The sequence below is a fragment of the Apodemus sylvaticus genome, chromosome 1, assembly GCF_947179515.1.
Source record: "Apodemus sylvaticus chromosome 1, mApoSyl1.1, whole genome shotgun sequence".
NCBI lineage: Eukaryota > Metazoa > Chordata > Mammalia > Rodentia > Muridae > Apodemus > Apodemus sylvaticus.
In genome coordinates, this window is record NC_067472.1 from 177,911,319 (window position 1) to 178,054,700 (window position 143,382).

The 143,382-nt window shown below is 46.4% G+C and overlaps 2 protein-coding genes across 5 annotated transcripts; both read left to right on the forward strand.

The window, feature by feature from the left end:
* Nucleotides 1-1,451: 1,451 nt before the first annotated feature.
* On the forward strand, nt 1,452-31,096 carry Znf507 (zinc finger protein 507). Of its 3 annotated transcripts, XM_052165356.1 has the most exons (8): nt 1,452-1,610; nt 2,912-3,002; nt 4,703-4,805; nt 8,722-10,817; nt 12,393-12,507; nt 16,262-16,376; nt 26,155-26,289; nt 26,400-31,096. In XM_052165356.1, the coding sequence occupies exons 4-8, from the start codon at nt 8,724-8,726 to the stop codon at nt 26,764-26,766; spliced, it is 2,826 nt and encodes a 941-aa protein (XP_052021316.1). In that variant the 5' UTR covers nt 1,452-1,610; nt 2,912-3,002; nt 4,703-4,805; nt 8,722-8,723; the 3' UTR covers nt 26,767-31,096. The 3 variants fall into 3 exon arrangements, with proteins under 3 accessions (XP_052021316.1, XP_052021309.1, XP_052021324.1); XM_052165349.1 differs by lacking the exon at nt 4,703-4,805; XM_052165364.1 differs by lacking the exon at nt 4,703-4,805 and having other exon boundaries at nt 8,722-10,283.
* An 18,583-nt stretch (nt 31,097-49,679) lies between these two features.
* Nucleotides 49,680-118,962, forward strand: Dpy19l3 (dpy-19 like C-mannosyltransferase 3). Of its 2 annotated transcripts, none has more exons than XM_052165377.1 (19): nt 49,680-49,929; nt 51,385-51,526; nt 53,955-54,088; nt 74,735-74,825; nt 77,238-77,359; nt 80,056-80,201; nt 82,603-82,726; nt 83,839-83,973; nt 88,519-88,650; nt 92,483-92,584; nt 94,733-94,806; nt 94,926-95,084; nt 98,161-98,283; nt 98,629-98,740; nt 99,410-99,466; nt 103,440-103,522; nt 111,448-111,580; nt 113,966-114,124; nt 115,728-118,962. In XM_052165377.1, the coding sequence occupies exons 2-19, from the start codon at nt 51,424-51,426 to the stop codon at nt 115,887-115,889; spliced, it is 2,151 nt and encodes a 716-aa protein (XP_052021337.1). In that variant the 5' UTR covers nt 49,680-49,929; nt 51,385-51,423; the 3' UTR covers nt 115,890-118,962. The 2 variants fall into 2 exon arrangements, with proteins under 2 accessions (XP_052021337.1, XP_052021346.1); XM_052165386.1 differs by lacking the exon at nt 49,680-49,929 and adding an exon at nt 50,036-50,082.
* The last annotated feature ends 24,420 nt before the right edge of the window (nt 118,963-143,382 follow it).

Sequence of the window (143,382 nt, forward strand, 5' to 3'; positions counted from 1 at the left end):
TTCCCCACCCTAGCCTGGATGCACGATTTGCCCGGCCCCATTCCTTGCAACCAGTGAACCCACCTGGGAGTGGCATCTAACAAACCTGGCGTTATTTACCTCTAGTCTGCTAATCTGGCCTATGTCTGCGTCACCAAGGGAGAGAAGAAGCCCAACAATGAGTTGAGTGGGTGTGAGCTACCTGTCGCATGTGCCAATACGTATTTTGCAGAATCCACTCTTAACCATTCAGCCATCTCTGTAACCCCCAGGTGGTAAATTTTTATCCAGAGATACAGCAAATAAAATGGCGGCTGTACCTAAACACTAGTACACACCATTATTCTTTTGTATGTATTTTGACGCCCTAAACTGCTTGAAATGGGTTCGAAATATATCAGGAAACACCGAAAAGGTATCTCACCTAACAAGGCCAGTCTGGTGCTATCACTAAAATCCTCAACTTCCTCCCTCTGGCCACGCCCACCCATTGAATCTAGATCCTCACACTTGGCTATGTCGTTCCTGCTAGCCCCTCACTGCCGGTTCATTCTTGGGTTGAAAGCTGGATTAGCACAGGACCCAACGGGGCTTTTTACAGCAGAGCAGATACTTCACGAAACAGATCCAAATGACAAACATGACGGCTCACTCGGAGTTGCTACGTCAAGCTCACCAAGTTAGACCTTACAACCCGCGAAAAACCTTCCAAGGACCTCAAGAAGCTTCAGCTGGTAAAAGAGCTTTCTTCCATCAAAGCTGCAACCTGAGCTCAACCCTTGGGACCTACCTGGAAGAAGAAGTGAAGCAACTCCAGAAGATTGTCCTCTGGCTTCTACACAGGCTGTGACACACTCAGGCTATGGCATACTCACACACGAATAAAGAAATGCAATTTCTTTTTTTTTTTTAATTTGAGACTTAAAAGAAAAAGAAAGAAAGTATTTTTGACCCAGAGCCAGCACTGCCTCTCATCAGACATATGGTTAGGACCTCTACATTTTACCACATACAATGCCTTAAAAAAATAATAGCTCCAATTCAAAGAGCCTAGTATGGTGGGGACACATCTACTCTCCCAAGCTACTCTGGAGAGCCAAGGCAGGAGGTTCACAACTTCAGGGTCAGCCTGGACTAACTACAACTACCTAAGGAATTAGAAGCCAGAATGAGCTGCTTCAGAAAATTTTAAAAAAGGAATCCAGCTAGATTCGCAAGCACAAGGATGAAAAGAACGATGGGGTAAATGTGGAGATGAAGAATGCCCCAGCAGGTGGAGGCCATAGTGGATATTAACTGAGCTGTAGACCTACACCAGCTCTAGCAGGACCTGTACGCCACAGCATCTGCCCAGAGCCATAAGGCCTTGTCTGCCAGAGGGCGTGGCCTGAGGTGGCTCCACCCCGTCACGGCCCCGCCCCCGCCGCGCGCCTCCAGGCTCACCTGACCGGCTCGCCGCTCACGTGATCCGTCTCGGCGCCGCCATCTTGGAGCCACGGCCGAGGAGGGGGCCAAAAAAGGGAAAGAGAGGGAAAAGAGTCGGGAGCGAGGTGGACGAGGGCGAGGGTACGGCGGGGTCCCTGCCGGCCAAAGGAGGCTCGCAGAAGCAGCAGCCCGCCGCCCGACCGCAGGTACCGGGTCCCGGGCCGCCCCTCCGCTTGAGCGCCGCCGGCCATGTGCGGCCTCGCCGGTGACGCCCGCTTCCTTCTCGCCGGTGACGCCCGCGGCACTGCCACGCACCCGAACTCCAGGGCCCTGTGTGTACTGTCGTCCCTCTGCCGGGCCTGTGGAGACCCCGGGCCCGCCGTGCCGCTGGGGGTGGGGGGCCCGCCGCTCCTCAGGCCCCGCTGAGGCGGCTTTGCCTTCTGGAGACGTGAAAGCGCTTAGGCCAGCCAGGATGGAGCTTAAGTTTCTTTAATCCCCTGTCCTTTAAGCACTGCGTGGTGTAGGAAATGCCAGCGCAAAAAGAAAAAATAGCAATCCTAGCCTCCCACACTTATACATCCTCTGGGATGACTGATCTTTCCGGAGATCGCTGGGACCTTTGGTGAAAGAAAGTGCCCACCTTTCCAGACCTGGGGCATCCCGATCGTTTGTTTGGAGTCCGAGGCCTGAGTGATTGATTAATTAGGTCCAGGCAGCCACCCCACCCAAGGTTGCCGACCGTGGACTGGAATTTGCTATCAGTCTGCATTTATCACCTTTTCAGTCTGTCTGAGTTTGTACTTTCTACTGTACTGGTCCGATTCCGTGTATGGATTGCTATATTGATTAAAAAGTGAAAGTTTGACCGTTCATTTCTTTACCATGCTAACTCGTTGTAAACCCGGAGAATGCCCTAGCGATGTACTAATTTTACTTAACTATAATTGCTAAGTTACTTTCTAAGGGAACCAAATAAGCCTACTTTACTACTTTAAAGCAAGAATAGGAAAACAGTAGCAAAAAAAAAAAAAAGAGGGCCAGGGCAGGAAACTGCTTGGGAGAATATATAGGTCAAGCCACGTCGCCACATCTATTCATGGTACTATTCTGCCCTCTGTGTTTGACTAATTTACATAATCACCCCTTAGGCTGTAATTTCGGTTAAAGTTAGAATAGCAGTATGTCATTTATTATTCCATATTGGTTAGAAAATTATGTCAGTAAAACCAGTGGTTAGCTGAGTGAATTACTTACAAGGAGGGAAAGGCATAAAATATACAATTGTTAGAAGTTTTCCAGACTGATTTGTTTTAGCTTCTGCAAAATCCTCTACTTGTTAAGTAAATTATGTAAATTCGCCTCACACAATTACATTGCATGAACAGCCTTCAGAAATTTCAACGTTAAGTATTGGAAGTTTCTTCACCACCAAAATAAGTTATTGTTGTGTTTCACCCACCGAGGAAGAGACATGTTTGATGATGTTTACTTTCCTTCTTGGCCACAGCTGGATTGTGAATATCGATCCAGGAGACTATCAATTTCAGAAATTGATTGGAAAGACACTGGCTCTGTCACTAACAACCATGTAACCTTGGGTAAGTCATTTAACACCTCACTGAGAGGCCTTATTTATAAACTGACGCCACTGTGACTGGACCCACAGAACTCTGAGCAAACGAAGCTCTTTGCTGCTGCCTGGCATATGGTCCTGTGACTCAACTGGGTTCACCTTGCAGAGGGAAAGGGAAATCGTATGGTAGCGAAAGCATGGCTTGAGTTCGTACGCCAAGCACTGCCTCACATTTGTGAGCCTGGAGGTGATACTTGACACTTTATGTCCAAAGAAGGGATTATAGGAATATTACAGGCGATGGATGCAGGCCCGATTTTGGGTTTGCAGCTCCAGGACAAGTCGTCTTCAGCGCTACACTTGGTATGAATGTTTCATAAATTACAACGAAACTGAACACTACTTGATGTTAGTTACAGCTGTGTTTTAATTGGAGCTGCCAAGTCAATATATTGTCTCAGGCTAGGTGCCAGGTAAGAAACTCTGTACTATGAAACCCATTTGCTTCTGTATTTATACTTTAGTTTTTCTCTTAGTCACTACTATTACATTGAGTTGAGAAGATTTTAACTAAATTATAACTGACCTTTGTGAGGTCTATAGTAAAAGTAGCTTTAGGTTACTTTTAATAGGCAGTTTGTAATTCCGTCTCTAAAAGTTTATCCAGCTTTACCCTCACATTGTACATCAGAAGATCTAAAACAAATCGTAACTTACCTAGATCATTCAGCTAAGGACACTTCAGAAGACAGAGGGACCCTACCTTCTTTTGGCTGAAACAGCTGTCTCAGATATATTAAATTTTTGAGATTCTATAAGAGTGTGAAATTTGTTGGCCATCACTTGTGTTGTTTTGGGTGTGGGGTTTTTGTTTATTTACTTAGTTGGGAAAAAAATGAAATCCATAGTCTGAAAGAGGATGTTCTTTATATGGTCTTGTTCTCTCTCTACAAATACCCAGAAAATTACAGCCTTTTCTTCAAGTCCACATGACTCATTTCGCTCAGTTCTCCATGTAACCACACTGCTATAACTATAAGGAACTAATTACATACACAAATATACCAAATAGCAAAATACAAGAAAATAAAGACAACTGAATTTGTTCACTTTTCTTGGGAAAGACATTAATTACAAGCTTTTTCCTTGAACTACTGTTGTCTGAGAGACTCAGTGGGAAAGACTGTAGAACATTGCTGGTTCAGGAGAGTAGCTAATTCACGAGTTCTGACTGGATCTTCTGATCTAGTGATTACAAAGAAGATATCTCCCACTTGACTAAAGTTTCTAGGCTTGTGTCCTGATGAACCTTCCAGTGCATTGGTTTTTATCTGTTACCACCTTAGGGAGTCTGCTTCTTCCTATTGTAAGATGTTCATGTTAGAGTAGGCTTTCTTATTTCTCAGCCTTTCTTGTCACTCTTAACCTTGCATTTACAGTAGGGAAGCAAATAGCTCTCAAATCAGAATAACTCAAGAAGGTTATATTTACAAAGATATTATTACCAGGGTATTGGCCTTCTATACTCAGGCCACGGAGTGATGGAGTTTAGTGGAAGAAGCAGCATCAGGAGAAGGGAAGTGCCAAAGCCAGAAATAGATTTGTAGAGAGCAGCCATCCAGGATGAACTGACCTGTTAAGCAACCAATCCAGGGTGTCCTAGAAGCGGGAACCAGGACATTGACTGTCCTGTTCTTTTTCATCTGTCTTCCTCTCCATTTGCAGTCCTGCCAGAGGACCAGGAAGCTGAGTCCCACAGAGGAGGCCACAAGGGGCCCAGAGAGCACAAATGGTGATGTCAGCCACGCCCCTAGATGCTGGGACTGAGGTGGAAATTTCGGGTTTCTTTAACAATTCTGTTATGTCAAGTGATATTTTTCTAGAAGTTGTTTTATGAGAGGGCATGTGATATTGAAAACAGACACTTGAGAGGGCTCATGATGTTTAGAAAGAATATAAACAGAACCCCACAAACACTGAGTTCTGCTCTTGCATTGCAATGCCATGGAGTACTTTGCTGGTGTTTACTGGCCTTCGCCGGTCTTCACTTTGTAGAGTAAAATACACCAAAGAACTTCTCATGCTATTCCGGCTGATTCTGGCCACTTCTGCTAACTGGTGCTTATTCAGCTGAGCCTTGCTGTTTCTGCTGGATTGTGCCACTGCTGCTGATTCATGTTTGGTGTTTGCTTTTTAACTGGACTGTTGGTATCGTAACAATGAAGATTGGAATCACCACAAGGAACTGCTTCTAAACAGGTCCACAATTCTCTTTTCCTATTAACCTTCTTTATCCCCTACCTCTGGTCAGTAGGTTTTGAAAAATCTAAGTCTACAGGGGCCAGTGGATATACTGCCTCTTCAAGAATACTTGTGTCTGCTATCTGCGTAGAGGAGCCTTCTCTCAGGACTTGGCCATATATACTTAGCCTTCATGTTACCACAGTGTTAGAAAGCCAACATTTAGCCTTCTCCAGCTTCTCCATGTGCTTATCTTTGTCCACCTGTGAGTAACTATGTCAGTGTAAAAGTGTCTGGCCTACCTACTTGCTTTGTGCCTCGCACATGGTGATGTCGAGGGTGAGTGAAGTTTGCTTGTTTGTTTGTTTTTATTATGAAAATCTTTAGGCATTTGTACAAGTAGAAGAGTATAATGACAGGTCATCGTGCTACCTTCATTGACAGAATTAGTCCTCCCCCTATCACCTTCTTCTGCAGTCCCACCCTACTTCTCTCCTCCCCTCGTCATTTCTTTGTGTTTACATCAGTCTCTTAAGTCCAAGAATGGTATTCAGACTATCACGATCTGTGGTGTGATCTGAGTCACTAGTACTGTATGCTGACTCTTTTTCATCTCTAGTTCAAATGAATTTTAGCTCACTTGACATATATAAAGTATATATAAATATCTACAATGTGTACACATAGGCTGCATGAATGTCATAAGGGAAAAAATGGAATTAAAGAGTTAGTTGGTTTTAGTGACCACCTCCCCTGTGTGCTTTACTATGGCTGTGTGTGACCTTTTATTTAACAGACTCCTTTTAATGAGTTCTTGCTTGCTTGTTGGTTTTGCCTGCAAGCCTAAACTAGTTTTTTCAGGTGTTTCTTGATGTGTTTTATGTTGTCATATCGGTTTGATAGCTGCCTTACTGTACTTATCCCCAAATGTATGCAGCCTCTAAAATGAGATACTTACATAAACGTTCTAGGGAAATTGGAGCATCTGCTGCAAGCTGCCATTAGCTCTTAATGCCTGAGCACACGCAGCTTCGAAAGTGAGTGTTCTTTTGTATTAGCCGTTTTCTTGAGCTAAGATGAACTCCTCCTCTTGACTTCACTTTCCTTTTAAGAGGCACACTGAACTATCCATGGGGAACAATTTGCACTGTTCTGTCTTCCTCCTATTGGATCATTAAGTAGAAGAGAAGAAGCAGGAGTCACCTTTGTAACACTAGGTGTGAAGTCTGTTGAACAAACATTAAATGTTCACCAAGTTATCAGTTACCCTGTGTGGCTTCCACCCACTGGAAGGGAGACCTTGTATTTACAGTAGTAGATTGTATCTGGCCAAGAAACTGACACTGTGTGTGAATTTTGTTACTATTATTATGTAACTAATATATTCTTAACAGTTGAACTGAATGACAACAAAAATCCTTCAGTTATGACCCCTCAGGGAAATCAGCAGTCTCATGAAGAGCCACAGCTCCCCTTGCCCAAAAACCATTGGGTTCTTGTTTTGTTTGAAGTGTGTCTGTGCATCTAGTTGCATGAGTCTTCTTTTCTGCTAAAGAGTCACTGTTTCTGCTAAAGGAGCTCACTAGCCAATCCCCAGGGTCCACCTGGCTCCCTAACTCGGTCCCCAGTGCTGGGATTACAGGGGTGTGCTACCATGCCTAGTGCAGTTTTTACATGAGTTCTAGAATCCAGACTTGGGCCCTCATACATGCAACAAGCACTTTACCCATGGAACCATCTCCCTAGCCCCTAAAACTGGAGTCTTAAGACAGTGAGATGTGTTGTAAGAAGCCACAAAAAGGTTTTTTTGGTTGTTGTTTTCCCCTGAAGAACCACATTGTCCTTTATCATTCGCTTTGGTAGCAACTCAAAGTTTGGTGTCTAAATCTAAAAAGACTTGTTCTTTCTGAAGGACAACAGAAAGACACAATGTTCTTAGAGAGATTCTTAGAGCCGGGGTGGCCATGTTATTGTGGTTCTGGAATATTCCATTTCATGGGGTGGTTGTTACAGGCTACCCCTGGGAGAAGAAAAAGCTGATGTTAGCTAAGAATAAAACACGTGCGTTTTATCTGACATGGACCTAGATAAAGACAACTCATGACAGAGAAAGTGGGACATAGGACAAAAAGGCAATAGCGTGGTCGAGACAGGAAGGGGCGAGCCTAGGTGCAGGTGAGGCGTTCATTCCCCAGGAGCCTGCCTGATGCCTGAGGTGTGCTGCAGGCTGGGAGCTAAAGCCACATGCAGGATTCAGTCATGTGGAGAGAAGAGTAAAGCCAGTTACTGGAGTTTAAGAATGATGCCTAGTTTTTGGTTTGTAGCTTGTGGTGCCGAAAATCTTGTTGGCATTTATTGAATGTTGTGAGTAAGGTTCCAGAATGTACCTAAAATGTGGAAAAACAAAACTTGTCGCTGGAAAAGAGCCTAAACTTAAAAATTCAGTCCAAGTCAACAAATCTCATTTTAAGTCAAAGGAAATGTCTGAAGAGAAAGGACTGCCAGGAAGTATAAAGGAGATTCAAAGGCCCACAGAGGGAGAGGATGTTGCTCTTAAACACTGTGTACCTTGCTGCATTATTATGTGTGCCTACAATAAACCCTTCCCGACCTCTGCCTGGCACTGAACCACAACCAGAATGACAGCATTTTCTTCTCTAACCCCATTCCCTGCCCAGGAGAGAAACGAGTATGGGAATGAGGAACATTTGACCACTGATGCGACCTCTAGAAAGCCACAGCATGGTTTGTGGTTTCTCTGGTGGACCATTAAACCAAAGGAAAGAAAGGAGGAAGTAGACCATTGCTCTTATTTAGTTTCATTTGCAAAGTACTTCCCAAAAATTCAGTATTCTTTATAGTAGGATGTGAATATATTTTCAGAATTTCAAAAATTTGAGCAGAGAAGTGTGATTTTTTGTTATCTACAGTTAAAATTTGGCATAAGAAATAGTCTATCCAGAGTTGTATGAAATCATGTTGGCTTCACAGACTGATGCTTTCCAGTAGCTTGAGGTGACTCCACAGGCCCCGAGGATGGCTGTTTCTTTAAACAAAGAATCATGTCTCTTTAGTTCTAGAATCTCAAGGGATTCTTTAAACAGAGATTCTAGAATCTCAAGGGTTTCTTTAAACAAAGATTCTAGAATCTCAAGGGTTTCTTTAAATAAAGAATCAGGTCTCTTTAGTTCTAGAATTGCAAGGGATTCAAGGGACTTTAGTTCTAAAATCTCAAGGAAATAGGGTGGGGATGCAGGATAAGGTGTTAAAGTCGTACCCAAAGAACAAGGTCTACTTCATCTGTCTCTAGGAGATTGCATTTCAAAATGGAATTCTGAGCTGTTTAAGTCTGTGTTGGGGACAGTTGGATGCATTGATAGGAACCTCCCAACTTAGAAGATATTTAAATATTTCAGTCAGACACCAGAGTTGACATTGGTTTTCTATATTACTTTCCTGTGTTTCTCCCATAACCCATGCTCTCGGCTGTGCATTGTCTCTAGATATGGAAGAAAGCAGCAGCATTGCCATGCTGGTGCAAGAGATTGGAGAACAGGAGGCTGTGTTAACTGCTGAAGGAGTCCTCAGCCCTTCCTTAGAAGCTGACCAGCAAAGAAAAGCTAAAATAGATCCATTGGTCCACGTCATCCAGAAGTTAAGCAAGATAGTGGGGCATGAAAAGCCACCAAAATGTCTTCTGATTGGGAAAAAGCGCCCACGTCCAAGTGAGACAGCAATCTCTCTTGAAAAGCTAGAGAACTGTGAGATTCCAGCTAAAGCCACTGAGTCCCCTGCTGCTGGGGTTAGGAAAGCCGAGATGTCACAGGCAAGTTCCACTCTTGCTTCAAATGATGGGAAGGCTATGTCCTACCAGTGTAGCCTCTGTAAGTTCCTGTCGCCATCCTTCTCTGTGCTGAAAGAACATGTCAAGCAGCACGGGCAGCAGCATGACGTGATGCTCATGTGCTCAGAGTGCCATGCCACCTCCAGGAGCCAGCAGGAGCTGGAAGCACACGTGGTGAGTGAGCACGAGGACAGTGCCCGTGGCCATGCCCGGGCCAGCCCCTCCAGTCAGGGAGCCACAGAAAGGAAGAGTGAGACCATGGTAGACATCCCAGTGAGCGTGGGCAGTCCAAAGACCCATGCTGTCCAGAGTGTAGCCGCAACAGAGACTGGGCGGAGGAAGTGGTACGCCTATGAACAGTATGGCATGTACCGGTGCTTATTCTGCAGCTACACCTGCGGCCAGCAGCGGATGTTAAAGACACATGCTTGGAAACATGCAGGGGAAGTTAACTGCTCCTACCCAATCTTTGAAAATGAAAATGAGCCCCTGGGCCTTCTGGCTTCTTCTGTGTCTGCTGCACCTGGTGGGGTTGATGCAGTTGTCATTGCTATTGGGGACAGCGAACTGAGCATCCACAATGGGCCGTCTGTACAAGTACAGATTTGCAGCTCTGAGCCACCGTCGTCATCTCCTTTAGAACAAAGCACAGAGGAGGGAGTACACCTAAGCCAGGCAGTTACCCTGGACTCTAACGAGGAAGAAATGCTGGAGGTGATGTCTGATTCCGAGGAGACTCTGTTTGCTGATAGCTTGCTCTCCTCAGCACAAAAAATCATTAGCAGTAGCCCAAACAAAAAAGGTCACGTGAATGTCATTGTGGAACGTTTGCCAAGTGCTGAAGAAACACTCCCGCCAAAACATTTCCTCATGAATGCTGAAATGGAAGAGGGGAAGAGCCTGGGGCCCCCCGAAGCCCAGACTGGGTGTGGAGGAGCAGGAAATATGTACCATGCTGATAAATGTACTGTTGATATAGGAGGGTTGCTCATCGGCTGGAGCAGTGCAGAGAAGAAAGACAGTGAGCTAAGTAAAGGCCTGGCTCCTGATGAGAATGCCCCACCAGGACGGAGAAGGACGAATTCCGAGTCTCTCAGGCTGCACTCCTTAGCTGCAGAAGCCCTTGTCACCATGCCAATAAGAGCTGCTGAACTAACAAGAGCCAGCCTTGGGCACTATGGGGACATAGACCTTTTAGATCCAGACACTGGACAAAGGCAGGTCAGTGGTCCATTGGCAACATACTCAAAAAAAATCATGTCTCCTCTTAAGAATTCTGCAGATGGAGTAACAAGTTTTAACCAAAGCAATTCCACTGTGGTAGCTCTCCCAGAGGGAAGGCAGGAATTGTCAGATGGGCAAGTTAAGACAGGCATCAGTATGTCCCTTCTTACCGTAATAGAAAAACTGAGAGAAAGGACAGACCAGAATGCATCAGATGATGACATTTTGAAAGAGTTGCAGGACAATGCCCAGTGTCAGCCCAACAGCGATGGGAGTTTGTTGGGGTCCAACGTGGTGGAGTACATCCCAGATGCCGAGCGGCCCTACAGATGCCGCCTGTGCAACTACTCGAGTGGCAACAGGGGCTACATCAAGCAGCACCTGCGTGTCCATCGGCAGAGGCAGCCTTACCAGTGTCCTATCTGTGAGCACATAGCTGAGAACAGCAAAGACTTGGAAAGCCACATGATCAACCACTGTAAAACCAGAATACACCAGTGTAAGCAGTGCAAAGAATCTTTCCATTACAAGGTGAGCGGCGGTCTCAAGGGTTGGCAGGGACTTTATAGCTATAGTCCAGCCACCCCATTTGTATATCAATGAAAATGAGTTCCAGAGGAGTTTGGTAATTGCCCAAAGATACCCCCAGCAAATTAACACTGAAGATAAGTTTGAAAGCTAAGTCTCCATGGTTGCTGTCCAGAACTTTCCCTTAGTCTCGTGCCCATGTCCTTTGTAGCCTCAGCCCCTGTTGCTTTCATGTTTTCATGTGTGTGTATGGTAGACACTGGTTTTCACTTATAAAGGATTGTAGAGTAGACTGACAGGCACACGTTTGACGTAAAAGGCTAACTATGCATCAGCACACAAAAAGTATTTCCTGCTGTCGTAACAGCTCTACACAACAGCAAAAAGTGATTTGTGTCATTGCAGAGGGGAAGCGGGCTGTGAGACCTAGGAGGCAGCACAGCAGAAATGGCACCATATTTGCTGTTGCTGGACAGTTTGAGGGACTTTGCTAGGGATCAGCCCCAAGACCTCACACCGGCTAGGCAGGCGCTTGCCTCGAAATGCATTCCCAGCCCTTGGTGTTGTGTGAGTCTTGCTGAATGTCGCAGGCAGAGCTTGAATTTGCAATCTTGCAGGCTTCCTCCTGTGTGCTGAGATTATAGGGCTAAGCCCCACACATAGCCATTGAATGGACTTCTGTGAACATTCAAGGCAGATGTTTATCTTAAGTATTGAGCCAGCAGCCAGCATAAAATGGCTTTTATTCTCTGTAAAGGGTACCTGTAGTCAATCCTAGGTCATCATTGACTTAGATCTCCCTCAGGGTGCCAAGTATTGAAAATGAATCTTTACTGACCAACTGGGGCGTAGACTTGGTCTCACAGATTACCTACAGTTGGGGTCTAGATGGTAGTGTTTTTTAAAAGGAGCAAAAGTTTCTCTGTCCAAGGTTCATGGGCAATAGGATTACTCTCATTAAATTCCAAGTAACATATCCAGAGAGGTCCCAATAGCACGTTCCAGGAGTACCTAGAGTTGCATTTGCTGTCTCTGTCCTTCTGATTTGGGGTGGAAATAGTTCCCGTGACATGTCTAGCTGGTCTCAGATGCAGAAGTTAACAAGAACGCCTGTGTCTGCTGGATAAATTTTTGTCTGCAGGTATGTTGAGTAATCCCTAACTGTCTGCTCCTTCATCTCTGGCCTGCTTGCTGTGTGGGAAGTATGCCCATTCGGGCGTGTTTACCTCAGAAAACAAGCCTCTCTTCAGAGAACATGAAAGACTATGATGAGATACAATCGCCTAATGTCTTTCTCTAATTTTTACATATGCTGAATGATTTTTAGTAGATTTGACTTTAGAATATTAATTTTTTAAAAAGCAAGTAGTAAACTAGTACTAAATTATAAGATTTGTCTACAACTGGGTGAGTAGATGATGGTTTAAAAAAAAAATCACCCCGGAACCCAGTTGGTAATGGGTTCCAGGCCAAAGGTTCCAAAGGCAGTCCGCCCCCTCAGAGGCTCCTGGTAACCATGCAGGTAGATTTGCTGGGAGTTGTGGGTTAATTTTCTTGCTTTATTTTTATTTTTTTTAGAGCCAACTGAGGAATCATGAGAGAGAGCAGCACTGCCTGCCCAACACCTTGTCAGTAGTTTCGAATGAGCCAAGAATTTCCCGTGGTGCTGCTGATGGGAAGTGTGTTCAGGAAGGTATGTGTGCATTTTCATTAGCGTCTATGAACTGAACAGGATGGTGGCTTTCATTAGGACGTTTTTGTGAATGCATGTAATGTACTCTGATGGTGTTCACACACACACTGTCATCCTCACTTGTACCTTGTTAAATACAGGCTGCACTGACAAGCGTATGAGGTGAAAATGCCCTTCGCTGTCATGGAGCAGTGTGTATATCTCCCCTCTTCTATACTATGGGTGAGAATGAATCTTCCCTTTGTTCCTAAAGAAATTCCAAGAATCGACTAGAGTAAATTACACCTAGTTCTGGGTCTGAAGTAGTAAATTAGTAAGGACTTGGCTACAACTAGGCAAATAGATCTTATGGTTAAAATTTGCAGGGGGTTTGTATGAGCCAGGCCACAGCAGAGACCCTTGGAAAGTAATGGGAAGGCGGGAGCTAGCTCGCACAGAAGGCAAGCCTCCGCCTCCTCTCCAACCAAGTGACCTGCCTGCTGAGGCACCGCTTTTGCAGATGGCAACCCCCACCTCAAACTTTAACTGAGGCTTCCTGCTGTGATCTTACTCTTCTCCAAGTATGTCTTCCAGACTTCATCTGCATTATTTAAACACACACAGGAACCTTTTATGTACTAGTTAGGTACTAGTCGGCTGAGTATCTGGTAATAGGAATATTAGAATCAAAAGATTTAATTAGAGCTCCATGAAAAGGCGGGTGCCACATCCAGAGCATGAGGGATTGAGTGCAGTAAGCTGTGCTTCCTGGCTTGGCGTCACGGAAATCGATATGCTTTAAATGTCTCCAGTGTGGTACATAGTGTTTATGGGAAATAAAACATATTGGGGTGCCTTTCCTTTTTAGATTTCCTAAGAATTAAAGTTAGAAACAACTGCAGAGTAAAATGTTTTACCATAATGTCTCATTAAATTATACCCCAGAAAGCATAACTGATTCCAGAATGTTTCTGAAGGAACTGATTTTGACACCACTGTAGCACCAGAATCCCCTTGTCAAACAGATGCCATCCCGTAAAAGCATCCCGAACAAAAGGAGTTTACGACATGGCATCTGCTTGGGAGGTGGATGGCTGAGCAAAACAGTTTTGTTTCCTTTCTACAGAATAGCCCTAAATGCCTCTTTTTATTTTAATTCATTATGTTTCCATATCCCTTCTAAAGGAGACATTAAGCATTAGACATGATTGGCCCGTAAATCCTAATGAGGAAATAAAGTGTGTGCAACCCAGTAGCGCCACCTGCAGTTGGCTCCAGCAGCATGGAAAGCAAGGGCTTAAAAGTAATCAGTGTTTTTTAGCAGATTAGTGAAGACATCAACATGGACACTCCAGAGTCACAGTGTTTGCACCTTCCTCTGATCTGCAGGTTTTCTGTGTGACTTAGATGCTTGCTCCTGGGGTTAATGATGTATAGATTTAAATTGCATACTGTGATTATCTCATTCTTTGGTTTGGTTTAGGAGTTTTGTTTTTGTTTTGTTTTTTTGGTTTTTTGGGATTTTTTTTGCAGTGCTAGTGGTAGGTGCATGCTGAGCAAGCACTCTCCAACTGCGCGCTTCACCCTAGCCCTTACCATGATTTTAGTTTTAACACCATCCTAGCTGCGTTTGCTCTTCTGTCGTAGTACAGCAGGCCTAGTTGATCTCTTCCTGCATACTCACACCTGGATGGCTACTTTGATTAATTCCGTATGGTTGTGATTCATGTTTCATTAACAGTTCTCTTAACTATTCTGTAAGCTTATTAAACAGGAAGGGAAAGGCACGACGTTGCTGCATGCAGTCTTTGCTGTTGCTATAGCATGGACACTAGCATGCTTTCAGTACAGAAAACTGATGTAGCAGTACTGCAGCAATTCATCCAGGCTAAAGGCACGGCGCACCTATCCTGAGGAGGTTCTCTTGCCAGGTGCTGGGAGCACAGTGAGAGATATCACTGCTCTGTGGGATCAGAAGTGGGTTAGCGTATAACGTTGGCAGATGTCCTGGCGTGGCACTTCTGGACTTGCAGATAGTGTCTCTTTGTGAAGTTTAAGTTGTCCTTTCGTAGAGACCTGTCACTGTGCAGCCCTGGGTTTTGATGCCAGCACTGCAGACTGGCTAGTAGTGTGCAGAGAGAGCACAGGCTCATTCAGCCATGTGAGAAGGTCCTCTACTTGCCATTCTGAAGGAAAGGCAAGCGAGGCCTCAAGAGCTGACAGAGTTTGCTCATCTCACCCCAGTGCTCGAACAGAAATTAGGCCCCAGTGGTTGAACTTTAAATCCATTCTTGATTCTATTGGAAACATTTGCTTGAAGTAGCGCCGGCTCTCATTCTGTGCTATATTAGGCTTTTCCATCTGTCAGTTTTATTAGTTGTCATTGATCTGTAATATTTTTCACACACAAAAAAAATTATCCAATATTTCACACCACATTTTTTTTCAGTTTTTTTTTCAAAAACTATATTTGGAACAATGCCATTTATAATCAAGTCCAAGTTTTTAACCTACCAATTAAGAGCAGTGCTTAGATTGTAATTATGATTAGTGTATTACTGTTATAGATTTATACCAGGGAATTGGGACATTTTGTCCTGCATGGAGGTAGTTATTAACTAAAGAAAACTTCAATTTTAGAAAGCTTAAATTTAACTTAAGAATTTTCTTTGTTGAAATTGCACCATGGGCTTTCTTTTCTTCTGTGATGTTACTTAGATCCTGTGTGCACTCCTTCCCGCCCAGGCTTGCTTCGTGCCCAGAACACACAGCTCTTCCCACTGACTGCCGAGTCCTTGATCTTCTATGCTTACCTGCTGTCTGAAAGCAACCCAGGGATGCTCTGGGAACCAGTACACAAAGCACAGGCTGTCTTCCAGGAGCAGGGCTTATGCTGGAGCCCCAGGGCTTATGTCAACTGCACATTTGCAGAACGAGCTAGGAATAGGGCCTGTGTCACTAGACTCAGGCTGGCTGCACATGAGTCTCTGCAGTCTTTGCCCCTCCCCCTTCCAACCCATCAGCCCATTGTAACTATGCTGAATTGTAGAACTCTTCAGAATTAGTGATTTCTTTTCCTCCTTAGTTTAATTGATGGTAAAAACATCAGAGTTTTTATGTAGCTTGCTGTATATGACTCATGGCCACAGTTTACTTTTATTTTATGTAGATCACTGTTTTGCTCTATGAATGTGTGTGTACTACATGAGTGCAGTGCCCATAGATAAAGGCAAGAAAAAGACATGGATCCCTGGAACTCAGGTCATACGCAATTGAGAGCCACCAAGTAGGCACTTGGAACTAAACCTGGGTCCCCTGCAAAATTAGCCAGAGCTTTTGATTGACCCATCTCTCCAGCCTCTAGCCACACTTGATAATATTTTATTATTTAGCTTGTTGACAAATAAATGTTTCTTTAAGACACTGTGACCATTACTGATTAGAATAACACCTTTCAAGTTCACAGTGTAACTTGGTTAATTTGGCTAACTTAGGGGCTCGTTCATTCTACTGTAGAATGTGGAACATGGTTACACAGAACCAGCCCAACCTTAGCCCGTTTTTACAGGTCAGATGATGTGGTGTTTGGTTCATGCTTGCTGATGGTCTGAGTACAAGAAAGTCTAGGAAACTGCTTAAAATGTGTTAATTATACTGTGAGAGAGCCTTGATTAAAATCTTGGCACGTAGTATCATAATTACTTGTTCATGATGAGGTGTAAATACTCCCATGTAATTCTTCCCAAGTCATTCCTCTAAACCTCTTTCTTTGAAGGGAACAAGTCTTCAACCCAGAAACAGTATAGGTGTGACGTGTGTGATTACACAAGTACAACGTACGTTGGCGTCAGGAACCACAGACGAGTCCACAACTCAGACAAGCCATACAGGTGAGTGTGATTGACTCCAGCATTCTGATGTTTAGCTTGGAATATTTTATGATAAAGGAATGCTTTAGAGATAGGTTGAAATATATGGTTGAAGCACATGTTAAAAACTAAGAACTGGTCACATACTGGTTTCTTAAATCTCATTTAAGTTTGTGAAGAAACATTAAGCATGAGTCTCAGCTCAGCAGACATTTTGAGACACTGGGAATACTGGAAGATTATCTGTGTCCACCAGTTTTATGCTCTTGTTTCCCTTGAGTATAAATTATCATAGCAGTTTCTGGTGCTGCAGAGCTTGGCACTGTGATGTAAAGGTTGTATTCTGCACAGGCCAGCAAAGGCATGAAGGCCATATAAACACACCTATAAAAAGTTTGTTTTCTGTAGTGTGAACAGTATCATTTGATACAGTTCTGTCACAAAAGTAAATTCTATCTCATGTGTATTTAGGGGAAAAAGGTATATTCCTGCCAGACAGAATTAGCAGCTAAGCAGTGAGTACTGTTTAGTAATCTGTACCACCCAAGGATAAAACACTACTTACAATAACAGTGTGAGCATTCTCAGAGTTTGTCACCCATCATAAAGACATGCCAGGCCCTGTCCATAGGCAAGGGCAGGAGCCCTTAGCGGAACTGCTTCCCCCTGATTTAGCCACTTTAGGTGCGATGCACATGGGTCTGACAAGTTGATCCATCAGTCCAAATTGTGGTTTCAACTTTGTCTACTTGTGACCTCTGAGACATTTTACACAGCTCCAGGAATGTAGGCATATAAATAGGCATAAAATCAAACATTTACTGATAGTCACAAGAAAACTTACACTAAACATTATTTGGTATTTGTATATTTTACCATTTATTAAGGGCAGAAGCAATGCTAATGAGATATGTATACTTATTTACATTACATAAAGACTTATACCTTTGTTGAGCAATTGAAACTGAAGAATATAAATCATCTTCAGCATTTTTCAGAGCTGATCAATATTTTGATTCTATAATTCTCAAAGCTGTATTTACATGAATACCTAGTTCAAAATAGCACAAGTATGTTTGGGGCCATTTCAGGAACTTTGGGAAATTCTGTGTATATTCCCAAGCCAAAATTCATTGAAGATTTTTTTTTTCTTTATGTAACTCAAGTCAGTTTCTCAAGCAGCAATTTTTTTAAATTTATTTTATGTATATGAGTACGCTATCTTCAAACACACCAGAAGAGGGCATTAGATCCCATTACAGATGGTTGTGAGACACCATGTGGTTGCTGGGAGCTGAACTCAGGACCTCTGGAAGAGCAAGCAGTGCTCTTAATCACTGAGTCATCTCTCCAGCCCTCAAGCAGCAATTTTTAAAATCAAACCATGTAGTACAGCACACTCTAAAAATACAAGGATTTGATAATTATATGCTGGGGCTGGGTATGTAGCTCAGTGTGTTGTTGGCTTGCCTTGAAATGAAGTCCTATTGTCAGTCCTTGTTGTATAAACTGGGTGTGATGGCATAGACAGAGCGGTGGCACTTGAAAGTTAGAGGCTAGCAGGTCAGAAGTCAAGGTCAGTATGCCTGGCTCATGTGGGGTTTGAGGCCAGCATGGGCTACATGAAATTTTGTCTCAAAAAAAAGAAAATTAAGAATATTAATGGGCTGGAGAGATGGCATGATGGCTCACAACCATCTGTAATGAGATCTGATGCCCTCTTCTGATATGTCTGAAGACAGCTACAGTGTACTTAGATATAATAAGTAAATCTTTAACACACACAAAAAAAATAAAGTCTTTATTTTCTGTATTGAAACTGTGTATGTCTATAAGAACAGAAAGCTTTGCAGGTACAGAAGAAACCACTGCAATTTATAACATCATGTAGTCAGGTCTCAGCTGGCATGCATCAAGCAGCATTCCTTGGCACTTCCAGACCTCACCAGGGAGGGTGTGGACGCGTTGTGTTGTGTTGTGTTGTGTTGAGTATGAAGGCTGCTCTGAAGCCTGCTAGAAACAGCTCAGGTTCTTGGATGACTGTTTCATTGTTGTATGCTCAGAACTTCCCGCTGATGCCACGGTTGTTTACCTTGGTAATCCAGCCACATATGGGGTCGTGACCCAGCTGAGAGACTGAGATCAAAATGAAAACCTGACAGACTTGGTCTTGGACTGGGGAATTGGCTCTGCTCTTTCAGACGACCCAAGTTCAGTTCCCAGCATCCACATGATAATTTGGGGAGGGTTGGATTTGGTTTTTCTCGAGACAGGGTTTCTCTGTGTAGCCTTGGTTTTCCTGGAACTCACTCTGTAGACCAGGCTGGCCTCGAACTCAGAAATCTGCCTGCCTCTGCCTCCCAGAGTGCTGGGATTACAGGCGTGCGCCACCACCGCCCGGCTCACATGATAATTTTTAATGTGGGTCTAAAATGAAATGTGCTTGTATACTTGTGCTCTCTCTTTGTTTCTGTCTTGCAGGTGTGTGTGTGTGCACACGCGCTCTGGAAGACATTTGAATTTGACTTAGTATCTCTATTTTTAAGGTAGAGAAGCCTTTTTACCAGAACGTGATGGCCATTCATTACTGATCGTCTCAGTGCTGTGAGAACTGGTAGCTGGGATGAACATGTGGTCACACAGGGACATACCTAGGAGAGCATGGGAAAGGCAGGCTCTGGCTTTCCTGTCAGCAGAAAGCTCTGCCTTTAAGCCTCAGTGCCTTTATTCTTGAATAAATAGGCTCTACCAGATACACATGATTTGAGCAGGAAACATCTCTGGACCCAGAATTCATTATGTTCATTGAGAAACATACTGCAAGTGCTATGTGCCAGGTGCTTTACTACGTCCTTGGGTTATATTCCTAACCGAAAAGGCATCAACTTTACTATCATGGGGCTTATAGATACACTTAGAGTCTCAGACACAAGTTCTAGGTCCTGATCTGCAGGACTGGGCAAGATCTAAAACTCACTGAGTTGTCATAGCATGATAGAACAAGTAGAATATTCATATACTACCCATCTCAGCCAAACAGGAATACTCAAATACCAAACAACAGCACCCTCAGCTATGCGGATAAGGTGTATATGAAACATAGGTGGGATTTGCTTGGATTTAAGTCTCATTATATATACAGAGCACAGGTACCCCAAAACGCAGAGTCCAAGTCTCTTCTGCCTGACCCTGTAGAGGAGGCTTTCTCCTGAGTAGATTAGGCTCACAACTACAGCCATTGGCGTCTTCAGGATGCTGTGCTTGCTTAAAATAGAGATTTTAGAGGAGAGTCACAGCTATCCTAGTGTCGCCTTATGTCTCCTTAGTCTTGCTCTCTGGCCTTGCCACTGTCAGTTCTTTGTTTCAGTGTATGCCTTGTTCTGCCTCGTGGGTTTATGTACTCGAATACTCTGGTGGGGGCTAGAGAGATGGCTCAGTGGTTAGGAGCACTGACTGCTCTTCCAAAGGTCCCAAGTTCATATCCTAGCACCCACATGGTGGCTCACAACCATCCGTAAAGAGATCTGACACCCTCTTCTGGGGTGTCTGAAGACAGCTACTATGTATAATAAATAAATAAATCTTGAAAAGAAAAGAAAAGAGAAAGAGAGAGAGAAAGAAAGAAGAGAAAAGAAAACTCTGGCAGGACTTTGTCTCCATTGGTATAGTCTGCAGCTTGCTGGGCTGGGAAACACTTTTTTGGTGTCTGGTTTTAGTGAGGATCACTGTAGTCCTTTCTGACTTATTTCATAAGCAATCTAGTTCCCTTTATTGCAGTGTTTGGGCTTGTCCTCAGAATCCACATTGTACACACTGTGATTATCAGTTTATTTTCTCTTAAGAAAAGTATAATAAATCGTCATAGAGCAAGAGTTGCTTTTTGTCCTCTGGATGGTCTTTGTACAAATGCACAGGAGGCTCTTGATGTATTTGAGCAGTCTCTGGTGTAAAGGCTTTCCTGCAGTGGCAACGTATTTGCTTGCCTTTGGCCTTTCTTCTCTGATGTGGTTCCAGCCCGTCCTAGCCTGCCTGTGTGATCAGCACTTAGTCCGGGGCTTCAGTGTGAACCCTCCCACTTAACAGGGCTTAGGCTAAATTCTGAGTCCTGCCTAACATAGCAGGTGGTCAGTAAAGGCTGACAGTTCCTAATATGCCTTAGTTCTGCTCATATATACAATGACTCTGGCTTACTATGCAACTTTTATTGAAAATAAATGCATATCAGTATTACTATGCTTTTTTAAAGAACTGTTGAAATATATATGCTAATTTGTATACTGCCCTATCAAAAAAAGGATAGATTTTTCCCATAAACATTAGTTTGCTCATAGAAGGACCCTTACAAAATCTAAACACTAAGTTTGATTATTAGGTTCTATTCCTCCCTTCCTCCCTCTCTCCCTTCTCTTCCTCCTCCTCCTTCCTTCTTCCTCCTCCTCCTCCTCCTCCTCCTCCTTCTTCTTCTTCTTCTCTCTCTCTCTCTCTCTCTCTCTCTCTCTCTCTCTCTCTCTCTCTCTCATATGTATGTATGTTTTGTCTACATTTTATGTTCGGTGTCCATGGAGGCCAGAATAATGAGTCCAATCCCCTGGAGCTAAAATTACAAAGGTTTGAGCAACCACATGGGTGCTGAGAATTGAACTCAGGCCTGTGGAAGAACAGCCAGTGCTTTTTCCTGTGACCCATCTCTTTTGCTTATGTTTCTTCTCTGTCTCTCTCTCCTCCCTCACTCTTCTTTTCCCTCTACTTCTCTCCCTATCTCTCCTCTTCTCTCTTCCAAATGTCTTAAATCACCTTTTAAATTGAACGTCCTACATCCTAGAAATGATACAGATCCTAAGTTTACAGTTAATAAATAATCACAAATTTTTGTCCAGCTTTTGACAGCACACCCTTCCTGGTCTTCTGTCATCAAGTGCCCTCAGCTCTTTTTCACAAGCACCATCTTGACTGAAGAATCATAAATTAGTTTTGTGGGTTTCAGACTTAATAGAAATAGAACCATATGGTACATAGAATTTGTGTCTTTTACTCTTAACTCTGCGTGTGCTAATAAATTTTATTTCTATATTATAGTCTATTGTAAGACCATCATACATAGCTGCGGGTGTACTTCAGAGGTAGAGTGCTTGCTTGTGTGACTAAAACCCTGGGTTTGACCCATGGAGCTACGAAAAAACGATTATTTACTCATTCTGTTTGTGGTAGTTTATATATGCTTGGCCAGGGAGTGGCACTATTAGTAGGTGGAGCCTTGTTGGAGTAAATGTGGCCTTGTTGGAGAAGTGTCATGTTGGGCATGGGTGGGCTTTCAGATCCTCATCCTAGCTGCCTTCAGAACACAAGGTAGAACTGTCAGCTCCTCCAGCACCATGCCTGCCTAGATGCTGACATGCTTCCTGCTATGATGATAATGGACTGAACTTCAACCTGTAAGCCAGCCCCATCTAAATATTGTCTGTCATAAGAGTTGCCATGGGCACAGTGTCTCTTCACAGCAATGAAACCCTAAGATACTATTTTTGATAGACTTTGGATTGTTACCAGATTTCTTTCTTGTTATGAATAACTCCATCTTAAACAGACTTTAGAAGCTAACCAAAGGAGGGCCCAGGCCAGGGAAATACTTGTTTCAACCAGCACATGCCCTTGTGTGGGGTTATGGACCTGCATTAACTGCCTTACTAGTGATGAAATACTGATGAAGTACAGAGAGAATCTAAGCATCATCTGTCAATAAAAAGCCAATGGCCAATGACCTGAGGCAGGAAATAGGAGGTGGGACATTGGTAGGGAGAGAGCGTATTCTGGGAAATAGTAAGATATAAAAAGAGACTCGAGGAGCGCCGAGGGAGAAGAGATGGGAGATGAACTGAGGAGACTGCTGTAAACCAGCAGATGGAGGAGCTCCTAGAGACACTTGGGGATGCAAGAAGGAAGAAATGGGGTAAGACTGAAGGAAAGGCAACCAATCAAGTGGTAGACATAGAATAGGTTAAATGGTTAAATAAGTTAAGAGCCAGTCAGGGAATGAGCCAAAGCTTATAGCCTAGGCATTTAATAATAGTCTCATAGTCATTGCTTATGGGAACTAAGTCGTTGGGCGGGAAAATGGTTAATTTATTTTAACAATGAAGAGCCTGTAAAATAATTCTAATTTATTTTTTAGCTAAGACATGAGAAGCCCAAGGTATGTCTCTGAACTGGCTTTCTTTTGATGACAGCATTCTTCTTCATCAGGAAGAAATGGTGTTTTATGCAGCTATGGACAGGGTGTTATGATCAGCACAGAAAGTGGTTGGTTATGTCATTCCAGGGCTTTGAGCCAGCCAGGGCTTATTGACAAGTTAGCAGGACTGGCCAGCAGTTGACTATTAGAATGTTTGCTTGTTTTCTCATGACTCAGTGATGATTTTGACAGATGTGCCCAGTTGAAGTGCCCATGGCTCTGTCACCAGAAGCAGCGGCAGGCAGCTCCATTAAAGAAGCAGTGTAGACTGGTGATAGCTGAAGCCAGGGTGAATGTGCCCAGGCCAGTCTAGGTGCTTCCACCCATTCTCCCGGTGGATGTTGCCCTAGATGGAGGTAGGACAATGCTGCCCTCGTGGTGAGAGGATGTGGTCTATTAACGTTAGAAGTTCCTTCTCTGGAAACTTGATGGATTTTGATCGGATTGAAAGTGTCAGGTGCTTCACAGTCTGGCTTAGCAGAGAATGTGACCATGGAAAGTACGTGTTGGTGAAAAGAACAGTAAGACTAAGATGGCGAGCACAGACAGTTAGGGCATGGGTGGGAGGCTGCTGGGACAGTGATGGGATTCATTGCTTACTTTCCTAGTTGGCTGTGAGGAAGCAACTGGTAGACCCAACCTAGGGGAGAGGTCTGTCTGGCTCTCATTTGGGGTGATGGCATGGTAGAATCCATATGACGGGAGCTGCTTCTGACCAAGAAGGCAGGAACAGGAGTTGCCTTGCTAGTGCCTCAGTGGACCAGGAAGTGGAGTTTGCCAGAACTGGAGCCAGACTGGAACCAGACTGGAGAACCCCACCCCACAGCAGTACTGTCAGCAGGGGCAGCTCATACATCAAACATAGTGTAGGGAAAGCCTAATCGCCTGGGGTTGATCCCACATGGTGAAGGAGAGGACCAACTCCCACAAGCTATTCTTTATGCAGTGCTGTGATGACACGCACATCCCGCCTGCACATTCATATTCATTCTCTCTTTCCTCCTCTCCCCACCCATCATCTCTCCCTTGATAAATAAATGTAAAAATAAGCCATGGCAGTGATTTATCCTCAATTTTAAATTTATTATGAGTGTGAGTGTGTATGTATATGGGAACGTGTGTCAGAGTGCATTTTGTGAAGTTGACTTTCTCCTTCCAAATTTGCTGGTCCTGGGGGTTGAACACAGGTTGCCAGATTAGGAGAATATTTTATATATATCTATTGCTGTTGAATGGACTAGTGTTTCTCAAGGTCAGAGACCCTTGGCCTTATTCTTAGTCCTTAGGACATGTAATAGAAAAGTGCTGTCTTAGGTAAGCTGGGACCAGATAGGGTACGAGTTAATCCATACCTGTGCCGGTCTGGCCAGCCCTGTCTCATGGGTATAAGGGAGGGCTGAGTGGTCTGATTTGTTAGGCATGTGATTCGGTACATTTGTGGCTTCCAAAAAGATCATAGTTACACAATACAACCTGGAAATTATAGGCATGTATTTCCCTACATAATAAAAACTTTTATTCCTTGAAAACCTGCATCCACATGTTTATAGTAATTTTGTTCATAATAGCAAACCTGGTGGAGGTATCGCACTCAGGAAAGTGCTTCTGAGCAGACAGGATGATCTGAGTCACATCTCCAGAGTTCACAAAAGAAAAAACTGAAAAGACATGGTGGTGTGTGTAATCCCAGTACTGAGGGCAGAGTGGTGGCTTCCTGCAGGTAGAGCTGGCCAGCCAGCCAAGTGTTCTTGGTGAGCTCCAGACCTGTGAGGGACTGTCTCAGAAAACAAGGTAAGCTGGGAGCTGAGGCAGGACAGAAGGGTGACGAGGCAGAGCACGGAGAGCTTCGAGGTGCTCCTCAGCACAGCACCACGGTGGGATGCGCAAAGCTGTTTTTCTAATTAGACAAGATGTAAGTACCACTTTAAACTGTTCAGAGTTATAACAAATCATATTAATACAAGGTGTTCAGATTGCTTAAAACAGAATTTGGGGCTGGAAAGATGGCAAAAACAATTAAAAGCACTGGCTGCTCTTTTTTTTTTTCTCCAGACAGGGTTTCTCACTGGCTGCTCTTTCAGTGGACCAGAGCCCACATGGTAGCTGACTTATTTGTAGAAGACATATTACTGAAATCAATCCATCTCTCCAGCTCAGTGGTCCCTACCCTAATTTATGTGTATGATTGTTTTGCCTGCATGTATTTTTGTGAACCACATATATGCAGTGCCATGTAAATGTCACTGGGTATACCGGAATGGGCACTGGGTAACCTGAAGCAGGAGTTAAAGGTGGTTGTGAGCCACCATGTAGGCCCTGGGAATCCATCCTGGGCCCTCGACCCGAGCAGCGCGTGTTCTTAGCTGCCGAGCATCTCCCCGGCCCAGCTCTGCTTGGCTTCTCTGTACATCCTGGCTGTCCTGGACCTCACTTTGTAGACCAGGCTTCCTCAACCCAGAAATCCACCTGCCTCTGCCTCCTGAGTGCTGGGATCAAAGGCGTGCACCACCACTGCCTGGCCACGTTTTGCTTTCTTGATAAACAGAATAGATCATTATATACCTGTGGCTAAAGAATTTTGAACAAGCCAGCCCGTGGTGGTCCATACCTTTAATCCCAGATTAAGGCAGGCAGAAACAGGCAGATCTCCCAAGTTCTAGGCCAGACTGGTCTATAGAGCGAGTTATATCCAGGACTACACAGAGAAGGGGGTATATAGTTTAGAACAAAAATTTTATATGTTACTATGTTAGAAATCTTCCCACATCATGTATTTTAGCTAAAGTAAGATGGGTGTTTAATTAGATTCCTAGAAAAATCTCTATATTATAAACGATCTTTCCTTGGTTTTTTGTTTGTTTGTTTGTTTGTTTATACTTCTTTCTAGGACCTCTGTGAAGTCAGTGTGTGATAATTTACATTCTATGAATGGTAACCCAGCTGAGAATGTTTAGGGGTTATGGTTACAGAACCATTAGGAGTTTTTAAAAGTTTATTTTTAACATGGCTTGTGTTAACATCCCTTTTCTTCCTCCCTTTCCTCTCTTAGTGCTCCCCATCCGTCCTCCCTCACACCTCCCTCCACTCAAGTCCATAGCTCTTGGTCTTTGATAATCATTCCTACATTCCTGTATATGTGCAGATGTCAATAAATACAACTTGCTGAGCCTGTTTTGTTGTTTGTGTGGACATGCCTGCAGGCTGAGCACCCTCCAGTGGACAGCAGGTGAAAGGAGACTCCTCACTGGAGAAGCTGCTACTCCACCTCCCCCTCCCCGTCCTCCCCCTCTTGGCAGGCAGTAGTTGCCTGGACTTGTCTGTCCGGGAGAGACTATGTCCCTGGACTTCCTGATATTCTAGCTTTCTCTTTCCTCGCTCTCTTGGGTGGTGTTCCCTGAGCCATAGGTGCAGGAACGAGACTGTGAATGTGTCCAGTTGGGGTTTTCTGTGGTTGTCTCCATTTGCCTGGGAGAGGCACTTACCCAGGAAAGGTGGCTCTTGTATAAAACCACCCTGAATGTTGACAATTGTTGTGACATGGTTGTGATTTCCCTGGTGCCTGTCTTCCAGGTGTTCCTTGTGTGGGTATGTGTGCAGCCATCCCCCTTCCTTGAAGTCACACATGTGGAAACATGCAAGTGACCAGAACTACAACTATGAGCAAGTTAACAAGGCCATCAACGATGCAATCTCGCAAAGTGGCAGGTACGTGATCCCGCCCTTCATTTGATGGCTAGGTCCAGAGTGAGGTAGGGAGCATCTCCTAGCCCTACAGCAAAACCCACTGAAAATCTGATGTGTTCTGTTTTTATAAGAGTTCTGGGGAAATCCCGTGGGAAACCGCTCTTAACCAGCAGTGAAGAGAGAACTGGCCCTACCACAGGCAATCCAGAAAACTTGGTGTCATCCTCAGAGCTCCCTTCCCAGCTGCCTGGTGAAGTTATCGATGCCAGCGAGCTTGAGAAACTGAACCCCACAGGCAGCAGCTCTGACGTCTCAGGAAGGAGCTGCAGCCTGGCCACACCAGGAACCGAGTACTGCGTGCTGCTCTTCTGCTGCTGCATCTGCGGCTTTGAGTCAACCAGCAAGGAGAGCCTCCTGGATCACATGAAGGAACATGAGGGGGAGATTGTCAGCATCATCCTGAACAAGGACCACAGCACAGCCCTGAATGCCAACTAGCTAGGACTCTGAACTGCAGGTCAACCTCAGTGCCGTCACAAGCTCACTAGACATGGAGGAAGCAGGTGGTGAGGCTGATACTTCGGTGCTTGAGTGAGGTTACAGAGCTGTGACCCTGTGTGAGCCTCTGGCGCCCCTTCTTAATGTCACCATTTATTAAAAGCTTACCATAGGCCAGAATCTGCAAGCAGATGAGTTGAGAAAACTGCAGAGCCACACTGGTCTGATGAAGGCAAATGGAAAAGGGCAGTTCCACTGCCACCAGAATGGGCAGTAAGAAGAGGGAGGGTAACTTCACTGTCTCCCGAGAGCATAATTCTTTTCCTTGTATTCATAGGAATTTATCACAGACTCAATGTAGGGTATGGTCCTTTACTCCCTAAAAAAGGAGCGAGATACCCAAATCATTCCTGAGTTATAAACATTTGAGAAGTAAATTATTGTTTCAGATTCACAAATACTCCATGCAAGACTCAAACCAACCAAATCTTAGGTTCACAAAAATGGGTGACTTCTCAGAGGTCAATGTGAACAAACGGAGCCCACTCCAGTACACAGCCACAACACCGCCACCGCCACCGCCACCATTGTCTGACACCTCCTCAAGCAGGAGGACGGAGACTGCTACTGCATCACCTGTCCTTGAGCTGAGTGCTCACTCAAGCACACAGGAGCTTGAGAGCCAAAGTAAGAAGCTTTGGGGAGGCTAGGTGTGATGGCGCAGGCTAAAATCCACAGGTGTCTGAGCAGTGGAGTTCAGGTTTGAGGCCAACCTGGGTTAGCAGGACTGGGCCTCACGGGGTTAAAAAGATCCCTTAGAGGATGAAAGCTGAAAGTCAGGTGCCTCAAAAGCAGACCAGCTGTGAAGGCTTTCTCTACTCAGAGTTTATGAGTTTAGTTACATTAACCCAGGTGACTAAAGGATGGTAAAACTTCATCTGTTTTAATAAGAGACTGGTGTGGTTCACATAGTCAGGAGGCAGACACAGTGGATTTCAGAGTTTGAGGCTAGCCTTATCTACATAGCAAGTTCCAGGCTAGCTAAGACTTCAAAGTGAGATCCTGTCTCAAAAAAAATTAAAATAATTTTTAAAAGGACTGGAGGGATGGCTCAGCAGTTTGGAGCACTGGCTGCTCCTCCTCAGGATGCAGGTTTGATTCCCAGTAACCATATGTGGCTTAGAACCAGTTCTGGGGGAGCTGGGACACTCTGGCCTCATCAGGCACCAAGCACACATGTAGTACCCAGACATAATTCAGGCACAACACTAATAAAGTCTTTAAATGAAATTTTGATGAGAACTTTGAAAACCTGGGCTGTGCACTAATGTACATCTAGCCACAAGAAAACAAACAACAAGAGCAGCTTCTTGTCAGAAACACCGTTTGACAAGAGGCTCATGTGTTTCCAAAAGAGTCCATTTGTTAGTGTGCAAGAAAATACACTGAGAAACTAGCTCAGTATATTTGTACTAAAGTTTGCATCACACAGACGTGACCTCATTAGTCCGTGGCTGTGCCCTCATTACTTCCGAGGGTAAGGCGTACAGGGTGCTGTTTGTGTAGTCCTGGTCACTTCCTCTTCGGTACAGCAGACTTTGCCGTTAATGTAGGTGTTCTTAACACACCCAGAGTCAAGGGGCAGCTCATGGAAGGACAGAGTCGGTGGATGTTGACAGACTTTATAGCGCGTGTTCCCAGAGTTGTAGTGTCTGGAGAATGAGTTACTAGCTTTCATGTGGCGTTGGGAGCTGGAGCGTGGGCCAGGCATGTGGAAAGAAACACTTTGTGATTCCTTTTATGTTTTTCATCACTAATTTTGATGACAATATTTAGAGAAAATTGACTAAAAATTTGCCACTCTCTGATTTTGAGTAGCTTTTTGAGGGAGGATGGGGAACAGAGTCTTTCTGTATAGTCCTGGCTGACTTAGAACTTACTATAAAGACCAGGGTGGCCTCTAACTCAAAGAAATCCACTTGCCTCAGCCTCCCAAGTGCTGGGATTAAAGGCAGTAGCCATCACACCTGGCCAAGATAGGCTTAATTTATTTGTGAAAGTCAATTCATTTCTGATACATAGATTTTAATAAGAAAGTGAATTTACACATACTAATTCAATTCCTCTAAATTTACCCTATATGGACCTAGATGAATTTTCTCATATTTTCACAATTAAAACATGTATATTTAATGCCAAATGCAAAAAAATTCATGCTTCCATTTTTATCACCCATTGCTGTTGTTCCCACTAGATCTGGTTTTTGTTTTGCTCTTAGTCTGACCAATGATAGCCTTCAGTGAATTTTCAATAATTTCCCACAATTGGTTAAAAAATAGTAATCACCCACAACACACTACAATTTCAACAGGTTGGCTCTTCAAAAGATGCTTCCACGTTCCTTTGAACCACATGCGTGCAATCATGAGTGTGACCTTTCGTCCTTCCCACAGGGAAAAAGTAATAACCCACAGGTTCAAAGCCTCCACTCTGTCATGTGTCCTGTGAGCTCTCGGGCCTGGACAAGGGACAGCGCCCTGGACTCTGCACATCCTGCTAGCATTTTACAGCAAGTCTCTACCAAGACATAAGATTCCAAATACCGGAAGCATGCGTGTATGGTTGTCAAGGCTGCAGAGACTCTTACCCAGTCAGGGTCACTGGTCAGAGGAGTGCTCTAAGCTTTGGCATGGGAAACCCTGATTTTTGCCTCTTGCTCTGACCATCTGCGGCTTCTAAGAGCAAATGGGGAATACTGCTTTAAAACTATTTATTGCACTCAGTAAGATGGAGAAATGGAGTTGTGATCTTTATAGATATCATTTTGTCATTTTGTGATCATAGGACTCCGGCAGGTGCCCTCACTGGCCTGTCAGCTCATTCACTTTGTCTGTGGCTCAGCCACACACAGTGAGGCCAGCTGAAGCATCTGCCCTGGACCTCTCGTCCTGTGGGAGTTACCATTGGTGGCTTTGTAATTACTGTTCTTTTCCTCACAGACAAATGGGAGCATCATGTTTACACCACATCCTGCAGCGTAGTTGACTTGACAAAGATGAGCAGGTGTCTCTGTTTCTCAGTTTCATAAGAACTTATTTAATCCGTTTTTTTAATTGTGCAGCAAGGTGCTCAAAGGAATAGTCTATAAATATATTTAATAGAAACTTGAGTTTGACATTCATGGGTATAAAGACATGTATTTTTTTTTAAAGAAATAAGTATTGTGTAACACTATGGCTTTGCTTCTGTAGTCCAAGTAGAGAAACTTCTAGAACACCATGTAAAAAAGCAACAGTTGACTCTGACGCTGACTCATTAAAACTGGATGATTGGCCTTTGGTTACATTCTGTTGCACATTGAGCTGCAAGCCTTGTTTGTGGTAGAACTGGCCACCTGTTTAGAAGAGTGCAGCAAGCTCTCTGGCACCTATTAATTTTCAGAAGAACTGTCCAAAATTAGAGTAATTTATTTTGCTTTACAGGAGTTTGTCATGTATTGACTTAAATATTGTATTTTGGTAATAAATTTTTTTGTTAAAAACACTTGTTTCTAAGTTTCATTAGCAGTATGTGTTTATTCTTGTCTTGGGTTTATTGATTTAGAAACTTGCATTTAAATCTTTGAAAGCTTCCCAAGAGCTGGTTGTGGTTTATTATTGGGCTTTGTTAACGTGTTGAGCTATCAGTTGTGCGTCATTACTACATTTCACAAGCATTATAGGCCCTGGGCCTTCTCCCCGGCTAAGAGGTTCTTTAGCTTTCACATCAGACATGGAAATGCTTTCAGTGCTGACCCCGTGGGTGCCAGCTCCCTTCCTGTAATTAAACTCTGCTGAAGGCCAGTGACTTCAACGTTGCTCACACTTTGATCCTCTTGTGGTCTATCACCAAACAATCTCCTACTGTTGGATTCCTTGCAGAGGCCACAGGTGCTCTGTCTAACCACTGCAGCGCTGGTTTAGTCACCCCAGCTTGTGCCCTAGGATCCCAGACCCTCCCAGCTAGAAGTGACTCAAAACAAATAGTTCTCCTGAGTAGCTAAAGCCTCTTGGACTGATCTCTGTAGGGGTGATGTGGTCCTACCTCTTCTCTCAAGGACCAGATCTCACCACTGTGCCATGACAAGCTAGTAGTATAAATCACAGCATGGGGAAACCTAGATTCAGATCGCAGGATCCCACATGACTCCTGAGCACTTGAGTTGGGACTTGATGTTCTAGGTGTAAAACAGGACAGTTGCAAAAATTTAGTACAAAAAGAAATGTAAAGCATCTCAATAGTTTTATATATTGACAACGTGTTAAAATATTTTGGCTATATTGACTTAAATAAAAGATGTTAAAGTCATCTCACCTGGTGTTAGCTGTTCATTGCTATAACAGAGTATCTTTTAACAAAACAACACAACCTCTTAGGTTGACTGGGCTCATGGTTTCAGAAGCTTCTAGCCAAGGTCCTCTGCAGTGAGACAGGATCCTATGGTGGGAACATGTCAATGAGATAGCATAGCTCATGGTGGCTAGGAAGCAGGAGGGGCAGACAGGTAGCAAGATGAACATAAGACTTACCCAGGGCATAGCCAGGAGCTATGCCCTGGGTAAGTCTTATGTTCATCTTGCCAGGCCCCACCTCCTGGTAGTGACCTCAAATGATGAACCCATCCATGCCTAGATGCTAAACTCAGTCCCCAAAAGTTCACAGCCAAACCTAACACAGGCACCTTTGTGGCCACTTTATATCCAAACCATAACACACATTAACTCGGTTATTAGAAACTTAAAGTGCATACACGGCTTATGTTGTTCCCCTTAAGTAGTAGTGGTATAGAGGAGAGACTGGCAGACTGGTCTCCATCTCAAACCTCACTTGCCTCTTATTTTCGTAAACAGTCCCATTGAATCTCAGCCACATCATTTCTCTTTTCTGAACTCTTTTTTTTTTTTTTTCTGGATTTGGTTTTTTCGAGACAGGGTTTCTCTGTGTAGCCCTGGCTGTCCTGGAACTCACTCTATAGACCAGGCTGGCCTCAAACTCAGAGATCCACCTGCCTCTGCCTCCCAGAGTGCTGGGATTACAGGCGTGCGCCACCACCGCCCTGCTTTCTGAACTCTTTATTAGCTATTATCTGAAAGTACAACCATGTTTCTGTTTGAGTGACAAGATTGTGAGACCCACAGAGGCCGCACATGTACTATCTCCTACAGCTGCTGAGCTCTGGGTTCTGAAACAATGCTGAATCCAGGATCTTCCAGCTACCAGAGAGCGAAACGGGTTATACAGCAAGCTGTTTCCCCCGGGTGTTCAGAGCCGGGCTGCATTTCTTCCTCTGCACCTGTCGTGTGTGAGAGAGACACACCTGCATGCCACAGTGTGTCTATGCAGTCCAGAGGAAAACTGGATTGGGTTTTCTCCTTCCACCTGTACATGCTTTCCTGGGATCCAACTCGGGTTGCTGTAACACATGCCTTCACCCACTAAGCCACCTCAGGGCCGCCTCTGGTGTTTTATCATCTGCTATTCCCAAACTCACCTATTCAACTTCAACCCAAGTCTGCTGACTTGGTGATAGGTACGTAAATTCAAACAACTTGTTTAAAACAACCGTCTAGGTAAGTACTAAACGGTGCTGCTCTGAAGTTACCCATCAACCATACCATGTCTACATTGCCCTCCAGGCTCATCCAGCCGTGGCCCCTTCAGTAGTGACATGAGTGACAGAGCCTGCCTTTGTCAGCATGCTGCAAGGTGAGCTCGATAAAGCCACAGGCACGCCGACCACTGGCTGGAGTCTGAGATAACAGCAGGGAGCATGCAGGACCTAGAGCCAAGTTCGCTGGGCACGACACTGCCTTTGGCTTTGCTGTAAAAGTGCTGTCATGGAGACTGCTTTCAGATCAACTGGGAAAATGTCAAATGAAAACACTCCTGGCCCCAGAAAACAGATTTAAGTCTGGTGTTTGAAGGTTTTTCGTTATTGTTGGGTTTTCAAGGATTTCTTCTCATGAGTGCGTCTGTGGCACATGGGTACACTGCCCACGGAGGCCAGAAGAGGGCATTAGATTCCCCAGACCTGGAGTTACAGGTAGATGTGAACAGCACAGGTGTGGGCCCAAGAAAAGCAGGGAACATTGTCACTGAGTCAGCTCCCAGCCCTCTCCAGCAACCCCACAGCTTGCTTAGCAAAGAGGGTGTGTCTCTTAGCTCTAGCATGGGCAGCAGACTCCAATTTGTGTACTCTGTTAGGGGCTGTAGGCCCATTTTCCTGGAAGTACCTTAATACATTTAGTATCAAGGTTTACCTCTTGATCTGGAGAGTATAGGTAAGATTATGCCAGCTTAAAAGATTTTTTTTCAATAACAGGTAATTACTTTGAATTATTTACCTTATTAAGGACTATATATGTATATATATATATATATATATATATATATATATATATATATAATGCATACATATGTAACATGTTATATACAGCATATGCATGATACACACACACCTTATATCACTTTTTAAGTCAAGTTTAAAAGTCTGACTTTAGACATCTATTATAAAACGATATAATGGAACGCCATGCCATATAATGAAGTCATCAGATGTGGTCTTTTTGTCTACCACTTAACCAGATTTATACCAGTCCGGATCCTGAATCCAGATGGCACAAATGCCATTCTGTAACAGTTTGCAGAAATGAGTATATGATGGATACCTCTCCCGTAACATCCAAGGGCAAAGGGCACAGACTCCTCATGTTGAGTAGTACATGGTCTATTTACACAGATCAGGAAGTGAGGAATCCTTGTTGTGAGCCAATGGCCCGCTAACAACACAACTGGACATCTTTACTTCAGCTCTGATATGTGCATTATTTCTAGGCTCTCCCCTTCATTAAAATGAAGTATTTATAAATATCTGTGTCATCGCATTGGCATCAGTAACAATCAAACACTTAAATTAGTACCACAGATGGGGTGTAGCTCAGTGGTAGACAATGTGTGTAGCATGCATAAGGCCCTACGTTTCATCCACAGAATAAAAATAAATAAATAAGGGAAATTAATAATAAAAGATGTTACCTTAGGGCTGTTGAGATAGCTCCTGTCTAGTGTATGGAAAACCCTGGGTTCAAAGCCAAGTCATAAAAACACTACCTAGAATTCTTACCTATTAAATGTGCACACAGTGACCTGGGAAAGCCCTTGTCAAAGCAACACATGCTAGGCCTGGCAGTGTTATCCCACAGCTGTTATCCCAACACCTGGCGGGTAGAGCAAGAGGATCAGGAGTTCACACCCAGCCTCCACTACATTGTGGGTGGAGACTAGCCTGGGCTACAGTGGCAAACATGTCTCTAAATAAATAAAAATAAAAACACATGTTACTCATTTTTCAGGTCTTCTATTAACACCTGCTGGTATCATTTAAAGACCTATGACTGCGGTGCACATCTTCGAATTTGTGGCTTTTCCTACTTGTCATTTTATTAATTTTAGTATCCGTATTCAGAAATACCGTGGCTGTGGCTCACTGAAATAGACACATCCATCCACAGCTTGCTCTTTTTTTTTTTTTTTTTTTTTTTTGTTTATAGCTGCTACAGTCCTATTTAAATTCAGTGTATCCAATCACAAAAGGTGTTAGAAAGTTTTATTTCAGGCTTGTGAGGGAAAGTGTAGCAGGATGTGATTGAAATCTTAAGCTGGGTTTATTTCTGCTCCCCTGCAGCTAACAGTCTACAAAAAGGTTTGCCCAGCAAGCCCTTGGAGACAGGAGTTGGAGCATACACCTGCGGTTCGCCCTACTTGGGAGGCCGAGGCGGAGGGATCAAGACTTCAAGGCTGCTCTGAACGACACAGCAAGACCCTGTTTCCAAATGCCAAAAGCAGGGCTGGAGAGAGGGCTCGGGGATTGAGCCTATGCAGTTCTTCCAGAAGATCTGATTTGGAGCCCAGCCCCTTCCTGTTACTCTACCTGCAGGGTGCCCGGCGCCTACTCTACAGGTACCTGTCCACACAGGCAGACAGCCACCTAGAGATAAAATTAATCCTTTGTTTTAATCCAAAAGTAAGCCTGATGTGAGAGCACATGCCTTTAATCCCAGCACTCAGGAAACAGAAGTAGACAGATCTCAGTGAGTTTGAGGCCAGCCTGGTCTACACAGGGTTCCAGCCAGCCAGGACTTCATAGTGAGACTCCCGTCTTTAAAGGTTTAAACAAGTGTGGGGAATCAATGGTTGGAAAAGCACCGTCGCATCTCAGCCATGTGAACACCCTTGCTGACGTACTTCCTCACGGTGATGCCGCTCAAGACCTGGCACTGTCGCACTGTACAGTTAACAACACCAGCATCTTCGCCGACATGGGCAACCCTGTGTTCTTGCAAAGGCTAAACAGGAAATTCCAGTGTTTCATCTGAGAATCTTTATGTGTATTTACATGTGTGTGCTCACACACGCATGCACGCATGCACACAGGTGCCCACAGTGGTCAACAAAAGGCACACACACAGGTACCCGCCAGATCTCCTGGGGCTGGAGTAACAGACAGGGGTGAGTCACCTAATATAGATGCTGGGAGTTAAGCGCAGGTCCTCTGGAAGACAGTGCATGCTCTTAACCACTGGCTTAAGTGTTTAGTGCATACTCAAGTCCCATCTGGGAATTTAATTATTTGTATGTTTGCTTATGTTTGTGGCAAGAGCCAGGAAAGAACTGAGGGTCCTGATGGGACAGTAGCTAGGAGTCGCATCTGAATCATGGGGTGGGTTATATCCAATCCACAGAAAGCTACACTGAGAGTGAGCGTGTTCCCTCGACCTGGACAAGAAGACAGTCTTAGCACATACACGGGGATGTGGTTGTTGAGTGTGTAAAGACCACATTCTATGAGTTCGAGGCCAGCCTGGTGTACATAGAGAGTTCTAGACCAGCCCAGGCTCCATAATGAGACCCCATCTTTAAAAAGAAAAAGTGTGGACAATCAATCGTTGGAAAAGCATCTTCAGATCCTCTAGGGAACCGGACACCCTGTGCTGGCCTCCACATGCGCGCACACATACGCACAGTCACACATACACACATACACACCTTCTCTCCCAGCCTGTGTGTGGCTCTCAGGGATGTCCGTGTAACCCAGGAAGAGGCTGTTTCTTTGGCAGGGTACTAGTGCTCAGCAGCCGGAAGCCTGAGGTTCAGATACCAACCTGATGATGCAGAACAGTGGCCGGCAGGCTGGGAAGACTATCCCACTTTTTACCAAATGGCCTCGTGATCACGTGGGAAATGGCAAAGGGAGGAAAAGAGAACCAAATCAGGGGCTGGAGAGGCGGCTTGGCTTGGCTGCCCTTCCTGAGGACATGGGTTCAATTCCCAGCACCCACGTGCTTTCTCATAAGCATCTGTAATTCCAGTTTCAGAGTATCCAACCCACCTCCTACCTCTGTGAACCTCATGCACGTAACACACACACACACACACACACACACATTAAAAATAAAGTCCTATTTTTGAAATAATTAGCCCTGGGTTTAGCCATCATCTATTGATGTCACACTTAAAAGATTGCATGTGGGGGATGGGGAGGCTTAAGAGAGAGCTGAGCAGTTAACTTGCTGCTCTGGTCTCAGCACCCACACTGGGCAGCTCACAACCCTCTGTAAGTCTAGTTCCAGGGGGACCCAAGGCCCCCTGCTGGCCTCCGCGGTCACCGGCATGTACTTGCCTCACACAGACAGACAAACAGACAGACACAGGAATAAATCTTCAAAAGAGAAAAGATAACATGGACAGAAAAGTCTCAGCTCTTGTTCACTCTTTGAGGCGGGGATCATGCCCACACTTGAATTTAACTTTGGATCTTTATCTGAAATTAGGAAAGTTCACAGCCTTCATCAGAAAGGCCTTCATTGCAGTGTGGAGGGGTTCATGAGTGGTCAAAACGCTGAAACTAAAGGATAGTGGAATACCAAGCGCTGAAGGGGACAGCCACATCATCTCCAAGAGGCTCAGAGAATGTCACAGAAGGGGCAGGAAAAGAAGGAAGCCACAGAGGATGGGGTGGTGTGCGTGCAGCACAGGGATGTCTTCAGGACTTAACATCTCTGTTGCATTCCTAAGCTGCCTGAAGCTGCAGTTATCATGAGCAAGATTGGGCCTGTCAGCATTTCATCAAAGATGAGGGAAGGGCCCTCCTGAAGGCCCTGCTGCAAGGTAATGCCTGTTGGGAGAAGCAGGGGGCGGGGCAGGGGGAGTGATACCGTTTTCTTTAAGAGTGTAGCCACTGGTCAGTTGCCTGTGTTCCCACACTCATGTAAGTAACTGATCAAACTCAGCAGGTCACAGACAGAGAGGAGACCTGAAAGTAGTGGGAGTGGATGTGAGAGGGAATAGAGTGAAAGCCTCCAAGGGTCAGGTCTGATCAGACTGTCAAAGAGGGGAAGAAATATTAAAGAGGCAGGACCTGATACTTTCCAGCTATGACATGCCTTACCGAATGGATGAGAGTGTCCCCCACAGGCTCATATGTGTCAACACTCAGTCCCCAGCAGATGGCAGAGTGCGGGATGGTTTAGGAGCTGTGGTCCTGGGGGATGTGTGTCATGGACTTTGAGAAGTTTAATGCTTATATGATTTCTAGCTTGGCTTCTCTATTTCATGCTGACACCAGCAGATGTGAGCTCTCAGCTTGCTGCTCCCGCTGCCAAGCCTGGGGCTTGCCGCTGTGCCTCCCCACCAAGGCGGGTTCTCATCCCCCTGGAACTGTAATGCCCAAATAACCCTTCCTTCCATAAGCTGCTTGGTCGTGGCGTTTTGTCACAGCAGCAGGAAAGTAGCCGATGCACCAAATGGAGAGCGAGTGGATGGAAGACAGGCACAGCGGGAAAACATAATGCAGTCAGAACCCTACAGCTGCAACATCCATCTTCTGTGAACAGACGTGCAGAACCAAGATGTAACTGCACCCACACCTTGTATGAAATTTCTGACGGGTTGCAACAATGGATCTTGCCCACCCCGTGACTTGCATTAAATAGCACTGTTCAGACACTTTTCTAAAGCATTTAGAAAGCATCTACTAACTGAGTTTCTATGCCCCTGAGACAGCTCTTCAAAAAAAAAAAAGTAAAGAAAAGAAAAAAAAAAACCTGTGTCATAAAATTCTCTTTCCACCCAAAAGGAAAAAATTCAGAACTGTGGATGTGGCTGAGTGATAGTAGAATATTTGCCTAGAATCCCCCAGGGAGGGGCTGGGGGCGTGACTCGGTGGAAGGTAATGCTTTTAGAACTGGTACTGAGGAAGGCAGTCTATTCCATGAAAATAAAAACAATGAGACAATCTCCATTTCGTACCAGATCAGATAATTAGTCAATTTTTAGATTGACTTTGGAGCATTTTCTGGTGTTAATAACTATAGGTTATTTTGGTTCTGCTCTTCCTTCCAAGCCGTCCCCACACACTAGCTTTGTTAATCTGCTGCTTGAGACGCTAAGTGTTGAAGGAAGGACACTACTAGTGCTTGTCAGACAAGACACATTTTACCCTGACCTTCAGTACAAACTGCTTTCCACTTGAATCCAGGCAGACAGCCTGACAGTCATCCTCTACCTTCACATGGAGTGCAGTGTCCACGGCAGCCAGACGAGAGCACTGAGTCCCCTGAAGCTGGCCGAACAGGTGGTCGTGAACACCCTGACATGAGTCCTGGGAACGGAACTCTGATCCTCTGCAAAAGCCGTGGGCACTCCTCACAGACGAGCCATCTCTGGAGCCCCATTCACGAAGCCTTTGTGGTAGAGATTTTCAAACCTTTTTTTTTTTTTTTCTGAAATGTATTATACAAATTGCTATCTGTACAGTGGTGCCTGTTAGCATCTGATTTTGAAATGTCTCCCAAGGAGCATGTGAACACTTGATTTCCAGATCATGCTGCTATTTTTGAGAGGTTCTAGAGACACTAAGAGGTCCTGGAACTGTTGGGAGATGGGACATAGAAAAGCTCAGCCACAGCGGAGGTGGTGGCGCACGCCTGTAATCCCAGCACTTGGGAGGCAGAGGCAGGCGGATTTCTGAGTTCGAGGCCAGCCTGGTCTACAGAGTGAGTTCCAGGACAGCCAGGGCTACACAGAGAAACCCTGTCTTGAAAAAACCAAATCCAAAAAAAACCAAAAAAAAAAAAAAAAAAGAAAAGAAAAGAAAAGCTCAGCCGCTGCGACTTGGACTTCGAAGGTTCTCTGCTGTCTCAAGTCCACTGTGGCCCTCTGTGTCCTGTTCACTCTGAGGTAAAGAAAATTAGCCTCTAGTCACTGTTCCTGCCATGATTCACTGCCCAACCCAAGTATTCATGAGCTAAATAAATCATTCCTGCCCTATTGCTTTCTAAGATATTATGATAACAGTTACGCAAAAGGAAAAGCAAACACAGTACCTGACAGTTTTTACTAGTGTGTAACAGAAACACAGTAGCTATTGATCCCTCAGGGTAGGATTGTGTGTGCGTAGGTGTGCGCGTGTGTTTATGTGTTTGAGGATCTGCCTTATGTACTTCTGTGCACCATGTGTGTGTGCACTGTCTATGGAGGCCAGAAGAAAATATCAGAACCCTGCGAACTGGAGTTACAGATGGCTGTAAGTCAGGATGTGCGAGCTGGGAACCCAGTCTGCATCTTCTGAAAGGGGAAGGAGGACTCGGTAAGCACGGAGCCATCTCTCCAGCCTCCAAAGTCGGTACGAATTTTAGTTGAGCAGGTAAGTACCTAGCCAGACTCGATCCCAGCCTCTCTTGAAGCTTTATGAGAAGTGTGGGAAAGCTGTGGTGGTGAGCTATGGCTGGTGGCACATGGGGGCATACCAGCACCAAAGGGCTTTTTCATTTTCCTATCTTTCAAAACTAGGCAAAGAGCTTCAACAGACATTTCTCCACAGGGACGCACAAGTAGCCAGAGCACGTTTTATCAGTCAGATGAGCGTGGTAACCAAAGGAGGGCTGGGAGGTGACTCGTAGCTAAGGCCTTACACTGCAAGTAGCAAACATAAAGTCTGTTGTTAGGATCTTCATAGCCCACACAAATACCAGGTGGGCACGGTGGCCTGCCTGGGATCACAAGGCTCAGAAGTCTGAGACTGCAGCCACAGAGCAAGCTAGCTAGACATGTGAGCTCTGGATTTGACTGAAGAGACCCTGCCTCCGCCCTGCAGATGGCTCAGTGGGGTTAGCTCACTTGCTACCAAGCCAGGACCCACTTGGTGGAAGGTGAGAACTGACCCCACAAGTTATCCTCCGACTTACACACACACACACACACACACACACACACACACACCCTAAGAGTAGTGGAGGAGAAGGAGGAGGCGAAGAGGAGGATGGGGAAGCCACCCTCAGACTGGCTTATCTCCACCCAGGGTTCTCAGGATGGATCTAGGAGAACACGTGCAGAGCCTTAGAGAAAACCTAGCCCAGCACTAAATTGGGATGATAAAATATCTGGATCCGAGGGTTCTAAAAGCACATCCATTTCAGCACAAAGTTCTACTTAAGAGAACCCAAAAAGGATCTGAAGCCAGCCAGCCAGGATTGCCGAGGCATCTGTCACCAGGGGCACTTTGCTTCTGGGTGTCAGATACCACCACAGAACTCTCTGCTGCCCAGGGAGTGGCACTACAGTAGTCCAGAGAGAGAGGCAGGAAGGAGCAGCCAAGGCTACTGATTGTTTGAGGAGAAGTGGGAACAAGTGGGACTCACGCCACTTGAAAAGCGATGGCGATCAAGCACCATCATCTGCTGTCATTGGAGAGCTGGACTATTCTCGTCCCTCGTTCAGAAACACACAACACTGACTCCAGCCCTGAAAATGAAAAAAAGTGTAGGAGGTAACCATGGAGATTAAAAAAAAAAAAAGCACAGAGAAGTCAAGGTATGAAGAATAGCAGGTGCAAAGGAAGGAAAAAAATACCGAGGCTTCAAAGCTCTGTGAACTTAACTACGACCGGTTGCACTCAGCTAAAGGCATGCCTGCCTATGCCAATCCACTCGTGTCATTTACTGGTTTAAAGCATTTCAAATATAGTTAATACAGAGTTTACAGAGGAAGAGAAAAATATTAACAATATTTCAAAATGCTTTGCAGACCCTCACAGAAAGGGGGGAAATATCAGCAGATGCTTAAAGGCTGGAAAGAAGACATTGTTAGTTTCCATGCAACAGTGCAATGATCTGTGAGCATTAACAACACTCACAGACATGTACAGCTTTCTTTAGAAACATGTAGCAGGGCGGTGGTGGCGCACGCCTTTAATCCCAGCACTTGGGAGGCAGAGGCAGGCAGATTTCTGAGTTCAAGGCCAGCCTGGTCTACAGTGAGTTCCAGGACAGCCAAGGCTACACAGAGAAACCCTGTCTCAAAAAAGAAAGAAAGAAAGAAAGAAAGAGAGAGAGAGAGAGAGAGAGAGAGAGAGAGAAAGAAAGAAAGAGAAAGAAAGAAAGAAAGAAAGAAAGAAAGAAAGAAAGAAAGAAAGAAAGAAAGAAAGAAAGAAAGAAAGAAAGAAAGAAATTGAAAAGAAATATGTAATGCTGTGGGCATGGCTCAGTGATAAGAGTCCCTGCCTAGAATCCCTCAGTGAGAGGCTGGGAATGTGGCTCAGTGGTAGAGCCCCTGCCTAGAATCCCCCAGTGAGGGGCTGGGGGCGTGGCTCAGTGGTAGAGCCCCTGCCTAGAATCCCCCAGTAAGGGGCTGGGGGCGTGGCTCAATGGTAGAGCCCCTGCCTAGAATCCCTCAGTGAGGGGTGGGGGCGTGGCTCAGTGGTAGAGCCCCTGCCTAGAATCCCCCAGTGAGGGGCTGGGGGCGTGGTTCAGTGGTTGAGTGCTTGTCAGCTGTGCATCTCAGGGCAAGAGTTCATTCTCAGCACTACAAAAATCACAGAAGACTTAAGTGAGCTGAACCAGACTGAGAAGAACGCCAAAACCTCTGTGTACGTCTGTGGTTCCTGACTTAGACACACACACACACACACACACACACACACACACACACGCACACGCACACGCACACGCACACGCACACGCACACACACACACACACACGGAAGGCCTGAAAGAACCCTAGGAGAAAATGTTAGGAATCCAATGCGTCCTGACTTTAATCATACTTATATATGAACATAGGTATATATTTATAGAAAGGGGGGAAAGAGAAATAATAATCCTATGACAAAAACCTGGGGATCACTGCTGTAATAAAGACATTGAGAACCAGTATGGTGGCACACCTGTAATCCCAGCACAGGGAGGGGGAGCTCTAGAAGGACAGTGAGCCCAACTAGGTCCTCTTCAAGACCAAATGCTCTAAGCTATAAAAGTCGTTTTCTATTCTCTTGTAGTAATGGTCATTCCCATGGCTTTCCACCTCGGTCTGCTAACCTAGGCCTAGCCCTGGAAGCTTCTATCCCCTGTACAATCTAATCTAGGCCTAGAATGTTCTCAGCCTCTGAGACTTGCTGCTGAATAAGCTCACTCTCTCTACCTTTTTCTGAACTCTACCTGGCTGGTTCAACTCAGCTGATCTGGCTCAAACTCCTCTCCCAGCTGACTGACTCAATCTGGCTCCTCTCAGCTTCTGACTGAATTGCTCTGCTCGGCCTCTAACTCTAGCAGTCTGTCCCAATCTTCTGGCTCCTTCTCATTCTGTCTTCACCTGTGTCTAGCTTGTTCTCTCTTCAATCTGTCTCCATAAAACTCTCCCAGTAGAACTGCCTTCTTTTCCCTCTCTGTGCTGCTCCACTGCCCCTCTCAACTCTACTGCACTGCTCTCTAGAAACTACTGTATTCCTACACTGTAACCTCTTCTTCCGTGCTGTCTGTCTCTCCCTTAAGTAGCTTCCCTTTCCTCTCTCTTCTCGTGAGAGTTGGGTAGATCCTATTCTGTAAAATCTTTCTCTGATTCTTCACTTTGTCTGCCACTCAATTTGACATCACTTTCAAACATGAGTGCATCCTTCTACAAACTAACTTTACTTTCATTGTGTAGGAATAATGGTGTGTACTAAGGGCATGTCTGTATTCAGCCAGAAGGATTAAAGGTGTATGTTAAGGGCTGAGCCACATCCTAACTAGAAACAGGTTCAGATATCCTGAAACACTTAACTTCTGAACTGTCTCTACAGCCCTGGGCCAAGCTGTATCTGCTTCTGTCAGGGATGCTGTGTTGTGAAGGCCTCCTTTCTCCCACACACATCTATGTGTTTTATACAATTATAATAGCAATGATCATGAACTGTTTCAAATTTCTCAAGACAATAGACAGAGTGGCTGAACTATTTGTCATGCATAAAAGTAGTATAATGTCAATTGCTGTCTCAGATCTGAGAAAAGCATTCTAAAAGAGAGACAGTCTTTTTAGGCCTGTTGACCTGTGCACTGGTTCTGTTTGCTGGTATTTCAGTTGCTGGTGCAGGGAATCACACCCATGGCCTTAGGTGTGTAAGCAGGCACTCTGCCATTCAGTTGTGTCTCTAACCCTTGTTATTTGTTTGCTTTATTTTTGTTTTCACCTAAAATTACTTATTCTTTTCAAATTATATAAGTAAGGGAGGGGCATGTGAATGCCGGGGCCCAAAGGAGGTTCCCAGTGCCCTCTGGGAGGGCAGTACGTAGTTGTGAGCAGCGACTGTGGGTCCCAGGAACCAGAGTACTATGTGCTCCTAAGCACTGAGCTCTCTCTCCAGCCCTCTATCCATCCTTCTGTCTTAGCCTCCAAGGTGCTGGGATTATAGCCATGCATCCTTGGTTCTTTGAAAAAACTTTAAACAGGGGCTAGAGAATGGCTCCCTGGTTAAGAACACCTGATCTTCCTATAGAGGACTCAGTTTGGTTTGAGCACCCACATGACAGCTCACAGTTAACTCGAGTTCCAGAGGAATCTATCGCCCTCTTCTGGCATATCTGGGCACTGCATGAGCTCTGGATGGAATACAAATACAAAAAAAAAAAATAAGCTCTTTAAAAAAAAAAACATAATTTAAAATTTAAAAATAAAGCCGGGCGGTGGTGGCGCATGCCTGTAATCCCAGCACTTGGGAGGCAGAGGCAGGCGGATTTCTGAGTTCGAGGCTAGCCTGGTCTACAGAGTGAGTTCCAGGACAGCCAGGGCTACACAGAGAAACCCTGTCTCAAAAAACCAAAAAAAAAAAAAAAAAAAAAAAAAAAAAAAAAAAAAAAAAAAATTAAAAATAATTTAAAGGATCTGGAGAGATGGCTAAGTGGTTAGGAGTACGGGATGCTCTTCCAGAGGACCAAGGTTCAATTCCCAGCACCTACCTATCAGCTCACACTAGTCTGTAACTCCAGTTTCAGGGGATGTGACACCCTCACACTGACATACATGCAGGCAAACCATCAATGCACATAAAATAAAAATAAATTATATATTTTTAAAAAGTAATGATTTGTAAAAAATTAATTTAAACATAATAGTTCACAAACTGGTTGTAAGCCCATAAGAATTTATTATGTAATTTAAGTAATTTTAAACATTCAAGTAAGGGCCATGAAATAAATAATTAGAAAAAATATTATCTAAGTCTTTCTTATTCCATATTTAAAAGATTCGGAAGCTGGGTGGTGGTGGCACATGCCTTTAAGGCCAGCACTGGGAAGCAGAAGCAGGCAGATCTTTGAGTTTGAGGCCAGCCTGGTCTAAAGAGCAAGTTCCAGGCTAGCCTGGGCTACATGGAAAAATCCTGTCTTTAAAAAACTATATAAAAAAATCTGTAGTTCAAAACTACTAGAATTAAATATTCAAGAAATCTGATCTGGAAATGAGAGAACTTGTAAACATTGTGAGCTCTAGGAATGACAGGTTTGATCATATAAACCTGGGAAATCCCCACAGAGCAGAAGACAGCCAATAGATAACACAGTGACAAGAAGCTGCCTGCGATGTTCATGACAGATAGTAAGTATACACTCACAGCGAACAGAGGATAACTTTACAAGAGATTAAGTACCTGAGCAGGACACAGCATATAAAAAGAGCAACCAGAGTAAAAACAAAAACAAAAACAAAAACAAGAACAAAAGCCAAAAACAATATCATCACCTTCACGTAATAAACACGTACAGGGGTGCAGTGGGACACATCTATAATCCCGGTGTTGGAAGCATGAGGGGAAATCATCTTGATTTCACAATCATCCTGGGCGACAGGATGAGTTTAACGCTAACTCTATGTTCTCGGCCCTGCTGCAAAAACAAGGAGCCAAGGAGTGAGGCTAAAACAAATGGGGAAGCATTTGCCCTGTGTGTGCAAGTGCCACGTCCTAATCCCAGCAGGCCCACCCCTGGAAAAACCCCTGGGGGAACGATATATTATTTTCCCTCTAAGATAGGCAAAGATTAAATATGTCCACTGTGGGCCAAGGTTCAGAGAAATCCTAGCTGTAATACAAACTGGTAATAAAAATTAAAGTAATGGATTTGTTCATCCTTTTGCGATGTAGTTTGCCAACTTTTATCACAAATGAGAACATGAGTTCTTTCAGTTCTATTCCTAGACACATTTCCTAAAGAATTGTATATGTCTAAGAATGTTCTCACAGATTTGCTTAAAACTGCATAAAACCAGACACTGGGCATAATATTACATGACATCAGTCAAGCCTGGGAAACCACAAGCAGGCTGATCTCTTGGAGGCTAAACTGGTCTACATAGGCAGTTCCAGGCCAGCCCGGGCTACAGAGTGAGACCCTGTGTCAAAAATAAACAACAAAAAGACAGGGGCTTGGTGGTTAAGGGCACCTGCTGCTTCTGCAGAGGACCTGGGTTTGATGACTAGGACCCATGTGGTGGCTCACAGCCATCTGTAACTCCAGTTCCAGAGGACCCAGTGCCCTGTCCTGGTCTTCTGGGCATCAGAAGGTGCACAGACATACACGCAGGCAAACATTCAAATAATATAAATATGATAATATTATATATTATATATAATATTATGACATATGTAGTATATATTATAAATACTATGTAGTATATTATATAATATACAAATTATATGTAATGTTATTACATATAACTATATTAAATCTTACATATTATATAATAATTACTTATATGTAATATATAAACATATAATATATAAAATTATATAAAATATATTTATATATCATTATATATAATATATATACATCCTAAACATCCAGTTATATGGGAATATATACATCATGTGAAGTCCATATTATATTGATTACCTATCACTGTATAATAAAAGTCTCCCTCCCAAACCTGCCCCCTCACAACAACAACAAGCATCTACTGTCTCAGAGTTTCGATGTACAAGAGTGATAAGCAGAGGCGGCTCTGCCCAGGGTGGATCCTGCTATCAGCTGAAGCTGTCCAGGAGCTCTCTGATCTGCTAACAGGATAGCACACTGGCTATCTGGGGTGAGAGGATTAACTGAGGCGCTGGACCTGCCCTGAATGCGCACGCTTCCAGCCCCAGCTCAAATCGGATGAAAGTGCAAAGCAAGGAAGGCCGCCCCTGCTGTCTCCACCATGATTAGCCCGCCTCTGCATTGCCCTTCCTCTACCACAGTTGCCTGGGAAGCAGGTCTCAGAGGTTATGACTCGAGGCTACTCCAACAGCCTGTAGAGAGAGCCCTGTGAACAGCAACTCGCCTAGAGCCAGCTGCCAGCATGCTGAGCAGACAGTTCCAGGTCAGCTTTCCTGAACTGAGCCAGCTCTGCCTAAGTTAACAAACAAACAAGCAAACAAACAAACCCAACCCTCCTTTAAGTCGTTAAAACACCTCAAGTCTGTTTTTCTTTTTTTCTTTTGGTGTGTCCCACGGTCCTGACTGCTCAAGTCAGAAAGCTAGGAGCCAGCATAGCTTCCTCCCTCTTACATAATCTGTACAGACACCCACACTACTCCAGCTGCACGGAGCACCTAAATATCCCAGATTTGATGAGTTTTCTTCATCTCCATGGCTATCACCCAAGTTAATAGTTTCTAAAAGACTTCTATTTAAAAACTGTTAAAGATTTATGTATGCGAGTCTTTTTGCCTGTATGTCCGCTCTGTATGGATGCATTGCCCGCTGAGGCCAGAAGAGGGCATCAAATCCCCTGGGGACAGGCGTTACTGAGAACACGGGTACTGGGAATCCTGCGGAGGTCCTCTGGAGGGGAAGCCAAACAAAGTCACCGCTGAGACATCTCGCCAACCACCCCCTTATTTATATTTTTTATGAGTGCTTTGCCTGCAAGAATGTGCACCTCATGCATGCTTGATGCCCCTGGGGATCAGAAAACGGCATTAGATCCCCTGAAATGGGAGTTACGAATGGTTGTGAGCCGGCATGTGGGTGCTAGGAATTGAACCTGGGTCCTATGACTTTAAATATGATTCTCATTGCATAGAGCATCTGGAACTGAAGCTACTGACTCACATGGGTGCCTGAAACTAACTGTGGTCTTCTTCAACAGCACAATTCTAGCCGGGCAGTGGTGGCGCACGCCTGTAATCCCAGCACTCTGGGAGGCAGAGGCAGGCAGATTTCTGAGTTCGAGGCCAGCATGGTCTACAGAGTGAGTTCCAGGACAGTCAGGGCTACACAGAGAAACCCTGTCTCGAAATAACCAAATTCAAAAAACAAACAAAAAAGAGCACAATTCTACAAGAGTAGTCAACCTCTGAGCCATCTCTCCAGCCGCCCTTCTTGCATTCTTCATTTGTCAGAGTAATTCCTGACAGACACCTGTCAAGATTACAACTGACAAGACCACAGAAGAGCAGGAAGGCCTGGCATCTTTATAGTTTTTTTTATTGTATGTGTATTGTATTTGTATTGTATGTGTGTTTTATTATATGTGTATGAATGTATCCTTTCAGGTGTTGTACCTGCATGTATACATGAGCATCATATGCATGTCTGATGCACACAGAGGCTAGGAAGGAGCATCAGATGCCCTGAAACTGGAGTAACAGATATTTGTGAGCTACCACATGGATTCTGGAACCAAACCTATCTTTTGGAAGAGCAGACCTTAACTGTTGAGCTTTCTCTGAAGCCCTAAGGTAGGATATCTTTAGTGTAAATAAAGGTTAAGTGAGCATCTTCCTTGAAAATCCCATCTGGGGAAAAAGGAATGAGGCCCTGCCTTAGTCAAAGTTTCTATTCCTGCACAAACATCTTGACCAAGAAGCAAGTTGGGGAGGAAAGGGTTTATTGAGCTTACACTTCCACACAGCTGTTCATCACCAAAGGAAGTCAGGACTGGAACTCAAGCAGGTCAGGAAGCAGGAGCTGATGCAGAGGCCATGGAGGGATGTTTCTTACTGGCTTGCTTCCCCTGGCTTGCTCAGCCTGCTCTCTTATAGAACCCAAGAATACCAGCCCAGGGATGGCACCACCCACAATGACCCTTCCCCCTTGATCACTAATTGAGAAAATACCCCACAGCTGGATCTCATGGAGACACTTCCCCAACTGAAGCTCCTTGCTCTGTGATAACTCCAGCTTGTGTCAAGTTGGCACACAAAACTAGCCAGTAGAGGCCCAAAGGTCAAATACATTCGGGCCTTAAATCAGGCTCTTTTTAACATAAGATCCATGAGAGGAATATCATTTCTATTGGCAAACGTTATGGCAAGTATTCTGGGCTGGAATCCTTGCCTGCAGCTGGCGAGGTTTCATCTAGATCTGCAATGGAACAGGGGAATTCTTTTTTCTTTCTCCATAATTTCCCTTGTCTTTCTATCCTGCTTCACTACAACTCATGGTCTTGTTGCATGCTTCTGACAAGCCAGTACTCTATGTCTCTGCATATGTCCCAGGGCAAGAGTTGGACTTGTCATCCTCCTGCAGCAGCCCTTAATTTTAGACACCTCTCTTTAGTCACTGCACTCAGGAGGCAGAAGCAGAGTTAAAACCAAATTGGTCCACACGCAGTTTCGGGCCAATCAGAGCTACAAGCCTCTGCAGCAGCCTCTCCGGCAGGACTACGGGAGCACGAGCCAAGACTTTATCTCTCAGACTTTACTCTTAAGGCAGTTCTTGCCTCGTGTTATAGACATCAAGCAGCTGCTGAATACCGTTCCCCTAAGGGACATGCACCGCACAACAGTTACATATTCCACAAGTCTCTTTAAGAAGGTGTGTGTGTGGGGGGGGGGGATATCTAATAGAATATTCTGAGCAGTGTGTTCTTAGTATTAACAGTTGAAAACCAAAAGAGAAAAAGATCTATCAGGGACAGGTAGCTAAGAAAGGCAGGGTGAATGCAACAATTTTTGCTGGAATTAAATGACAGGCTGCCTTTTCATAGGAACTGATCTCAAAGGGCCATCCACTATCAAAACTCAGTCTGGTGCACACCTTTCTTTAGTCACAGCCCTAGGAGGCAGAAGCAAAGTTCAGGTCAAATTGGTCCACACGCAGTCTCAGGCCAGCCAGAGCTACAAAGTGAGACCCTGTCTCAAAAAGAGGCTGACAAGCAATTTAAAGATAAGAGTAGCATCCAGGACTCAATACTGAAGGTGCACGTTAAAGAAGAGAACTAACAACAAAGCCCAGAGCAGTACTACAGGGGTGGGGGTGTGGGGGTGGGGGTGGGTGTGGGGTGGGGATTGAGAGGCGTGTCTTTGGAAACCCAAAAGTGTCCGCGGATTTTGTCACTAAGCAACGTCGAAAGCGCATATAGCTGGGCACTGGCGGCAGGAGGTAGAGCTGGGAAGGTTCCCCGAGACTGGGTAACCTTTCCTCGGGGCACCAGCGACTCCCAACACACGAACGTGTCAAGCTTAAGATCTGCCCCGTAACCTACCACCCACAAACGGCCCTCCGAGCGGAAGTATACCTCTTCCTTCCGGTGTGCGCCGCACGAGACGGGGCGGGGCAGCGCGGGAGGCGGGGGCGGGGCCTTGCCTTGACTTACAGCTGCCGAGACCAATGAATGCAGCGGCAGCGGCCCGGCCTCCCCGGCGCGCCCCTTCCCCGGGCTGTAGACGCCCCCCAGGCCCATCCTTGCACCGCGCCGCATAGAGCCGGCGACAGCTGGGTCCTCCGGGTCTTCACCTCGCTGTAGCCCAAGAAGTGGGCGCGTCCCCAAGGCCTGGGTGCTCGGCGTGCTTCCTTGTCGATCCTGAGTCGCCCGCGAGGACTGCTGAGGCCGCAGGTCTGTGGCTGCGGGTCGGGCCGCGAGGGAACTGGACGCGCGGTGTCTACGGGACACGTGGGCGGGGCGTGGGAGGGAGCGTCTCTGAGCTGGAGCTTGTGCCTGGAGGTTCCCCGGGCGGGCTGGCATCTGGCCCTCCCTTGGGCCAGCCAGGTGCGCTGGGGAGTGGCTCCAGGTGCCGGGTAGTGGAATTGCCTTAGGGTCCCTTTGCTAAAGTCTGGCAGGGCTTTGCGTCCGGTTGGCCGAAGCAACTTTTTGTTTCCTAGTTGGTGAGGTTGTTGCCATCCAGAAGCGGAACGTAATTAGCAACTGGCGTGTTTGTTAACTTTCTGACTTAGCAGGATCAGGGTAGATGTAAGGTGGGCCCTTTATAGCCCTTACCCGCTGAGGGCTAGCAAGGAGGGTATAACTCCTCAAGAGGGGACAGGATTCCAGCTGTGGCTGCAAGACTTTGAAAAGATTACTTCTCCCCCCACCCCCACCCCCGTCCCTCGTTTCTTGTGCTTTTGAGCACACTGCATTTGAGTCTGTGTTCCGTCTCAGCATTTTTGAATGAATGAATCTTAACAAAAGCATTGTGTAGTGTTGGCTTCCTCTGTTGTAAAGAGCAAGAGCCTTTCCGTTAGGTAAACATAGACTTTGGTGCCTAGAGTGCAGGTTGAATTAGCTGCCGAAACAATCGCGTCTGGCTACTCCTCATCTTTAATAATTAGTAAAACGCTATTCATTAGTCAGAGGAACTAGGCAAGATGTTCCCCGGGGGACTGAAGCCAGCTTACTCACCACCACTACACCCCCGCCTCCCCCTCACAGCTTCCAAACTAGGTAACTGCTCCCGCAGCTACACCCACAGTTGCTCCACGGGGAGAGCAGCCACCCTGATTGGCACAGCCCCGCACTGTCTTTGACACCCAGGCATAAAGCTTAGCAGAGACTTTTTTTTTTTTTTTTTCCCAAAGAACTCGGGGGCTAAAATTCAAGTATCAGAAACAGTGTTTCAGTTCTTCAAAATCTGGCTGTCAGAAGTTTACTAGGAATCCCTCCTACGTGGTCAGTTCTGTGGGAGACTCAGACCCACTACTTTCTGTAGGAACTGTAGAAAATAATGTAAAACTGTGTCACGCAACAAAACCCACAGTTAGTGTTACAGAATCGGGGAGGGAAACCGACACAAGGCTTAGCGCATCCAAGATGGCCTCCTGGAAAAAAGTACTGGGCTCACCTGTATCCATGCCTCCTGGCGGTGACTGCTGGAGAACAGGCACTTCATACATGTGGCTGAGTTAAACATTTCTGTGGTGTCTTTGAAGGCTGATTAAGATTTGTATGGAAGGATCTGCTGAGCAGGGGGCAGCAGGCTAGGTCAGGCCTTGTAAGCACATAAGAGCATAAGGTGCATTGGGTAATGTGGGTGCTGACATGTCCTTGGGGCATTCATTTGGATGTTGTTTGTAGGAGTGATTGGAAGAACAATGCGTATGAGTCTTTGACATCATGATGTACCTCCGGCAAAGAAAAGAGACAAAACCCGTAGAAGTTTCTGAGGATTTTCCATCACCAAAAGAAGATGTGAAGTTGGAAAGGAAATTGCCATCTGGTAGGTGATTGGAACTAAAGCAGTATTTGGATGCCTTTTACTTCTGCGTATCAGCATATGTCATGATCTAATAGGGTAAAAAAAAAAAATTGGTAAGACATATGAAGGACACTTGTTCCAACACCCAGAAATTCTGACTGTACTTTGATTATATTGGCTTTTCAGCTATAATCAGTAAAAGAGCTTTGGTGAGAAGGAATCCTCGGTAAGTTATCTGTTGATTAAATTACTGTGGTAGTGTCATCGGGTCCTTTAAGGGACGCTTCGGCTGCCCTAGCCAACTGTCTTTTTCTACAGTATCTTGTCTGGTGTGCCCTGCACCCTCCTTTCAGCTAAGTCTCATTTCATTAAAGTCTTTGAAAAAGAGATTTAACAAAGTGTATCCAGTCAAACTCCTCAAGTTGCGTCTTTAGCTTTATTTAGGGAGTGGGTAAGAATAGAGGACAGGGGAAAGCCAAGAGAATTTAGTGAATTGTTTATATAATGTTGAGCAGTTGCTAGGTAATTAAACATGGCCAAATTTCTTCTAGCAAGCATGAAAAAACTTCACACCCATCAGCCATTTTCTGTATAGGACATAATTAATCCTTTGTAGCCTGATGAATTCTTAGCAGCTAGAGCTAGTAGGTAGCAGAGAGAACTGTTTGGTAAGATGAAAGGTCTCTCGGTTGGAAAGCCAGGCCACTTGGCCAAGCTTATGAGAGTCTAGGCATGTTAGGTAATTTGCAGTAGTTTCTGATAATGTGCAGCTTAAATGTATGTTAGATTGCATCTTTTTTTTTTTATTACATGCATTTATTTGCTTTGTGTGTATGGTGGCTCAAGGGGCATGTATGTAAAGGCCTGAGAATAACTAGAGGGAGAATGTTCTCGATTCCCAGCTTGTGGGTTAAAGAAATTAACCCACACTGTCAGGCTTGATATCAATATCAGCCTTGGCCGCAAGTACCCCTATCACTGAGCCGCCCCACCAGCCCCTGGTTGTTCCTTGGTTTTGAAGACATATTTACTTATTTATTTTTATGTGTACAAGTGTTCTGCCTGCACATGTACTATATGTATACCTGGTGTCCCCTGAGGTCAGAATTGGGTATTGTGTTCCCTGGAACTGGAGTTACGATTGGTTCTGAGCCACCATGTGGGTGATAGGAAGTGAACCTGGGTCCTCTGCAGGAACAGTAAGTGCTCTCAACTCCTGAGCCATTGTTCCAGCCCTCTTTTTGTTTTATTTTTTAATTAAAAAAGCAAAAACAAAAAACCAAAACCTTGCAGATGAATCATCTTATGAAATCATGTCAGGAAAAAAAAAAAAGCAACCTTGGAAATAAAGGACAATTTTAAAAAGAAGGAAAAACTGCTTCTGCCGACTTGCTCACCCAGGGAGCAGACGATGGTGTTTATCTTGCTGTCAGAATGTTGTTGCCTCCGCACGTGGTTCGCCTCAAGCAGCTTTGTAAAGTGTGGCAAGATCCGTGCGCTACTGCGGAGCACGCTGCTCTTTCTGTTCCACGCCCCGAGCCTTTCATAAGTACACCACAAGCTTGTGTGCGTGTGCCTGGTGGTCAGGAGGAGGAAGGAACCCCCGGAGGTCAGAAAAGGGCACCAGGTTCCCTGGAGCCGGAGTTACAGTTGAAGTCACTAGGTTAGGAGCTGAGGATGGAGCCTGTGCCCTTTGTAACTGCAATAAGTGCTCCTAATTCCTGAACCGTCTCTCCAGTCCCCAAGATGTTTGATAATTTAAATGCATCCCCGTATTAGTTAGGGTTTCCATTGCTGTGATGGAAAACCGTAATCCAAAAGCGACTTGGAGAGGAAAGGGTGTATTCAACTCCCACTTCCATATTGCTGTTCAGGAAGTCAGGGCAGGAACTCACACAGGGCGGGCGCTGATGCGGAGGCCGTGGAGGGGTGCTGCTTACTGGCTTGTTCCTCAGGGCTTGCTCAGCCTGCTTTCTTACAGCACTCAGGACTCCAGTTTGCAGAGCCCACAGTCAGTCACTGATGAGGGAAATCCTCTACAGCCTTGCCTGCAGCCCATCCTAGGGAGGCAACTCTCAATTGAAGTTCCCCTGCTTCTCAGCTGAGTCTAGCTTCTACCAAGTTGACATAAATACTAGCCAGCACTTTTCCAAAGCAGCTCTAAGCTCCATTTACATATATCCCTCTTACGCTGTATCGTTTCTGGAATACTTTTTATTTTTAATTGCGTGTCTGTGTGTGTCATGTCGGTGTGTAGTTTGTACAAATGAGCACAGGTCAGAGGAGGGCCTCAGCTCCCCTACATCTGGAGTTATAGGTGGTTGTGAGCTGCCCGAAGTGAGTGCCGGGAGCCAAACCCCGGTCACAGCAGGAACAGCCAGGGGTGTTAACGATGGAGCTGTCTCGAAGTCCTAAATTTTGTGTTTCATGTGCTTCTCCTTTCTAAAAGGCTGTGCCTCTGGAAGGTTCTGGAAGATCCTGTCCTCTGCAGTTGGCGCGACTGTGGCCCTTTGCATTGGACTTCTCACATCTGTTTACCTGGCCACCCTGCATGAGAACGACTTGTGGTTTTCCAATATTAAGGTATGCGGCCCCTTGGACCATTATGCGATCAACTCGTCTGTTTCCCCGGTAGCTGGCCATGTAGATGAACGGCAGAGACCACACAGTTGGACCATGAAAACCAACCCAGTCTCTTATCCCAGCATGGTAGTGCGTATCTGTAATCCCGGGACTCGGGGGTGGATCAGACCTTCAAAGGCCTGCCTGGGTCACATGAGACCTTGTCCCCTCAAAGACAAAAGAATCCAGGACTTTGAAAGAGTTTCACTCACGGGTAAAGACTTCAGTGCTCATCATTTTAAAAAGCATGGAAATTTGTCTAATCAAATGAGTTTCTCACTGGCAGTGATGGTGTCTGCATTCCCCCAGCACTAGAGAGACAGAGGCAGAAGGGTTTTGAATTTGAAGTTAGCCTGGGCTACATAGTAAGACCCTGTGTAATAAAATAAAAAAAACAAAGTGAAGACTTGAGTTCAGCTCTCTAGCACCCTTGTAAAAAGCCAGGCACAGTGGTGTGTTCTTACACTCCTAGGTTGCAGTAAGAGACTCCGCCTCTTAAAAATCAAGATGGACAGCTTTTGAGGGGTGACGCTCAAGGTGGCCTGTGGCCCCCCACTCATTTTCACATGCAGATACGTGTGCCTGTGTGTCCCCTATACACAAGCAGAAAGAAGAAGGAGAAAGGAAGAAAGAAAATTTGGCCTTTTTAGTCAATTTAATTGTACTGTAGTTGTTTTGGACTGTCAGTATTTATGGGAATGTGGGTTCCAAAACTGGTATAGTGGCTGTGAGTCCTGCTCTCCAGTGAAATGCAGCAGGGATGTGATAGAGTGGGCGTGAGGGCTATTTTGTTACTTTTCCCTTTGGTTACATATACCTGTGTACAAACTGGGCTGAGGTAGACCGTTTATCTTTTCCTGTCTGTTGGTTGCAATAGACAAAAAGAACAGCAGAGACTATTGGAGCCCGCGTCCCCATCCAGAGCTTCAGACCTTGCTTTAGATTGTGTGTAGATGGCGTTGAGTGGAAAAGTCATTATTTGTTTAGAGTGGGGGACAGGGCTGACTCTTCGAAACATCATTTCGTTTTCTTTCTGTCTTTCTTGGAACTTCTAGACCTGACTGGCATAGTTTCAGGGCAGCTCTGTGACTTCGCAGACGGAAATGTGCCCATTGCCAGGGTTTTTTGAGGCAAACCTGCCTTCCCTTTTCCCTTAAGGTTCATCTTATTATTTATACACAGTGTGCACTTAGCTGTGACCTGGGAGAGGAGCATCAGATTCCCTGGAGCTGAGCTGCCAGCTCTGGGAACTGAACCCTGGTCCTCTGGCCGAGCAGCCAGTGCACCTACCTACTGAGCCATCACTCCAGCCCCAGAATAGTGCTTCTTTGGGCACATTAATATCTTTATTTTGAATAAAGACTAAAATACCTCTGTGGGACTGTGTAGCCAAAGTTAAAGGCTCGTAGCAGTGTGGTAGGAAGACGTGTTGAAAGAAAGCATGGAGTTAATTACAATTAATTGAATCGAGCTCTTTAAAGTTTGTGAATGGCCTTGCTCACATCTGTAAAAAGCCATGTACTCCATCAAGACACTCGATGTCATCGAGTCACCCTAGACTTTTCCCTGGGTCAGAGTAGTAGTCATGCTGCTTTTAAACCAATCTGGGTTGAGCACCTGTTTTGTGGGTCACACTGAACTGCATTTTATGGAGAACACGGAAGGAGTAACCAGGACTTGAGCTTGTCCAGCATGCTAAGTGGGGTAAATATGTGCTAGACACCTGCATCGTCGAGCATGCCTCATGGTAGCGGTGTACACAAGTAAGATGGGACCCTACCTCTGTGTGATACTTGAGGAGAATACTGGCAAGGCTCCAGATAGTGGCACTCATCCTGAACACGTGCCCAGGCCAGGAGGCAGGAGACTTGGGTGTGGCGGCAACAGGGCAGCATGTCTGGAGAACAGATGGGGACAGTGTAGCTTGAGAGTGGAAACAGCTGGCAGTGGAGCGCCCGTGCTCCTGAGAGAAAACCCACTGGAGCGGTGTCTCAGGCCGTGGCGTGGAGAATGGATTGAGGAGGGCAGAGGAAAGCTAGAGCCCACCGCTGGGTTAATCCCGTTCAGCGGATTCTGTGAGACCTGAATATCCAATTAGGGTACTCAGTAAGCGATTATCTTCCTCCTGCCTGGAAATCCATCCGGCACCACCATCGGAGGAGACGGAACTTAACTTTGAAGAGGGGGACAGAAGCAGGAGGAAAAGTCACAGCAGAGGAGGAGTAACTAGGGGAAAGCTGAGCCCTCAGGGGGGAGACTTGGAAACGGGATCTGCGTGGTGAAAAGGAGGAGCAGAGTCAGTCCAGGAAAGCAGCTCCAAAGTGGGAGTGAGGTTGGCGAGTCCAGAGCCCGGCAGGTGGTGCGAGGAGCCAGAATCCTGTGAGCATGAGGACTCCGGAAGGGAGTATAAAAAACCTGAGCATGGCCAGAGTATGGCTCATGTCACCCGCCCTGATTGACACATGCTGCTGTGGGAGAGGTTACAGGAACTTCTGTGTCACAGACCAAAAGAATCATAAAGCAATGCATTTATCTGAATACTTTGGTGGGGATGCACCAGTGTGGGTGTGCTGGTCAGTTTGGTTTTTTTTTTTTTTTTTTGACAACTTGAAGCAAACTCAAGTTCTTCTGGGAAGAAGAAACCTCACTTGAGAAAACGCCTCCGTCAGACTGGACTGTAATTGATTAATGATTGGCGTGCGAGGTTTCGCTCCACTGGAGGCAGAGCAAGCCTTAGGCTGCCCCCCTCCTGGGCCTCAGCCTTGATTCCTTCTCTGAGTTTCTGCCCTGACTTCCCTTTATGAGGGACTGGGTGTATAAAAATTAAACCGTTGCCTGCCCATGTCGCTTCTAGTCTTGGTGCTCCATCTGTCCCAGCAGGAGAGGACAGACTAGGACATGGAGTACAGGACAGGGTGGGAGTGGGGGGCAGAGCTCTGCTGCGGGGTTACCTGTTGTCGGGTGACATTCATTTGGAATCTGGGAGAACTAGTTCTTAGCTCATTGAGTGTTTGCCAAAGGTTACACCTACTAGACGGATGTCCTAGGTCAATAGAGAGGCTGGGGACCAATGGCTGCTGAGACCAAAGATGGCGTGAGATGGTGTGACTGTGGTCTGCAGCCTCCACACAGACGGGCCGCCTTTGGGGAGCTTGAGTTTGCACTCCCTTTGTGTAGGGGCTCAGAGCTTGGTAGGAGCTAGAAAGAAGGAGTGGCATCAGAGTTTTCTAGGAAGTTGACCTGGAAGGACTTTTTTTTTTCTTAAATGGAAGGTGACATCTTTTATGGAAAGCAGGGCAGAAAGATCAGTGACAGTCTGGTATGTCTGGTATGTTCTGTGAGCAGCTTGGAGGCTGGCTGGCTGGATCCATCCGCCATTCTCTGTAACAACGCCTGTTTGCAGTCCTCCAGGGCACAGCCCCTTCTCGCCAGCTACCACCAGGTAGGCCAAACCTCCCAGGTGAGAACTAGTCCTCGCCCAAACGTCCATGGCTGTAGACCCTAGTTACAGCCAGGCACAGTAGCACACACCTTTATTCCCAGCACTTGGGAGGCAGAGGCAGGCTGGTCTCTGAATTCCAAGCCAGCCACAGTGACATGGAGAGACCTGGTCTATAAAGCAAACAAGCCGAAAGGCCAAACTCCAGTCTCAAGTTGAGGGATTCCCAGGTGGTTCTCACTTCTAAGCAGCTGGCTATCAGTTCTGAGGTGCCCTAGTTATTCGGGATGGCAGTTGGCTAGAATGAATGCTAGAACTCAGGGACACGCTGTACTTGAAGGTGGAATAATGATACAGGCTAGAACCAGCTGAAGGGAGAGATGTAGGGCGGCCCGGAGCATCGCAAACCCAAGCATCCTTTGCCCTACTGGCAATGTGTGGTTTGATGCCAGCAGGGGCAGCTCATCCAAGCTAAACGAGTGTCTCCCTTAGGGTGACTATTGCTGTGATGAAACACCCTGATCAAAAGCAACGCGGGGCAGAAAGGGTCACCCTCAGCTTACGCTTCCATGTCACAGCCCATCCTTGAAGGAAGTCAGGGCAGGAACCTGGAGGTAGGAACTCAGTCTGTCAGTGTCCATGGAGGGTCGAGTGCAGACTACGGGCGTACTCCTCGTGGCTTGCTAACGTTCCTTGCTTTCCCTTGCCCAGGGGTGGCACTGCTCAGTGAGGTGAGCCCTCCCACACTGATCAAGAAAATGTACCACAGGCCTTCCATATGGGCCTGTCTGATAGGTTGAGGTTCTCATAGCTGGTGTCAAGTTGACATAAAAACTGGCTGACATGAGACTCAGTCACTGGCCACGGGTGAACATCTGCAGCCTAGAGAGGTCAGAGTGAATGATACTGTGTAGCTCAAAGCACTAACCTTCTAGTTACTGGCAAGGCTTACAGACATCCTGAGTCATCTCTGCAGAAATGAGAGGCCCTTTCTGAGTCACCAGCCTCAAGCTGCCGATCGGGGTCATTTAGGAACAGAGGACAGAGAACAGCCGGGTTCTTGATTTCTGAGGCCTAGAAGTTACTTTCAAGGACAAGGTTTCACGCTGTACCCCAGGCTGGCTCTGAACTCATGATTCTCCTGCCGCCAACTACCCCCCCACCCCCCACCAGCTGACTTTTGCTACCGAAGCCTCTTTCAAAGTAGTTGTGCTAAAGATAGGGAGTTGAGGAAGCTGGATTTGTGGCTCTGAAGGCAGGCACTCCATCTGTGTTGGAAAACGGACATTTTCCTATTACCAGCTTGTAGATGTGTGGGTGAGATTGTTTCAGAAGTGTGTAGAGTGGAAAGGAGGAGAAGCCGGGGCCGTCTTTCTGTGCCTCCGATTCCATCTGGGGAGCCAGAAGCTGCCATATTCTCTAACAGGTTTCTTCCACCCACCACCCCCTGTCCCATGGAGGCTGCAACTGAGCTCAGAGGCTCCTGACTGCTCTCACAGTATCTCTTGGTTTGGAGACAGGGTCTTACTGTGCAACTCTGGCAGGCTCGGAACTCACTCTGTAGACCAGGCTGGCCTCAAACTCAAAAATCTGCCTGCTTTTGCCTCCTGAGTGCTGAGATTAAAGGTGTGGACCATGACTCCTGGCACGAAGCTTGTTACTTCAAATGCTTCAAATCAGATACTCAGATTTTTGAGTACTCGGAATTGTTAATTATTCAAAGACTACAAATAATTCTTTGTAAAATAGATGGCTTGTACATTGTGTTTCTGTTTTGCAAATGATTTGCCGATTTGAGTTTTATGACAGTATCTCACTTTGTAGTCCAGGTTAACCCCCAAGTATTGCTCCGCAAGCTTCAGCTTTGAATGCTGGGATTACAGGGGTGTACCACCATGCCTTTCCTCAGTATGATTGTTTGTTTGTTTGTTTGTTTGTTTGTGTCCTTTGAAACCCAGTCTCAATGCCCATCCCTGGATAGCTTGATGCTACAGTCCAGGTGAGAAAGTTACATGCACACAAGGCCAAGTTGGAATCCTTTATTAGCTGGCAGCCAAGAGTGGGGTCTCTTGCCCCAAAGCTCAGGGACAAAGAGTTTCTAAAGGCAAACACCACAGTGGCATTGCTGTCAGGTGTAGGTCAGGGGAACCTGGTAACATTTATTCTGGCAGAACATACCAGTTGTGTTGCTTTACACATCAGGCTGTGGTCAGGGTCATGGAAAATCCCAAATGTGTTAGCCAAGAGGTCATGATCCTTTGAGGGTGCCTAGGGCTCAGCCGTGCCTGAGCAGTGGCAGATCGGAGTCAGGGTAAGATCAGGACAGAATGCTGTCACCTCATTGGAACTCTGAGCCTAACCCAGGCTCACCTTGAATGTGTGACAGCGTGCTTCAGAGCAGTCTCGGGCCTTGACAAAGGCCCTGTCTTTGCAGTGTTAGAATTTGAAAAGCGGGAACCTTGAAACACCAACGTGAAGACTGTACCTTTCCTGGCCTTGCTTATGGGTCAGAGTCTTTACTTGCTCCTGTTCCGTCACTGTAGTTTTTCTTTCTCTTGCCGTGAACCTTCAGATGCTATAGACTCAAAAACACAGTCCTATATTGAGTGTCTGCAGCGTGCTGGTACTTTTTTTTCATCTTCTTACTTTGTAAACACCTTGGCTTTAAATTGTAGCATGCTTTTTCTACTGTCCTTTATCATAATCAAAACAAACCAAAAGGGCACAGTGCACATTCTTACGCGCTGCACTGCCCTTAAAGCCCAGTGCATTACTGGAGCTAAGTAAATAAGCTTGTGTTTGAAGCAGGGTGAACCCGTGGGGTTTGCTGTGGGGTTTCGGGAAGGGAAGAAGGCGGGTGTGTGTGTGTGTGTGTGTGGTGTGTGTGTGTGTGTGTAGCTGCTGGGAGGATCTGTTTGGAGCTGGGTCGAAAGAAGCAGCTTAGCTAGGCTGAGGAGGGGACATCGTTAGTCCTGGCAAGTAGGGGACAGGCAGTGCAATTTAATAACATCAGCTGTCAGCAGAGGAAGGCAATGCTGCCATTATGCTTTTATCTATTGAGCATTTATTATGTTCTGTTTGTTGTTGTTATACATGCTGTACTGTGATGGTGAAACAGACTTTCATTTGGAACAGTGCTTAAGACCCACTACTGCCCGTCGTTTCTAATCATGTCATTCCCCCTTCCCGTCCCTTAAAACCCTCCAAAAGACCTGCTTGAATCCATGGCCTCTTTTGTTATTTAATTGTTATTAGAAATACGGAAAGGCACAGCAATTGGTTATCTAATACCAAATGATTTGCCCTGAAAACAAACATAAAGACATATATACAAACATTCATGCATTATATTGATAGAATAGATTGTACTTATGTTTAGGAACACACACACACACAAACTTTTTGTGTTTTTGACAGGGTCTCACTAGGTAGTCCTGGCCAGCCTAGAAGTGTAGTTCAGACTGGCTTTGAACTCACAGAGATCCTCTTGTCTCTGCCTCCTGAGTGCTGGGATCAAAGGCATGCACCACCACACCCAGCTTCAGCGCATGTTACTTTTATCAAGTGTTTTTAGAGCTGGCTGGACCAACTACTCAGAATGCTGTGGCAGAGCATTACTGAGTAAGTTTAAAGCCAGCATGGGCAGCTTGTCAAGGCCCTATCTCAATGTAAACAAAATAAAAATAGGCCAGAGATGTAGTTCAATGGTAGAGTATTTGCCTAGGCCCTGGGTTCAGTCTCCAGTCTCTCTCTCTCTCTCTCTCTCTCTCTCTCTCTCTCTCTCTCTCTCTCACACACACACACACACACACACACACACACACACACACACGACGGTAAGGGGGAAAACAGTTGAGTTCTGAAGGAGAAAGTGTGGTTTAGGGGAGAGCATTTGGCTAGTCCACATGCCTGGGTTTTATTTCCCTTCTATTTTTCATCCTTTGTGCATATGTATTTACCTAGTAAATATCATATGCATAATTTGCCATATCTGACATCATATCACATGTTTCTCACACAGACAGTTACACGCCTTTACCAAGCTTGGGTTTATTAGGTTAAAAAAGAAAGTATCCCTATAGAACTGAGCCGATGCGACGTGTGTGTACTATTTACTTCACTCTCTAAACGTGCCCCAATTTTAGAGTGTTGGATTGTTTCTAATTGTGTCATTAAATTCCCAAAATTACTTACTTAACTTCTCACTTGAAAGTGGCAGTAAAAACATGTCACTTGCTCCTCATCTTGAAATTGTGTCAGAACAATTAAGGAAACGGAGAGAGCGGGATTCTCTTTCCTGCCCCCCACTCCAGATCTTCCTTATAAGGCTTTTGAGTAGAAAGTACCCTCTACCACGCTGTGCCCAGACTCTGTGTCTCAGGAATCTAAGAAGACCGTTACCTGGGTTCCAGGAAAATCCTGTGGAGCTGGGCAGTGTAAAAGCAAGGGCTCAGGTGGAGTTCCAGCGAGGGGACAGGCTTAATGTGTGGGCATGTCCTGAGAGACAGAGCCACCCATGACCTAATGTGGAGTGTGGGAATGGGCACAAAGAGCCACAAAGCAGGAGGAAGCTAAGCAGTGTGAAAGGCGTTCTAAGGGGTTGACTGTATTTGTAGGCTGGGGGATGGGGAATATAGTAGCACAGTTTGAAGAACCCTATCATTGCCAATCACTGTTCAATAAACTAAGGAGAAAACTAAAGATAACATTCTTAAGGTCTCACTAGATACCCTGGCTGGCCTGAGACTCCATATGTAGAGCACTGACCTGGAACTTCTCTCTGCCTATGCCTCTGCTTCCTGAGTGCTGGGATTAAAGGCATGCACCACAAGGCAGGCTAAGAAGTCTCTCTTAAAAACATCCTCTATCTTAAAGCAGCTTTTGCTGACTGTGTTGTCTTCAACCTCTCCCTCCAAAGCCTTTTTGGAAGGAACTGTTTAAGAAAGAAGTAGTCAGTCATATTCAGAATGACTAATTACCCAGAAGGAGCTAGCAGAAGGTTGTGAAATGAGAAAAGGGAAGAAGAAACCAGAAAACCTTATAGCAGACACTTGAAAATTGAAGAAATACCTCAGGAACAGCCAGGCACAGTGATGCAGGCCTTTAGCCCCAGCACTCAGGAGGTGAAGGCTGGAGGAGGGTAGAGTTTAAGGTTAGCCTCAACTACATGTTGACACACTGACCCCCAAATAAAGTGTTTGCTAGTTTGAAAGATAGATTCAAAACAGAGCCTTTAAAAAAAAAAATGTATGTTTATGAGTAAAGAGTGTTTGCCTGCCCCTATGTGTGTGCACCACTGCAATGCATGCAGTGTCCTCAGAGGCCAGAAGAGGGCACCAGATCCCCTAGAACTGAAGCTATGAGTGGTTGTGAGCCATCACATCGGTACAGATCCTCTGCGAGAGCGGCAGTCACTCTTACTGAACATCTGTACCCTACATCTGTACTTTTTATAAAGAGATAAAGGCCATGAAGAGAAAGAACACATGAGAATCCCACAGAATCTAGAAAAGAAGCGAAAATAGGACCAAACCAGAGTCAGCACTCTGTGGATGGGGACGGTGGAAAGCTCAAGAGGAGGGGTTTGACCAGCTTGTAAATAGATACAGTTGAGTGAAATTAATCAAATGTTGGTGGGGAGCCAGGGAAGACAAAGAGTAGCAAACCTGTAACACTCGGGAGCCAGCCCAAGAGGAGAGAAAGGGTGAATCAGAAATGTGTTTCCAGGGAACTGAAGGACAAAGGGGAACTTGGGTATACAAACTGAAAGGACATAGCTAGTCCCAGGGAAAGTTAACCAGCAAAATTATTAGCAGGATGTAACACCCAAAAAATATGATGTGGTGAAACAGACCCGAAATTAAGAGGCAATTAAGAGGAAGAGACAGGAGGATGAGAAGTTCAAGGTCATCCTGGGCTACATAATGGGTTTGAGGCCAACCCAGGATACGTGAAACTCTGTATGCACACATGCGTATATGTGTGTATCTGTACACATACATTAATTCTGAGCCACTGAGATGGCCGGGTGTGTAGCAGCACTTTGGACATAGTCTGACAATCTGAGTGTGGTTCCTGGAATCCATGTAAAGTGGGGAGGAGAGAGCTAACTTGACAGAGTTGTCCACTGAACTCCATACCCATTCGATGGCACATGTGCACCACCATTGCATGCACAGAAGAATGCAAAGCATAGAGCAGTATGAAAGTGTAAGACTTAGCACCGGGCTATAGCTACGTGATAGCGTGATTTTATAGCACACACAGGGCCCCGATTTGAGAGTAAGAAGAGGGAGGAGATTGATTGCAGAACTCAATGAAGATCACAATGACCTAGGAAGACACTCATAGGTTAAACTCACCTCAAAATTTTTCATAATCAGATGTGAAATTTGGAGGTCCTGGCTGGAATTGACTTTGGTAGTACATATACCTGTAATGCCTGCACTCAAGAGGCAGAGGCAGGAGGATCATGAATTTGAAGCTAATCTAGGTCTACAATAGAGGCTTGCATATTAGCCTATCACAAAAAAATTAATTACTTTTAAATGATGCTTATAGAATAAGCAATTTATATGTTACCTTACTCATTTCATCATATATAAAGCTGTTGTCTTGGTCACTGATCTATTGCTGTGAAGAGAAATCACAACCAGGGCAACTCTTATAAGAGAAAGCATTTACCTGGGGGGGGGGGGGCGGCTTGTAGTTTCAGAGGTTTAGTCCATTTTCATGACAAGAAACATGGCCCTGGAACAGCAGCTGAGCCCTACATCCTGATCCAAAGGCAGAGAGAGAGAGAGAGAGAGAGAGAGAGAGAGAGAGAGAGAGAGAGAGAGAGAGAGAGAGAGAGAGAGAATAGGCCAGGCATGGACAATGAACAAAGGAACCTTAAAGCCCACTCCTAGTCACACACTTCCTCCAACAAAGCCACATGTGGTTGACCACATCTCCTCATCCTTCTAATCCTTTCAAATAATGCCACTCCCTGGTGATGAGCATTCAAACTATGAAGGCCATTCTTCTTATTGTTGTTGTTTTGTTTTGTTTTTTGAGACAGGGTTTCTCTTGTAGCCCCAGCTGTCCTGGAACTCACTCTGTAGACCAGGCTGGCCTCGAACTCAGAAATCCACCTGCCTCTGCCTCCCGAGTGCTGGGATCAAAGGCGTGCACCACCACCGCCCGGCATGAAGGCCATTCTTATTCAAACCACCAAAGGCATTATACAAACTCATCATAGCCTGGGAAATGACTTTCAAGCTCCTAAAGAAATTGAAAGGAAATATTTAGTCCAGACTTTGGATAGATTTTTTAAAACAGTGGTAAATGTTGGGGTGTGGTGTTACATGCCTTTAATCCTAGTAATCAGGTGGTAGAGGCCAGCCGGGTCTACATAGTGAATTCCAAACCATCCAAGGCTGTATAGCTAGACTGCATCTCAAAAACAAAACAAAAAACATCAAATGAACAAAAATCTATCTAGAAGAGAATTTTTAAAATGTCAGAAATGTCGTCAGTTGAACTCACATTATTTACTATAGGACCAAGGATACTTAATACCACAGCATAAAGTCTATGGGTATAAGTAACACAGGCTTACATGTGTAATATTTGGTTCTATAATATAACAACTAAGTAACAATGTAATAACATAAAACATGAAGGGAAAGGAGGAAAAGACCTAACTAATGGAGACATCCTGGATTCTCTTTTATAGCTAGAATCATAATATAGCTATAAATGTGTATCCATTTCAGAACTATTAAGTTGGTCTAGTATAGGTCTCAGTTGATAGAGTTGCTTCCGCAGCATGCAAGAAGCCCTGTGTTTATCCCCAGTATACAATAAACTGTGTTGTGGTGCCCACCTGTGATTTCAGCACTGGGATCAGAGTTTAAAGGCATCTTCAGCTACATGGAGATTTTGAGCTTCTCTGTCTCAAAAACAGCAACCTGATAGATCAATAAATAGATCTATGGTGTGGTAGTACAAGCCTGTAATTCTAGCTCCTAAGAAGTACAGATAGAAGAATTGAGAGATCTGGATTCACAACCAGCCTAGGCTCCATAGCGAAGCTGTCTCAAAATGCAAAGCCCCATAGGTGTGTTTATGGAAGAAAGCTACCCAAAGCACAGCAGAGGTACACACACATGGCCCTCTGACCACACTACTCATTGTAGAATGTCAGGAGATCGTACACAGAAAGGTAAATAAGTTGTCCTGTGTCATTGTAGTTAAGATAAGTCACCTTGAAAAGTTCCCCCGGGGGGGGGGGGGAGAGAGAGAGGAGAGTGAGAGGAGAGTGAGAGTGAGAACACAGACATAATCAAATATGCATTCCTCCCAGAAGCAGGGCACAAAATGAACATAACTTGGTTTTTTTGTTTTTGTTTTTGTTTTTTTTAAGCAAGGTCTCACTACTCCTGGATAGCCTGGAAACTTACAATGTAGACCAGGCTGTCTTCAAACTCACTGTTGTGCACTTCCACATCCAACTTCTAAACTTTTATTTCTAAGTTATGCATGTAGATGAGTGTATGTGTATGTGCATGCACACATGAGTGCTATGCCCCAAGAGGCCAGGAGAGGGCATTGGATCCCCTGGAACTGTAGTGCCAGGCAATTGTGAGCCTGCTGATGTGGGTGCTGACACAACCTGGGTCGACTGCAACAGCAGAAAGTGCTCTAGACTGCTGAGCCATCTCTCTGGCTCCCCAGAGTGTGTGCTTGTTTTGTTTGCAGAGAAAATAGACTTCACTCACCCAGCAAAATAAACATTCTGGTTCCTGCCTCAGGATAATGTGACAGTTTTCTCTTTGATATATTCATTTCTTTGAATAAAAGTTTGAGCTGACTAAATCTGAAACTCTGTCCTACCTGCAGTTTACCAGTTTCCATCCCCTCCTCACCGCTCCATCACTCTCTTTACCTGCAACCTGGAGACTTGAACCCAGGGCCTTGTCTCCTTGCAGACGTGCCTGAAAGTATTCCTTTGAGAATTCATGGAGCAGAGGAAGTGGGTGTTGAATGTTTAAAAATTAAAAATAAAATCTAGAAGTCAAAGGTGTATTTCAAAGCAGTAAGCATAGTTTTGTGGCTTTACGTAGTACAGGATAGAAGAGGAGCGAGTATCCAGAAATGAATGGTGAGTATTCCTTCATGGACTTGGAAAGTAAACAGTCAGACAAAAGACAGATACAGCTAAAAAGTAGATTGGTAACTAAAAAAATAGGAAAACACTTGGTGAAAACGGCAAACATTAGTGCGACCTTAACCACCAGCACACTAAGACGGAAGAAATGGGAAATACAGAAACTAAAACCAGAAGCTGATTGTGACATCACAAGTGGCATGTCTACGCAAATCCGAAGTCTAAGAAAAAAATGGATTTTATTCTAGGAAAATAGGATTGCCATCTATGGCCCCAGAAAACAAATTCTGTAGTTTTAATAGGGAATATTTCATCATTCTTTACCCTAAAAATATCAGGCACCAGGGATTTCTCTCTCTCTCTCTCTCTCTCTCTCTCTCTCTCTCTCTCTCTCTCTCTCTCTCTTTCTCTCTCTCTCTCTCTCTCCCTCCCTCCCTCCCTGAAATGTTTTTCCTGCACTAGGGGTGGAAGTAAGGGCTTTGCATATAAAGTAAATGATCTATTTCTCATACTCAGACCCCTCTCTGGGGGAATTCTAGGCAGGGGCTCTACTACTGAGCTACACCCCCAGCCCCTCAACCAGGGATTCTAGGCAGGGGCTCTACCACTGAGCCACACCCCTAGCCCCTCAACCAGGGATTCTAGGCAGGGGCTCTACCACTGAGCCACGCCTCCAGCCCCTCACTGGGGGATTCTAGGCAGGGGCTCTGGTCTTGACATATAGCTTTAACTGCCCAGATTCTTTAAAAAATAAAAAACAAAACAAAACAAAAAAACAACTCTAGGATATATTTTATAAAGCTTTCAAAGTGCCAGCATTGGAACTGCAGTTGGTTTTCTTGTGCTACTCAGCATACAGTGGCTGAGAATACTAAACTAGCCAACACCGAACCATTGCTCCTAGGGAAACATGTTTATGCACATGTGTATATAGATCATGCATAAAGTACAACTTAGAATCTTGAAACCCCATCCTCATCGATGGTACATTTTTTTATGAAAGAGAAGTTGGGATTCAAAAAGATTGAGTGATGTCACTGATTCTCCATGCCCCAGCTGGAGTGGAAACGCTGTCCAGCTGACATCAGAGCTGGTGTCCTTGCTACACTGACACTCCTGTCCTCACCCTCTGTTTGTACGCGTGCTAAAAAGGATGGCTGGCTCCAACTAGGACCCACGAACATGGGTGAATTGGTCACAGACCTGTGTCTGCACAAATGACTGCACGCACATTGGACACGCTGAGATCACAGGCATGTAGCACCACACCCAGCTCATGCCTCAGACCCTCAGAGCTCTTCTGCAGTCATTGTCCTGGCAGTAGACTTGAGGACAAGCCTGAACACCGCACCTGGCTGGTTCACGTGCACACACCCGAGGCCCTGGCGTCCCCCCACCTCTGCTGAGATCCAGCACCCGGCAGTAGGCACTTTTACCTATGCTCCCTTCTGGGGCATGCATATGACATGCCCTTTTTTCTTTTGAGCTCCAGTCTCATTTTAATGACCTGCAGTCCCTGTTCCTCTCTTCTGGTTCTTTCTGGAACCCTTTCCAATCAGGCTTGAGTGCACAGCTGCCCTACAATGGCACTTAGTGAAATGCCCAGTGATCTTGAAGATGCTAAGTCACCCAGCCTTGCTTGGGTTTGGTCTGCGGCCATCATGACCTGGCTTCTGGGAAACATTCGTCAGGCGTTGCTCCTGCTGCTGCATCTGAGCCCTTGGGTCCCCCTAAGACCACTCCTCAGTTTCCACCTCTTCTTGAGTAAGAAAGACCCCAGGTCTCTTCTGTCTACCCTCATTTCTAAGGTCTACAGACTAGTGGTTCCCAGTGAAGACTCCACTCAGGGATTCCCCTGAAATGCAGACCTGTGTTATCCTACTTCTTCTGGTGTCCAGTGGGTGTTTCAGATGCAGAGGCCAAAACCCTGGCCTGCCCTGGCCTGGCCTGGCCTGCCTTTGTGTTTCCCGTATCTGCAACTCAAAGTGTCATGTCTGACCAGCATAGCCCAGAAGGCTTTGAAGGCTCTTGTTCATTCAGACCCTCCATGGACTCTTTCAGCAAATCCCACTTCTAAGCACAATGTCCAAAAGGGTGACTGTCCCAAGACTTCGCCTTTTCTCTGCCTATGTCACTACAGCAGACCCTTGACGAAAGTCCGGCTTGTTCCCTTCTTTTTAAGATGGGTGTAAACAGTGGCTTTCATTATGAGATGTGAAGCCTGCCTGTCCTTACACTCGTCTGCCCACCTCCTGTGACCCCTCTTGTCCCCATCTTATCCCTGCTCATCTCTTTTCTGTTTTTGTGACTATGTCCCTGCTGAAAAACTAGACACTGCACACGAGGAGAACACTGCACATGAGAAAAACACTGAAATACTTGGTTGTTTTATTTTGTTTTCTTTTTTTCATTTGTCTCTGTCCCGTCTTGCTCCCTTCTGGTCTCCTTTCTCTACCCTACATAGCCAACGCTTCTGCTTCTGTCTCGCACATGTGTTTTATGTCTAGATCGTCATGTGAGGGAATGCGTGTACTGTTGATCTTTCTGAGCCTGGCTTATTTCACAGAGTAGTCCAGTTGGACCATTTCGTTTGTTGTTCAAAAACAAAAACAAAACAAACTATAAAGCTAAGGGGCTGGAGCGATACCTCAGTGGTTGAACAGTTCTCTTCCAGAGGACCTGAGTTGATTTCCTGTGCCCATATCAGGCAGCTCACCACCAGCTGTAACTCCAGCTCCTTGGAATCTGACGCCCTCTTCTGGCCACACGGGGCACCTACACTTTTGTGGCATACACTTACAAAGACACATAAACAAACATCTCCACATATAGAATGTATATTATTATATACGTTTGTGTGTGTGGTGTGTGGTGTGTGCAGCCAAGCATGGTGGTGCATGTCTGTAATCCTAACTCGAGGCAGAAGCACAAAGGTCAGCTCAGTGCTAGCCAGCCTGGGCTACCTAGTGAGACCTTTTCTCAAAATGTAAATCCCCCATGCTTTCCAAGCTTAATGGGCATAAAAACCAACTCCTAACTCCCCTTTGCACTCTCCACCCTTCCAAGCTCTTAGGCTACAGGCCAAGAGCCTGTATCACCTAGGAGACAAGATGTGCCCTCCGATACCTGCCTCCTACCCCTTTTTTTGTATTGTTTTGTTTGGATTTGGTTTTTTTTTCCAAGACAGGGTTTCTCTGTATAGCCCTGGCTGTCCTGGAACTCACTCTGTAGACCAGGCTGGCCTCGAACTCAGAAATCCACCTGCCTCTGCCTCCCAGAGTGCTGGGATTACAGGCGTGCGCCACCACCGCCAGGCTCTGCCTCCTTCCCTTAATACCTGCTCCCCTGTCCCTCATCTCCACTCAGGCTGCCACGCCCTCTGGTGCTCCTGTAAGGCTCAGTATCGTTGCCCTTCCCTCTGGAATCCATTTGGCCCACAGTCACCTCTAGATCTCTACCCAGATACCACTACACCAGCATCAGCATCCAGTCTCTTGACAGGGTCAAAGTATAGAGATGTCTGGCCAGGAACTCACAGACAGCCATCTGCCTCAGCCTCCACATCCACACCCAGCTACTTTGGGAAAAAAATATTTTTTAGACTGATTTATGTTATGCGTGTGAAGTGTTTTCTGCACGTGTGTATATGCACCAAGTGATGACAGTGGGAATCAAGAGCACAGGGTTAGATCCCCTGGAACTGGACTTAGGTTGTGAGCTGTCACGTGCCTCTTCCATTGCCCTCTCTGTACTGGTCTGGTTCTTTTGTCACACCGCTTGTTTCCACCAGCTCGAAGCCTGTCTGGCTCTCCCAGCTTCTTCCTGGTCTGTTTTTCTTGGGCTTCTGTCTCCCCAGCATCCGCATAGGTTTCATGCTGCAGGATTTTCGTACTCCTTCAAAGCAAGGTGTCTCTGGAATAAATCGGGTTAATCCGCAGATGCTGCTGGTGGCTCCTGGGCAGGCCCCGTGGAGCCGGTAGAGCCTGCAAGACTTAACCTTCTCACCAGCCTGCTTGTCAGCTGTCACGTGTCACAGCTTTAGTCAACTCTAGGGCAGGAATCCTTCCATCCTAACAGATGGATGGGAATTTAACCAGACAATAAACCATGTACGTGCCGTAAATACGTTTGCCGAGGGCACGGTTCCCAGTGCGGGGCTCCGCACAGCTGTCTTCCCGTGAACTCCCCGGTTCTTGGTGAGATGATTTGTTAACTCTGAAACAGCGTTTCAGAGAGTTAATGGGTCGTTGGCTTTTCCATTGCCAGCAGCCTAATTATTGGGAGATGGGAGGGAGCAATTTTTATCAACAAAAGTTATTGATGTGAGATTTTTAGAAATGACTTTTAGAAATGAACTTGCTGGGTTCCTAAGTGGAGTGTGATTATTCTCAAAGTGCCTGACAGCCTTTCGGGCATTGGCAGCATCCCGCTTGTGTGCCCTCGGGGGTACAGGATGGGAACTGTGAACAGCCCTCTCATTCTCCTCGTTCAGTACTTCCATTGCTATCCAAGCTGCTACTGAAAGGTTTTTAGGGATGCAGATCTTTGAAAAAACAGTTTACTGGGCTAGAGAGATGGCCAGAGGTTAAAAGCATTTCCTGCTCTTAAAGAGGACCTGGGTTCAGTTCCCAGCACCTATACCGTGAACTTACAACTGCCTGGAGCTCCAACTGCAGACGCTGCCACCCTCTGCCGGCTCTGCAGGATTGTGAGTGTGAGTGTGAATAAGTGCCTATGCATACATCCTCGCAAATGAACAAGAATGTTGTTCATCTGACTTTCTGCTTCTTTTTGTTATTATCTTCAGACACATTTGTATTCTTCCACCAAATACTGCTCCCCGTTCAGTACCTTTGCAAATTACAGTGCGGAGTACTGGTCCACTCTGCATTCTGCAGAGGGCAACTCTCACTGATGCACGTTTTCATTGGTGAGATCCACCAGACAAAGTATAAATTGCTGTGAACTGGGAAAGCGTTTGAGCAAGGCAGATGTTCTCTTAGCATGGAGCAGATGTAAAACCTGCGAGAGTCTGTCTAATAAAGGATAGCATTTGGTTCTAGACAGCTGGTGCCAAGATTACCAATTAATCATGTTTGAATGCGTTCTTTACTAATTAGATCCCTCTTTGGTTTTTACTGTTCTGGGTATAGTAAAGAGGGGGAAGGGCACGGAAGCCTTCCACTCATTAGACTTCGAATAACCCCTCTTCTTTTATAACCTTTTTTTTTCCTTCGAGCCCTATAGGAATGAAGCCCAAAGATGTGAATGACTGAGCTGGGTGTGTCCCCCACTATGACTGTAGGTTTAGAGTTAGGATGCTCTGTTGAAGGCAGTAGCTAGCACTGTGAACACTCAAAGGCAGCTGAAGAAAAGAGGAGTGTGATTACACTTAATGTGGGCTTATTTTTGGTTTTTTTGTTTTGTTTTTGGCATGGACAAAAGCTAGTATTTGCTCAGTTAATATCAATAGGCAGTCTCCATGGGAATTTGAGCACAGAATACACAGGATACCAGTTTGGTCTTATATTGTCAAAGCAATAAATCATGTGTTTGCAAAGATTAAAGATGGCCAGGTTGGTGTGAGCACTAGGAAAGGTTGCCTCTTTATGCCATGAAAGATAAATCAGTACCACTGTGAAAGCCAAGAAGGGGCATTTCCCCATAGTCCTTTGCATGAAGCGGGTCTGCTAAGGTTAAGACTGGTGGCTTTCCATTGTTTGGACTTTCTGTTTTGTTTTGCCTTAGTGCTGTCGTTTGCAGGTCAGGCTGGACTTCTGGGCGGCATCTACAGCCCTGTTGTTCTTCATTTGGTTTCGAGATAGGGTTTCTCTGTGTAGCCCTGGCTGTCCTGGAACTCCCTCTGTAGACCAGGCTGGCCTCAAACTCAGAGATCTGCCTGCCTCTGCCTCCTGAGTGCTGGGACTGAATGCATGTGCCACCATGCCCAGCACCTCCAGCCCTTTTAAAACATTTACTTTGAGATGAAGTCTCACTCTGTAGCCCAGGCTGGACTTTGTGATTCTCCTGTCTCCACCTCAATAGAGGAAGTGCAGACTTGAGCCACAGACCCCTCCTCCTCGTCCTCTCTCTCTCCCTTGCCCCTCCTTCCTCCTACCCTTCTCCCTGTTCCTCTCCCCTTCCCCCTCCTCCTTCACTCCCTTCTTCATGCCTCTTCCTCCTGCTCTTTGATGCCTGCCAATGCTTATTTTCTATGAAAGAAAGTTTAGTGTATAAAGTTTGTCTTCACATGGCCCTAGAAGGAAACAGGACCAGCTAATAGGTTCCGGGAGTCAATAGGTTCCTGGATATTTTGGCATTCTTATAAAGTTTCTTTTAAATTGTGCTTGTGTGTGCATGTGTTTGTGTATGCACATGTGTATCTTTGTGCGTGCATGTGTGAGGATTTCTTGCAGGAGGTTTTTCTCTGCTTCAGCCGTGTGGGCTTAGGATGGAACTCAGGTTGTCAGGCTAGATCACCTGCTCAACGCTTGTGCTGTGATACTCCAGTTGTTAGGAATATTTTATTAGTGATTTTTCCACAAGCACATGAGTGGGTTCTTCATGGTTTTGTTTTACAGGTGTTTTTCATGTAGTGTGTGTGTGTGTGTGTGTGTGTGTGTGTGCATGTGCACATTCATGTGTGCATGTGTGGAACAGATATTTGCAGAGGCAGATATACAGAGGTCAGAGGATGGCTGTGGGGGTCAGTTCTCTTTTTCTCCCAGTGGGTCACGGGGTGGGACTCCGCTTGTCAGGCTGACAGCAAGCACCTTTATCTTCTGAGCCCACTCACCCAAAGTCAGAGTGCTGTGAAAGGATAGAAAAAGTATTTAAAAGGTGGGAGAAATACATTAATTTTTAGGTCTGAAGATAAATAGCCCAAGAAGTTCTTTTTTAAAAATGTTGTTTCACAGCCTGGTCTACAGAGTGAGTTCCAGGACAGCCAGGGATACAGAGAGAAATCCTGTCTCAAAAAACCCCCCAAAAAAGAAAAAAAAATGTTGTTTCAAATTGTATGTGTATGATTGTATGCCTGCATGTTTGTACGTGTAGTGTACATACAGTGCCCCAGAAGCCGGAAAGCGGCATCAGATTCCCTGGGGCTGGAGCGACAGATGTCTGTGAGTTGCCGTGTGTGTGTGTGTGTGTGTGTGTGTGTGTGTGTGTGTGTGTGTGCTGGGATCCGAACCCATGTCCACTATAAGATCAGCCATCTCTCTAGCCCCTAAATGGTTCTTTTAGTAAAATGTTTGTTACTCTTTGAAAAAAAAAACAAAACATGCAGATAGGAATGAGCGAAGCCACGCTAAGAGGAGGATTCGTCAGCGTGGCGGCAAGTGTGAGTGTCTGACCTGTCCGGGTGCCTGAGGCCTGTGGAGTTGGGTCTGTGAGTGAGCGTGTATATTACACCACTTCTTACCCAGTGTGATGTCAGCTCCGGAGCCTTACTCCTGCTTTTAGAACACTGGAGTCAAAGGGGTCTGTAAAGGCAGAGAGTATCGTTTTTTAGATCATTTATACTTTTGAAAATAAAAGTGTGTCTGGCATCTCTTTATTGCTGAGTCATCTCTCCAACCCCAGAGCTCAGAGAACTATTATGCCTTGGGTCTAATGATTTGCGAGTTTCTTTGTAGTTATAAGTTGTGTGAAACCATGAACTTCAAAATACCCCTTAGATGAAATAAGTTCTGTCAGGTTTTTAAAAACATTTTTATGGAAACACAAGAGTAGAGAGAGTCATGACCCAGCCCATCCCCCAGCGTCGGCCATCTTTGGGTTGTTTTGAGGCAGGGTCTCAGCACATAGTCTCCAGCTCAGCCTTGAGCTCATGATCCTCCTGTCTCAACCTCAGGCTTGTGGGATTGCAGTGCCTCGCTGTGTCAAGATTTCTGGTATGTTCCGAGTATCCTTTCTCTCCTAAACTCTGTAGTTCCGCATCTTGTTTCTATAGTAACAGTGGGCGGTTCACCAAAAACTAGGCCAAGTAAACCCAGTAGTTCTCACTTTGTTTCAGGAAGTAGAGCGAGAAATCTCATTCAGGACGGAATGTGGACTGTACTATTCTTACTACAAGCAGATGCTGCAGGCTCCGACCCTCCTGCAAGGTAATGCTGACAGCTACTGACTGATGCGGGCATGCTGACGCCTCGGCCTTGTTTCCCTCAAGCCTACCCTCCCCCTCTTTTTACCTGATGCATTCATTGTTAGTGTGTGTGTGTGTGTGTGTGTGTGTGTGTGTGCATATGTTTGTATATGTGTTTGTTTGTTTTCTTTTAAAACAGTCTTTTTACATGGTCCTGGCTGTCCTGGAACTCATGATGTAGACCAGGCTGACCTTGGATTCAGAGATCCTCCTGCCTCTGCCTCCTGAGTGCTGGGATAAAGGCATCATCACACCTGGCTCATAATTTTAAATGTATGAATGTCTCACCTTCATATGTGTGTGTGTGCCACATGTGTTCCCCGTGTCTGTGGAGGTCAGAAGAAAGTATTGGGTCTCTAAGACTGAGTTATAGATGGTTGTGAGCTGCCATGTCCAGTGCCAGGAATCAAACTGGCGTCCTCTGGAAGAGCAGTCAGTACTTACCGAGCCATCTCTTGAGCTCCTGTGGTGTCATCGGATTGTAATCCCATTCAAGGTGTGCGTCTTCTCAATTTTCAAAGAGGATCAGGGGCGAAGGAGGCAGGTAGTGTCCCATGAAACCCGAGCAGTGAAATTCCCACCGCTTCCAGTACCTTCCACAGTCACCATGGGACAGCTGAGATGCAGTGAGCCGGCATCTCTTGTGTGTGCTGCTCTTCTCTTCTCTTCTCAAGAGTTTATGTGAACAGTTTTAATTTAGCCTTTGATTCTGCCTTCAGCATACTGGCTAATTCTGATTTTTTTTTTTCAGCATCAAAGCCACAATATCTGGTTTGGCAAGAATCAGGGTCCCTGGAAATTTAAGGAAACCTCTCAGTATGCTGAGGGCAGGGGTGGCACCATGGAGCTGGGTCTCTGGCTCCTCGTTGCTGGCAGAAGCCCAGGTCAGGGTCTGAAGAGCAGTGGTTCCTCAGAATGTACCTGTGACGGAAGTGTGTTCGGAGGAGAGCCTGTTCTGTCCCGTGAGGTAGCTCTTCCTCTCTCTGGAGCCATCTGTGGGCCTGACACGGAGTAGATTTGTTTCTTTAAATCCCAGCCTGTGAGCCTCTGCCACATGGCAAAAACAACTCAGATGTGATTGACGGTTGACCCAGGCCAAGCAGTCCTGTGAGAGTAGTTTTAAAGAAGAAATTGTATTTTAAGAAATTTTTTGACAGGGATAGAGAGATGGCTCAGCAGTTAAGAGCACTGACTGCTCTTCTGGAGGTTCTGAGTTCAAATCCCAGCAACCACATGTTGTCTCACAACCGTCTGTAATGAGATCCAATGCCCTCTTCTGGTGTGTCTGAAGGCAGCTACAATGTACTTAGATATAAAAATAAATAAATCTTTAAGAAATTCTCTGACAAATCCTATGTGTGTATATAATGCTTTTGGTAACTTTCACTGTCCCCATTACCCACTGTCATTCCCCTGCATCCGTTAAGCCTTGCTTCCTTCCCAGCAAGTTTCCACCTACTTTTATGTCGTTTGGTTTTGTTTCATTTTCTTTATGACCCATTGAGTTCAGACACAGTTGCCAGCATAATCGTTTTGGGTGTTTACTGGAGCCTGGACAACTTAGCAGTGGTTATACCATTGAAGAGAGTCAATCCCCTGCCCCAGCAAACATTACTGCCAGTAACTTCTCAGGGGATGGGGGCGGGCATTTTAATTTTTAATGGCTGTTTCTAATTTTTTTGAGATGACTCCATACTGGTTTCCACAGCTGCTGTACCAGTCTGCACTCCCACCAGGAGCTGGTAATGGTTCTTCTGTCCCCGGACCGTCTCCAGCACTTATTGACATTTTCTTTCTGGATGTGATGACGGCCTTTCTAACCAACATGAAATGGGATCTCAAGTTATTTCAGTTTTGCATTTCCCCGATGGCTAATGATAGTTAACACTTTTAAAAAGATTTATCAGCCATTGCTACCCTTTCTTTTGAAAACTGTTCAACAGTTCATTACCCCATTTATTGATTAGCAGTTTTATTTTTTTGATGTTCAGTTTTTGCAGTTTTTTTCTTATGTAGGCTAGATAATAATCACCTGTGTGAGGTGTGGCTAGCAAAGATTTTCTCTGATTCTATAGACTTTTGCGCCCACTCTGATTGTTTGCCCTGCTGTGCAGAAGTCTTTTGATTTCATGCCATCATGTGTGTCAGATTGGGGCGCTGTCCCATTGGGGTTCTGTGCAGAAGTTCTTAAGTATGCCTGTATTGTGGCGCGTTCTCTAATATCAGGTGCCAGCCTTTGAGGTGGGCGGGCTGTGTCGTTCTCTGAGCTGTTCTGACCACGCTCTCAGCATACTGCTCAGGACTGAGGCGGGCTCGGGGGAGGAGGAGGGCAGGTGTCATCTCTCACTCTTGGTTTGTCTTCACATATTCTCAGGTTTCCATGGCTTAATCTATGACAATAAAACTGAATCCATGAGGACGATCAACCTCCTTCAACGAATGAATATTTACCAAGAAGTTTTTCTCAGTGTTTTATATAGAGTTCTCCCCATACAGGTATGCAGTGTTCTCTGCCCTAGAGTTCGTGGGGGGCTGATGAAGGTCCACTCTGCCACTCAGCGTGGACGTTTCACTCTGGGTCTCCTGACTCCAGCTGCCTTGGTGGGGAATCGCTATGGGCACTAAATTTACTTTGTTTGTTTGTTTGTTTGTGTTTTTAATCCTATAAGATACTGTTATTTTTACAAGTAGAGCTTCCTGGCTAATGTCATAATTATGCATGCAGTCTAGAAGCTTGAGAAATAGTTTCATGTGAAAATGTGTAACCATTCCTCTATGTTTATAACCTGTTTCTCTATGACGTAGGTTTGTTCGTTTGTGTGTGTGTGTGTGTGTGTGTGTTTATTTTTCAAGACAGGGTTTCTCTGTGTAGCCCTGGATGTCTTCTCACTCTGTAGACCAGGCTAGCCCCCAATTCATGGAGATCCTCCTGCCTCTGCCTCCCAAGTGCTGGGATTAACAGTGTGGCCCGCCATCGCCCCGCTCTGGAGGACTCATTGCATTTAGTTTGAAGAAAGACAGCTGCTTGCTCGTGGGTGGAAAGCGGTGATGACCTACTGTTACACCAGCTGCAAGCTCAACATTACCTTTCTATAGACATGCTCTAGAAGGATGTCTTTTACTTTAGATTATGTGTGTGTGTGTGTGTGTGTGTGCCTGTGTAGAGGTTTGTGCATGTGAGTGTAGGTGCATGCAGAGAGAGACCAGAGACATTAGAGGCCCCAGGACCTGGAGTCACAAGCAGTTGTGAGCTGCCAAGCACGGGTGCTGGGAACTGAGCTCAGGCCCCCTACAAGATCCATACACACTTTCAAGCAGGAGCTGGCTACCTCGGGCCCTCTGTGTGACCCTCCTCCCTAGGCCCTCTGTGTGACCTGGCTCCCTAGGCCCCTCTGTGTGACCCTCCTCCCTAGGCCCTCTGTGTGACCTGGCTCCCTAGGCCCCTCTGTGTGACCCTCCTCCCTAGGCCCCTCTGTGTGACCCTCCTCCCTAGGCCCCTCTGTGTGACCCTCCTCCCTAGGCCCTCTGTGTGACCCTCCTCCCTAGGCCCTCTGTGTGACCCGGCTCCCTAGGCCCCTCTGTGTGACCCTCCTCCCTAGACCCTCTGTGTGACCCTCCTCCCTAGGCCCTCTGTGTGACCCTCCTCCCTAGGCCCCTCTGTGTGACCCTCCTCCCTAGGCCCTCTGTGTGACCCTCCTCCCTAGGCCCTCTGTGTGACCCTCCTCCCTAGGCCCCTCTGTGTGACCTGGCTCCCTAGGCCCCTCTGTGTGACCCTCCTCCCTAGGCCCCTCTGTGTGACCCTCCTCCCTAGGCCCTCTGTGTGACCTGGCTCCCTAGGCCCCTCTGTGTGACCCTCCTCCCTAGGCCCTCTATGTGACCCTCCTCCCTAGGCCCCTCTGTGTGACCCTCCTCCCTAGGCCCTCTGTGTGACCCTCCTCCCTAGGCCCTCTGTGTGACCCTCCTCCCTAGGCCCTCTGTGTGACCCTCCTCCCTAGGCCCTCTGTGTGACCCTCCTCCCTAGGCCCTCTGTGTGACCCTCCTCCCTAGGCCCCTCTGTGTGACCCTCCTCCCTAGGCCCCTCTGTGTGACCCTCCTCCCTAGGCTCCTCTGTGTGACCCTCCTCCCTAGGCCCTCTGTGTGACCCTCCTCCCTAGGCCCTCTGTGTGACCCTCCTCCCTAGGCCCCTCTGTGTGACCCTCCTCCCTAGGCCCTCTGTGTGACCCTCCTCCCTAGGCCCCTCTGTGTGACCCTCCTCCCTAGGCCCTCTGTGTGACTCTCCTCCCTAGGCCCCTCTGTGTGACCCTCCTCCCTAGGCCCTCTGTGTGACCCTCCTCCCTAGGCCCTCTGTGTGACCCTCCTCCCTAGGCCCTCTGTGTGACCCTCCTCCCTAGGCCCTCTGTGTGACCCTCCTCCCTAGGCCCTCTGTGTGACCCTCCTCCCTAGGCCCTCTGTGTGACCCTCCTCCCTAGGCCCCTCTGTGTGACCCTCCTCCCTAGGCCCTCTGTGTGACCCTCCTCCCTAGGCCCTCTGTGTGACCCTCCTCCCTAGGCCCCTCTGTGTGACCCTCCTCCCTAGGCCCTCTGTGTGACCCTCCTCCCTAGGCCCTCTGTGTGACCCTCCTCCCTAGGCTCCACCATGTGCACAGTATATTCTCTAGGCTCCTCTAAGCCAGCTCCTCGGTCTTTTCTGTGGATATATTTTTAAATGCCAGTAAGGAGGGTTGGGACATCTGTGATAAACTTTCGTGGATTGTGGAATGGAGCAAGGGCCTGGCGTGCTCGCGGTGTGATGTTTGGGTGAATATAGCTGCCATAGGCTCATATGTTTGAGTGCTTGATCCGTGCTGACAGAACTGTTGGGGCAGGTTAGGAGGTGTGCCCTTTCTGGAGTCAGTATGTGTTGGGCAAGCGTGGGCTCTAAGGTTTCAAAAGCCAACACCAGTCCAGGTAGTCTGCCTCTGCCTCCCGTTTGTGGGTCAGGTTGTCAGCTCACGGTCCAGCGCCAGTCTGCTTTCTGTGCTGTGATGGTCGTGAGCTCACCCTCTGAAACTGTGAGGCCCAATAAACTCCTCCTTCTGTTAGTCATGATGTCCCTTCACAGCAAGAGCACAGTAGCTAAGGTACCAGGCATGTAGGCTCCCACTGAGCTGAGTCCCCAGCTCTGACGAACCGTTTTTATTGTTCTTTTTACAGAAATATCTAGAACCTGTTTATTTTTATATCTACACTCTTTTCGGGCTCCAAGCAGTCTACGTCACGGCCCTTTATACAACCAGCTGGCTCCTTAGTGGCACCTGGCTGTCGGGACTGTTGGCAGCTCTCTGGTACATCACCAACAGGTGAGTTGGGTCAGTTCACTCTTCCTTCCTAGTTTCGAGTCAGGATAAGTGACTGTTTTCTTACGCAGAGAACAGCTGTGAACGCCACACAGTTTCAGTATTCCCTGAACAGTAGAGAGGTGTGTGAGAGTGTGCGTGTGAATGTAAGTGTGAGTGTGTATGAGTGCGTGTGTATGAGTGTCTGTGTGTAAATGTGAGAGTGTGCATGTGTGAGAGTGTGCTTGTGGGTGTATATGAGAATGTATGTGAATGTGTATGTGTACATTTGAATGTGTGTGAGTGTGTCTGTGTGTGAGAATGTGTATGTGAAAGGGTTTGTGTGAGTGTGTTTGTGGGTTTATGTGAGAACACGTATGTGAGTGTGTGTATGTGAAAATGTGTGTGAGTGTGTGTATGTGTATATGTGAGAGAGTGCATATGTTAGAGTGCATGCATGAGTGTGTGAGAGTTTGTGTATGTGTGAAAGTGTGTGCAAGTGTATGTGTATATATGAATGTGTGTATGCATGTATGTGTAAGAGAGGGTATGAATATCTGTGTGTGTGTGTGTATGTGTGTGTGTATGTGCGTGTGTGCGTGTGCGTGTGTGTGTATGTGTGTGTGTATGTGCGTGTGTGCGTGTGCGTGTGCGTGTGTGTGTGTGTGTGTGTGTGTGTGTGTGTGTGTGTGTGTGTGTTGCCCCCAGGGCATTTGCCTGAGGCATTCTACTACTAAACTATGTCCCAGGATTTCCTGGTAACATTTAAGTTGTGTGGCAGGGTCTCATTGCATTGCTAGGCTGTCTTTAAACTCCCCTGCAGCTCCAGCAGGGTTGGAACTCAGATCCTTCTGCCTCTGCTTTCCTAGCTGCTAAATAGAGGCTCTGCCACATACCTGCCTTCCCTGTCTATTTGCAGGGAGGGTTTGCAACAAATACACAGTGCTGTGTTACTATGTAATTCTTCTGTTATTTAGTATTATCAATATATATTTCCATATATTCAAGGATATTGGCAGGCAAGATTACTGGCTTATTCCTTATAATTCTAGAATTCAGAAGGCTAAGGTGGGAGGGTCACCACAAATGTGAGTGCACCCTGAACTATATAGCAAGTCACCGTCCAGCCTGGCTGGCCTACATGAGACCCTAGTCTTAAAGAAAGATATTGAATTGTTGAATTGAAGAAAATATATGTTTTCTTCTTAACCTTATGAAAAACACTTTTAAATTTAGTCTTATGTATTTAAGTGTTTGCCCGCAGATGTGTGTGCACCTACCATGTGTGTACCTGGTACCTACGAAGGCCAGAAGAAGAAGGGACGGGATCTCTGGAACTAGAATTAGAAACAGTTGTGAGCTGGTGTGTAGGGGCTGTGACCTCAAGCTGGATCCTCCGCAGGAACAGCCAGTGCTCTCCCCAGCCCTCCCTGAGTTACCTTTCATTAGAAGTCTAGTGAGTGCATATAATGTGCTCAGCGCTTTACAACATCTATTCTAGTAGCAGCCCTACATGGGGCTGAGTTTGGTGGTGTGCCAAAAATAGAGACAGGCAGATCTCTGAGTTCTAGGCCAGCCTGGTCTACATAGTGAGTTCTAGGACAGCCAGGGCTACATAGAGAGATCCTGTCTCAAAACAGAACAACCCCATAAGGCAGGTACTTTAGCTGTTTTAGAGGTATGAACCTTGACTCAGAAGGCTGTCACCTGCGCTCTCACGCTCTGAACGGCACTGTCATTTTTTTGAGGTTGTCATCAATTGCCCGGTCTGTGCATGTGTGTTTCTCAGTGCTGATTGTGTTATACAGAGGTGAGAGCTTACCTCGTCTTGCCTTGTGGAGCACTGCACTCCCATGGGTAATTCACTTGCTGAGGCCGTCAGCAAGCCTCAGTGTCAGGCATAAAGTACTGAGGGGGGAAGCCTTGGGGCCAGAGAGATGGCTTGACGTTGGCTGCTTCCACAGGGGGCCTAGGTTTGGTTCTCAGTACCCACAGTGCATATCATACTGCCCGGAACTCCAGTTCTCCGGGATGCAGTGCCCTCTTCTGGCCACTGCTGGCAAAGCATTCATGTACATAAAAAAAAAATCAAAGAAAAGAAAATTTTGCCTACAGCATCTAGAGAAAACTGTGAGGAGGGGTTTGGTGTGGGCCTTCCGTGGCCTCCGTACCCTGGCTAACGTGGACTGGAATTCACCACTTAGCTAATAAGGAACAGGAGCAGGTCTGATGTTGTCAGTACCAATTTCATGTCATGAGGACAATAGAGATGATGACAATGACAATTGTTTTTGAGAGCCAGTGGCTAGAATCTGTGTGTCCCTCAACTAAATGCCCTCTAGCTTTCCTGCTAGGATTCCTTGAGGAAATTGTTGCAAGAACAATTCTGGCTGTTACTTTGGCTGTCTGTGTTCTCTTCCTACAGAATAGATACCACGAGAGTTGAGTTTACCATCCCGCTGAGGGAGAACTGGGCTCTGCCTTTTTTTGCAATACAGATTGCAGCAATTACCTACTTCCTGAGACCAAACTTACAGCCTCTTTCTGAAGTAAGTTTCTAGAACACTTTAATTACTTGTAAGGGTGTGTAAGTGTGTGTGAGTGTGTGTGTGTGTGTGTGTGTGTGTGTGTATGAGAGAGAGAGAGAGAGAGAGAGAGAGAGAGAGAGAGAGAGAGAGAGAGAGAACCAGTGAGTGTATGGGTGAGTGTATAGAAGTGAGTGTGTATGAGTGTAAGTGTATGAGTGTTGGTTACAAGTGAGTGTGTATGGAAGTGTATGTGTGTGTGTTATCTGTGTGTGTCCATGTATCCATCCATATGTGTGTATCCAGGTGTGTTGAGTGTCACGTGCAGAAGTCAGAGAGAGAAACTCGGGCGTTTTCTGATCCTGCCCTCTGTGAGACCCAGGGGTTGAACTGGGCTTCTCAGTGCCTCTGCCCATGGAGCTGACTTGCCAACCCAAAGTTTATCGGGTACTTTTTAATCTGCTGGTTCTATATAAGCAAAAAACTGCAGTTCATACGGACAGACCTCATCCCATAACCAAATTTGTTATTTTTAAACGATGTGTGCATGCATGTGTGTTTGAATATAAGTACTTGGGTCCTGGTACCTGTGGAGGCCAAAGAACGGCTTCCATCTCCTTGAGCTAGAGTTACAGATGGTCGTGAGCATCCCCGGTGTTGGGAACTGAACCCAGGCCCTCTGCAAGAACAGCAAGTTCTCTTGACTGCTGAGCCATCTCTTCACCCCCAAGTTAAGCCCTCTCCCTCTGAACTTTTTCCTCCTTTGCCAAGAAAATGTCAAGTTAAAAATGTCCCCTTTATAACCTACCCTCAAGTAGATGCAGGAAGCCCACATTGCTCTGTGAAACTGTGAGGATTTCTAATCCGCTGCTTTCGAGATGCGGTTTGCTGTATCATGGCCTCGAGATCCGACTGGAACGAACAGCCCATATGTGGATATCCATATGAGAGCATCACTCCGGGACAGTTGGAACTCATTTACAAATGCAAAGCTTTTCAGAGCAACAGTTTCTGCCTCCTCCGCTTTTATTTGCTTTACTGGGATATTGGCTACCCCCGAGAAAACTTAACTGCGAGACTGTTTGAAGACTGGAGATGGGGACTCTGCAAAGGTTTGTTTTCTTTTGTTCCCACAGAGGCTGACACTTCTTGCCATTTTCGTATCGACTTTCCTCTTTAGCCTGACATGGCAATTTAATCAGTTCATGATGCTGCTTCAGGCACTGGTGCTGTTCATCCTGGACTCCCTGGACATGCTGCCGGCCGTGAAGGTGAGCGCTGCCTGCCTCCCGCTCCTCGGTGCACACCCTCCAGTGGCTCCGTCACAGGGTGCGATGGAGACTGATACAGAGGATGACAAAGGTGAAACAGTTGACCTGAGTCATCGGGCTGTGCTCACCTGAAGCTAAGATGTGTGTGCAGCCCAGTTTGACAATTCAACACATTTTTTGACACTCACTCACTTTATGTGTGTGGGTGCTTTGCCTGCATATATGTCTGTGTGCCACTTGTGTGCATGCAGTACCCACAGAGACCAGAAGAGGGCATAGGATCCCCCAGAACCACAGTTACAGATGGTTGTTAGCTGTCATGTGGGCGGTGGGAATTGAACTTGGGTCCTTTGGAAGAGTAGTTAGTGCTCTTAACTGCTGAGCCATTTCTCCAACCCATCCACATTTTCAAAAGTTAAATAGTACCACTAGGCACTGAAAGGATAACTCAGCACTCTAGAGCACATTCCGCTCCTGCAGAGGACCCAGATTCAGTACTCCACACTCCAGTAGCATCTCATACAGAGTTTACATACCTGCAAATCCAACTCCAGGAGACCCAGTGCCCTTCTCTCACCTCCACAGGCACTATACACATGTGGTTCACCTAAACTCATGCAGGCAAATGATATAAATAAATAAACATTTACATGTGCATCTGTTTAAGTAAGACATAGTGTTTCAGTCAGTTTCCATTCATAACCATGGCTTAAAATTTAAAATACACCCATGGCTCTTAAGTTTTCTTAATAAGAAGTACCTATTTTTCAAATATATAACTCAACCGGGCATATATTCATTGGAGGTGTTTGTTTTGATTTTTTTTTAAAAAAGGATTTATTTTAATTTTACATATATGAGTGTTTTGCTTGCGTGTATATACGTGCATCATATGCATGCCTGGTACCTGCAAAGGCCAGAAGAGGGCTCTAGATCCCCTGTAAGCAAAGTCAGGGATGGTGATGTGCTGAGAACCAGACCTGGAGGCTCTGAAGGAGCAGCAAGTGCTCTTAACTACTTGAGGCAGGGTCTTCCCCGTAACCCAGGCTGACCCTGGAGCCTCCACATAACCCAGGCTGACCCTGGAGCCTCCACATAACCCAGGCTGACCCTGGAGCCTCCAAAGCGCTGGGGCTGCAGGGACGAGCCACCATTCCTGATCAAACAGTTGTTTTCTTCTCTAATTTTTTTATGAATTTTTGATAGACCCATTCTACCAATACATAGAATACGTGTTTTCGTTGACTGGTCAAACACTCTGTATAAATAAACAAAGTCATATCTCTCTCCTAGTGTGTGCTGTCCTTTAACCACTGTTTGGCTTGATAGTATTCATTTCACTCACAGGTACATAATTCACAGATGTGATTTTTTTTTTAATTAAATCTTTTAAAAAGAGTTAATGGTTAGAGAGATGGCTCGGCACGTTGGAATGCCTACTGGCTTACAGAGGACCTCCTTGGCAGCTCATAACTGCCTGTAGCTCTGGTTGCAGGACATCAGGCAGTCTTCTGTTGTCCGCAGGCTCCTGCATGAATGTGCACACAAGATGTAAGATATAAGTCGTCTTTTGAAAGCGAGAGCCTGTGTGCAGACAAGGCAGCAGGCGCATGCACTTCCTCTTCCACTCCCAAGGACTCAGAGCAAATGATTGACCACAGAGTTAAGGAAGGAGATGACAGTGTGGTGGTTGGAATGAAAATTGCCCCATTAGAAGTGGCAATAGTAGGAGGTGTGGCCTTGTTGGAGGAGGTGTGGCCTTGTTAGAGGAGGTGTGGCCTTATTAGAGGAGGTGTATCACTGGGGGTGGGCTTTGCGATTTCAAATGCTCAAGTCAGGCCCAGTGTCTTTCTCTTCCTGCTGCCTTCTGATGCAGATAGAACTCTGTTTTTTGTTTGTTTGTTTTTTGGTTTTTTTTTTTTTTTTTTTTGAGACAGGGTTTCTCTGTGTAGCCCTGGCTGTCCTGGAACTCATTCTGTAGACCAGGCTAGCCTCGAACTCAGAAATCCGCCTGCCTCTGCCTCCCAATTTCTGGGCTTAAAGGCGTGCACCACCACCGCCCGGCCATATATAGAACGCTTGACTCCATCTCCAGCACCATGCCTGCACGCATACCACCACGCTTCCCACCATGATGATAATGAACCTGTAAGCCAGCCCCAATTAAACATCTTCCTTTATAAGAGTTGCTGTTGTCGCTGTTGTCATGGTGTCTCCTCACAGTAAAACCCTAAGACAACTAGAAACTTCCAGACCAGAAGGAAAACATGGCCTTTTCCTTCACGGATCCAAGAGTAGACACTAGAAAAACCCAAAACCCAGAAATAGCAGTGGAACGGCACAGAAACTCACAAGGACACTGTTCTCCAGAAAAGAGAAAACTTAGCAGGACAGAAAACCTAACAGCCCATAGCAGCCAACACCTTCCAAACACAGTACGGCTCCACTCCCACCCGCCAGCAGGGGATCATGGGAGCGCCTGGATTTCTGTTCTCACCCTGTTCTCATGCCTGCTCCAAGCCAGGGCAGTGTCAGAAAATCTGGACTTTTCACCTTCTCCCACAGACCACATGGGGAGTCCGACTTTAGCCCCCACTTAGCTACAGTGACATCCCTTCCCTCCCTGGAGGCTGGTGACAAAGGAAGTCAGCTGCATGCTTGCCCCCCACTGCCAAGGTCAGCGGGCTAAGGAACTTCCTAGTCAGGAGCACATGTGGTACTGTGCTCAGCCCTACATGGGACATCCATCTCAACCCCCTTCTCCAGGGTTCAAGAGCATCATAGGAGGAGGGACAGAAGGATGTGAGGCTGGAGGATGCGGAGGAGGGCTGGGCAATGCCGTCCTCAGGACAGGCCCTGGCACTGCGCCCATGGACCCTGAGTGCCACAGGCATTGCACTCAGTGGAGACGACATGAGTGGGGAAGGGAGACATGTTAGGAATGCCTGGGCTGGGTGGGAGGGCGGAGCTGGGTGGGTACAGGAAGCTCATAAACGTTAAATTAAACTGGCAAAACTAACAAGATAGACTCATCTGATATAATGTTAGTAACATTGTAATATTAGTAATTTCTCTCACTGCTGGGACAGAAAATGTCAAGGATAAATGTTTATTTCGTCCTGTGACTTCAGAGACATTTCAGTCTGTCTTAGCAAAGGCACAGTGATGAGATGGGCTGGTCCTGTCTGTGGTGTCCAGCCACTTGTTAGAGGCAGCAGGCAGGAAGCAGACAGTACCAGAGCTGGGCATAGCTGCTGATGGCCCAGTGCTGGGGGCTGCCTGCACTGCTGGGCCCATCTCCCAAAGACTCAGCTCCTCAGCCCTGTTACCTGTGGCTGCCTGTACAAGACCCATACAAGATCAGGCCAGCCGAAATCCTGCCATGAAGCCTCCTCGGTAGCTGCTGGCAGTGGATAGTTGCTGAGGGAGGGAAGGAGGGAGGGAGGGAGGGAGGAAGGAGCATCATTCTGGACTGAGGGCGTGGCCTTGGTAGGTCTTGCACACTCTGATGGAATTGGTGCCTCACACACATATGGGCACATATGGGGAGCCCATGCACATATGGGAGCACTAAATAGACTTAGTGGGTTATCAAAAACAAAACAAAGACCTGAATTTGGGAGGGAACATATTGGAAAACAGGAAACAGAAATGGGCTAAATATGATCATGTTTACATTATACACGTATGTGTCCCCCCCAAAAAAAATGTTTAAGGCACTACCAGCCTTCAAAACATAAGCCTCTATTTGGAGATATATTTCAAAATCAGATCTTCACAGTTATGTAGTGTTTTGAAGTTCAAGTTTTCACAGAATAGTCACTGGTGTGAGAAACTTAAACTGTATCTGATAGGCTATGCAGTCTGTGTGTAGTGTTAGGCGTCCTGTCAGAACCTGCACTCCCCCTGTTGGTAACTGTGTTGGGTTTTGGCTGTTGGCCCTGCCTTTCCATTAATTATTGTTCTGTTTAATGTTTGTCTGTGTACAGTTAGAAATTGTATAATCCTAAAAAACACTATCATCCTGTGCTCTGAGTTCCTGGTGACACCAGGCAAGGCAGAGCCTGCAGGCCTCAGTTCCCCACGCTTGAAGCCGACTGGTTTTCTCTGAGGTTAAAAACTTGCAGCCATGAGGGGTCAGGACAGCTGCTCCACAAAACTGCCATTTTGCACACGTCTATATGAGTGTGGAGTCGAAAAACGATCGATTCATTTCTAAATGATGTCACAGCATTTCATTGCTGTGAAGAGACACCATGGCCAAGGTGATTCTTATCAAGGCAAACATTTCGTGAGAACTGGCTTAGAGCTTCAGAGGTTCAGTCCACTATCGTCATGGTGGCAAATATGGCAGGCTCTGACTCATGGAGACCAGCGCGCACATAAACAGACAGCTTCAGAACTTTTCCTGTCACTGAAAGTGAAAAACCATACAGCGGGGCGTCCTTTTAGAGCCGTGATTCTTGGAGCGAGGGACCTGCGGTGTGAACGCTGTCCCGTGCCTTGCTCCCCCAATGAGATCTCCATCCATCCGCTTCGTTGCAGGCCACCTGGCTGTACGGCATACAGATCAGCTGCCTGCTCCTCGTCTGCACGCTTCAGTTTTTTAACTCCATGATTCTGGGATCGCTGCTCATCAGTTTTAACCTTTCAGTATTAATTGTAAGAAAATTTCAGGTAGGACTTTCTAATTTTTATAAACGATACTGTAAGATTTTAATTTTTAGCTTTCTCTTTTTCCCTCCCTCTCTTCCTGTGTGTGTGTGTGTGTGTGTGTGTGTGTGTGTGTGTGCGCGTGCGCGTGCACATGAGTACAGTTCCTATGGGGGCCTGAAGAGGGCCTCAGATCCCCTCGACCTGGAGTTACCTGCTATTGTCAGCTGCCTAAAGTGGGTGCTGGGAGCCAAGGGGTTCTCTGCAACAATAGAATGTGATAGACATAAAATTTTTTTTTCTAAATTAATTGAAGGTGGAATTAAAAACATTTTGTGAGAGCCGGGCAGTGGTGGCGCACGCCTGTAATCCCAGCACTCTGGGAGGCAGAGGCAGGCAGATTTCTGAGTTCGAGGCCAGCCTGGTCTACAGAGTGAGCTCCAGGACAGCCAGAGCTATACAGAGAAACCCTGTCTCGGAAAAACCAAATCTAAAAAAAACAAACAAAACAAAAAAAAAACAAAAAAAACAAAAAACATTTTGTGATAAAATCAGAGATTTACATGGAAAACATTTCTGATAAAATAGAAGAAATAAATAGAAAAACATGTTAAAATTGAAGATTATCATGAAAAATAATGCAGACAAAATGGTAGACATAAAAAACATTACTAAATTAATTGAAAGAGAAATTGCAAACATTTTCTGATAAAATTGAAGATTTGCATGAAAAATATTTCTGTTAGTCTATGTCTTTTCATAGGGGAATTGAGTCCGTTGAGGTTAAGAGATATTACGGAATAGTGATTGTTGCTTTCTGTTATTTTTAATGTAATTTTTATGTTTGTGTGGTTATCTTCTTTTGGGTTTGTTTGGAAGAAGATTACTATCTTGCTTTTTCCAGGGTGTAGTTTCCCTTGTGTTGGCGTTTTCCATCTATTATCCTTTGTAGGGCTAGATTTGTGGGAAGATATTGTGTAAATTTGGTTTTATCATGGAATATCTTGGTTTCTCCATCTATGGTAATTGAGTTTTGCTGGGTATAGTAGCCTGGGCTGGCATTTGTGTTCTCTTAGGGTCCGTATGAGATCTGCCCAGGATCTTCTAGCTTTCATTATCTAATTTTCCATGAAATAGTCAATTTTAACTTGTTTTTCTATATATTTCTTGAATTTTTATCAGACATATTTTCCATGTAAATCTTTAATTTTACCTGAAAATGTTTATAATTCTACTTTCAATCCACTTAGAATCATTTTTATGCCTACCATTTTATCTATATAATTTTCTATAATAATCTTGAATTTCAACAAGTTTTTCTATATATTTCTTCAATTTTATCAGAAATATTTTCCATGTAATCTTCAGCTTTATCAAAAAATGTTTATAATTGCACTTTTAATCAACTTAGGAATACTTTTATGCCTACCATTATTATATCTATATAAAACTTTGCATGATAATCTTTAATTTTAACATGTATTTCTACATTTTTCTACAATTTTATCAGAAATATTTTCCATGTAAATCTCCAGTTCTATCATAAAATGTTTCTACTTCCTTTTTCAATTAATTTAGCAATGTTTTTTAAATCTACCATTTTACTCTTCATTTTTCCATGAAAATTGTTTCTCTATATGTAGCTCTTCATTTTATCAGAAATATTTTCCATGTAAATCTTCAATTTTATCATAAAATGTTTTTACTTCCTTTTTCAATAAAAGAGCATGCTTTTCAAAAATAAATAAATAAAAAGTAGCATTTAAAAGAAAAGAAGAATAGTGCATGATCCTAACTGCTGAGCCATCTCTCCAGCCCTATAAAAATCTATTTTTGATTGTGTGGCTCACTGGACCTTATTTTCATTTTTGATTCAAAGCAAACCCTGACCCAGTTCCCAGTACGGAGCACCAGCAGGGTGGCTAAGGTTCACGTCCTTTAAAGTGCACTCCCACTTTTGAAGTGAAACTTTTGTTTCAGGCTGTCTCATCTCAGGTCCTTCTTCCCTTTCAGCAGTGATGGCTTCTTATGCAATTGAAACCTTAATTCAGGCATTAGCCAAGGCTGCTGATTTGACTTACACGTTATCATCTGTCATAGATGGAAAGCGCAAGACAAGGAAGGGAAAGCTGTGAGTGTAGTCGGTAGTGCCAGTGTGCCCTCCATGGCCTTGCCGGGCTGGACCGACCCCTTGCTGATGTGGTGACTCCACCCTTTCCTGGCTTCACCTGCCCTCGGAATGTTATTGAAGTGAATTAAAATAAACTTTTTTAAAACTCAAAGAATTCCAAACAAAAACTTACAAGGGCATGGGGTACCTCGTAAGCTATTAAAATATCGTGTTAAAGTCTTTTATGTATATTTTTAATTCTTTGATATTTTCATACACGCGTATTCCACTTGTGACCCTTCAGTCTCTCCTCAGACTCCCCAACATGTCCCCCTTCCAACTTTGTCCTTTATTTATAAAGTTACCCTCTGAAACCAATTAGTGCTAACCTTATGCAAATGGCCTCGGGGGGGGGGGGGGGGGGGGCTTCCTGCAGTGTGGGCTGTCAGGTGGGATAGTATCCTATGAATTACAACTGCCAGTCTCGGCCATTAGCTGCCAATAGCTCCTCAGATGGGGTGGGCCTCACGAGCCGCTCCCCCATCCATGCTGGGACTGCGTCTGACTTCTGTTGTGCGGTTCTTATGAAGGTAGCCACCCCCTTGTGAATGTGAATTCCCCCTCCCCACCTTCCCCTGGTGTTCCCTGAGCCTTAGTGGGAGTGTGATACGGGCATCTTATTTAAGGCTAAACACCTAGAGTCGGTAATTCTGAAGACCTAGGTCAGGTTTGAGTCTCTGCACTAACCACTGCCCACTGCAAAGAGACGCTTCTTTGACCAAGCTTGAGAGCAGCACCGATGTGTAGATATAAATGTAAATATTCAGAAGACAATTATATAGCACGACCATTCCACCGAACACAGAACAGCAGTCGGAGGTTTTCCCCAGGACTAATGACCTCCTCCCCCCCCACCCCCCAGCGGTGTGTTGTTTGTTAAGTTTACAAAACCTGTCATGACTTCCCCTCCCGGTGAGTAGACCTCATCTAATCAGAAAGCAGTTGTCCGCCTCCTCCCCCCCTCCCCAGCCATGCTACCATCCAGAGTGCCTGCCTGGCAGGCTGAGGTCAGACAGCCCTGCCTTTGCCCTGCACCAGCCTGCAGAGCACCGTCCTGCACAGGAAAGCCCGCCTGCTGGGAGGAGTTCCCACTCAGCACCAGCTCACTGTCCCGCAGCCCACATGTGGGCTGTCTTCACCAGCAGGGCCTTAGCATCTGTTACATGGGCAGCCAAGGGCTTATGTTGTCTTGGAGTCTTCTGGGTGTGGCCTCCCTGTCCTGTAACGCATAGTGAGGTCTCCCATGCATTGACGGGATTTCTGTTGAATAACCTGTATCTTCTAGGGGCAGCCTTGGCTGCCCATGCGGGTGACCTCTCTTCAGACTCCTTTATTTAGTTACATTTCTAAATTACCTTACAAAGTAGTAGATTCTCATAAGGTTTTCCAAACACCCTTAGTCTTACCTCACCAGCTCCCCAAACCCTTCTCACCCACATCCCTGCTTAGATCATTAACCACCAATATCTGCTCCTCCACTCCATTTCAGAACGTGTGAAAAATTACTAAAATAAAGGAAAAGAAGCCGCATGCAGTAGAGGGTTTTTCTATATACCTTTACCTGTGTGTGTTATATGAGCCAGCATTTTAAATCCTCAAGCAACCTCAAATGCTTATAAAGTTATAGTAATGTCGAAGTTTATTTAAATGCTAATTTAAAATTAAAATAATCTTTTCAACTTCTAGAAAAACCTAAAGACGGGATCCTTCCTGACTAGAATCTGGAAACTGTTGTTGCATCTGCTTCTCGTTTGTTGTTTGACACTTTTTCTCAACAACATTATTAAGGTAAGTTAGTTAGTGAGATGGGAGCCATTTCTGAAATGTGCTTATGGTATTGCAGCTAAGCTTTGAACTTGACTCATTTATAAGGCAAACTTGAGTCACTGAGAGTCATGGTGGGTCTAGCGAGAGCCACAGTCGGCTCTGTTGGTTTTGGTTCTTCATCTCTCCTCCCTTCCAGGACATATCTGTATTAGTCACTCTTCTGTCACTGTGACAAACACCGTGGACAAAGCCACTTGGAGAATAGCCTATCTGGCCTAACAGTTGAAGAGGGTTACCGTCCAAAATGGTGGGCCAAGCAGCCTGAGCACTCACATCCTGCAAACTGGGTGCTCACTCACAAAGCCCGCCCCAGAGACAGCACGCTTCCTGCACCACGGCCACACCTTCTGCGCCTCCTCAAACAGTGCCACTAGCCTAGTGCCTAGTGCTCAAATGCCTGAGGCAATGGAGGACATCTCAGTCAAATCAGCACGGAAGCTCTTACTACTGCTGTCATGAAACTCTGACAAAAGATAAAAAAAAAAGGACTTATTTAGCTTACATGTCCCTAGTCAGCATGCACTGAGAGGAGCCAAAGCAGAAACTTAACAGGACTGGAACCTGGAGGCAGGAGCTGACGCAGAGGCCATGGAGGGGTGCTGCTCACTGGCTTTCTCTCCCTGACTTGCTCAGCCTGCTTTCTTATAGAACCCAGGAACAGGGGTGGCCCCACCCACAATGGGCTGGGCGCTCCCCTGTCAATCCCTAATTTAATAAACACCCAGCAGGCAGTGAGGCACATGCCTTGGATCTCTCTGAGTTTGAGCATAGCCTGGTCTACAGATCGAGTTCCAGAACAGTCAGGCCTACACACAGAGAAATCTTGTCTCAAAAAACCAAAAGAGAAAAAAGAAAAAGGAAACTCCCTCCAGGCTCGCCTGTAGCCTGCTCTTATAAGGCATTTTCTCAGATGAGGTTCCCTCCTCTCCTAAAACTAGCTAGCACAGTGCCCCTCTGTGAACTCTTGAGAGTTAAGGCTCAACTATTTTATTTTATTTTATTATTTTTATGTATATGGGTATTTTTGTATGTATGTTTGTAAGTGCACCACATGTATGTATGTCTGGTGGTCCACATGTATGCCTGTGTACCACATGTATGTCTGGTGATCCACATGTATATCTGGAGCTCCAGGAGAGGCATCAGATCCCCTGATCTAGAGTTACAGATGGCTATCTGCCACCCATGTGGGTGGTGGGAGTCAAACTTGAGTCCTCTGGAAGAGCAAAGAGTGGTCTTAAGTGCTGAGCCACTTCTTTTATAGTGTGTGTCTGTGGGTGGGTGGTCTGTACATATGAGTGCAGTCCCCATATAGGCCAGAAGAGGGCGATAGTTCCTCTGAAGTTAGAGTTATGGACAGTTCTGAGTCACCCTATTTGACTGCTAGGAACCTGGTCTGCTGCAAGAGCAGTATAGGCTCTTTAGTTATCTCTCCAGCTCCTGCTGTTTGTATTAGGTGGGTTTTCATAGTCCATAAATAAAAAATTAAATTATAGCCGGGCGGTGGTGCACGCGCCTGTAATCCCAGCACTCTGGGAGGCAGAGGCAGGTGGATTTCTGAGTTCGAGGCCAGCCTGGTCTACAGAGTGAGTTCCAGGACAGCCAGGGCTACACAGAGAAACCCTGTCTCGAAAAAAAACAAATCCAAAAAAAAAAACCAAAAAAAAAAAAAAAATTAAATTATACCAATTGAAATTACAATCACTAATGATGAACACTGGAGTTGGGTGGCTACACCTTAACTTTACTTCTGTCCAGAATTATATGTGAATGAGTCATTCGTGTCCCCAGAACCAAAAGCTGACGGCCACACAGGCTGCTTACCTGCTCGAGATTTCAACTCAAATCATTTTGCTGAGTTTCTGATCTAAAACTGAGAAAGGCTCCTTTCTTTTATCCACTCCACTTGCTGAGTTAGTGCGGCTGTTTGAATCAAGGGGAACCTTGTAAAGGTGAGGGGAGATAAGGCAGCTTGGTGAGGCTGGGGGCTGACTGTGTGTGTGTGTGTGTGTGTGTGGACTGCCGCCTGCTGAGCCACATTCATCACAGGGTGTCGGGAACCATGCCCAGGACACCAATAGCTCGTTTCCTTTTCTCTCTTCCTAATAGAAAATTCTTAACCTGAAGTCTGACGAACACATCTTTAAATTTCTGAAGGCTAAATTTGGGTTTGGAGCCACAAGGTAGGACTGGCGTGAGAGCATGCCCGCAGTTTCATACGGAAGCCCTGGGGCTTCAGCCGTGCCCTGAAGTTTGCTTGCCCGGCTGGGAGGTAACTTCCCGCCCTGCCTTCCTTCCCCAGGGATTTCGATGCAAATCTCTATCTGTGTGAAGAGGCCTTCGGCCTCCTGCCCCTCAGCACATTCCAACGGCTCTCGGACACACTACTTTTTTACGCATACATGTTTGTCCTGTTGGTCACAGTGGTCACAGCATCCGTCGTGGCCTTTCATAATCTCAGGTAGGACTTTAACTCTTTGATCAAGTTGTTATGGATAGGGGATGGGGGATGGGGAGGGAAGGACGAGGGAGGGAGGGAGGATGAAAATGCGAACAGCAAACCCAGAACATCAGAGCACTGCTCCTCTTTAAAGAGGGTGTGCCCAGTTTAAGTGCCCGGTGCCTGATGTCTGTGGTGCTGGCATGCTTGGGAGCATCCCTCTCTGGTAGTCAGGTGACCTGTTAGTACTGCCAGTCTCCTTTCCTGTCAATCTGGAAGGCCTGCTGTGAGGCTGCTGGGTAACAGTGTGAAAAGCACACTAAGTACAGAAAACCACCTTTTATAGGCATTGGCCAGCACTGCCTGGTGCTGGTATTGACTTATTGATTCATGAGTCTGGTATTGATTCATTGAGTCTGGTTTGGTTTTAATGATCAGCTTCAATGTGGGGTTTTGTTTTTGTTTTGGGGCAGTGAGTTATTTGGTGACACAGATCTGTAAGCTTACTCAGGAGGCTGAAGCAGGAGGATCACAAGTTCAAGGCCGCCTTAGACTAAAATGAGTTCTAGGCCAATGTGGGCAAGTTAGACTCAAAATCACAAGGGAGAATTGATAGGCGCATTGGTCCATCACTCTCCTAGCATGCCCAGGCCAGGGCACCAGAGAAGCAAAGAGTTAATTACTGTTCATTTGTTCCCTGGGGTCTCATTCGAAAGTTCATACATTTGATATAGGCCATAATTATGAGTATTTACTGAAACCTCTGTGCAGTCATTGCTTGTACTTAAAACATAGCACATCTCCCAGTCTATGGAAGAAAGTATCAGGGCTTAAGAAGGGGATTTGGCAGACTTGTAGAATACCTCTAATCAAGCTGACGGGTTTTGCATTTACAATCTGTATCCCAATGAAAGAAAATTGGAACGTTGAAGCCGCTGTCATTCGTGAGAGCACGGCGAGGCCCCTTTTCTGTGTAGTTCCATAGCCATGTAAAATGCCAGAAAGCTATGACTTCCAGGCGGGAAGACTGGTTAACGTGAGTCTGCATCCCTTCGGCCTTGCGATTATTAAGAATAAGGCAGGGCCTAGGAGATGCTCAGTGGGGAAGAGGGCTGGCTGATCTTCTGGAAAACCTGAGGTCAGTTCTCCGCATCCGTGTGGCATGACTCCCAGCCTCGTGATTCCATTCCAGGGACCCTGGTGGCCCCAGCTGGCCTCTGCAGGAACTCGCACACAAACACATATATAAAAACCTTCCTTAAAAGGAGCTATGAAAATACTTCATCAGTTATGCAGTCTGCAAACTCAAGGCTCAGGACAAACTTTAGCTTCTGGAAACAGGATGTTGATCTGAATGACACAGCTGATGTCACTACAGTGCATAGGTGTAGGCAGGACCCATCCTATACCCAAGTTGACCCTCCAAGTGTGCCAAACTTACTGCGAATCAGGGGTACATCTGGAGCTGATTTGCTGTATGACTGTAGGTGAAGGCATTCGAGGGCCCCCATCTGCAGGCGGAGGTTTGTGAGGAAAAGCACTATGCTAATTAAAAAATGGTAGTTTCTTAACATGTGCTAACTCAATGGTCAGAGAGTGATTTTGGGTTTTGTTGTTGTTGTTTCTGTTGGGTTTTTGGTTTTTTGTAGGGGGAGGGATGAGGGATTTGAGATAGGATTCCTGCATCCTGGATTTGCCTCTGTATACCGGGCTGGCCTCCAACTCAGAAATCCGCATGCCTCTGCCTGAGTGCTAGGATTAAAGGGGGGCACCAACCTTGCCTGGCTGATTTTTTTTTTAATATTTCTTTCTTTTTATTTATTTGTATGGGTGTTCTGCCTACGTGTTCTGCCTGTACAACACACTTGAAGTACCCTCAGAGGCCAGCAGGGGGTCGGGGTCCTCTGGATCTAGAGTTACAGACCACTGTGAGCTGCACATAGGAGACAAACCCAGGCTCTCAGGAAGAACAGCCATTTCTCCAGCACCTGGATTATGACTTTTTAAAAAGATGTTTTAAAACTAAGGCCAAAGAGATTGATCAGAAGTTAAGAGCACTGGTTCAGTTCCCAGCACTCACATGGCAGCTCACAGCCATTTATAAAGCCGTCCCAAAGCATCCATCGCCCTCTTCGGGACTCCAGGGACAGCAGGCATACACACGGTGCACACACACACACACACACATGCATTCAGCCAAAACACACACACACACAAAATAAAACAAAAATAAAAACTAGACAGAAAGGTATGAAAACTAATTCCTGTACTAATGCCAGCACCCAAGAAACTGAATCAGGAGAATTAATGAGTTCAAATCCAGCCAGAGCTACATAGTGAGACCCTGCCTCAAAAATAAACAAGTAAATAAAATTAATAGATAAATAAAAGCACAATTAAGTGACGTTAAGAGTTAGTGTTCATGCTTTCAGTGTAAAGGTACAGCCACGCTATTGAGTTGTATCAGGAGAACGCACTTTTAGCAGTGATGACATTCATCTATTGGAAACGAATAATGAAGCATTGGCAGGTTGAGTGGCCACCATCTGTCAACTGAAGTCAAAGTTCATGGATACTATTTTTTTTTTTAATTCTTGCTTGTTTTTCAAAACTTGAAGAAAATATTCATAGAAACTCATAAAACATTTAGAAAGTTCTCCCATCCCACGCCTCTGCCCTGTTATTTATTTTCTCTATTTTTTCAAGACAGGGTTTCTCTGTGTAGCCCTGGCTGTCCAGGAACTCACTCTGTAGACCAGGCTGGCCTTGAACTCAGAAATCCACCTGCCTCTGCCTCCCAAGTGCTGGGATTGAAGGCGTGTGCCATTACTGTCTAGCTTTTTTTTTTTTTTTTTACTTTTTATTTGTCCCTATAATTCTTGATCAAAGAATTGAATCGGTTTACATTTCTACTTGAGTTACCATCCTCTGTGAAATTACTTCGTTGCTGTGGCGGTGACGTTTGTATTACGATCTCAGGCCTCAGAATCCACACTGAAGGCTGCCGACTCATCTCCTCGTAGGGGGAGTAACAAGGTTTACCTAAGTCAGCGCTACACATCCATATTTAACGTTGCTCACTGGCTGTTTTCCCCAGCGATCCCGCAAGTCTGCAGTCCGAGGCTCAGACAAGAAAGCGTGCGGTTGACCTGAAGCCAGAGGCCGCGTACAACCTGATCCATACCATTGTGTTCGGGGTCTTGGCGTTGAGCACGATGAGGTACCTCCATTCCATCAGATTTCTTTAACTTGACAGCTCTTCAATTAATTTTATCCAGCAGCATTAGCTGACAGCTGTCTTGGTTGGTGATTCTGCTCCTAGAGATCTGCCCTTCCGTATTCTCGTCCCTCTGTGAAGCACTGCCGCCAGGGTTTTCTCTTGGTTGCAAACATTCCTCAGGGGTTTCATGTCTGATGGTGCCTAGAGAGGGGTTGAACGGGTGAGTCCCGCTCGGGCCGGCGGCTTCTGCACAGACCGGGCTGTCGTCCAGTCACTGAGTGTGACTCCTCTCCCCGTTGCCAGGCCTCCCACGCACAGCAGCTGACCCGTGCTCTGCCGTTGCAGGATGAAGTACCTGTGGACCTCCCACATGTGCGTGTTCGCGTCCTTCGGCCTGTGCAGCTCTGAGATCTGGGAGCTTCTTCTGAGGCTGGTTCATCTCTGCAACCCAAAGAGGGTTAGTGCCATCCTGTTGTCCGTTGGAAGTGAGCTATGAGGTTCCTCCGTGTCCGCTCCTTCGCATTCCAGTGGGTGCCAGGTGTTGCATAGAGCACATTATCTTTTATAATTCATTTGGGTTTCCGACAGTTCAGGCATGGATGATGATGATGATGTACTCTATCTCCTCCTCGGTGTTCTCTCCTATCTCCCTCGCACCCGAGTCCGCTTCTGTCTTAGTGTGCTTTCTGTTGCTGTGATGAAACGCCATGACCAAGAGCAGCTGTACTTAGCCCGCATGCCCCAGGTCACAGTCCGACACAGAGCGAAGACGGGGCAGGGGCTCGAGGCAGGAACGAATCAGTCTGGTCACCAATTACATTTTTTAATTCACTTATATTTTTTCATGTCAGATATGTTCACTATATACAGAACTTAGGAATGTAATAAGAAGCAAAGTTAAAACTTTACAATAAGTCCATTGCCCAGAATTACAATTATTATATAAGATACTCTCCTAAAAAGAATTTACCGGCACCTGCACGTTAAGGCTGAGCAGTTCGTGACCAAGAACCGCTCTGCCCTCTACACTCACTGGGATGACAGACAGGTGTGCATGCTCAGAGTCAGGCTTTGAGGCCCGAGAGGTTCAGAGACACGTGATCTAAATAGAGTCTTTGTCCTGCAGATCTGGGTCATGCGGTACTCGGTGCCCGTCCTCACACTGCTGTACCTGTGCTGTAAGGTAAGCTGGTCCCCTCATCCCTCATTCAGCAGCAGAGGGCCTGGTCTCAAAGGCTTCCTTCACATCCTGTTGAGTTGGCATTGGTAAAGGAATCAGGGTTGAAAACCCCATGGTTTTTAAGCGTTAAGCGGTAGAGTAAAAGGACCATTCAGAAAAGAAAAAAACAATCTTGTTTTTAAAGCCATTCTGTTAATTTCAGCTCTTACTGAAAGCAAGACTTTGAAAATGTTTTCAGACCTAATTTGAAACAAAGAAGGCAGAACAAATTTCTCCTGTCTCCTGGTTTATGTGAAGTTAGTGATTTTAGGATAGGGCTGACCATAACCTGCTCATTTCATTAGATACATGTCTCCAGGAGCACTGGACACATGTAATATACAATGTAAGGTTGGTGTTTGGGGCAGGGTGTGATGGCGCACACCAGTAATCTCAACATGGAGGTTGGAATGGGAAGGTCCAGTGTTCAAAACCAGCCCAGGCTTCATAGTGAGACCCAACAAAAACCAGACAACAAAAGAAAAGGCTGACCCCTCCCCCAACTCAGAGGCAAATTATGAAGCAATGTGAAACGTCATATTCTCCTTTAACTGATCTGGAAGTGTCCTAAGACAACCCTCAGAGACGCCAGTCATGGGTCACTGGCCACTTGGTGATTCTTTTGTATTACATTTTTGAGGTTTATAGGCCTTGAATTATCACCTGTGAAAATAGCACAAAATATTTAATGCGATTGAACTCTTAAACCAAACCAAACCTAAACATCATCATCATCATCATTATCATCATTTTGTTTTTGTTTTGTCTTGTTGAGACAGGGTTTCTCTGTGTAGCCCTGGCTGTCCTAGAACTCACTCTGTAGACAACACTGGTCTTGAATTTAGAGATTGCCTGCCTCTGCTTCCCGAGTGCTGGGGTTAAAGGTGTGCACCACCACCCCCTGACCATATTTTTCATATTTCTTGTGTGATTTTAAGTTAGAGAAATAGACTGGAGGCCACTGGGGAGTGGTCCCAGTTTGTCAGGTGGTCAGGAGAGAGTCAGACTACTTCTGCTGTAACGTGAGGTTCTGTAATCCAAAAGCTTGAGGCTTGGGAACCGTAGTTGATGGTCAGTGTCCTGTCAGAACAGCCGCTGTCACAGGCAGAGCCCACCAGCTCCAGGAAGTTTTCTCTTTTATGTAAATAAGTGAAACAAGGTTAAGTGGTTAAAGAACAACTTGGCCTTTACGTGGAATTATGCAAACTGAGCCTTGGGAAAGCTCAGCGTCATTCTGCTGTCCGCACTACAGGACTGGGCACTGACTGTGTATGTTTGTGTGTGTGTGTGTGTGTGTTTGTGTGTGTGTGTGTGTGTTCATACATGTTTATGTATGCCTGTCTGTGTACATGTGTTTATGTATGCATGTATATGTGTACTTATATATGTACACATATATGATTATGGGTATATTTGTATGGATGTGTGGATGTGTGTGTGCATGTGTGAGTATGTGTATGGATGTGTGTGTATGTGTGTGTGTATGGATATGTGTGTGTGTGTTTGTGTATGGATGTGTGTGAATGTGTGTGTATGGATGTGTATGTGGGGTGTGTGTGTGTAGGGTATGTGTGTGTGTGTGTGTTTGTGTGTTTTGTAGGCTGAGTTCTTTTATGTCTTCACTATCTGTTGAAGTCTGGTGAATTTCTTTTGTAGATTTCTTTTGTAGATCTGTTTAAGGTCTTGGGGATAAGATTTAGGAAGGTTTAGAGAACAAAGAAAGCATGTTCTAGAGCTTTGGCTCTTCCATGGCTGCGGTGGCTGCAATGGTGGCAGCTACCGCAGCAGTGCCTGTGAATTAGGAAATGCAAGGTGTGGATTGCACTAGACGCCCAGAGTCAGAAGCTCATGTTTCAGCTGTGGCAATGATGTGGATGCATCAAGTTTGTAAGCTGGTTGAACTTCCTAGGACTTCCTCCCAGGGTAACCACGCCCCAGGCTACTAGCTGGCACCAAGCAGGCTGAGTAGCCAAGTACCTGCCTCTCACCTCCTGATGCTGACCGCTCCTCCCTGTGGTAGCCTGCCGCTTCCAACATGTTACATGCATTCTGCTGCCGAGAACAGCCCCTCGCCTCCAAGGACCGCTACTGTAGGGACCAGGGAAAGCACTAGGAAACCCACCCACCGCCACTGCCAGCACTGGTCCCAGGGTCAGAGAGTCGGCACTCCAGAGGGTTTCTCAAGCGTGCTGCAAAGGCCTTGGGCAGGTGGCCTGCTTCCTCTTCTCACGCAGCACGAACCCTGTTAGCTACTTCAACGCAAAGTCTGCAGAGTAAAACCAGGCATGGTGGCTTGCACCTTTAATCCCAGCATTAGGAGGCATAGGCAGAGCATCTGTGTTAGTTTAGCAGACAGCCTGGGCTACAGGGACAGCCTGGGCTACAGAGAGAGTGAGGCTTTGTCTTTTAAGAAAGAATTGTAAAGTCTCTGACCAGAGAGAATATGAACACTGTAGACATTAGGCGTTTCCCCTGACGCTGAAGCTGACTGCCCTCCGGGCCAACCATGAAGACTTCCCCCAAGTGATGCGAGTATCTGTTCACAGCCTGCCCTAAGTTTTACTGGCAGTCACAATGAGGACCGTGTTCTTTTCCTAGGATGATCCTGTTCAGAGGGGAAGGCATCTGCTGGGCTCCTCAGCCAGAGATTAGAAGCCTTTACTCTGGCTTTGATTAACGTATTGGATTATTGAAATCCCAGCTAATCCATTGCATCCTGTTTCAAAAGTGACATTTAGTCTTTTTATTTGCACATTATTTAAGGAGTTTCCCTCAGGACAGACTAGATTTTAGCATTCTCGTAGGATCCGCAACAACTTAACATTAGAAAACTATCCAATGCCCAAAATAATTGTAACATATTAAATAAAATGCTGTGTCTTATTGATTATCAAGTGACAAGACACCGCAGATTTAATCCCCAAAGTATTTAGTAGAGTAAGTCAGGAGTTTGAGGCCAGCCTGGGCTGCAGAGTAATAATCTGTCTCAAAATAAGAGTTAATGGGGGAAGTGGTACCTGGTCCACCATCATTTGAGAATAGCTAAGATTTAATTGATTAATGAACCAGAATTTACGTTAGATAAGAGGTGGGTGAGGATGTTCTTTTTATACTCAGTCTGTATAACCTTAGGTGACAGGAGCTGACCAATAGCCGAAATAATAAAATCTAATACTCTAGACACTCCTGGAGAGTGGGATTTCCAACCATCCTTTCCTATCGTGACAGCATTTCTATTAACATACCAAGCCATTTGTCCAGAATTCTAGCACCGGAATAGGCATGACAGTGATGCAAGAAGCAGTTAGAAGCAACTTCTGAGGCACAGCTCTGCTACTTAGTCAGCTACGAACAGATCTGATGGTGATGCTCCAGGCTGCACCATCTGTCTTGGTGCAGGGGGGTGGGGGGGGCAGGATGATACCCTGTTGAAAGCCTTGATTCATTTGTGAGAGTTCCTGTCTGTGCACCACATGCATGCAACACGTGCAGCCGCCAGAAGAGGGCAGCACATCATCTGGAACTGACTTACAGTGGGCTGTGAGCTGCCATTGTGGGTCCTGGGAACTGAACCCAGGTCAGTCCCCACCCCCACCCCTATGAGAAAGAAGCCAGTGCTCTTGGCCACTGAGCCGTCTCTCCAGACCTAACAGGAGTAGTGTTCTTGTTACATAAAGTCTTACTTTACGCTTACGTCACCACATAAACGCCTGTCTGTAAGAGCTGCCGGGGATGACTGGAAGGTCTCAGGCTCCGGCCCACCTGTGCGGACCGGCACGGACCGGCACGGACTGGCATAGAGGTAAAGCTGTTCTGAGCTGCAGCTGCCATTGGAGTTCACCTCCTGAGCACGTCATACGCAGTTCCTCTCTCTGTTACTTAATCTCAGTGACAGCTACAGGGGTGCATTTTGGTTTTGTTTTGTTTCTAATTTCAGTCCTGGCCAGGAATGATGGATGAGCTCTCCGAGTTGAAAGAATTCTATGACCCAGATACAGTGGAGCTGATGAACTGGATTAAGTAAGAGGAACTTTTTCTCTTTTAAGTTTGAATGTCTTTCTAAAGTCAACTGTAGATCTCACTTGTTTGAGAGGAAAGTCGGTTTATTTTCTAATATTTAAGAAACATCCTCCTTAATCAAGCTTTTCTTTAAAACTATGAGTTTGAAAGGAACTCTTCCTTTCAAGAACTGTTCTAACAGGGAGCGGTAGCACACACTTAAAACCCCAGTACCCAGGCAGAGGCAGAGGCCACGAGTTCAAGGCCAGCCTAGGCCACAGAGCGAGACCTGGGCTTTACACAGTAAAAGGATGCACTGCAGCTGCATTCCCTGAAGGAAAGAAGACCGTCGTTTGAAGTAGAAAATGGGATCAGAAAATAGACTCCCCAAAGCAGCAGGAGCAAGGGTAAGGTTTTATTTACCCACTAGGCTTACCCTGCTCTTGCCCAGGACCCAAGCTCAGCCTGCGGCCACACCCGGAGGCTGGCAGCCACCTCTAACTCTAATCTCGGGGCATCCGCCAACTGCGGGCGCCCCAAGCAACTGCATTCACACGGTACCACACACACACACACACACACACAGGCGTGCACAGATTGGAAGGTTACGTCACTCACGGTTCTGCTTTTTGCTGAGTCTGTCTTGAGTATTTTCATCTGAATCCTGCTCAGCTCCTATTGGCTGTGAACACTCACGCACACGAAAGTGTCCGTGTTTCAGAACCGGAGCTCACTGAGGTTTCTTCAGACTCACCTCATTGCCTGAGTTCTTGGCTTACAGAAAATTTCATCTTCTATTGAAAACATTTTTTTCTTAGCTGGACATAGGGGTGCGTGCCTTTAATCCCCACATTTGGAAGGTAGAGGCAGGTGGATGTCTGTGAGTTCAAGACCAGCTTCATCTACAGAAAGACCCTGTCTCAAATTTTTAAAAATTAATTATTAATTAATTAATTAGCAAGTAAGGCATTTTTCTTTTCTAAATTGTTTTAATTATATTTTTATGTGTATGGATGTTTTGTCTGCATGTATGTGGGTGCCCTCAGTGCCCTCAGCAATGGTGAGCTGTCACGTGGGTGCTCAGAGTTGAACCCAGGTCCCCTGGGAGAACAGGTGCTCTTAACCACTGAGTCATCCCAATAGCAGATTTTCACATGCAAAACAACATCAGAATGCCCTGGTGTGATGTGGTTCTTGGTTTGGGAGTGGTTGTTGTTGTTGTTGTTGTTGTTGCTACTGCTATTCTTATTCGTGGTGATGGTGTGGTTTTAGTTTATTTTTTCTTTTGGTTTGATTTTTTTGTTCTTATCTTCTTCATTTCTTCCTTTCTTTCTTTCTGTATGTCTGTCTGTTCTTGCTTTCCTTTTTTCTTCTTTTGCCTAAACACAGTCAGTCGCTTTTCCTTAGCCTCCAGCTCAGGGTGACAGTGGTGAGCTCCAGAGCTTTGTTCGGAGACAGGACAAACTTGTCTACCTGAGCAGCAGGCCACACCCTGGAGAGCAGGCTCTCCTGCTGTACCAGAACAAGTCATCTGTGCGCCACTGGAGAGCCTTGAAGGTGGCATCTGCTGTTCCCACAGCTTTGGACTCAGCAGCAGCCTCAGGGCTGCTGTCAGTAAGCCATGACAGTGCTTACTGACCAGAACCAGTCAGCACTGCCTCAACTTAGGAGACGGCTGCTGCTTGGTAGCTTAGGTCTCCTGAGGACCACGCAAGGGTTTGATAGAGACTTGAATGTCTATGTGCTTTTGTCTCGGTGTCAGACTGGATTTGGCTGGACAGGAGTATAATTTCTGGCATGTTTCTAGTGGGGAACAGCACTTCATCTTTATTTATTAACTTTAAATCATGATGTGTAATATTGGAGTAAACAATGCTTTCAGTATTTATTGTAAATAGGAGAAGGTTATTTATTCATATAAAGAAAAGCTAATTACTTTTGTACTAGCTAATCAATGAGATATTTACAACAGGTGCATCTGAAAGCAAGGCTGACCCTGTCCGTCTATATTTTTTAAAGATTTATTTTGTCTTTGGTACACGCAGGTAGGGATGTGTGCTTGTTGCGGGGAGGAGGGGAGTGCCTACAGAATCTAGAAAAGGCTGTTGGATGCCCTGGAGCTAACGTTCTAGGGTATCGTGAACCCAACATGAATGCTAGGAATTGAGCTCAGGTCTCTGGAAGAGCAGCAGATGCTCTTAGCCACTGAGCCATCTCCAGCCCTGGTCCTCTGTGTTTGTGATCTGATGCTACTGAAGGGAGTTCTGTGGGCCGTGTCATGTAGCCGGTGGACTTCCCCCTGGCTTGCCTGCTGTCCTTAGTCCTTAGCATCTGTCCTCGTGTTCCCTGACTTGCAGAAGTCACTATAGTCCAGATGATTACAGTGGAGCCCAGGTTAGTCTCTGTCTCAGACTCAACATTTAGTTTTTCTAATGTTATTTCTAAAAATAAAAATTTTTAGTTTTTCTCTCAAAAACCTGTGTAAAGCAACATTTCTGGCTCTGGAAAAGTATGGGTGAGCCGCTCTCTGGGGATGAAGAAGGCAGCACCCAGCTGTTCCTCCCTCCTGGTGACCAGCTTCGGTGGAGCTCTGGTAGCCGACAGCTCTCCCTCCTGGGGCTGCCTCTCTGTCGGCCGCTCCTTTAACTGTTAGCTGGTAGGCTTTCTTCTACTTCTACTACTTTCTTTCTTTTTTTTTTTTTCTCAGCAACCGAAAGATTCATATTGTTCTAAAAATATTGGTTCCATTGTCATCTAATCTTGCCTGTTTTCCCTTAAAATTGCTCAAATCGAAGCGATCTTTTTTTTTTTTTTTTTTGTAAAAATAGCTGCTTGGCATGTTTGTAAATTAAGCTTAAGTGATGATGAATGTATGCCAAAGTAGGGTCTATTTAGACACAAAATATGTTTGTTTAAATCAACATTCAAATCAGCTGCGGTCGGCAGGCTTGATTCTCACTGTCAGGGAATACATTTAATATTCTTACTTTTTCAACACTAGAGGTTGGGACTAGGGCTTCATGCACACCAGGCAACACCACTGTGCTGCTGAGTGCTAGCCTCACACCTCTCTCTTACTTCTAATTTTGAGGATTTGAGGAAGGGGCTCACTCAGTTGCCCAGGCTGGCCTTGAACTCACTCTGTAGCCCAGGCTGGCCTTGAACTCACTCTGTAGCCCAGGCGGGCCTTGAACTTGGAGTTTCTTGCCTCAGCCTTCTGGGTAGCCAGACTTAACAGGCCTGGGCCACCGTGTCCCACTTAAATATTCTCGTAACCTCTGATTTCTTGTGTCTGCTTTGGCTCCGTAGTGGAGATTGGTCACAGGGAGTGTGTGCAGCTGGGGTCCAGCAGTCACTGAGGGGCACCCACAGTCCTGCTGTGATGACTGCTCTGTCCTTGGGGCTGTCCCATGCAGTGCTAGGGCAACGAAAGACTCCTGAGCTCAGGGTGTTATCCTTAGGATGACATACAAAAGAATCCAGGGTGACACCCAGTGGTCTTCCGTGCTAGTGTAAGAAGGCTCTGTTATAAAGTGTGGAGAGGGAGGAGGATTCTCCATCAGTCAGCACCCCCAGGCACACTCTCAGCTCTGGGAACCACACACCTGCTCTGGGCTCCTACAGGTGGGCTGAGGACACACTGAAAGTTGCCCTCGCCTTGGTGGGAGACAATGAATGTCGCTTCTTTTCACGGAGCCCAGCGGAGATTTTCTACCGGCTAGAGAAGGACCCGCAGGAACCTACTTCACACTAGTGCTTTGGAGAGGAGCGGCAGTCCTGCGAACACACTGGGAGCCTTTTCACAGCAGACATTGTATGCTTACTGGTACAGCTCAACTGCTTCTGCATGCACACCTGGGACACCAGAGTACACGTGTGAACACTGGGGAGTGCCCCCTCGGGGCAGCAGACGGGCCTCTGTGCCAGCTCTGCTGGGCACCCGTGCTCCTCACTCAACCTCTGGGTTTGTAGGAGCCTCACACGTATGCTCACAACGTGTTCGACATTTAGTTTCCTAATGGAATGGACAGTGACATTTACAAACCAGGCCTGTAACTACTTGGAAGGCAGAGAGTCAGGGAGTTCAACATTCAAGGTGCAAAGTGAGATCAAGGCCAGCCTGAGCCACTTAAAAGGCCCAAGCCGGTACTCTCAGCATGTGGAGCGAACCCAGGGACAGGGACTGTCCAAGGTCACCCTCAGCCACACAGCAGAGTTGGAGGTCAGCCAGGGATGCGTGAGACCTCGTCTCAGCCAAGCAACAGGCAAGCGGGTCTTGTCTTTTTCTCCCTCCTTCTTCTCTCCCTCCCTTCCAGATGGGGTCTTTCTCGGTAGCCCTGGCCTTGTGCCGCAGTGCTCAGGAGATTTTAATTACCTACATTTATATAAAGGCGTGTTAGCTCACAAGGACCTTTTGTGGAGGCCAGCTCCCTGGATATGTAGCGCCAGCAGCCTCCCAGGGCCTTTTCAAGAGCTGGGGGGGGGGGGGGGGCGCCATCTCTGCTCAGGAGCGCCCTGAGGGGGCCCTCACCATCTCTGCTCAGGAGCACCCTGGGGGGGGGGGGGTGGGCTCTCGCCATCTCTGCTCAGGAGCGCCTGGCTGCCTGCTGCCCAACGTGTGTTTGATTGCAGTGTGCCTTACCTGCTGACACTTTCCTGGCTGCGGAGATCACTCCTGGGTCTCTCTGCTTCTTGTGCCAAAGCCAGGCAGTTCCTTAAAGGCTTTGGGTGAAACTAGAAAGTACGTTTGCTTCAGCAAGGCTGACTCTAGCAGCTGCCCGGCCAGATCACGCATACCTTGTGCCAGTCTATCCTGGAATAAAATGTAGCCTGGAAATTCTCTTAGGCGATTGATGGAGATCTGTGGATGGGAATATTCTGAGGGATGGCCTTTTATTTCTTTGCCTGTAGGAGATTTTCACTAGAAGTACCCTCTTTGCAGTCTAAAAGCCTGCCACATTTAGAATGGTCTCAGCACAACTGAAAAGCACACACTGAATTTCTTTTGCTTTGATTCCAAGTAGAAAGAATTGTGTGTTTTAAAGATGATGTTCTCTAAGTTCAGACTTTAAGTCTGGTCCAGGATTAGTGTTGAGTGAACCTCTTACTTATTAAATGTGTATGAGTGTTTGCCTGCCGATAGATAGATAGATAGATAGATAGATAGATAGATAGATAGGTAGATAGATAGATAAAGTGAGTGTGCACCTGTGTGCAGTATCTTCAGAAGGCAGAAGGGGGCATCAGATCCCCAGAACTGTAGTTACAGACGTGTGCTCCCATGTGGTTGCTGGGAATTGAACCAGAATCCTCTGGAAGTGCAGCTAGTGCTTTTAACCACTCTAGACCCCTACCCAGACCTTTTCTATTTAATGAACCATTTCTCCTATCTTCATAATTTTATAAGATTTTTGAAGTGCTCATTTTGTAAGTCTGCCCACTAGCACAGTAGTAATTTATATGTTGAAGCTTGGCAGTTCAAGACGAAATGAAACTGGTGCTGCCTCTGCCTCCTGCTCTGCCATGCGTGGAAACCAGGCTCCTCCTCCTGTGTATTCCAAACCTGTGTCACGCAGAAGATAGTCGCTGTGGACTGATTGCAGTGGGACGGTTTATAACACTGAGAGGCTCCGAGGGGACTGAAGACCAGCCTTTCGTTCCTATGTAGTCCTTTAGCAATGGTGATACAGTCTAAAATTTAGACTCTAAATGTAGAATAGGAAAATAGATCCGGTCCAGGATTCCCGTTAAGTGAGCATTAATTGAATTAAACCGAATTTCCCCAAGTTCTTACCCTAAGGAATTCTCTACCTACCCATGCCTTTATTTAAACCCTCCTGTGCCTTCCTAACCCTGCCACTCCTCTGACCATGCAGGACCAGTGTCAGACATCCCTGTAAATGTCAAACCCAGGGGACATCGCAAACGTCTCTCTACTTGGTGTTCTGGATCAGCTTGTTAGAATACTGACAGGCCCATGAAGCCGGCCAAACTCATGCTAAACTTTTTCTCTGTTGGAAGGCAGATTTTAGACTTCAGTGAGGGCGAGGGAGGTGCAGACGTGTCTGTCAGTCCTTCTTCACTCATTGTAATTCCATCCGCTTTGCTCCTCGCCCAAGAAGCCTTATTGGAACGCAGCAGTAGATGGATGTCATCGTTAGAGAGAAACCTCGAATTTTCTAAAAGTAACTTAGCTGTAAGTGTCATCACTCGAAGCCTGGTGTGTCTTGCCCCCAGACACCCATAGGCCTTTGCTGGCCTGCATCCAAGCTGTATTCTTAGCGTTCAGTTGGAATGCAGATAGGAATGTGAAGAGGCTCGCCCTGAGCCTCAGCAGCAGAGCGGCCTGCTCCAGCTCTCTTTTTAAATTTCAAATAGCCTTCATGATTACCTCCATCTCTCATTTTAGCACAGATCAGCAAAACCTCTTACTTCTTCTCTTCTTAGTTTTTTGGTTTGTTTTTGAGAAAAGGTCTTACTATGTAGTGATGACTGGCCAAGAACTGGCTATTTGAACCAGACTGGCCTCGAACTCATAGACAGCCACCTGCCTACCTGTCTCCAGAGTGCTGGGATTAAAGGAGTGTGTACAGCCATGCCAGACACACACACACACACACACACACACACACACCACTGTTTCTTAACTCAAAAATAAGCATGCCTTGGGATATTTCAAGTGAACATCCGGAAAGGCCCCTGTGGGTGGGCAGAGGAGTCCCCAGCTACAGCTCCCCACTTCCCCAGATAGAGGGGAAGTAAGTCAGCTACTAAGGCTCTGAATTTGGCCAACATGTCTGTCAGCCCCATGGCTCAAGAAGCTGAAACAGCGGGATGCTGATTTTGAGGCTAGCCTGGGCTATATGGCAAGACTTAGTGTGAAACTTTAAAAGCGGAAGAAAAGATCCTTCTCTCCAAGGCTGAGGGAGGGACATTCCTTCACGCGGCATCTCTTCCTGTGTTCAGCCCACTAGGAAGCGGAGGTCCGAGCTTGGTGCTCATCGGGAAACAAGTTCATGGGAGGATGAGACTTAGGCTTTGGCTTTATATATTGTTTATCAGGAAACAGAAGAATGTTTCCCTGTCAGAAACAATGTACATCCTCTCTTAGTAATGGACTACTATGTAGATGTGTCTTCCCCACCTCTGTGTTAATGATAACAGGGTTTTTTTCCTTTTAATGTCATTTAAAGTCATATTAAATTTTATTGTTTATGTAATTTTGCTGCTTTAACCCCATGATATTGAGTCATGATCAACTGCATTTTGCTGACTCACTTATTTTATTTTTTTACTTTTTTGTGTATGAGTTTCCGCATGTGTATTTGCGTGTGTGTGTGTGTGCGCGCGTGCGTGTATATGTGTATGCACGGTACGCATATATGTATCATGCATGCATTACCTGAGGAACCATAGCAGGGAACTGAGCCTAGGCACCCCCAAGAGCACCAGTATCCTGTAACCACTGAGCCCTCTCCAGACACTTCTCCTTCCTTGCCTTTACTCTCCGCCGCCCTTTAGATCAACAGCAACTGCAGCCACTGAGATCTTCGTTAGACTCCGCCCCTCTGGGCAGCCGCAGAAGATGATGGTACAGAGATGCTAGGCACGGGAGCTAGCTAGCCCCTGCTTCCTGAAACAGTCCATCCTAAAGGCTAAGCCGTCACCTCGGACAGCTGAGTGCTCCCCAGCCTCAGTTCTAGTGAACAGACAGGAAGTGGGCTGAAGCTGAGGCAGGAAGACCTTGATTTCGATTTTGACTCAAGCCTGGGCTACATACCATGAGAATGTGTCAAGTAAATGATTAAAGTGCACAAAAAACACCTTGGATGTCAATCAGTTCTGCTTATCTGTGTGACGCCCCCTCAGAGCTGAGCGATTCTGAGGGGGAGGTGTCTATTTAGGACTCTGAGTGTTGGGTTAATTCACACTCTGAAACTTTGTAGCGCCAACACCCCGAGGAAGGCCGTGTTTGCTGGAAGCATGCAGCTGCTGGCTGGAGTCAAGCTGTGCACAGGACGGACCCTAACCAACCACCCGCACTACGAAGATAAGAGTCTGAGGGAGCGGACGCAGGCGGTAAGGCCGTCTTCGTCCCCTGTGCTGCAGTATGGGCAGAGGGCAGGTCTCCGGTGCCATGAGAAGGGGCAGAGCACAAGGGGCTGGGGCTGGCAACTCCTGACTGCCTTTTAAGGGCTGGGTACAAGCACATGTTCCTCTTAGGTAGGAAAAGGGCTGAGGGGATAAACATCCCAGATTGGTGGGAGGCAGTGTTTAGGCCAAAGCCCTTGGAGCCCGTGATTTGGGAAGGAAAGGAACGGAAGTGGAGACATACGGATTGGATCTTATCTCATGAATCAGCCCTGGGCTGTTCTGGTAAGGCAGGGTGCTGTTGGGGTGTTTGCCGTTGCTCTTTGTTTAAATAGATAATACAGTCACAGAGTTCAAAGTTCAGGCACACAGAAGGGGATGGCCTGAAACATGGTCACCCCATCCCTTACCCTAACTCCCCTGCACCTCCCAGGAGGCAAACAGCATGTCTGTCTGTCTGCATGTGTCTGCGTGTGCATATGTGCACTTGATGCGGTGCCCACAGAGGCCAGAAGAGAGCACCAGCTCCCCACCGGAGCTGAAGTTAGAAACATTCATGGGCCTCCTGATGTAAGTGCGGGAACTGAACTCGGGTCCTTGAACTGCAAAAATAGGAAGTACGTGCACTTAACCACTGAGCCGTCTCCCCAGCCCCATCTGAGTCTTCTTACAAAGAACTCTCGTGGTCCACCTTCCTTTTCCTTGACACTATATTCTAGAGCTAACTATTCTGGTGCAGTCGCACTATCTATGGAAGGTCCTCAGATGAAGGCAAGCAAGGCTAGGAAGCCACACCCCCAGCCCCCCACCCCCTCGTGACCATTTGGAAAACTACAAATACTTTCCATGGGTGTGCTGGGTTTTCTTCAGTCATTTAGGCCACTTATGTCACACGTGGAGTGGCCAAGGGAGTAACCCTGTGTATATCCTTTCTGTACAGCAGTCTACAGAAGTGTGTGAGTCTAAGATAGGCTTTATCAAGGCACCTTCTGAACGGGTCATTTCAGTCTGCCCCCCAGACAGACAGGAGTGCAGGAAGGTGCGTGCTGTCCCCAGACCTTATCAACGAGGATTCAGTGCTCACTTTTTTTTTTTTTTTTGATTCAGGGTCTCACTTTGTAGCCCAGGCTAGCCTCACACTTGTGATCCTACTGCCTCAGCCTTCTGAGTGCTGGGATTGCAGCCCTGTCTTGATGTGCTCATGCTAATCACTACTTTTCTTTTTGACCTAATTTGTAATTATGTGTAAATGGAGTACTTTGAGGATTTGCTGGTTGTGCAGATATGTACAGATGATCACAGAGACATCAGATCCCCTAGACCTAGAGTTACAGGCAGTTGTGAACCACCCAGCATGGGTGCTAGGAACTGAACCTGAGTCCTTCCCAAGAACAGTGTGTGCTCTGAGCCTGCTGGCTAGCCCCTGCTTCGTAAGCTGTTAGTTCAAGAGCTAAGAAGGTTTCGCATGGCTCAGGTGTTAGCAGATAGCCCCGTGTTTGGTATGAGGATGGGCTAGCTCTACCTAGCCTACAGAGCTGCAGAAAGACAGCTGTGTGCCACCCTCCCTCAGAGGCACTGGGTATAAAGCCCCAAAACCTGAGGTCCCAAGGTCACCAGTGAGTCTTCAGTCAGGACTCAGCCTTCTTAAGAATGCCTCAGCCGAGGCCACCACCACATGGCTGGCCTCAGCAGGTGATAAAAACAGGTCCCCGTCCCATCTCACCTGTCCCCATCAGGCCCTCACACAGCCAGGTGTCAGGAATCCCAACCTGGTGCTGTGCTTCAAGCTAACTCTTCCCAGAAGTGTTTGCTCAGGGCACACTGTGGTGGACTTGAAGAGGGGATAAGGCGGCTGGGACAGATTCCCAGGGAAATTCCCCAGGGAAAGCGTAGAGGTAGAGGGTGCACTGCTGGTCTCCTGAGCTTGCAGGATACAATGTAACAGCCAGAAAACAACAGGGGCTGCGCCAACCCAGGCCAGCAGCCCTTCCCCGCTTGCTATTGTGGGAAGCTAGGCCTCCTCCCTTAGATATGCATGTACCCAGACGGAACCCGACCTGCTTGCTTGTCTGGTAGACTCAGCCATGTTCAATAATTCTTAGAATTGTAAAATCACTCACTATGAATCCAGGTCTTTTTGGCGTCTAAGCTAGTTATGTTCAATTCTCCACACATATATCCCCCAACTCCAGATGGATTGGCAGGACGAGAGTGGCCTGGCCAGCAAGGGGATTTGAGTGTCAGGTCTTAGCATCACCCCCTAGGGATGGTCCCTCTCTTCCTCCACTGCCCCCCACCCCCCCACCCCACCCCACCCCACCCCCATGCAGTTGAGGGCTGTATGCACTGTTCCATTTTTATCTCATTTTGCAGGTTTATCAGATATATGCAAAGAGGCCCCCAGAGGAAGTGCACGCACTCCTGCGGTCCTTTGGTGCTGACTTTGTGATCCTGGAAGACAGCATCTGCTATGAACGCAGGCACCACAGGGGCTGCCGGCTGCGGGATTTGCTGGACGTCGCCAACGGACATGTGAGCATGTTGCTTCTTCCTTTGGGGGAGCCTTCAGAGAGGGTGGATGTCCAGCGTGGATCCCAAGTGATTCCCACCACTTTGTACCATATGTGTGAATGACATGACGAGTCAGACATTTGGAGAGGTCCAGCTCTTTGACAATGGGGGCTGGGCTAGGGGACAGGAAAGCTCTAGATTCCCAGTTTGACTCAGGTAGAGCACCTCTGCCTTTGGCGGGTTTGCAAGATAGACATTGCATAAAGTTTATTTGTAAAGGGTATTTTTCTGCATCACACAACATATCTGCCCATAAACACTGCTCCAGGGCTTCCATCCTGTCGGCACATCTCCAAGTGCCAGGCCGTGGCCCACACATCCTGCTTCCTCTTGTCCGCCATCCACACCAGCCTCAGGAGAGCTGAGCTTGCCCTCCACAGCAGAACAAACTGCATCTCCTCCCTTGGAGCTGAGCCAGCTCACAGGAAACAGGGTCTTTGTCCCTTTTGGGCTGTGGTGTAACTGATAGAGTGGAGACCAGGCTAAATCCTAAAGCACACGGAAGGTGCAGGACTCGGGTCAGGACTTTGCCAAGGAAAGCAGTGAGTGTCTTGAACCCAGAGAATGAGCAGAACACACGCATGTGAGCCGGTGTGTTACTTTTCCTCCCTTAACCTCTGAGTTGGAGAATTTTCTCTAGTTGTAGTTCTCTGTGTTTAATGTTTGTGGACGGGACAAGGCAGTATGACTCCCAGAACAGGGTGACTGGGTTAGCTTTTTAATGCTGTGACAAACACCATTAAAAGCAACCTGGAGAAGTAAGAATTTATTTCATTTCACAACTCGCAGTCTATCATGAAGGGAAGTCAGAGGCTGTGGAAGAACACTGCGCACTGGCTTGCTCTCCGTGGCTTACTCAGCCTACGTTTCTATGCCATCCAGGGCCAGCAGCCCAGGGCTGGTGCCACCACAGTAGGCCGGTCCCTCCCACATCAACCAGGAGAACGCCCCATCGACTTGATTACAGGCGCTCAAAATAGCATTCTCTCTTCTCAGGTGATTCTAGTCTTGCCAAGTTGACAAAAGACTAACCAGGGCACAGGAAGATCTTAAGTTTTGGTTCTGTCTTTGCCATGGCAAAGATTAACAGTGGCAAATCTCAGGACACAGGTCTTTCCAGCCATGATTTGCTCTTTGGAGGAGTGGAGTGAGGTGGACCTTCTATCTGATCTCTGAGTGGCGTTGATATTGGTTCTTTTTTTCCAGTGGGTGTGGTGACAGATGCTTTCAGTACCAGCAGTCATGAAGCTAGAGTTGGAGGATTAAGAGTTCTAGGCCAACCAGGCCTCAGAGTGAGGTTCTGTCCCCTGTCCCTGAAACCCAGGATATGGGCTTGATGTCCTGGTGCACACCTTTAATCCCAGCACTCGGGCAGGCAGATATACGGAGTTCCAGGATACCTAGGGCTACATGGACCCTGTATTAAAGTTAAACAAAGCAATAAACAAAAGCCAGGATGGTTCAGTAGATACATAGATGGGTGGTTGGGTGGATGAATGGATGGATGGATAGATGGGGCCCACCACCACCACTCACATTGTATCTGGGTTTGTTTTGTTTTCAGGAGATGGACGGGCCAGGGGAGAGTGACCCTGACTTGAGACCAGCAGACCACCCTCGCTTCTGCGAAGAGATTAAAAGGAACCTACCCTCCTACTCAGCCCACTTCACTAGAGTGTTCCAGAACAAGACATTCCATGTCTACAAGCTGTCCAGAAACAAATAACCACGTCCATTCTTAAAAGCACAGCACATCTACAGCTGGTGGAGGCCGTGTCTGTGAGTCAGGAGCGGGACTTGAATGCAGACGGCCAGCAGACAAGTCCCGCGCCATCATCGGAAATGCCTCCCGCTAACGTCAGCCTGTTCTGTCCTGTCTCTGTCTTTACTGTGAGTGTTCTTAGTCTCACAGGCATACCTGCCCAAGGCTGGCCAGGGACTTTGTCGCTGAGGGAATTATACGTGACCCACTGGGTGGCCTGGGACATGAGAGCCTGTCTGAGACCTGAATACTTGTGATTTCCAGTGACCCGGAGCCAGCTGTGAGCGAGCGGAGTTAACAGGCTGCACAGTTCAGTTACTGACATTTCTTCACCACCGAGACCGTTGGTGGCTTTTTAACAGTTTGTTGTCCTGTCTTGTTAGAATTTTATAACATTTCCAGTTTACCATGCTTTCACACATGTGAAGAAACAAATTACTTTTGGTCTTTGAACCTTAAATATTCCATTTGTGCCCTCAGATGTCACAGGTACAGTAGTGTGTGACACATTTAAAGTGTGTGTTTGTTTTCATTCTGGGCACAGCAGTCAGGGTGCTACCGGGCCGGCATGGTGACACACTCCTGTAATCCCAGCATTCGCAGGCAGGGGCAGGCAAATCTCTTCGAGAGTTCGAGGCCAGCCTGGTGTATATAGTGAGTTCTGGGCCAGCCATGGCTATGTAAAGAGATCCCGTCTCAAGAAAGCAAAGTGTGTCGGGGCTTATACTAGAAGTCTTTGAAGGGAATCACTCATGCTTTTTAATCTCTCTTGCAAGTAAAATAGTTTTGCTTTACTTCTTATTTCAATTTACTGGGTTTGCAAAACTTGGTAAACTTTTTGTGTTTTTAGCCTTTGTATTTTTTCATAGCCTAGAAACTTGCAAAGTGGGAGGTGTTTAGATGCCGCACCTTGACTCCGAGAGTTCTGTGTGGCTTTTCATACTCTTTGACTTCAGGCTCCAGCCTTCCTTCTCAGCCCTGGAGAGGTCGATCGCATCCCTCCCTAGGAGGCGACCAGGGGCCTCCACACCGCACTCGTTTGGAAGCAGCGGAGAGGGCTGGTGTACCTGCTCAGAGCTTTTGATAATTGCTTTTATAATTCATTTCTAATGGTGGGGGCATGTAAAGGCTGCTGATACAGGCGCATTGTCCACTTAATTAAATCAAGATAGCTAATGAAATTAACTTTCCCCACCGCCCTTGCCATTTGGAAGTGATTTAAATGTTTCTCCTCACACGCCAGTGTAATAAATCCCCTGGAGCAGCGGCCGGAGAGCACCTCGTGCTCTGAAGATCCTGGTTTGGCTGCTGCTTAAGTAGCGTTCAAACGTACTCCATTGTCTCAGCAGGCCGGGGTTCTTATGTAAAACTCACTTAAAGAAGACATCGACAGCTAGGTTATTAAATTAAGCCGTTGGAACTTTGGAATCCTGCCTTCTCTGGACTCCTTAATGGGGTTGGAGACCACTGCAGTTTGGACTAACCACACAAGGAAATGTGTTTGCCTATGCTAAAGGTTTAATGAGCCTGCAGTGCCCATCGCCACCAATGATGGAGCATTCTGGGCAGGAGCCTTACTCTTAAGGGAGAGCAAGCGCGGGTAAGGCACAAAGCGCGGGGACCCGGTGACAGGTACTCTGTGGTGAGTTTGCATTCATCGTAAACATTCCTGTGTGCATTCGTCTGATCACTTGGTGTTTGGCGTCTTGTGATCCAAGCGCCATGGACTTAAACTGGGATGCACATCCTTACCCAGGTACCATCCATGCTAGCCGGCGCTCCGTCTCCACAGCACCATTGCTGCCAAACCACAATGAGAAGTGCCAAAAACCAGTCTTCCCACAGGCGCTCTCCCCGGGACACTGTGATAATGTACAGGACAATGTTAGAACAAATGTTTTCTTTAAAAAATAAATTATATATTTAAAAAATTTTTAATATTTGATTAAAATAATTAGACTTTATCCATCTTGTAAAATACTGCCTCGGTATCCCCCCATAGCTCCGCTCACTGTCTGCAGCAACCTGGCCACGAAATCTTGAAACTCCTCACCTGGACCCTGCCTGATTTTAGATAAACCCTCGGTCTGCCCCCCGTGCAGAAGGTAGCTCCCCCGGGCTTTCTCACCCGCAACATTAACTTGTTCATCAACAGCTGCATCAAAATATAAGTGCTGTGCCCTCCGTCTGGAGATACTGTCCTTCTGCTAGCTTCTCAAAGCAATCGGTATCTGTTGTGCTTGATTGATCTCGGCAGGGTTTTGACACTGCTCAGCAAATTCTGATTTCCATAACAAAAAAATCTCCTCCTGATAAGCACACCCTTGCCAGTTGTTTCCAGTCCCCAGAGGGATGATTCCAGAACGGCCTGAGGAAATGGGGCTTTGGGCCTGTGTAAGGCAGTCTTTAATTCCTTTAACTGTTTAAACAGAAGGGGTTGATGAACTCTGACTCTGTTACCTTGAGGGTTGACCTGTTCTATAACTGGAGATGTAAAATGAAATCCCTGAACATCCCCCCCACCCTCTTCAGGGTCAGACTGGCTCCTCCCCACTGCTACAGCCCGCGGCTCTGCCTCCTCCTCTGCACACTCGGGGTTTTACTTGCCCTCAGCTAGGGAATCCACTCTGATGGTTCCGAGATCTCCCCCTCGAACTTGCAGAGCCTGCAGGTTTTGCACTTGCACAGACAGCAAGCAAAGTAAAAGCATTTTGCAGCTGTTGGATTTTCTCTGTAACTAACTTGTCCTTGAAAGCACTTCTGAGTTCTTTGAAGGCAACAAGTGGCAAAGAATTCTCCTCCCTATACATCTAGCAGCTTCCTCTTCCAGCTGCACGGTCATCTAGGGTCTCCTCCTAAAGGGGAAGCTCAGCCCCGCAGTGGTGGCGCACGCCTGTAATCCCAGCACTTGGGAGGCAGAGGCAGGCGGATTTCTAAATTTGAGGCCAGCCTGGTCGTCAACACAGTGAATTCCAGGACAGCCAGGGCTACACAGAGAAACCCTGTCTCAAAAAAAAAAAAAAAAAGGTGGGTGAGCTCAGACACTGCTTCAGCATGCAAGGGCAGGCACCTTAGCTTCCTTTTCTCCTTCCTCCTTTGTCAGAGCATCCCTGGACCGGTGCTGCTTCCTGGTAACCTATTTCTCCCTCTCGTGTCTAGGATCTAAATGATCTCTAATCAAGGTCCAGAGACTAAAGGTATCAATAGATATTTTACCTGGTCCATGCCCATCATAATAGATTTGAAGTCTTTCCCCAGTGTTTTCCCAGGTTGCTAAATTAAAATCTTAAATTGACCCCGGCGGTGGCACTTCCTCACTACCTGTCTCGATGGTCTGGGCTCCCAAATGGAAGAAGATACACAGCTTTCTATTTTGATATGCCTAAAACAGCTCAGTAGCTGGGCCGCTTCCAAACCTCCACACGGCTTATCCACCTCCCTCTGATCTTCCCAAGTTATTTCTTACTAAATCCTATTTTCCATCTTTGCTGCTGTCGGCAGCCCTCTTGGGGCCGCTCTCCCCGAGTCCTACAAGGCTACTGCGCTCTCGGTCCCGAACCTTCTCAGGCGTCACATCTTCTCTCCTCCACCTCGCCTGGCATTGGATCTCCTTCCTCTCTCCCTCAGTCACTCACCCGGGAAAGCCTAAAGTCCCGCCCCCGTCTGTCTTGTCATTGGCTGCCGGCAACTTTACTTACCAATCAGAACCAACTGAAGGCAGGACCCTCAGTGTCATACACGTGGATTCTAGAGCAAACACTTTCGGCACCCAGATTGATATAATACAAGGAGCCACAGCTAATTTTACTGTACCTTCCTCGGGAATCCAAGGGCAAGCCCACTCTACCAAATCTAAACGGTGATGTAATTGCTGTTGCCCTGCTGTAGCCCCACGAGTGTGAAGCATTTTCTTAAACATTTGTTGTACAAAAAGCATGCGGCCCTTTCCATTTCCCATTTTTGTTTCTCTTTTCTTGTGTCTTTCACTTTTCTCGAGTTCCCTTACATTTTCTGAGCTCCCTTAGCCACGGTTTCCTCCCGAGAGAGTCTCACCACACTTTCACCTTTTCCGAGCACTACTTGCTTTTTCTGGGGTGTCCACCACTTGATCCCCAAACTCTCAGAGCCTCCCTGTTCGAGCGCCACCTGCAGGTAGGAAGTGGAACAGTCCTCTTATAGGAAAGATGGAAAGAAGACTCAAATGTTAGAATTGGGAGGGCTGCAGGTCAATACCACGGCAGACTCAAGTTTACTTTTCTGGGCCTTTTTGTACTTTACAGTGTCGTGGGAAATAAAGTCACAAGCCAGCAGAAACAGTGGCTGACGTACACATAGGGTATTTGTTCCCATCAGGAAGCCTCCCTGTTCCTTTTAACAAAATGTTCAGCCCCTGGTCTTGAACCTCAAGTGTGTCCCCTCTTACCATTCCATGCACCAGCAGGCCAGGAAATCTGCCAGCAGGTCCTGACCTGCCTCGACTCTGCCTGATTGGCCGACTTTCACAGAAGCAGACAAAGTGTGGCTCCTGACACTCTTGGTAACCAAATCTTTAAGCAAATAACGTTTGATAATTTTAGCTCTGGCGAGCAGTCTAGCTTATGACCTTGTCTTTGAACACTCAGGAGGAAAGTGGATCCACCCTCGGCCACAGCCCCCACACTGTGCAAGCAGGAGCCAGTGCCTGCCTGTGGCCCTGCCTTTCTGTTGTGCGGGCCCTGGGGACTGCTGGTAATAGTGTTCAGCTGTGGCTCTGGGTAGAACAACACTGGGCTTTGTTTCCGAGTTCCCAGAAGAACCTCCAAGTTCAACAGACGTGCTCTTAACTAACCCTACTCCCTAACCCTGACTCCTCCTCAGAGCCTCAAGCCTCCAGCCCTCTTGGGAGTCACCTGCTGCCATCCGGCAGGCGGCCCCTGCCTTGGGTTTCCACCCCTGGTGCCATGCTGCAGTCAGTGGTAGCCCACCCCCCAACCCCCGTGTCTGGGTGCACCCTCTGAGTTTAGAGCCCCAACCGCAGAGGACAAGGGGTGTGGCTCGAGTGAAGTGTTTGCCTGGCGCTGCACAAACCTCGGCTTGATCCCCAGCACTGTGGCAGACAGACAGACAGACAGAGAAAAAGAGAGAATGTTGCAAAATGTAAATCAAATGCTTTGACAAGGCAGGTTGCTCATCAAAACTGCTTTTAAATTTAACTTGCCCGTGTCTGCAAAGATGGTTCAGTGCTTAAGTGTGTATATCGCTTGGGTAGCTTGGTTCTCAACACCCATATCTGTCAGCTCACAACTGCCTATCTCTGGCTCTAAGGGACCCAGCCTTCTTCAAATACAGACAAGTAATTTAAAATAAAAGGAAGTCCTTTATTTTTTAAATAAAAAATGTGCAATTATTCGATATGGGGTGGGTGAAGGAAATGAGTGAGCTTAAATTCCTTTATAGAAATGTCTTACATGCTTCCCACCTCTCTGACAGCTAAGTTGGAAGCCGGGCAGGTGGCTCCGAGGTAGGGAGCTGGTCTGTTACCAGGTAGGGGCGTTGCCTGTTTGTGGCATCTGTTGGGGATAAACACAAAGAGTGTTTATAATTTGTTGTACTGAATTGTATGGAGATTATATACTAAATAAAGTTCTTTTCAATAATCTGTGGTGACTTCTGTTGCTTCGAAGATCAAATTGGAGGAGGTGGAGATCTCTGCTAATAGGTCCTGTTCCATTATGCAGTCTCCCTCCCCCTCCCCCTTTTCCCCTTCCTCCCTCCCTCTGTCTATCTGGTCCCCCTTCTCTCACTGCCCTCTTCCCCCTCCTCTCCTCTCCTCTCCTCTCCTCTCCCCCCTCTCCCTATATCTTCCTATATAACCCAAGCTGTCCTCAAACTTAGGAATCTTCTGCTTCACCCTTCCAAAACCCAGGACTACGAGCTTGTACCACCATACCCAGCTGTATAAAAGCATTTGTAAGGATGTATCTTATATGTGTGGGTGTTTTGTATGAAGTGTTTGTATTCTACATGGTTGCCCATAGAAGCCAGAAATAGGCATGAAATCCCGTGGAATTGAGTATCCATGTCTGAAAGAGCAGCCATGCTCTTAACCACCACACACACACACACACACACACACTGGTGGCCAAGGTGATGGCTCAGTGTGTAAACAATACTACTAGACAAGCATGAAGACCCAGGTTTGATCCCTAGAGGTTTTAACCCATCTTAAAAAAGCCAGATGCAGGGACTGGGAGACCACTGAGTGGTTAAGAGCCACTGACTGCTCTTAACAGAGGGCCTGAATTTAATTTCCAGCACTCATAAGGCCACTCACAGCCACTCCAGCTTCCTCTTCTGGACTCGAAGGGCACCTGGACTGCAGCGTATGTGTGCACACAAATACAAAAGTAAAAATCTAGAAAGGCCATAAGCATTAGTGTGCATCTATAATCCAGAGCTCCTCCAGCAGATGGGGGGGGGGGGGCTGCTGGGACGCTTGCTGCCCAGTCCCAGCACTCATTGACATGTACACGCAGGGGGTGGGCAGGGAGGGGGGAGGGAGGGGGAGGGAAGGAAACATCTTCCCAACAAAACCATATTAGGCACAGAATGGGATAATCAAAGCAGTTGAGTTAGCCGGGCAGTGGTGGCGCATACCTGTAATCCCAGCCCTCTGGGACACAGAGGCAGGCAGATTTCTGAGTTCAAGGCCAGCCTGGTCTACAGAGTGAGTTCCAGGACAGCCAGGGCTATACAGAGAAACCCTGTCTCGAAAAAACCAAATCCAAAACACCAAAAAAAAAAAAAAAAGTTGTGTTTGTCTCAAGGTTTATACTTATATTGCCAGGAAAGATATTTGTGGAGATGGAGAGACGGCTCAGTGGTTACAAGCACTGGCTTCTCTTACAGAGGACCTGGGTTCGTCGAGTCTCTCTCTCTCTCTCTCTCTCTCTCTCTCTCTCTCTCTCTCTCTCTTTATTTGGGGGGGGGGGGCAGGTTCAAGACAGGGTTTCTCTGTGTAGCCCTGGCTGTCCTGGAACTCAGTCTGTAGACCAGGCTGGCCTCGAACTCAGAAATACGCCTGCCTCTGCCTCCCAAGTGCTGGGATTAAAGGCATGCGCCACCACCGTCTGGCAGTTCGAGTCTCAATACCCACATGGATTATTCAGAACTGTCCGTGACTCCAGTTTCAGGGCATCCAACACCCTCTGTGTCCTCCGAATGCATCAGGCGCAGCCGTGAAGCCCGGAAATATAAAAATAAATCCGTCTTAAAAATAAAATCAAGATACATTTGTGTCTGTGTGTGAAAGTAGGAGAAGAGAAAGCCCATTGGGAACAGGCCACTGACAGACAAGACTGACGCTTTCAGACCGCCCTCGCTGGTGCTGTGTGATTGACATGCGCAGATGTGTGCCACGCCCAGAGTGCATGTTCACAGAGGAGACAAGGCTGACTGAGTGTGGCTGTGTGGGAGAGGGAACGGGGTGCCAGAAAGTGATTTCAGGCCCCGCACAGTCATTACAACAGCAGTGTGCTAATTAAGACTCATAAATTGAATGAAACTATTAGCATTTTCTCTCAGAAGAAAAGGTGGATTTTTTTTCCCCAGGAAATGACACCTGTGAACAATTATCTCTCTTATTATTGCTACCAAGATTATTTACATAAGCTGTGCTCATTTAGAGCTCAATGATGGGCCGTGTTTCCAGCACCTGATCTCACACTCGGCCTCCCTCCATGGCTGGAGTACTACTGTGGGAACTGGGAAGAGTGGTCAGTACAGCCATTTTGGGGAAGCCCTGTGTATGTGTATGGCTATCTTTGTGAGCAGTGTGGGGGCTGGGGGCGTGGCTCAGTGGTAGAGCCCTTGTCTAGACTCCCCCAGGGAGGGGCTGGGGGCGTGGCTCAGTGGTAGAGCCCCTGCCTAGAATCCCCCAGTGAGGGGCTGGGGGCGTGGCTCAATGGTAGAGCCCCTGCCTAGAATCCCCCAGGGAGGGGCTGGGGGCGTGGCTCAGTGGTAGAGCCCCTGCCTAGAATTCCCCCAGTGAGGGGCTGGGGGCGTGGCTCAATGGTAGAACATTTGCCCTGGTTGTTTGTGCCCAGAGTTCCATCCCTAGAACTATAAAAATTAAAATCAGTTACCATGACCCGTAAGGAGGTGTCCCAGCTTGGGGGCTCATACTCGGTCACACAAACCCTAGCCCAGGTTGGCTTACCCCATCCTTACAGGTTTTGAGCACATTTAAATGATCAGACCTTCAGATAATACTTAATCTGATGCTCCAGTTGACTAAATTAATTCATTGTCCTCTCTTTTTTTTCTTTCTTTCTTTTTTCCAGAGCATTTTGTTTTGCCCTTGTTTTTTGACACAGATTGGCCTGGAACTCATGACCCTTCCTCCTTTCCCTCCTGGGCCCTAGACCCCAGGTGTGTACCACCATGCTCAGTTCAGCTGATATGTTTGTGCCCGGTAGGTTTAGGGTTCTCATCAGTGGATAGTACAAATAAATTCCGGGTTCTTGCTGAGTTTAACCTCATAGCGGCAGGTCAGACGCTGTGTAAGATTAGTACCAGAAAAGCCAGATGGTTAAAAGAGTGAAGCACTGTGGGACCGTCTGACCCAGTGTCTGCGGTGGCGCTTCAGGTAACGTTTGAGGTGACAATTGAAGCCCACCAAGTGACAAGGTAAGGAAAGACTTCTTTCAGGAAGATGGGCCGGACATCATCAACCCCCAGGACAAGAAAGAGTTTGGCACCAGGGACTCGCAGAAGAAGAAGGCAGGAAAGAGACGGGGTAGCAAGGACACAGATGCCACACTGAGGCGCGACGGTTCCCAGTGTTAACAAAAGTGCAGAGGAAGGGCAGATCTCTCCAGCCAGCTAGTGATGTTGACCTAACCCACTCTTCAAAACATAGATCCTTGGATGCTGCATTAGGAGTTTTCTTAAGCTGCTGTGTTAAAATGTGAGACTAAGAGACCACAAGATTCAAAGACATTGGTTGTGGTGGCCCACACCTTGAATCCCACCAGAGGCAGAGGCAGGTGGATCTGAGTGCCGGGCTAGCCTGATCTATATAGTGAACTCTAGGCCAGCCAGGAGTACGTGGGGAGACTATGCCTCAAAGAACAAAACAAAATGAAGCCAAAAAACAAAAACCCTGCATGCTTACCAACTACAAACGACAAGAGCTGGAGACAGAGTCCACCCTGGTGTGCACACCTGTAATCCCAGCACTGAGGAGGCTGAGGTGGGAAGACTACAGTCCAAGCCAACCTGTGCAAAATGGTCTGGAAAAAAGAAAGAAAGAATTTTGTTCCAAAATTCCAGTGGGCCCATTCCACTTGCTTAGCATACACAAAGCTTGGTTTCCAGGCCCAGTAATAAAAAGATAGAAAAGACAAAAACAAACAACAACAACAACAAAAACCTGTGTCTCATAGAACCCCAGTCAGTCTCCAGTAGCATTGGGAATTGTGGAGTCAATCTTGAGCTGGTGTGGGCACGCCACACAGACAAAGTCACCTGTACCCGAGGTGCACACTTCTTTTGCAGAGGACCAGAGTTAAGTTCCCAGCACCAATACTGGGAGCACATCAACAGCCTTGTCTCTCCAGCTCCAGGAATCTGGCACCCTCTTCTGGCCTCAGCTGGCACCTGCACACACATGGCAGACACACATAAACATAAATCTTTTTTTATTTTCTTCATGTAGCAGCGGAAGACTGTAGTTCCCACCGACCCACCTGTGAGTCTCAGCCATGGTTCATTTTGGATTCCACAAAGCATTGATGCTGTATTTTTAGTAGTCGACTTCTTTCCCTTGATCTGATACAAGCGAACATCTAACCATTCTCTTTGTGAAGACACCACAGGAGCAAAGCCCAGGTCCTCGTGAGTATGGATTTCTTCTTTATTTTTTTAAGATTTATTTATTATATGTAAGTACACTGTAGCTGTCTTTGGACACTCCAGAAGAGGGAGTCAGATCTCGTTACGGATGGTTGTGAACCATCATGTCGTTGCTGGGATTTAAACTCAGGACCTTCAGAAGAGCAGTCGATGCTCTTAACAGCTGAGCTATCTCTCCAGGCCCCCCATCTTCTTTAGTTTTTAAACTTATTTTATTTTCACTTGTGCATCTGTGTACACCTATATAATATCTGCAAATACATATACTAGGAATGATGATGGTGGTGGTGGTGGTGGTGGTGATGATGATGATGATGATGATGATAGAAGCCATGGATTTGAGAGGGTGTGGGGAATTGGACAGGGAGAGAAGGGGAAAATGTGATGTGAACATAGCACTCATGAAGTTCTCAAAAATTGTTTTTAAATTAAAAATGAGAAATGGTGATAGTTTGAAATAGCTGTGGAAAATAAGGAAGATTGCTCAAATGTGGGTACAAAAGTGTTGCACTAGTATTCCTCATGGACTGACAAAGATTGAGGGAGGGGGCCGATGGGTTCCTTCCCAAGAAAGGAGCAGAATGAGCACAGGGACAGTGTTGCCTGACAAACTAACTCGTCTTTCCCACTGCCTGTCAAAGGCTGAGTTGTGTGTTCTGAAGGGCTGCATGCATATGAAAATTCCACTAAAAATATACGGCCGCTCAAGCCGACAGGCTCTAAATATGCAACGGTGGCAGGAGTAATGACAGAATGTATTTATTTTTAAAATTATAAGACGTGAGAAGGCCCAGGAATGCGCGTCCCATAGGCTGAGAAAATGCAGGCGGTAGAGATGGCCTGTAAGATTGCCAAATGTCAAATTCAGCAACGATGTCAAGACGGCCAATGTTAAAACTTGTTTAAAGAAGGAAAGGAAACCGTTTCCCCCATCCATCCCCAGGGCAGAGTAGCTGTGACAGTTGGTTTTTGTCAAATTGATGCAAACCTAGATATAAAAGAAGAGGGAACCTCAATTGAGAAAACTCCTCCATCAGACTGACCTGGAAGCAGAGGTGTAAGGGTGTTTTCATGACCGATGACTGGTCAGGGGGTGAGAAGGTCCAGCCCAGGATGGGTGTTTCAAAATTTTAAGGTCTGTTTTTAAGTGTGTGTGTGTGTATCTATGTGTATCTGTGTGTATATCTCTGTGTATGTATCTGTATGTGTGTTGTGTGTGTGTCTCTGTGTGTATCTGCGTGTGTCTGTGTGTATCTCTGTGTGTGTATCTTTCTATGTGCGTGTTGTGTGTGTTTTGTGTGAGAGAGAGTGCAGGTTCCTGTGGAGGCCAGAAGAGGGCGCCAGATCTCCTGGAGCTGGAATTACATGTGATTACAAGCCACCAGATTTGCGTGTTGGAAACCTTTTTTGGGTCCTCTACAAGAAAAGTAGCCACTCTTAACCACTAAACTCTTCAGCCCCTATCGGCCACTTGTATGTGTTCTTTAAAAACACTTCTATTTCTTTTGTGAAGTGAAGTAACTCTTGAGAGCCTCACACACGTGCACACACACACACACACACACACACATCAGGGGTCACAGCAGGAGTTTGTGGGTTTACTATTTTATAATGTTAATATTTTGTCTTTGGTCCATGTAATCAGGGCATTCGTTTGGGGGAACCCATGTATCGTTGACAGTGCATCCATTATTCCCAGTCTTGCTTTCACAATCGCTGTGTAAATCTGTGGGCCTGCGAAATGAAGCAAGCCTTACTGGGAAATATTCTAAAGCCTACTGCTTATAGCAAATAACAAGCCATAATTTAAGGAAGTCAATGAAAATTTGGTTTTAAAACAGGAAGAGTCTGTGGCATCATAAGCAAAACTTTGTCTTCCCACCATAAGTCACAGCTCAGACTCCAGGCATGGGCAGCCTACAACAGTCGTGTCCACCCTGTCCCAGCTCAGCCAATCACGTCCTGGGGTGAGGCGTGTGTCTGCCCCCAGCTCAGCCAATCACGTCCTGGGCGTCAAGGTTCCTGGCCATATCCCCATGTGGTTGTCAGTTGTAGAAACTAAGCTTTTTTCGAGTGCAGCCAAGGTATCTCGTTACCAGGGGATGCTTTTCTCAGTTTGTGTCTTCTGGAAGAGAAAACTTCAGCCAAGAGACAGGAAACCTTTCGTGGCTGGGGATTCGGCAAAGGAAAGGTCAGGTAACTCTCCGAGCCTTGATCCCGCCTGACCCAGGGCAGGGGTTGCAGTAGCAGATGGTGAGTGCTGTTTTGTAATGGGAGGGTTGCAAACATTTATAGAGGTAGGAGACACATATGCGTGGGCTATGGTGCCGTCTTCCCTTCCCTGCCATGCTGGACTGCATCTCCTCTTTAGGGAGTTTCTTCTGTGATGCTTTTATCTTGCTTTTGAGACTATGCAGCCCAAGCTAATCTTAAACCCTTTATTTCATTTACTTCATCTTATGCGTATGGGTGTCTCGCCTACCTGTGTGCCCGTGCACCAGGTGTGTGTCTGATGTCGTGGAGGCCAGAAGGTGTCAGGTTCTCTGAACATGGAGTTACAGATGGTAAATAGGGTTGTCAGTACATGGGTGCTGGGAATTGAACCCAGGTCCTCTGGACAGGCAGCCGGTGCTCTTAGCCAATGAGCCATCTCTTCAGGCCCACCAAAAATCCCCCTTTTATGGGGATTTATTTATTTTATGTACACTGTTGCTGTCTTCAGACACACCAGAAGAGAGCATCGGATCCCATTACAGATGGTTGTGAGCCACCATGTGGTTGCTGGGACTTGAACTCAGGACCTCTGGAAGAGCAGTCAGTGCTCTTAACCACTGAGCCATCTCTCCAGCCCCCACCCCAAACTCCCTTTTACTATATTCTATCAGTGTGTTCCTCTAGAGAACCCTGACTAATACAGTGAATCATTGCATATTCTCTCTTGTTTGCTCCCTGAGATGTGAGGGAGACAGTGCCATTATCTTTGGCATAGCACTATGTGACATCATCAGTGGTGTGTAAGTCCACTACACACTCATTAGGATGGCTCAGGGGGTAAAGGCTTGTGTTGTCAATGGGGACTGGGGACAACACTGGGGTTCAATCCTGGGACCCACATGGAAGTAAGAGAACACATGCTACAAGTTTTCCTCTGACTTCACATGTGTGCCAATTGTGTAACAGTTTCCTCCGACGTTGAAATATTCCATCCTGCAGGGGAGCTCCTAAAGCCAAAAAGTAACCAACTCAGAAGAGATAGGAAGTCCCTGAAACTGACCAGTGCTAGGCTTCTTCCGGCCAGGGTAAGCAATAAAGCTGAGACTCCCTTTCAGACTAAACCAAGCTGAGCTGCAAGGAAGACTCTGAGACCAGAGCTACGTTGGGATGGAACTCAGATCATCAGCTTGGGCAGCAAGCACCTTTATGTAGCGAGCCGTCCTACAGGCCCAACAAGGAGGACTTTTGAATGGGGGAACATTCTGTCTCCAACCATGATGATGCACAGACAGTCACATCATGAGTGAACGTGGAATGAAAGAACACATGAAGGCTTAGGTTGTCCATACCACCTCCTCTATGTTGATGTGCTTCTGCGAAGGAGGATGTTGCTATGGGGTAAACTGTGCATCAGAGGTAGCTGGGAAATTGCTATAACAGCAAGGGTTGGAGGGAACCAAGTCTAAATCCCAAGGATGAGGCAGGAAGACATTCAGTTAGTGTAGTCTCTGTTGTCTACTATTCTTTTTTGTATCTATTTTTATTTTTAGTCTTATGTGTGTGTGTGTGTGTATTTGTATGTGAGTGCAGTGTCTTTGGAGGCCAGCAGGGGGCATAGGATCCCCCTTGAAGTTAGAGGAGGTTATGCCATTGTTGAATGTGTGGGCAGGGAACTGAGCTCAAATCCTCTGCAAGGTTAATATGTGTCTTAACACTGGGCCATCTTTCCAAAGCCATTTTCTATTAGGTTTTAATGTCATTCTGAGAAGTTTGGCAGAAAATCCCACAATAGAACCATTCTGCCGAGAGTCAGTGCTTGCCCAAAGCACAACCTAACCTTGGCCGTGTTGCCTATGTGTTGTCTGTAAATAGACTGAGTCAGCAGTCTTATCCCATGGAGTTTTTTGAAAGGATTAAATTAGTTAATAATTTAAAGCTTTTAGAACAGCACTGAGTAGGCTAAACCCCTAATAAATATTTATTGCTCTTACTAACACAGCTCTGACACTTCCTAACATGGAGGTTGGCTTATGTGGTTCCCCCTTTTACCCTTTGCTGTAAAGTGTCTACCCCAGGCGTCGCCAAAGCAAACATCTATCAATGTTTGCTTTCTTCCGTGTGCCTGTTTTGAAACACTTGCTCTCTTCAGCCAGGAAGCGGATTCCTCTTCAGAGATGCAGGTGCCACTCAACGCAGAGGGGGAGGGCTCATCCGGTCCTTCCTCCAGTGACTCCGCCCCCTCCGTTTGTCAATTCGCTGCCCCAACAGCAGCTCAGCACCCAGGTGTAGCTTTGCTTGTTCTGTTTTCATTTTCTTGTACATCGGGTAGGAGCGGTTGCAGCAGATGCCACTCTCTGATGCTCGCTCATGACAGTCTGGGTTTCGGGTGGATGGAAGCTAGCGATCTTGTTGGTACATTTCCAAAAGATTTTACCCAAGGGTTAAAAAGATATTAGGTCAGAGACAAGAGAAATGGCTATGAAGGGTGTTTAAAGACAGCCCAGGGTCATTTGGCTCTGGATCTGCAATAGTCCAACTCTCCACAATTCTAGTAGTCAATGAGCCATGCAAAATCTTTGACATAGGTATGGATTTTTTTTTCTCTATGTGTGGAAACTTCACACTTTCTTCTCTCCTGTGGTTCTTGGCTTATGGCTACATAGCTTCAATTCTTTAGTCTCTCTTCTTTTTTTCTTTAAGATTTATTTATTTTATTATATGTAAGTACAATGTAGTTGTCTTCAGACACTCCAGAATTAGATCTTGTTACGGATGGTTGTGAGCCCCCATGTGGTTGCTGGGATTTGAACTCAGAACCTTCAGAAGAGCTGTCGGTGCTCTTAACCGCTGAGCACTGAGGTCTCTCCAGCCCTCTTTATTCTATCTTTATGTGTACTTTACTTGCGTCATAGATTTTCCTTTACTGTCCTCCAGAAGGTCCTAGAATCATCTAGAAAGGTCTCAAGATTTTTCTTAAAGCATTTTATTTTGTTTTTAGTTTTGTGTGTGTGTGTGCACATACACATGTGTGCACGTGAGTGTGTATGCGTGCCCATGTGTGTGTACCTGCATGCGTATGTGCATGCGTGTACCTATGAGTGCAGGTCCCCAATCATCCAGGACAGGGCATCAAATTTCTCTCAAGCCGGAGTTGCAAGTGGGTGTGAGCTACCCAGTGTTGTTGCCAGGAACCAAACTTAGTTCCTCTGAAAAAGCAGTGTGTGTCCTCAACCCCTGAGCCCCGAGCCCCAAGGTTCCTAGTTATATCCACAAACCCCCTTCTCTTTTCCAAAGTGAAGACGCTTCCACACGCTCCACGTCAACATACATTCTGAGCCGTTCTAGCAGGGACACAAGTCTGCGCGAACTGCACCCTTATCTGCCCTGTTGCTCAATTCCGTATCCATATGTCCTTTCATGTGTCCAGAGAATCCAAGGAGCCCACAGGCTGTCTTCTGGGCATGGCTGGTGCCTGGCGTCTGTCAGCAGCAGCAGGAGGCGCTCTCACTGCCAAATGAAGCCCGAGGAACTCACCCACCTTAGGGGCCTCCACCCGCATGCCTATTAGGATCCCAACTTGAACCACAGAAAAGAACTTCAGCATGGGTCTGCATGAGGCAGAGGCAGAATCACCATGGAAAGAGGCAGAAGCCTCTTAGATTCGAACACAGGGTGCTAAAGAGGGCTCAGCACGGAAGAGCACTGCCTGCTCTTCCAGAGGATCTGTGCTTGATTCCCAGCCCCCACTGACAGCTCACAACTGCCTTTAACTCCGGTTCTCAGGGTCCGGGACCTGACACCCTCTTCTGATATCCAAGGGCACTAGATACATGTGTGGTCACACATGTGCATGCATGCAAAATGCATACCTATAAAATCATTTTTTTTACAAACCACGGTGTTAAACTGTGAAGCCTTCAGAATAGTGGTGCAGAGTAAGAAAACATTTGATAAAACAACACCCCCCCACACAAAAATAATCAAGGCTGGAGAGGCGGGTCAGCAGTTAAGAGCACAGACTGCTCTTGCAGAGCCCTTGGGTTCAGTTCTTAGGATCCACATCACACAGCTCATAAACTATGATGCCAGTTCCTGGGGAATCTGTCGCCCCCTTCTGGCCTCTTATTGGTACTGCATTCACTTTGCACATAACCCCTCCCTAACCCCACCCCCACAGTAATTAAAAATAAATCTTTAAAAAAGAATCACTACAAAATTGACGACTTTAGCCAGGCTTCAGGTCTGTAATTCTAGCACTTTGGAGGCTGAGGCATGAGGATTCCCATGATTTCCAGGCCAGCCTGGGGCTAGGGGTTGAAATTATATTTCAAAATAATAAACTACAAAGCCAGGTGTGGTGGCCCTTGTTGTGCTGGCTGGAGTCATCTGAGAGGGAGAATGCCAATTAAGACGATGCCTCCATAAAATCAGGCTATAAGCAAGCCTTAGTTTTCTTAGTGACCGATGAGGGAGGGCCCAGCCCATTGTGGGTGGAGCCATCCCTGGGCTGGTGGTCCTGGGTTCTATAAGAAAGCAGGCTGAGCAAGTCATGACGAGTAAGCCCGTAAGCAGCATGCCTCCACGGCCTCTGCTCCTGCCCCTAGGATCCTGCCCTGTTTGAGTTCCTGCCCTGCCTTCCTTCAATGATGGGCTATGATGTGGTAGTACAAGCCAAATAAACCCTTTCCTCCCCAATTTTTGGTCAGGGTGTTTCATGCAGCAATTGAAACCTTAACTAAGACACAAGCCTTTAATCCTAGCACTTGGGAAGCGGAAGCAGGCAGATCTCTGTGAGTTCAAGGACAGCCTGGTTTGCATAGCAAACCCCAGGCAAGCCTGGCCTAAATCGTGAGACCCTCTTTTAAACAAAACAATGCTTTGAACCTGGCTTCTCTATATAAGATAGTGTAAGCTAGCTCTAAGAGTCTTACCTGAATGACTAACACCGGATACAAATCTTGTTATTTTTAAAAAGCTTGAAAATAAGAAGTCAACCTGGCCCATGACTGTTCTGCGTCCAACACCTGTCTTTATTACAAAGAACAACCCAGAAAAAAGCCAGAGCACCCCCATTCCACAGGCTCCGCTGCCACAAGTCTAATGGACTATTAGCACCGAGAAGAAGATGGAAAATTGCCTGATAAAAAATGGCAATTTGCATAGATTTGCCCCATAATTACAAAACTTATTAAGCTCCATTTTCCTGATACCGTAATGGGGTTCACCTTTCATTTAATGCGATTTGTGATCTCTGACTACCGCAGGCAGCAACAGTCGGCAAAATCAAATCCATAATTACATTCTCGGTTCATACGTGAAAGACTGAAATATTCATTAGCTGATATATATTCTATTTGTTAAAATTAAGCAGAATGGGAAACCTTGAAGAGAGTTTCCCCCGCTCTCTAAGTACCCTTTCCCAATGCGCTCAGTCCATTGACTGCAAGGTGAGGCTGCAGAGGGGGCAGGGGGAGCTGAGTCTGTGTCCTTCAAGTGCACACAGACAGTGTCCCGAAGGTCAGCTCAGATGCCAGGGCCTGCAGAAGCCATGCGACTGCTGTCTGCTTGTATGAGAGACTTCCTGGGTAGATACAACACACACACACACACACATGCACACACACCACATACCACAAACACATATGTACATGCACACTATACATACGCACGAACCATATACCCTACACACACCACACACATACATGTCCACTCACTACACACAATGGTAATGTGCACACTATACATATACACACACATGTACCAGACACACCATACACAAAACATATACTACACACATACTATACACATATGTACATGCACACTACACATACACATGAACCATACACATACCCTACACACACCACACACACATACATATACACTCACCACACACATAGGCATGTGCACACTATACACACACACACACCAAACACATGCCATACCCAAACCACACACCGCATATACATCATACATGTCACATATACTACACAAACACACATAAACAAGTACAAGCCACACACACAAGCACATATATAAATATACACATATACAAACATGCATGCACACATAAACATATATAGCATACACACATATACATGCCAACACACACACAGAAACAAGAGTACACAGGAGGCATTGGGTTCCAATGTGAGCCACCATACCTGCTTCTAAGTTTTTCCAGAGAGCTATGACTCGAGGGCTTTAGAGGCAGTGCCGTTTGGACTCAGTGGGGATTAAATTAGATTGAACTAGAAATTAAAAAAAAAAAAAAGAGCACACAAACTTGGGAGGAGAAAGTGCAGAGGGGCAGAGGGGAGGCGTTTGATCTAAACACAGCACACCCTGGGCTAGAGAGATGGCGATTGAGAGCACTTGTCGCGGACACGTACTGGATGCCCTTCCGCTCCAGTCCCCAGTCCCCATGGAATGGTCCTTCCCACGCTACAGTGGGCTTCACTCCGGTTACCGTGCTCAAGAAAACAACACCCCAGCCCCGACATGCCTATCTCCCAGGTGATTCCATTTTCTAGATATTTTACAATAACCATTGTAGTGCCACGGAAGGACTGAACCCCCGGAACCAGACAGGAGCCGATCTGATGCAGCTCACAGCAGGGTCTTTATTCTAGTTGAGCTAGCTCCAGCCCTTCCACGGTCACGCAGGACGGTGTTGGCGGTGAGGGGCTCCGATGAACAAGGCGTTAGTAAGCAGCAAGCAGGATTGAGTGCACAAGTATCTAATTGGAAAGCTACTGTGGCCTTTAACATAATTGGCTGGTGTTGGGAGTCATAAACTTAACTTCTGCTCCCCTGTGCATTGGTGGTTGTAAAGCAAGGGGTGGTGGGCTTGTAACCTGGGGGTGCAGGCTTGTTGGGGGAATAACCTGGAGATGCTGGTCTTGTTGGGGATTAGCCCAGAGACTGGAGCTAGGCTTGGGTTTGTTGGGGGGAGCAATTTGGAAACTAATGCTAGGTACCAGCCTGTGAGTTTACCCAAGTTCACACTTAGGTCAGGTGCTCCAAAATGGAGTCTGAACTGAACCGATCTGGCCTCTCACCGTCACAGACTATAGAATCAGGCATCTCTGGAGGAGGCAAAAGTGGCAGTTCTGTCTGCACCTTTCCTAGTTCCTTTCCTGGTACTGCATCTTAGAGGCTCAAGGGCAGGGTGTGTCTGCAAGTGGTCGGGAGTGCATGGATGGGTGTGTCTGTGGGGGAGGGGGTGACAGTGTGGCTGGGTGTGCATGAGAATGTGAGCTTTGGGTTAGCTTAGGTTAGACCACATCTCTTCCCAGAAGCTCTGTGGACACAGGGACTGCAGTGGTTCTGCTCAGCATTTTGTCCCCAGAACCAAGTATGGTGGCTGGAACAGGGTAGACACATGAAGAATGAATGAATGAATGAATGAATGTGCGAATGAACAACAGCTGCCAGCAAAGAAAACCCCTCAGTTATGTGCGATGTGGCTTTAGGCCAAGTTATCAGCAACTGGAAGGAACACTTCCCAGAGTCCATGTCACACAAGCGTCACTTACCAAAGCCAAAGTACGTTAAGCAAAACAGAAGAAACTGAGGAAAAATCACGGTGACATAACTTCACCATGAAGGTCTCCATTTATGATAGGTTCTCGTGGGAAAACAAAGTTATTGGGAAGCAGCTGACAGCCAGGTTCACACAACTTCCCTGCTATTGCGTATTCAATTCAATCACGGAAATAATGGACTCACCACAGGTGCGCAATGTCTAATTCCACCACAACATGTGCCAGCGTAGTAAAGCTAAAAATTGCCTGTGAGAGGTTAAGTTTTAAGAATTCCAAACCTGGAACTTCAAGATGCCTTTTAAAAATAACTCAAATCATCATCCCAGGACCCCTTAGGTGCTAGGATGGTGGGGGATGTCAGAGACCAGCCAACAGCTAGGAGGGCCACAGCCTCTCTCAGAGGGTACCTTCAATGTCATGCAAGAAAAATATGTGAATTTTTCATTCATCAAAAAGTCACCAAGCCCATAAAATAAAGCCAAATGAAAATAAATGCAATGAATGGAAATAAAAACTAAAAGAGAAGTCGGGCAGTGGTGGTGCACGCTGTAATCCCAGCTCTCTGGGAGGCAGAGGCAGGCAGATTTCTGAGTTCGAGGCCAGCCTGGTCTACAGAGTGAGTTCCAGGACAGCCAGGGCTATACAGAGAAACCTTCTCGAGAAAAACTAAATCCAAAAAAAAACAAAGACAAACAAACAAACAAAAAACTAAAAGAGAATGCAGCCAGAGTAGATTTTAAGATGTTGTGTGGGAATGGGGGGCTGAGGTTGTATATTTTTATGTGTAGGAGTGCTTGCCTGTATATATGTGTGCAGTGTGCAGTACTCACAGAGGCCAGAAGAGGGTGCTAGATATCCAGTCCATAAAATAAAGTAGTAAAAAAACATAAGTTGGACGCTGGTGGCACACGCCTTTAGTCCCAGCACTTTGGAGCAAAGGCAAGTGAATTTCTGGGAGTTTGAGGCCAGCCTGGTCTACAGAGCAAATTCTAGGATGGCCAGGTCCATACAGAGAAATTTTGTCTCAAAAACAAAACAAAACAAAACAAAAAGCCAAAGAGTGGCTCTGTAGTTAAGAGTGTTCTTGAAGCTGGGCAGTGGTGGTGGTGGCACACCTTTAATCTCAGCACTTGGGAGGCAGAGGCAGACAGATTTCTGAGTTCGAGGCCAGCCTGGTCTACAGAGTGAGTTCCAGGACAGCCAGGGCTACACAGAGAAACCCTGTCTCGAAAAAAAAAAAAAAAGTGTTCTTGAAAAGGACCTGAGTCTGTTCCCAGAAGATTTGATGAGGATATGATGCCCTCTTCTGGCCTTTGTGGGTACTGCACAGACACACACACACACACACACACACACACACACACCACAGAGACACAATAATAGTTTCTTCTGCTACCTGAGTCACTTTTCAGATTTTTTTAACATAATCATTTTTATTGATTATTTGGGAATCCTACACCCTGGACCCCGATCAGGCTCACATCCCGGTCCTTCCATGTTCTCCCCGCACCCTTTGACCTCCCTGGCCACCACCAAAAAAAAAAAAAAAAAAAAAAAAAAAAAAAAAAAAAAAAAAAAAAAAAAAATTCAAAACAAAACCAACTCCATTTTCAGTGGTCCACACACACCCTGGAGCATCGTCAAACTCCCAGTGGTCAGCTCCTAAAGAAAAATGGGTTTTTCTCCACCTGCACCTCCTGCCCCCACCCAAGACATCAGCTTTACACAATTTTCAAAGTTCTCTTTGATGGCTTTCTGTCTAGGTTGTTATTTTGGGGGTGGGGCACACAGAAGCCTTCTCGGACCCTCTTTCTCAACTGTGCATCCGCAGGCATCGGTATCTGCAGGAGCAGTTTCCTTGCCCGATCCTGGGCTTCTACCTGGTTTCTGGCAACAGCACGAGCCATGAACATCCAGCCACATGGCCTCCAGCAGCAGGACCTCTGCTTGGTCTCTGGTGGACATCAACAGCACAGGCCACAGCCCAGCATGGCCTCCGGGAGAATAACGGGCCGTGGAGAGCTTTCGGGGAAGTCCAATCCGCTGCGTAGACTTCCTACATCTCCAACATCCTGTCGCTATTCAGAGCCTGGGCGATCGTGCAGCCGGGCGGCTGGTTTTGGGGAGGGCGCGGCTTAGGGCTGAGTCTGCACAAGCTCCAGGCTGCTCTAGGCACACCAACCTGCCGACCCTATTGGGTAACGACCTGCCCCTCCCATGCCTGAGAAGATCCTGTGTCTCCTCCAGTTCCGCCTAGTATGCTCCATTCCTTTCCTCTGTTTCCCGCCTCTCTGTCACGTATTCCTAACTCAGTGGCTTTGGAAGCTTCAGAGTTTCACAGAGTATAGCCTTTTGCCCAGATATCTGAGCATGCATACGTTCATTGGAATAAGTCTTTGGTCTGGTTCGAGGTCTCTGGTTTCTGCTACACTAGCAACACTGAACCCTCTCTATCAATACTGAACCCTCTCTATCAATACTGAGACTCCTCACAAATCCTGTCGTTGCCTTGAGTGGTAGAGATCCTGGAACCTTGTGACCCGCAGCACTGGCTCCTTCCGCCCTCCAGCAGCACAACATATTGAGGTGGGTCAGCTCAAAGCCCTGAGTCTGGGCCTGAGTTGGTCAGCGCCGGCCTTTGCTTGGGCACGTGGTGGGCGGAGCCAGCCTTCTCCTGGTGCAGCGAGCAAGGCCACTGCCCGCCAGGCCAACGGAGGCCACTTTCAGATTTTTTAATCCACACCTAATCTCGTGAGTGTCTTGCAAATGCAGATGTCATTTCCCCCTTAAGAGGATAACTCGCTGTCCTAGCAATGTTAGTGGACCAGTCAAGGAACAAACAACAAGATATGGGCAGAGAGGGATGCTGGGCGGAGATGTGATCGAGAGTGTGTTGCCGAGCGCAAACTTTTTCTTCCCTGACTTAGAGCCTGTAGCTAAGAGGCAGTAGGCACGTGTCAAAAGGCCGTGTCCAGCCACAGAGAGCCTGCTTTCTTTAGAGACGGGTATGACCGAGCTTCTAGTCTGAGTCCAAGATGCCAGAAGGGAGTCCCGGATGGCCATCCGATTGACCGGAGTCTCCAAATCTCAGAAGAAAAACAGGTCCGCACCCCCGGGGGACGAAGAGGGCCAGTGAAGCGGCATGCTGTGCCACTTCCATGGTGACCAGCTTAATACGAAGCCAAGTCCTTTGTTTTCATAAAACTCAAATGCTTCCCTAAAGACAGAGGTTGTCATGGTAACTCTTTCAAAGAGTTACCTTTCAAAAACGCCTTTACCAGAGACCGGTGGTTTCATTCTGGAGAACAATCTTTTCCAATTAAAAGCCATCAGGAAGGCTGATCCTGGACTCAGACGTCAAGCCCATTACAAAGCCTCTCACTTTCATACCCGAGGGCGTGTGAGACCCAGCAAGATTCTGGAAAACAATTCTGCACAGCAACCAAAACCCAATAGAAAGGATCAACGGGCAGCACCAATCTGAACCACATGAAAAGAGCTACTGGCTGTCAAAATACTTCTCAACACACTGTCATAAGCACTTAAGAATGCATGATTTCAAGTTTTGATTTTTTTTTAGATTTATTTATTTGATTATTTACATGTATGAATGTTTTACCTGTATGCATGTATGTATGCATGTGTGCATGCCTGATACCTGTGGGATCAGAAAAGGACATCAGATGCCCTGGAACTGAGGTTATGGATGGCTGTGAGCCATCATGTGGGTGCGGGGAATTGAACCCAAGCCCTCTGCAAGAGCATCCTGTGCGGTAAACCACAGAGAAAAATCTCCAGCCTGGTGTGACATGTTTTTTTTAAAGATGTGTTTTTACTTAGGTGTGTGCATGTGTGTCTGTGCAGGCGTACAAGCAGATGAGTGCCACACGGTGCCCTCAGAGGCCAGGTGCCATATCTCCTGGAACTGGAGTTATAGACTATTGTGAGCTGTCTGAAGTGGGTGCTGGGACCCAAACTCAGGTCCTCTGCTGGACGAGCAGTATGCACTCCAGGCCTTAATTTATCTTTAATTCTTGTTTTATACGCATGAGTGTTTGCCTGCATATATTTATGTGAACCAAGGGTGGGCCTGTCTGGTGCCCTTGAAGGCCAGAAAAAAGGCCTCAGATCTCCTGGGTTGGAGTTACGAACTGCCACGTGGCTCCTGCAACTGAACCCAGAGCTTCTGCAAGAGCAGCAAGTGCTTCCAGCCGCTGAGCCAGCTCTCCAGCCCCCACGGCACCTTGTGTAAAGACCGAGCAGTTGTGTTCAGACTAAGCGTTTTACTGCATGGATATGAGATAGCAAGAGAACCATGGCAGGATGAACTGTGGGATCGCTGCCACAGGATGCTACCAAGCTTGTTTCTGCAAAACATGGAGGTATTCAGCAGCAAACTTGAATGCATGGAGTTGGCATGGTGGTGCACATGCAGTTCCTGTGAAACACCTGTGGTAAAGAGACTGAGGCAGGAGGAACCCAAGCTTAAGCCTCTGCCTCAAAATCAAAAATGAAAAAATTCAAAAGCCTGGCCTTTCTCCGTCTTTGTGTGTGCCTTATACACACACTTTGATCTCTCCAACCCATGGATCACAGTATTGGCCAGGGTTACCACAGCACATGCAGATGATTTAAGGGTCGGCAATGAGGACTGAGTGTGTGGACTGGTGTGATGGAGAAGCACTTTGGGTCCAATGGTACTGAGGCTGTAGTGCCCCTGGACCTCAAGGGCTTGTGGCAGCGAGGGCAAGGAGTCTTCTTTCCAGACTCCTGTGGGAACTGAAGTTGTTGAGAGGACCCCCCTTGGAGGTAGGGTGGTGGGGCAGGTTGGCCTTGGATGCCAGGGCAGGATGTAGGTCTGGAGTCCAAGTCCTGCCTAGACAAACTGCATCCTTTGCCTCCCACTGCCAAGGTCAGCAGGCTAAGGAACTTCCTAGTCAGGAGCACATGTGGTACTGTGCTCAGCCCTACATGGGACATCCATCTCAACCCCCGTCTCCAGGGTTCAAGAGCATCATAGGAGGAGGGGCAGAAGGATGTGAGGGCTGGAGGATGCGGAGGAGGGCTGGGCAATGCCGTCCTCAGGACAGGCCCTGGCACTGCGCCCATGAACTGGGCAGCTCTGGTTCTCCGCACAAGATCACTCAACAGGCAAGAACACTAACTGGAAAGAGAGATGGGGAGAGAGGGAGTGGGGTGGGGAGAATATGAAGGGGAGAATGAAACATTGGGGTACAAGGGAGGAGTCAGGGGTTCCCAAGGAGAGTTGGGGGAATGTAAGGAAGAAGAACAAATAAAAGATACTCTGTTAAAACCCACACACTCACACACTCACACACTCACACACTCACACACACACAAGATAAGTGCATAAAATGTAATAACAGATGATGGCTAGGAGGTCGCAGAGACTAGAAGGCAGAGACTCCTTGATCGGAGGGTGAGAGTGTACCTTTGGGGTATGCCTGGGCTCTGGTACTGGGCTCTGCGATATCTCATTTCAGGCCCAAAGCTGTGCAGCCAGTAAACCACGAAACCTTGGAAACCGTGAGCTCAAAAAGATCCCCCTCCTCTGAGTTGCTCATATTGGGTATTTTAGCACAGCAAGGGTAAGTTGGCTACCACAGAGATGGACCCGGCTTACTGGATAAATTAGGTCCGCATTCTTTGTCTTAAAGCTCAGATCTGGCTGCCCCTTCGCGTCTGAGACACCCGGAAGCCTGCTCAGTGGGCCTCTTCAGTTGTGGGGAACACAGAGAGAAGCCAGCAACATGTACCATGCTCCCCAGAGCTCCAAGGACTTCTGCACAGAGCCCAGCCCCATTCATCCCAGCCTGGCACCCCATGATGGTTTGAGGTTTCAAGCCAGGACTCCACTTAGGAAGAGAACAAAACCGGATCAGAAGATGTGGGCCAACAACACCTAGGATCCAGAACTATACTGAATCAGTGTATCCAGTAAGTGTTTCATAAGTGTTTAACTGAGTATTCAGGAGTCAACACAATGGCACTCTACAAAAGTAGCTTCCCCCCCCCTCCCCCCGAGAGAAAAATATGTTGATAAAGACCATTTTTATCATTAAAAATAAATCAGTCATTATTTTCCGATGACGTGGATGTCTGTGTCCTGTGTTGACATGATAGACACCCCACTCCAAAAGCAAGGGCATTAAGAAGTAGGGAACCTTCAGAAGGAGACTAGAACATCATCAACATGACCTCTAGGGTTGGGATTAGGGCCTTATAGAAAAAGGAGCAGACTGAAGATGCAGCTTAATGACAGACTACTTGCCGCACAAGCACGCGGTTCTGAGTTCAAATCCCCAGCACCCTTGTAAAACGAAAACAGAATTAAAACAAAACAGTTGGGCTGGAGAGATGGCTCAGTGGTTAAGAGCACAGTCTGCTCTTCCAGAGGTCCCGAGGAGTTCAATCCCCAGCCATCACACGGTGGCTCACAACCATCTGTAATGGGATCTGGTGCCCTCTTCTGGCAGGAAGGTGTACGTGCAGATAGAGCACGCGCATACATAAAATAAATAAATCTTTTTTTCTAAAAAAAAAAAAGGCATGCTTTGCGTTCTGCGATCTGTAACCTTGATGCTGCAGGATGGAAACAGATTCTAAGAGCTCAGCGGCTCAGGTTCAAGAGGAGATCCTGCCTCAAGAGACTGAGGGAGAGCCAGAGGAAGGTAGCTCATGTCCTCCTCTGCCCCCTGTGCAAGCACGCATGCACACACATCGCATGCATACTGCACCTACACACCACGGACAAACACACTACACAGCACACACACACACACCACACACACACACACACACACACACACGCACACACCAAATACAACAGAGAGCATACGAACCACAAACACGTACTGCACACAAACACACAAGAGAAGATACGTAAACTGGTCTATCCATAAATGGACCTGGCACTGCAGGCACGACAAGGCTCCACATAAACTGTTTCAGCTGAAGTGAGACACTCAATTAGGCAGCTAATTATCCTGACGCTGTATTGATGCCCTGTTTGAAGCAGCCCACCCCTCAGACTCCAAACAGACGCGTGGGTCACCTCCCTCAGGGAGTCAGTCGTGCAGAGAGAGGGGAGGTGGTGTTGATCGAGGCTCCAGGCCTCCTCCCCTCCCACAGCCCTTGACACTCACTGCCCAGGCAGCTCCCTTTTGAGAACCCCTGACATCTGAGTGTTTACGTGTGGATTTCAGTCAGGGCTCTGAGCAGAAGCTGCTCTGCAGGCCCTACCATGATGACCGCAACCCTTCCGTGACGGCTGATCACCAAGGGTCATCCTGGGAACTGTTCTTGTTAAGCCTTCGGAATCAGGGCCTGGCTGATGGAGTCTATTAACAGCCCCTGCTATCACTCACCTGGGCAGGCAGTGGCTCGGGTCTCTCTGCTCCTGGTATGGAATTATCAGATCATTAGACTCAGATTAGTTCTTCATACCCCTTGGACAGAGACGTGCTAATTTGGATTCTTAGACATTAAAATCCTACGAAGTTCTCAAGCAAGTGACATTAGGCTTTAGTTTCTTAATTTAGTGTTCTGTTAGCAAGACAAGTATGCTGGCATCTGCTTCCTGTGGAGAGCAGATTCCTCGGTTGGTGGGCAAGTGACTCTAATCAGACGGTTCTCTCTAGGCAGGGGGTTTTGTGTACGTGTGTGTGGTTAAGTGCTGGGGATTGAGCCTAGGGCCTTGCCTGTGCTGTGCAACCAGTCAACTACCACTGAACTCTGTAACACCAGCCTCTTCATGCACTTAAAAAAATTCAATTTTATGTGTA

What these genes read in the sequence shown, in the direction of transcription:
- Dpy19l3 (XM_052165377.1), top strand. Translation starts at nt 51,424, where the DNA reads ATGATGTACCTCCGGCAAAGAAAAGAGACAAAACCCGTAGAAGTTTCT. An exon ending in TTGGCGTTGAGCACGATGAG is followed by an intron (nt 98,284 to 98,628) that starts GTACCTCCATTC and finishes CTGCCGTTGCAG; the next exon opens with GATGAAGTACCTGTGGACCT. An exon ending in TGAGGGAGCGGACGCAGGCG is followed by an intron (nt 111,581 to 113,965) that starts GTAAGGCCGTCT and finishes CTCATTTTGCAG; the next exon opens with GTTTATCAGATATATGCAAA.
- Znf507 (XM_052165356.1), top strand. Translation starts at nt 8,724, where the DNA reads ATGGAAGAAAGCAGCAGCATTGCCATGCTGGTGCAAGAGATTGGAGAA. An exon ending in TGGGAAGTGTGTTCAGGAAG is followed by an intron (nt 12,508 to 16,261) that starts GTATGTGTGCAT and finishes CTTTCTTTGAAG; the next exon opens with GGAACAAGTCTTCAACCCAG. An exon ending in GCAATCTCGCAAAGTGGCAG is followed by an intron (nt 26,290 to 26,399) that starts GTACGTGATCCC and finishes TGTTTTTATAAG; the next exon opens with AGTTCTGGGGAAATCCCGTG.